This window comes from Gossypium arboreum, chromosome 5 (genome assembly GCF_025698485.1).
Source record: "Gossypium arboreum isolate Shixiya-1 chromosome 5, ASM2569848v2, whole genome shotgun sequence".
NCBI lineage: Eukaryota > Viridiplantae > Streptophyta > Magnoliopsida > Malvales > Malvaceae > Gossypium > Gossypium arboreum.
Genome location: NC_069074.1, coordinates 26665265 through 26784660, shown reverse-complemented (window position 1 = coordinate 26784660; position 119396 = coordinate 26665265). Strand labels below are relative to the sequence as shown.

Below are 119396 nucleotides of genomic sequence, written 5' to 3'. Positions count from 1 at the left end.
GTCATAGCAGTAAGTGGTACCATTTTTCCTTGCTAATAGACGTTTCTGGTCAAGAACACCCAAAGGCTTATAGTGGGCATTAACTGGTACACCATGCAAAGGACCCCTTACAGAAAGGGAATGGTATACCGCTTGGTGTTTGCTGGTATTCTCTAGTTCTCGGTATATCTGAAAGTATAACACGGCCATATTAATTTGTTAAACATATATTCATCTAAACTCCACTTTCAATGAGCTTAAGGTTTAGACTAGCTCTAGTCGGATAATAGATATAGTTCTTAATTCTCACACCATTAATCTAGAGTGTGGTGGACAATTTTTGAAGCACCACAATTTACAGGATAGAAACTTACATGCACAGTACAGGTCTGGCCTGTCACATTTGTCACTACAACTCTCCAAGCACCATTTGCTCGTCCAAAAGATGCTATCCAGAGCTTCACCTCCCACTGACAAACACCTAATTTATGCATTCTTACACCGGCAAACGCATGAATTTCCCGAGCCAGTTCTTCTAAGATCGTCTCTACTGCCTCTTCTTCTTGTCCAGCATCTATGTCAACTCTCCTGGTGCAATAGAAGAAGTTTACCGATCATGCAGCAGTGGAGGAGGAGAAAGGGAACAAAAATAAGAATATAGACTTAATTACTTGGTATAAGGCATGAGATCATTTATCTCTTGCTCTTGTAAGAAACAAAGGTACATCTGAGCATGGTCGGGCTTTAGAGTAGCATTGTGCACGTTAAGTTCCAACTCCTCCATAGCAGCCATTATGGACCGAAAAATGCTCTTTGAAGTAAAAGATATAGCCAATTGATTATGCCTCATGTCAACATCATGTCCCGAATATGCTGTAAGCCTATCATTGGATGTAGGCTGCCTGACAAGTGTTCTGAGGAACATCCTCTGGATCGGGTGTGGCTTGTCTAGAACAGTATATAAGTGCCATTGACGGTCACGTGATGGGGTATACCTTATGCCCTCGTAGCCTTTAAGCTTATCCTGGATTAAGAATTAACAATCATCAGATCAAAGGTGCATAGAAATATTTTTTTTCTTAGAAGGAAAACAAGTACCAGTTAAAATAACAGACCAATTCGAGGTATATGGATAGAGGAGGTTCTAGATGTCGCAAAAGAGGTTCTTCCTCATAATATAGTTTTTTAGCTGACCAATGAAACGAGTGCCTCATTGGTGTTCGCCCTTCATCCCTCTGTATGATACAGCTAATTACCCCCACACCAGCCGAGCGTAGACTTGACCCTACCTCTTTATCTTGAAGTATTTTCACTAATTTCTTGATTCTCTCTTGAGCTTGATCCTCATCACCACTGGAAAAAAGTAAAAGTAGAATTTTGATCAAGAAAATCTATGATTTTGTCCTACATTCAAGAAGTTATTTTTAAAAATAAAAAATCAACCACTCCAACTATTATTGGATATACGCTTGCCTTTGGATTTTAATAGGTTGTATAATTTTATATAACTATGGATTTCGATACAAGCAAATTTCAGAGGACCACTCCATATACCTATCTTGAAGTAAACTCATCTGATTGTTTATGCCGACAAGTGCAATATGGATCATATTACCAAAGGTTGTTGGCTCAAGAGATCCATGTGGAGTTGCTTTCTCAAGGTTATGAGTTTTTTCCCTTAATGCGACACTGATAATTGCAGGCAAAAATTGGAGAGATTTAATTATAACCATGGCTCCCCATTTCCTCTCACTATGTTTCTCAACAGACATTTGTTCTTCTGACCCATTCGTTCTCTCGATATGCTCTTCCAAGAACTCCCATGAAGCAATAAGACCAGATCTATGCCACTGCATACGGACACTCTCCTTTACAAGATATGGCTGGTGACAAATACAAACAGTTAAACGATGATGTGATGGTCTCGAAATAACATAAGCTGAGGCCGTGAAAGTTAAGCCTTAATACCTGGTAAAGCCTCCGAACGTATGTCTCTACAACCCGCCTCTGAAGTGTGTGATCACTATGATCAAACAAACCTATGAGAGCATCTTCAACAGCTAAAGGAGCACTAACGAGATCCTCCATTCTTTCATTAAGGGCACTTTTCCTCTTGGGCGTGTCCATACTTTCACCATCCTCAGTAAACATTTCTAATTCAGAAAGGCTTCTAGCAATGGTGGAGCGAAGTTCACTCAATTTGGTTTGTTCCAGTAATTGACTAGCCTTGAGTGCCAACTATATGCACAAATTCAAAAATAAGCCTTAAAGAGAAAACAGCAAATATTGTCCTCCAAGGAATTGAGTTTGGAAAGCCGAAATGATGAATACAAAGAACACGATAGTAAATCATATTATTGTAAGCTATTAAATTAGTAACTTAGTAAAATATCTAACCTCAGAATAACTAGTATGATTTAGTGCAGAGAATCGGATTAGTTGATCTCTATATGCAGCAGGGTTCGGATAAACCAGTTGTTCCAAGAGTCTGAGTATCAGTTTATTTTTATTCTTGACACCCTACAAGCAAAGCACAAACCGTACAGTATGAGTATGGAATATTTTAGGCTAAAATATTAAAAGATCCCCTGAACTATTCCACTTCTGTTAACTAAGCCCCTAATTTTTATGGTATCCAAATAAACCTGCAACCTTTAATCTGGACCAAATAAGCCCTTATTTCAACTGACGGTTGATAAGGGCTTTTTAGGTATAAGTTAAAAGGCTAGGGGCCCATTTTGGTACAATTAAAGATTAAGGACTTATTTGCGTGCAAAATTAATGGTTAAGGGCTTATTTGGGTTTAATAAAATTATACTTAAGTAAATTGGTAAAGTTCATGGGGGTTTTGCTATTTTAGCCTATATTTTATGATAGGAAAAAGGGCAGAAAAGCCAACTATAAAAGGGGCAGTACCTGATGAGAAAGCACAATGTCCAAAACCTTTAGTAGATCTTTCTTATACTGAACCCGAAGACGTTCGATCACATCAGCCTGTGATATCGCATTGAAATGACTTGTATAAACATGAAAATAGAATAACAAACATTCGAAAACTTGAAGGCTGTAACAAGATAGGGAAATGCAAATATGATGTTCAAAATTTAGGCATTGATGTCTCAACACTTCAAAACAAAGGCAATTCAGATTTGTATTGTCGAAAGAAATAACCATGACAAAGATATATGCACTACAGTAATACCATTATGAAGAATATGTGTTTCTTTTCGACAAAGTTACCTGGATGTGGTCACTGAATAACTCTTCAACAGATAGATACTCTTCGAAAAGGGAACGCACAATAACACGAGCATGACTCTCTCTTCCGCCTTCATATGACTTCACAAGGCTCATCAATGGTTCAATATGCCTCTCTAGGGATCCTCTTTCTTTCTCAGAACAAGAGGATAGATGGGACTGCAACCAAAGTAGACGCCCTAAGTGTTTAACTTTCCCAATACAGAAAGTGAACTTCAAGATAAGGATTGTGGGATAAGGAAACTCACGTCGAGGACTCCCTTCAATAGCTTTGCAGGAAAGTCTATATTCTGGGAGCTTGGAATCACTTCAAACCCTTTATACTTCAATTCCAGCTGATACAACGGTAATAATAAAAATAAAATCGGATCAAAAGATACACGTTTAAAGTCTCTTCCCGAAGAACCAAAGCGGAGACAAATTCTAGATAATGAATATTTACCTCATTTTTAAGATCTTTGGGAAGCCTGGTTGCCAAAACAGACATGCATTCTTGCCATTGAAGGAAAGGCAGCTCGGGACTGTCAAGGCAATTTAGCAGGCTTTGAACTACCTGTAACATGTGTCAGCCAAATTGATATCATGAATCAAATTTCAAGAATATCTAAGAATGGCTTGGACCTAGGATCTGAGCTTTTTCCATTTACCCTTCATTGAATGTTTTAACTCAGTCTTTGCTCTCTATCTAAAGGCATCACTAAGACCTTTGAACAGTTCATATTCTTTGTTATTCCTTTTTATATTTAATTGACTATTATTTTCAGTAAGCATTATTTAAAGTTTCGCTGATATTGTAGCATTCTGAACTCTTTAGTTCCATTTATTAGCCATATATTATATATCACTTGTAAAAACTTTAAGGAATTAAAAGTCGAAATCCTGTAACCCGTGGTCTGAGAGCTAGTTAGTTAAAGGCACTTAAGTTTAAAAGGCAAAAACTACTGCGGAAGAGAATTTTGTGATTCCTGGCCTATTTCATCCCCCTGAGATTACTGTGGGATAGAGAAATACTCACTTCATTGATATTATGCTCATAACCAGCGAGAATCATGCGGGCTGCATTTAAACTTGCAGCACATCTCTGATGAACTTTGTCAGAAATTGCAGTGGGCGGCCCCAGTACCGGAAAGTTCCCCTGGAATGGTTCAGTTTTCCTAACAGCTGAAGGGTCATCCAGATCCAACCTAGCAATGAGCTCACCAGCCTGCAAGAACAAGGGCTTCCTAAGTTTTCCCAAAAAACTCAACTTTTATATTTCTCATGTAGAACATATTACCTGCATTGTTTGACCTTCAGATGATTTTATTTGAATAACTCCTGAAGCAGGTGAAAGAAGAGGCATACACATTTTCATAACCTCAACCTCAGCATAAGGTGTGTCGGCATCAATATGACTACCATCAGAAACCAAAAATCTAAGCAGTTTGCATGGTGTTTCAGCCACTAATTTTGAAGGATCGTGATCTTTCTGGATAAAGGGGGGAAAACAAGAAGAAGAAAAACATAAATAATAACCTCACAACTTGTTTTCTTGGACCAAAGGAAAACGTGGGGTTGTTTTTTCCTTCAAGTTGGGTCAAGGGGAGGATGCAAAGTGTATGAAAGAAAGGGATATGTTGCACCTGTAGCAGGCAAGTCCTTCCATCAATTAGAAGGCAAGTACCAGCGGCTTCTTCCTCTGCATAAATGACATGACTTTTTCCATCCAACTATAATAAATTGAAAAGTAAGCATCAGAAGGACGGTTGTAATACAAAGACCAGCAGTAAGAGGTTCTAATAACTGCGAAAGAAATAAAGAACATAAGCAAAAGTAAAACATGTAGTAAAATGCTAGAGGGAAAATGCTTGCCTGCATCAATAAACCACCATCGCGTAATGTATGTATCTCTGCCTCAATCTCCGACTCATTCATTCTCAACCTATAACTTCCTGTTCCCCCTCTAACCATTTCAATCTAAAAACATTTTTTTTTTAAATGTTAATATGCATGATTCATCAACATGATACCCAAAATCTCTAGAATTTCTTGAGAATTAGAAAATGTATCCTTAAAATAGTGGTACAATGACATAATTGAAAACTCATACCGTATATTTGCTTCCTTCAATGTTCAAAGACACTTGAGAATGCATAAGTGATATGTGCTGAAATCAAGACCAACAGACATCAGTATGTTAACAAAGACCTACATAAAAGAAGCAACTCAGGCTTAGCACTGTACCTTGGGAGGAATTTGACCCTTTTCAAGATAACCAATATAATCTGAAACCATAGCTGCACTGCTGGCCGATGCTTTCTGAGATAAATAAACAGTCTAAAATACTTACTCTATGATAAGAACATTGAATGCTGATATATGAGCACTTACATAGAGAGCTCCGGCAACAACTGAAAGATACCACGGAGGCCTTTCTGCTCTAACTCGCATGGCAATTCTACTGTCCAACCAACCAGTGTGGATTTTATTTTCTCGGTAATCTGAAGCCTGTATAGCATTTTAGCTGTTAGTGGTTGGTAGTCCTAAAGTCATACATTTTTATAACGAAAAACGATGGTTCATTTGATAAACATACATGTAAAAGGTCAATTGTGTAATCAACATTTGTACGAATTTCTCCACGGATTTGAATTTCTTTCAACCCAAGAACCATGTTTGCTATAGCAAGAGCTCTGGATTCCCCAAAAGCAAAGACATGTCCTAATGTAATATTTCACTCTTATCAGAAATAATGATATCTTTGTAAGGAATAACTATATACAAAGCGGCTATCTTGTCCAAAAACATTCATAGAAAAATCGAAATTTATTAGTGTAATTCTTACCAAATTGAGAATCTGAAAATTCATGAATGCCTCCTCCAGACTGTGAAGTATTATTGCACAATCATTGTATTAAGTTTTAGATTCTGTAAACCAATATTTTTTTTCCGAAAAATAAAGCTTACCTTGACAGAGAAGTAAGCCCACACATTTGGCTTGCTTTTAAAACTCAACTCCTGTACAAAGTCATGGAGCTCAATACAAACTTAAAAAAAAAAATGAAGCAAAAAAAGAACCAAATGAGATATTTGAAGTACAACTTATTTTTTTGTGAACTTAGTAAGGCTGACCTGTACTTTTCCGCTGGTAGGTTTAAAACCATCATCAGGATCCTCACTTGTCACACGCACAGCTACACAGTGACCTTTAGGCATTGTTGATTCAGCCTTGTCAAAATCAAAACAAGTGGCAACAACAGAAACTTTTCTCCAAGAATCATAACCTCCACCATGTTCCACTCCATAAAATCTCCGTATTTCTAATCAAATCAAGCACACAGATATCATTTACGTAAATTACATGATCATGTGAAAAAGGGTTTACAAGAAGTATTGAATGTTGGCATCATACCAGGAATTTGCCATAGAGGAATACCCATCCCGACGGCAACCTGAGCAGCTGGCAGATTCACTTCAGCAATCCACTCGGTTACAGGGTGCTCCACCTGTTGCAAAAGCTTTTAATTATTGATTATGTAAGGAAAGTGAGAAGGCAAAAAATCCGTCCGCCAAATAAATCACAAGATTCTTCTTAACCTCTTTGAACCAAAATAAGTTAAGAATCCACCAACCATGTTGTAGAATAAATCTACACCCTTTGTGGTTGTAAAACTGAATGCTTTTATAAATGGTTATTTTAGCTCAATACTGATTCCGAAACCAGCTAGCACTTGTATTTACGTCCTTTCCAAATGAAGATACAATTAATACATTGCAGAACCACACTAAAAGGATAAAACAAACAGAAAAGCAAAAGCACAAAGTTGATTGACCGAATGTGGCACCTAACTCCATATGACATGTTCTAGAACTATGGGTAAAATCGTTATGACATACTTGTAACCGAGGGTTGAGCTCTAGAAAGTAGTACTCGCCAGTGTCCATACTGTAAAGATATTCAACAGTTGCAGCTCCAACATAATTCACACATTTAGCTAACCTTCTAGCTGCCTGCTCCAGCTTTTTTACTGTCTTCGATGGAGCTACAGTGATTGGACCCTCCTCGATAATCTATTTCACATAAAGAATGCTAATGTCAGATCTTGTTAAGTCTCAAATATGATGCAACTGAAGCATTAAACTCCCTTTGACTGGAATCACTTTTGTTATGTAAGACTAACATTCAAATATAGCCTCAAAGAAACAAACTGACCTTCTGGTGCCGCCTCTGAAGACTACAGTCACGGCTATGCAAAGCAGCAACATTCCCATACTGATCACAAAGTAACTGGACCTCTAAATGCCGGCTCTAATTCAGGAAAGAATATATATACCAAACAGTTTTGTCAGAAAAAAATATCTATATTCCTGCCACTTCTGTGAAATGAATCGTCACAGAAAATCTCACCTGTGAAGCAACTTTCATTATAAATATAGGTGAACCTGGAACTTCGCCTTGCACTTGCTTGAATAGTGCCCTAACTTCATCATCACTATGAACCTAGAAAACCAAACATCACAAGGCATGCAAAAACTTCAAACCAATTCGAATAATATGAAAAGTGCTTAAATAAATGATAATTTTACCAAAATAAGAGCAGTTACTTTAAAAGGGAATTAGCTAGAGCACTGGATATAAGTAAAAATTGCAATTGTCAGAGAATCAAAACATTGCATGAATGAATGAACCTTTCTTATGCCTTTACCGCCGCCACCCCAAGATGCCTTAATCATTGCGGGATAACCAACAACTTGACAACTTGCAATTGCTTCTTCTGTTGTATAAACGCATGCTTTACTATATATTTCATCTGGAATAGAAACTAGGCAACTTTCAGCAGGAATTTTCACCTGGAGAACAGGAATGTAGCACTGTGCATGAGAAACTGCCATGGAAAGGACACTTTTTAATATTCAAAAAGAAGATAATTACATGAGAACCACTCCATGGAAGGGTGGGTACATCTGCTGCTTGGGCAATCAATGATGAACCAATCTTATCTCCCAATGCTGCCATAGAAACAGATGGAGGCCCAAGAAAAATGATTCCTTTTGCATTCAGTGCATCAGGCAGCTCAGGGTTTTCTGATGCATGACCCCATCCAGGCCAAACCGCATCAACATGTGTTATCTCTGCCATCTGAGTAACACATGATATGATTTGACAAAAAATATAGAATTTCATCATATAATTAAACATAGTAAGCGGGAACTAACTCCAATGAACCTTTAGTAGCAAGAAAAAGAAACCTCCGTACTGCTTATCAGTTCTCTTACAATGTCCTAGGACTTTACATGCAAACATCTGTTACTGAGCTATTGACATCTATGAAGTCGTATGTATCAGAATCATTTGGATGAAAATCAATTATTTAAAGCAAGGACATCATAAGAGTGGTAAATTTCCTTTGTACTTTAAACTAAAACAAGCTTTTTGAGAGGCAATTCATCAACATAAGAACAATTCGGAAGCAAGCAAATGTTACCAGAGGTCACTATACACACCTCTACAATGAGCTGCACATTGGCGTAGTTATTATTATTTGTCCCCCCGGGAACTTCCACAAACTGGTCGGCAATTCTAATATGCTCTGCATTGATTCTCATGTCCTCAGGAGTAGCCATTGCCACCAACAGGATTGCCTTTTCGGTACCAAATGTTTCATAAGCCCACGTTCTAATACTACGTATAAATTTGGCAGCTGCCATTCCATTGTTCGCAATTAAAATGCTATGGATCGGCTTTTTCCCTCCAAGCGCAGAACAGAATTCATCTACTTCACATATTGTAGCCGGGCTCCGGATTGGCAATACCCCATTTACGTATCCATTATTTCCGCCAGACACAGCTGACCTTCTTTGGGCCTCAGACATACTGCATATCATCAAAAACAACCATCATCAATGGGTGCAAGGTTTCAGTAATGGGAGTCTAATTCTGAATTGAGACTTCAAAAGTAACTGTGATTCTTTAAACATATAAATGAACCAACATCATGATCAAACAAATTTAAAGTGAAACCAAACCAAAAAGAAATGCTATGAAGCTATTTTTGGTTGTGCATACCAGAATTTGGTATGATCAACACTGTGAACTTTTCCCTTACACTCTGATAGCTTATTTTAGTGAAGATGGTATAAAAATAAAAAAAATCAAACTTTTAGTGCTAAAGATAATAGTTTATTCGTGGTTGATTCCACTTCCAGTAACCAAAGATGAAAGATCACATAAACATTTCATTTCAACAAAAGCATAACTTCAGAAAGCAAAACAGCTCATCATTAAAAACTCTCCAAAAGTTAAAAAATTATTGTTTACCAACCTTACCAAACTGAAACCTCAATCAACAAAATTACAAACCCAAGCGGCCTAAAAACTCTTTTTTTTTATCAAACTTGACAAAACAAACAAAATCAATCCAAAAAAATGTCTTGCTTAAAAAAAAAAAGAAAAGAAAATCAATACCCAATTCTGTAAACAACACAAGAATACTAACAAACCTGAAAGAAAGATGAATTTCGTTCTAGGAAAGTTGGGATAAAAACAAAAGTGTATCAATTTACGATATGGGCATGAAGCATAACTTCAGTGTTTCTTAGTGAATGGAAACAAAAGGAGAGAAAAACAAAGAAGAAATGGTGAATGGGAAATGTTAAGAGAGATGTACATGCAAAAGAATGTAAGAAAAAAGAATCCTTAAATAAGTAGAGCAGTGATGTGGTAGCATAGAGTTAGGTTAGTGGTAGAAGAAGGTGGGTGTTTTTTTCCGTAGAGGTTTGAAGTAACGGCCCTGTTTAATTAATTGTCAACTTGCACGTGGTATCTGCCCTTAACTCCGCCTTTATTCTCTTAGATAGCCAAAAATATGAACCAAATAAAAAGAATATATAATAATATTGCCAAATATCAATCAAATTATCGTCTCACAATCCACATCTAAAATTTGTATTCCAGGGATTCATACTTCGTCACTAATATATGAAGCCATTTAAGTAAAAATATATGTATCACCTTCGTTGATACTTAAGTTGGAAATCCATAACTTTAACATATATATTTAACATTTTATTTACCTATTTAATCTTATGTAATATTATTATTTAAATAATTTTTTGTTTTTTAAATTACATAATTCAATTTAACTGAAGTTATTTATTAAATTTATAGAATTAAAAATGGAGGGTTGATTCTCAAAATACGGAATAAAATATTCATAAATGTTGAATTTTATAATTAAAAATTACTTGATAGACCGATTTTGAAAATTTTATGAGAATAGGTTGATTTTATGAAAACACAAGTGAAATAAGGAAATAAAAAAAATATTGGTGCTATCACTTTAATGTTGACGTAATTGGGAGCATTTTTCTACTTTTTACTTAAAAATATTCTAACTAAAAGCGTTTTCGTTAAAATGACCTATTCTCGTAAATTTTTTAAAAATTAATTTTTTTATAAAAATCGGCATTTATAAGTATTTTAATCTAAAATAGGAAAAAAAAATAAGTTGGAAGGTTCCATTGCCAATTGCCAGTAGGTTTGATGATAGGAGATGACGTGCCTTGATCTCCGTTTCATGATGCACAATTTGGTGGTGTTGTCCACCAACCTTCTGCTTATGTTGTTTTCATTCCATTTTATTGCATGAAAAAGTATATAGTAAAATTAAATGAATGATATGAATCAATTTTCATTTTTCTAATATTATATTGCATACCAAATATTAACCTTTGAAAATACAGACACAATTAATTTAATGCTTGAATTGAGATTAAAAAAAAAAAAAAAGGAGTTTGCATTCAATGAATCATTGTGAAGGATAGGATGACAAGGCAATGATTAATTAATTGGCCAAAGGATTTGTAGTCTTATAACTACTTTTTGTTTAGTAAATAAATAAAATTGGATGGTAATTAGCAGTTGCTTGTAACTTTCTACCAAAATCAATTAAATTTCTCAACTGTATGCATATAATAATTGACCTTGCAGTGCACACCTCTTCCATTTCATCTATTTACTTCTTCAACCATAAATTCCTTCCTTCGCCTTTAGTATATATGATCCATAAAAGGCCGGTTTTACTTTTTAGATTCGCCATTTTGCAATTCATTTCATTTTAAAATAATAAACGCTAATTTTTAAAAAGAAAATGATGGCAAAATAAATTGTCTCTGAAGCTATGTTTGATATAAAGATTAAGTTCTGAAAAATAAATGTTGAATTTAAATTATAAAATATTTAATATATTATTTAAAATTTAAATTTAAATATAATTAAATTATTTGATAAAAGATAATATAATCTTAAAATAAATAAGCTATAAAAGCTTAACAAGGCCATGTCATGATAGTGACATGAGTGTGTATATATCATATATACAAATCACATATAATGTATTCCGATGAATTAAAATTAAAATAAACACAAAAATACAACAAATCCAAGGGCTGGTAAATTTCAAACTTAGGTCATGAATATTAAAAAGCGTCAAGCTTGCCAATAGGACAAAGATATCATTGACCTTTCCCAATGTCCCAACAATTGTGTCTCTAATCAGTGTATGTATATTAAGCAATTAAAATAATAATTATAACATTGTATAAATATATTTTTAAAAAATTTGACGAATATACCTAATGCCCTATAGAAAAAGAATTACATGAAATAATGAAATAATTAGCATGTTAATGAGTACAAAGAAATAAAATAATGAAGAATCCGTTCCTGACAAAGCCATCGGCACCAGAGCAACTTCCACTAGATCAGTTAACGGTGGTGCTTGGGCAGTCGACGGTTCTAAAACAATAAGAACCTTGGGTGAGTATGGAAAGTTACAACAATATAAATCAACATATATTCAAACATAAATAATATGACATACATACATAATTATTAAGCTTCATCTATTAACAAAATATCCACGTAAAAGCAAATAGATGTGAGTGTGTAAAACAGGAAGAAGCAAGTGCCAGGAGCTGCAACAGGCGAAGTAGATAGTACTGCATTAGGAAAAACACCAACACTTTCTTGTAAAAAAAAGAGACGATAAATAGGTGATTTAATTGTTATTTACCACCGCATTTGTTGATTGGAGAATCAAAAACTTGACAAGCAGAAGGCAAAGTAAGGACTTTCGTAAATTTGAAATCGGCACTGTTTTGCAAAGCTACACAAATGCAATCGAGGTTAGATTGCACTACTGTTTCAAATCCAAAACAACATGAAGGAATCGGACTGTTATCGGTGCTGCCTTTGATTAAAAACAAAAAGCAATCCGCCATATCATACATGACAGTGCTGCAAATCTCCGAAGGAGCTAATGACGACCACGCGGCTACAAGCTTTGGATTTGGAAAGCATATCATGAAGATGCAAATAATAATATTTTTTGTCGAAACCGTTTTTTTAAAAAGTGTCGACTTGATTTTGAAAAATAAACGAAAATTGGGAGTCGCCACCAATCCTTTTTTATTGAGATGTGACTATAAAACATTTTATTTTATTAAAATGTTGATTTTGGCCTACGAAATTCAAGAAAACAGGTTTGGGAGTCGGTTACGTACGAGGAAATATTAGCACCCTCGCAGCGCCCAAAATTGGTACCTTATTGATTAATTAATGTCCTAATATCAAAATTGTAAAAAGATTTTAGAATACAATCCCTTTTTTAAAAAATGTTTGGATAACTAGAAGTGGATATTGAGATTCTCTTGTTCCGAAGAAATAAAATATCGTATCCAGCACGTTAAGATGCGACACTTCAAACCCTCGATACCAAGATCATTTCCAAAACTCATGCATTAAAATTTTAAAAGGATATTCGGTTATTCAGTCAAACGGTAAATCGAAACCCAGCATGTTAGAGTACGATTTCTCGAATTTCCAAACCTGAAATATTACCTTTATTAAAGAATCCCTTTTTATGAATTTGGTGAAAATTAATGCAATATTTGAAGTCACATACAATATTTGAAGTCACATACAATATGTGATACAATGTTATGATAACAATGATAAAATTATAAAAGTGGGTACAATATTAGTAAACAAATCTCGATAAATGAAAAAGCAATAAAACAGAGGTACATGATGTAAAAATAAACAAACATAACGTAAAATGTTAAAAATGAATGGGACAATGAAATCATATACATAAAAAGGAAGCAAATGATGAACAAAAGCATGAGTAAATATTAGTAGTAAGAAAATATACGAATCAACGAACATTGATATAGAAAACATTAACCTTACGAACTTTAATATGTATACATAAAGTATATAGAATAAAAATAAGTAAATATATATATATATACGTAATATTGAGTAGGAAATCTTTTAGAATATGAAAATAATAAAATAGCAAGGAAGAGATAAAATATAATAATAATAATAATATGAACTTCGAAACATGTAAAATGTATGTATAAAATAAATAAAATAAGCAATAAAATGAACCATTATGGGTAATAATAAAAGCACATTATAAAAAATATTAAATGAAGAAAGGAAAAGAAAGAAAAAGAATGAATGATAAATACGAAAAATACTAAATGTTAAATTAATAACATGATAACATTAACAAGGAAGGGTTAAATTAAAATCAAAATGGAAATTTGGGGAGAAAATCGGGAATGGAAATAAGGGAAGGGATTGATTTACAAAGTGCGAATAACAAAGAAGGATTGATTGGGAAATAATCCCCATCCTCAAAAACGCACCATTTCAACGTGGGCTAAAATGAAACGGAAGTGAAATCACAGGGGCAAAAATAAGAAGTGCACAAGGTTTGAGGACTAATCGAGTAAAAAACCCAACCTCTGGACACGTGTCCATTATCCAGCGCATCCACGGGTTAGCGACCGAGATGGAAACCGAGCAAATTTATGTGGTCAAATTTAAAAATACAAGAAAAGTAAAATAAAGGATTAAATTTAAATAATTAAAAATGCAGAAGGACTAGGGCATAAATAGCCCATTTAGCGAAGATGCCGGATCCCCCTGGAGCGGGTCAGGTCACGTGCGGGTCGTCTTAAGCAGCGTCGTTTTGGAACTGGGGCCTTGGGTGCAAAACGGCACCGTTTTATTCCTGCATATAAACCCTTTTTTAAAAAAAAAAATTCATTCTGCTGCCTTTTTTCTTAAAAAACTTTAAACGACTCTCCCCCTTTTCTTTGCTAGGGTTTCAACCCGACCTTGGGTCCCGTCGCCAGTGTACCACTCCCTACCGCGGTCCCACCGTGGCCGGTGGCCGAGGTCATGCAAAAAAGGGGGTTTAACCCTCATTTCTTCGTATTTTAAGGGGCCAAATCTTCCCGACCCAACTTCCAAAGAATGAGAACTCCGACCCCTTTTTAGATCCAACCTCAACGACAGATAAAGGGACTTCCGACGATGAGACCGCAGGGTGACTCAAGTAAATCTTCCCTTCTTCCTTTTTTATTATTTAAAATAGATTTAATAAAAGGTAAAAAATAAAAAATAGAAATAAAAGGAACGAAAAGAACACAAGAAAAATAGAAATAAAAAATAACATTTTTCTTCTGTTTTGCTTTTGATTGCTTAATATGCGTGTAAACCTTACAACGTTTGGTCTCTGGGCTTATATAGCCGAAAAAATATACTTGATTTAATATTATTACTATTGCCTATGCCTTTGCTATTTTCTTGCTTTGTTTCTGCTCTGTTTTCGCCTTTTTGCTCTGTTGCCTTGTTTTGTTTCCTTTTTTGCTTTCTTTTGCAGGCACACAATGGGTCAATGGGGCTGTAGATGGCTGTTTAGGTGCAACATTGCAGGCAAAGCCGAGCCTTGGGCGGTGTGCGTGCTGAGGGCACACATGGAAGGGGTACGGCGCAAAGGAGATTCAGAAACCCTAGGGTTTCTGATTTGTTTTAGGCTCTTGGGCCTTTTGGGCCTGTAGGAACTTGGGGTAATGAGTCTGTAAAGTTTGGGTTAGGTTTTTTTTTGTATTTTTTGGGTTTTTTAATAGGTCTTGTAAAAACAATGGACTTTTATATTGTTATTTTGGTTTTAATTTTGTTTTTGGGTTGGTCGGTTTAGGCTTTTATTGTCCCGGGATAAATTGGCCTGCTACAAATTTCCTTGCTACGTTTTTCATTTATTTTCTCTCATAAAAAAAAATCACTTAAAATTGAATTAAAAAGTGAATTAAAACTAGTCTTTGTAAAATTGAATTTAAAACTCATTTTAAATAAGTTTGAAGATAAGTTTTTAATTTAAATATTTATCTTGTGGATTCTCGCATTATATTATCTTTAATTAAAATAGGTATATTGATGAAAATAAATAAATAAATCCTTAAATCATTTGTATTTTTTTTAAAAACTATATTTTAAATTAATGTTTTCTTAATTTTACAATTTACCTTCTTATAAAGTGAAGAGATAAATATCATATTTTGTTTTAATATTTATCACCGAAAGTCCTATTTAAAACTTTTAAAGATTTATGTGAGTTTGTATTGCATTGAAATTGAATATGTGACAAGACTGAAATAAACTTTTATAATGACATGGGTAGTTTTAAAAAAAATTGATGTAGTTTAACGAGAATTTGTAATCTAATATATATTTGATAATAGTTTATTGAGTCTTAGTTCAATTGGCATGGATATTGTTAACAATGTAGGAGGACGTAGGTTCGAGTGCGCTGAAGTGTATTATCCTCCTATTTATAGGTAATTCTAGCATTTTGATAAAAAAAGCACAAAGTCATCTCCATAACTGGCATTTATCTAATAACTAGGTGAGTTTGAATACAGATGGTTCGGTTAGGTTTAACGAGGGCTTTACAATAGATGGTGGTTGTGTGAGGGATTATAATGGTGAGTGGATTATTGGGTTGCTATATATTTGGGTAATTGCATTGTATTAGAGGCAGAGCTTTGGGGCATACTAGACAAGTTGAACATTATTTTGGATAGGCATTTCGAGAGGATCTTAATTCAAATGGATAGTATTGAAGCTATTAATATAATCGTGGAAGATTCTTTAGGGAACTCTAATTCTGCCATAATCAAAAAAAATCATCATATTCTAAAGAAAGTAAAGCAATGAAAAATTTAACATATTTCCAAAAAGTCCTAGCTTTTTTCTTTAATTTGTTCAAAAAATTGATATAAATAAATTTATAATGAGATTATTCATATATATATATATATGATTATTTCATATATGTTAACGTGGATAGTCTCATTTAATGATAAGTTGATGCTCTTATTTAATTAACATGTAATCAAACCATTTAAGTAGCAAAATGTAAATATATATATATATATATATATATATATTAATTTTAACACTAGAAATTTCCAAAACACATAACATTCTACCTTTTCAAATTTTATATACTTAATTTTCAAATTAAAATATAAAAGCTATTAACTTTACCTTCTATTAAATAGGGTCTTACTTTAATTTTTATTTAAAAATATCAAATTTAAAATTTAAAAGGTTTTATTAAAATTTTATCTTAAAATTATATATAACCAATTTAAAAATTTTAAATTATCTTTTAATTATTTAAAAGTTAAAAATAAAATATAAAAATAACCATTCTTTATTATTTTTAAACTTAAGTACTAAAGAAGTCCTTGTAAAATAATTGAAAAATCAATTGAACTCTTAATCAAAAGTTAGCAACCAGTTCAATCTCTATAATATGATTATCCATCAAAGGCCCTAATGGTTCGTTAAGTGTTGATGTGAGGGAAAATGATGATGTGACAGTTGACCTAACATTTGACGTAGATAACTTAATTGATTTTTAGAGATTATATAAAATTCTCAAAAGAATTATAAAATGATAAAATTATTAAAACTTTATAAAAAATTATAAAAGTAATTTTTTTAAATTTTAGTAACTCATATAAGTTGTTTATAATTTTTAAATTTTTGTAATATTTTAATAATATCTAATGATTTTTTAAAAGAATTGATAAAAATTACTATTCTTTTTTTTTCCTTCACACCTTGCACTACATTATACCTCACGTCAATCCATTCTTATCAATTTCCTTCACATTTTTTCTCCTCAACCAAAAACATTAATCATCACTCACTTTAAGTTTTCAAACACTAAACTTATTGTTTCTCAGATCCTTTAGTCGACACTCTATACAAGTCCAATAACCATCACAATTCAATGATACAAACTCATTTCAATGATGATTTGAGTCGTTTAAATTGCCTAATCGTGAATTTGAGTAAGACTTGGTTCGTTTCGAAATGGATGTAAAATAATAGAAAAGCTTCAAACAAGATCTTAAAAGAAAGATAGTAAAGTATGGAATGGGTGATTCGGCTAAGGGTAGAGAATGAACCAACAATATTGAGATTGTTGACCCGAGTCTCAAAGTAGCTCTTAGATGAATTTAGGTTTAGGAAAAATCAACAAAGAATCTTGACTCGCTACCTATGCAAGATAGGAACCATAGGTATATGAACGCCACACCAAAGGTAATAAGTTCGGTTTAACAAAGAACAGATTGACACCACAAGAATAATTGATAAGTCAATTTAGTCCTAAAAGAACAAGGAGAATTGGAAATCTCACAACTTTTAAATTTAGCATAAATTCAACAAAAGTTTTCTTTAAACAAGCTAATTACAAAGTATTAATAGTGCTTACATGAGACCTAGCTGAAAAGTCACATGAATTCAGCTTTAATGTGCAGTTATGAGCTGAATAAAAACTTAATTATTAAGCACAAACTCTTGGAATCTCTAAACCTCAGTAACAACAACTATTAACATGATTTAATGTTTCAATTCAGTTGTTTTAGTTGAACTTGAATGCTTGGGCAACTGAATAGACACCAGCAACTTAGTTAATGCTCTCCTTTAATTGTTGTCTATTGTTGTTCTTGAATAACTCCTTGGAGAAGAGGAATAGGCTGCCGAAATTTATTGGTGCATAATGCTCTTCTTTAAATGTTGTAACAGCCCCTTGTATGTGACCGATTCCAACTAAAAAGTTGCATTTAACAGTTTGTAACCGCCCCTTGTTTGTAACTGATTCTAGCTAAATAGTCACCTACAAGCATTAACAAACACATTAAAATACATTAAACACATTAAATACTTTAAACACATGAAACTTAACTAACTTAATTAATAAACTTAAAACACATGTAACAATAAATTATTCCAGCAATTAAATTAACTAAGATAAGTATTTATTCTAACAACTCAATTAACTAAGTTGAATATTGATTCCAGCAACTTAATTTAATAACTAAGATGAGTTCAATTAAAAATAAAGTTCAGCAACTCAATTATTAACAAACTAAAATTAAAAGCCTCATTTTGCACTTGGGCCCCTCGAGTTTAGGCCAATCTCAATGTCGTCGAGGTGTATCGAAACATGATGCGGTCGAGATCTCATCATACCCTCCCTCTTGAAGATGATTTGTCCTCAAATCGGGTCATTTGCTCAAGAAAAATTTTTCACCATCACGAACGCCTTTGTTCATGAATTTGACAAAATCGTTTCCAAGAACATGAGAACCATAAATGGTTCGCAAGGGAAGCAGGTTATTTGCATACCCTCCCTCTTTAAAAGGGTACCCCTTAAGATTGTCGGCTACATAAAAATGAAACAAATTTGTGACACTAGAAATTATAAACTCAAAAGAATTTCCTGAAATCTCATTCAAAAATTTAGCAAATGAAACAATGCAGGGATCAAAAACATGATTTGGCTTTACCTTCTCATAATGATTCAACAATTGAACGCTTAATCTAGCGTCAGAATCAAAAATAGAAGTTGATCTTACCGTTGGTCTTACATTGTTCTTTGATAGAGACAATCTCGAATCACAAATCATTCGAAAGCCATAATCTCAGAAGGCAAAATTCCATGGTTCAAGTCCCTTGGACAATGATATAAAATAATATTCACCGGGATCAAAGACAAAGTTTTTGTTTACCACTTCAATTTGATTTGAAAAATTCATGACCGGCATCATGGAAGGAACATGAAGCAAGTGAAACTTGTAATCATGCAAAGAATATGCGAATCCTTTTAGCCATGTCATAGAACAATCTCCGGGATCAAATATTGGATTTTGTCTTTGTAAGGCAACAAAATTTACATGCTTTGTTTTCGAACATAATGATAAAACATCAAACAAGTAAAGACTGTTCACACATCTATTCACATAGAATTTATGATACTCACCTTTGCTTAACATCAAATTATGAAAACACGTTCCGAGCTTAAAAACATGGTTTTGATCATTCTTGCCAAAATACAGCATAAATTTCTTTTTCACCAATAACTCACATATGCTAAACAAAGAAGATGTAAGCAGATAATCAGTCAAACAATCAAACCTCTTAAATTTCAATCAAATAGGCATAAAAATACATGTGGATTTCGCATTAAGAGTTAAAGAATTCTCATTACCATCGTGATCAAACAGATTGAATGCTTCACACGAAAACTCTTTATCACAAACAATCAAGCTTTGCACATGCCGATTTAGCCTAATTACATAAACAAAATTGCCATCACAAAACTTATCATAGGTAAAACTTTTCATGGCACTAGTTGGAGCAAAATCATTAACAATCAGAAAATAACAGTTAATCGAATTAAGGTGAGGAGTTCTTTCAAAAACTAAGTCTTCAGCAATTTTCTCATCAACATTCAAATGTGATTGTCGTGATTCAATGGCTAAAAACTCATTACCTTGCTTACCTTTAAACACTTGTGGTTTAATGTTAACTTCGACCTTACCTTTCTCGATCAATTGAAACCGCCTCTCTTTGGAAAGGTATTGAAGTTGAAACACATCAATTGAATCTTTAGACACCTGAAAAGAAGAAACAATACGAGGACAACTCGCAGGTTGGTTAGTAAAAACATTCATCGCTTTTTCTAGTTCACTTTCATCTTTTCCACTCGTTTATTTTTCAGGCTCTCTTTTCTTTTCATTAGTCTCCTTTTCTTTTGAAATCTCACTCTCACTCCTTATTTCACTTTCTTTTTCAATAATATCAATCGCTCCACTCACACTTTCGTTTATTTCTTCAATCTCACTCTCCTTTTCAATTTTCTTTTCTTTCTCACACTCTTTCTCTTTTTCATTTTCTTTTTCTTTCATATCTCTTTTTCTTCTTTTAATTTCATTATAAGATCAAGGTAACATGAAAGATTCAGAATGACAAGTTTTCCAATAGAAAGAAGGGAAAGAATCTACATAGGAGTAAAGATCACTTATTCGTGAATGTCTCTCCGTGGGCGGGTACTTTGATGCTTTCGAAACACATTCGCCTCTTCGTAAGTGATTCTCCTTGGATAAATGACTTAATCCTCCTTGAATATTGATTCCAGCAACTTAATTTAATAACTAAGATGAGTTCAATTAAAAATAAAGTACAGCAACTCAACTATTAACAAACTGAAATTAAAAGTCTCATTTTGCACTTGGGCCCCTCGAGTTTAGGCCAATCTCGATGTCGTCGAGGTGTATCCAAACATGATGTGGATGAGATCGCATCATTCAAGCTCCCCACTAAACCAAATCAAACTTTAAAAATAACAAATTTTTCTATAATTTTCTTATATATATTTTTATATTTTTTATTAATTTTCATCATTTTAATTATTTTTATATAAATTTCTATGTTTTTATAGGTTAATTTTTTAAAAATCTATAATTTCTAAATTTTATAATATTTTCATAACATGTGAATATTTTGTACTATTTAATAGTTTTATCATTTTTCTAATTTTTCTATATTTATTACATTTTCAAAAATTTATAATATTTCAATATATTTAGGCTTAAATTATTAAAAAATCAATTAAACTTTCCACTTCAACATTTTTTCACGTTAATTATCCCGTTAGTCGCCACATCATTATTTTTCACAACAACTATCACGACACATTTAATATTTAGGTTGCATGTCATTAACAAAAGAACCAACATTGTATAATAATTATACATTTGTTTTGCATATATAACAATTCACATATTTTATGCCCCTAAATGTATATAATACTATTTTTATAATAATGTTTGATTATAAAATATGTCGAAACCATTTTTCAAGTTAGGAAAAAACGGGGATTGACTTTTTAAAACCAAATGTGGAGTCGCCACCAATCTTTTTGTTTAAGTGTGATTGGATCACCTAATGAAACATTTTAAAACAATTTTGGTCCGTGTAAATTTAAAAATGGGTTCGGGAGCCGGTTACGTATGAAGAAGGGTTAGCACCTTCACTACGCCCAAAAACTGGTACCAGATTGATTAAGTGTTGTCCTTATGTCTAGGGTTTTTTCAAAAAAATTTGAAATATGATTCCTCTTAAAACATTTGAGTGGTTTAGGCTGGTCGTCAAATGTAACGCCCCGTACCCGAGACTGTCGCCGGAGTCGAAAACGAGGTGTTAACAGACTTAATTCATTACTTAAACAGCTCAAACAATTTATTTTTAAAATTTCCAGTCAAGCTGGCAATCTGCGTCACAGTTGCTTAAAAATTCATATCTCGAGTTTCAAAACTCAAAATCCAATTCCGTAAATTTTTTTCTGAAACTAGACTCATATATATATTTAATAATTTTTTTCTAGAATTTTTGGTCAAGCCAATTAGTACAGTTTATTAGTTAAAGTCTCCCCTATTTCAGGGTTCGACTGCTCTGACCTCTGTGTATTACGAATCAGATATCTCCCTGTACAGAGTTTCAATGACTATGTCGTTTGTTTCTAATAAAACTAGACTCAATAAGGAATCTGTACATATAAAGCATGACTTCTAATTATTTTTGTAAAATTTATGATAAATTTTTTAAAGTCAGAACAGGGGATCCAGAAATCGCTCTGGCCCTGTTTCACAAAAATTTAAACATCTCATAAAATATAACTCATATACCTGTTTTGTTCCATCCATATGAAAATCGACTCATAATTCTTCAATTCCATATTTTATTCATCATCTAATTATATCTCTACTATTTTTAATGATTTTTCAAAGTCACGTTACTGCTGCTTTCTGAATCTATTTTATGGTAAATTTTACCTATTTCATGGTTTCCATAGATTAGCTAGCAACTTAGCATACATAACACCAAATATGATCATGATTAGCCATTCCAATAGCTAATCATTACCAAGCATTTCCATACCACTCAATAACTATATCATAAGACCATATACACAAAATGATTATAATGCTATACATGCCATGCTCAAAATATACAAGCCATTATGCCAAGATGATACACGGATAGTGTGAGCGAGCCTCCGACCGTTCCCGATTTTCGAGCTGGCTTGTCAAAACTACAAGGAATGAAAAGGAGGGAGTAAGCATAAATGCTTAGTAAGTTCACATACAAATAGCAAGTAATATAACCATATAAGCAAACATAAAACATCATTTGCATAATCATCACCAAGACATTCATATCATATTTTCATTTATCATCTTACCATATTGTTGTTCTATCGAGTTTTCAACCCGAGGGTTAAGTACATACCTGTTCAAAGTATCTATTTCACAACACTTACCAATACGTCCCTTTCATCTCGAGTATTCCTCTATTTGAGTAGAATTTTACCCGTTGAACACATCGGAATATAGTTCGGATACATGGAAAGTTTGCACATAAGTGCCACATATGTAGCCAAGCTACCATGTAACCCGCCCATAAGTGAACTCAGACTCGACTCAACGAGCTCGGGCGTTCGCATCCATAAGTGAACTCGGACTCAACTCAACGAGCTCGGATGCCTAGTTACATCTCTTGAACTCAGACTCAACTCAACGAGTTCGGATATTCGCATCCATAAGTGAACTCGGACTCAACTCAACGAGTTCGGATGCCCAAATATCCTATTGACATGTCACTTGTATCCTAATCCATTCCTAAGGTTCAATGGGACCTTTTTCCCAATCATGTGTCTCAACCATCTTCTACGGAATGTCGATACCGATACTCGGTAGTATTTCACATTTTCCAAGTATATCACATAATTTGACATATTATCAAACAATTATCACAAGTATAATATTTCATAATAATTATCATATCATTTAAATAACATTAAAACATTTAAAATAATAACTATGTTACCAACATTTACATATGAACTTACCTCGTATGCGAAAATGGCTACTTTTACCATTTCGTCCACAACTTAGTATTTTTCCCATTTTAACCCGAATTTCAGTTTTCCTTACTCTATTATTTAAAATATAGTCTAATTAGGACTCACACTATTCAAATTGACCCAAAATCATATTTTAGAAAAATTACAGTTTTGCCCCTAAACTTTTGCATATTTACACTTTTGCCCCAAAGCTCGTAAATTAAAATTGAGCCTATTTTATTATTTTTTATGACATGCTGATCATTTTTCCCTTCTATGGAAACATCAAATTCTCACTCTAACATGTACTTATGACTATTAGGTATTTTTACCGATTAAGCCCTTTTGCTCGTTTTCACTTAAAACCGAGTAGCACAAGTTGTCTAACATAATTTAAAACCTCATATTCTATCATAAAACACCAAAATACACAAATTTCACCTATGGGTATTTTTCCAAATATAAACCCTAGGTTAAATTATTGCTAGCATAAGCTAAATCAAGTTACCGGGACTCCAAAAACGTAAAAAAACATTAAAAACGAGGCTAGAACGGACTTACAATCGATCTTGGAAGCTTGAAAAACCCTAGACATGGTTTCTCCTTGCTATATTCGGCCATGGGGTTGAAGATGGACACATTTGGGTTTTAAAATTTGTCTTTTAATTCATTTTACCCCTAAATGACCAAAATACCCTTTTTATTATTCTTTAAATTTTTACCCTTCCAAGCCCATTTTTGTCCAAAATTTTTTTAGAAATTGGTCAAATTACTCTTTAAGGACCTATAATTAATAATCTAATTCAATTTTATGCAAAATGCTTCTAGAACACAAGTTTTGCAATTTATTCAATTTAGTCCCTAATTTCAAATTAAGCACTTTATGCATAGAATTTCTTCACAAAATTTTCACAAAATCATGAAATCATATCATAGACCTCAAAATAATTATTTCTATCTCAGATTTGTGGTCTCGGAACCACCATTCCGACTAGGCCCAAAATTAGGATATTACAAAACTTTCCATTTCAAAGGTATAAAGCATCACATCCAGCACGATAGGACATGATCTTTTATACTTTTGAGAACACGATTGAGTTTTGATTTCCAAAAGCTCTTAGGTCAAAAATTATAAAAGGATATCCAGATATTCAGTCCAACGAAAAATCGTACCTAGCACGGTAGGGCATGTTTTCTCGAATTTCTAAATATTGAATATTGTCTTGGTTTTAACAAAGAAGTTTAAATAAATGATTGTAAATTATCTCAAAATGCATTGATTTTATTTGAAACAAAATGGAATAATTGATTTTAAAAGGTTGAAGACCATAAAGCAACATTTTATAAACCAAAAGAAAAAATAACAATCATGGGATAATATACATGCATAAAATACAGTACTTGGTGAATGAAGATAACAGAACCTTATTTAACTAAAATATGAAACGAATAATTAAATATAATTAATCCAAAATAACCAAATTCACAAGCATGGGTGAGCAACGATTGATTTAACAATACATAAAAACAAGCAAATGTGGTGTAACAAATATATATGAAATAATATAAAAACAATTACCACATGAGGTACCAAACAACATAAAACTAATACGATACAAAAACAATTTCTAAAAATGATGAATTGATGAGCAAATAACATATGCTAGAACTTGAAATAATTTATAAGAGCTAGGGTGTGTATATAAGTGAATAATACTCACAAAAATTTGAAATAAATCATCAAATAAATAAAAATATAGAATAAATAATATATATATATAAATGAATTTTTAAAATAAGTATTATAAAAAGAACTTTGAAAAGAATACTATACAAAAATAATTTAAACCCAAAATTTATCAATAAAATATAATATAAATTATATTCATAAAAATATAACTGTATAAAAATATATAGAAGAACGATATGAACTATTATTTATATAATACGAAATTAATGATCATACAAAATAATTTGAAACAAGATTGATTTATCCACAATAACTAATATACATGAAATGAAATCTTAATATAAATAATGTGTATACAAAATGCTAATATATGAAAATGTCTAAAATAAACAAAATATACAATTTTAAATAGAATCTCAAACAAATTATACATAAATAAATTTAAAAGAAAATGTATATATATATAATAGATTTCAAAGAAAATATTTACATAAAATAATGTAAAACGATAATGTATACAAAATTGAACTAATTTTATCAAAAATATATATGTATAATTACAAAAATAAAAATAAAAAAATAAACATAATATCATACATAATTTCAAGTCAACATGATATAAAAGGTACTTTTAAAATAATAATTTTAATAATTTAAACAAAAAAATAAAAATAAAACAAAGTAAAATACCAAAGTAATTCAAAACATGTAGAGAAATAAATTTCTTAAAAAATGAATGTTATATGAATTAGAAAATGAATTATACAGATTGAAATAAAAACTTAATTGAAATCAAATCAAATTCAAAGAGATAATTAATAAATAAGGTAGAGCATTGAAACAAAACCAAGGACGAAAGTGCAACGCACGCAAATACGCGGGGGTTGAAAAGCTAAATGTTCCAGATCTCAAAATAAAGCATTTAGACATGGACTAAATTGAAACGGTATGTAAATCCCAAAGAAAAATTAAAAAATGCAAAAGAAATCGAACAGGACTCGATTTGAATAATAGAGCGAAAGGGAGGGACGAATTGTACAATTATCCCTTAAAAACCAAATCTCATAACTCAAATAAAAAACCTAGACTAACACTCGGCCACTTGAAAAAGAATCAAAGCAAAAAAAAAAAAAAACTAAAGCCTCCTTCCTTCCCCCTTCAGCCGAACCAAAAAAACTCTTCCCTCATCCACCATTTAACCACCATTTTCACCATTAAAATCGATGAATGATGAGAAGGCCCTCTTTATCTCTATTAAAGCCGAGATTCAAAGCTGATTTTCACCTGAAAATCCTCGTTTAAAACTTCGATTTCGATGGAGGAGACAAGGACCCCGACGGTACACCCACGAATGTAATCCTCTCTCATTTCTCTTTATTTTTTATATGCCGAAAAGTGCAGGCAAGAAAAAAGGAAAAAAAAACAAATCGAAATGCCAAAAATAGATTAAAAATCACCTTCTAATCTTTGATTGTATTTAGTATGCGTAAAATCTTTCTCTGAAAAAACAGATTCTCCCTCTTTTACATTGATTTTTCTCTGCTTTTTATAACCGATTTACAAAATAAATAAAAAATTTTGGAAAAAAACTCTAATTTTTGCTGTCATTTGCTGGCTTATTTCTGTCAATTGCTGCACTGTTATGGTTGTTATTTTGTTATTTTGTTGCAGGTAGGCATGGCATGGCGAAGCCGCTCGTGAGCTTGTCGACGTGGGGCGTGAAGAGTTAGGGCTGCTGATGGTGTTTGCGGCAGTGGCTGTTGGCTAAGGTTAGCCGAAAGTTCGGTTGGTGTTTTTGGGCCTGGGGTCTTTTGGATTTAGGTTTATTAGGTTGGGTTTATTGTTTAATAAATGTAAATGGACTGGACTTTTAAATTATTTTGGTTTTATTATTTTTTTTATTTTATTATTTTTTGTTTTATTTTTTGGTTTTGGTTTTGGTGTAAGCCCGGGCACAAATTGGGTCTTACAGCTGCCCCTCTTTGCTCATTGTCGTGTAACGAGAATAGAGCAAAGACTTTAAATAGGGCCAATTTTGCCCGGTTTTGCTGAATCTTGACTGTAACTTTAGGGAAAAAGGACTGGTGACTTAAATTTGCCCCATTGCCAATACATGGAGATAAGATTCGCCATCCTCAATCTGCTCCGCAACTGCCTAGGGAGATAAGATTTTCAATCTTCAGTCTACTTCCTTGCTACATCAGAAATATAAGACTACAATCGCCAACCTGCTCTCTTGCTACTTCAGAGAGATAAGGTCAGTGGTAAAATCTGCTCCATTGTCGATACATGGAGATAAGATTCACCATCTTCAATCTGCTCCTCTACTACTTAGAGATATAAAATTTTCAATTTTCAGTCTGCTTACTTACTATCTCAGGAAGATAAGACTACAATCGCCAATCTGCTCTCTTGCTACCTCAGAGAGATAAGGCCAATGGTAAAATCTGCTCCATTGCCGATACATGGAGATAAGATTCGCCATCTTCGATCTGCTCGGCTACTGCTTAGGGAGATAAGATCTTCAATCTTCAGTCTACTCCACTGCAACCTCAGGGAGATAAGACTTGTATATTGAGCCTGCTCCACTGTAACTTCAGGGAGATAAGGCTGGTGACTTAAATTGTAACACCCCCACGCCCGAGACCGTCGCCGGAGTCAAGCACGAGGCATTACTAAACTTATTTGAGCACTTAAACAAATTCGGACAAGCTGTCCAACTGCGTCACAGTTACTTAAAAATTCATATCTCGAGTTCCAAAACTCAAAATCCAATTCCGTAAATTTTTCCTTAAACTAGACTCATATATCTATCTACTAATTTTTTTCTAGAATTTTTGGTCGGGCCAATTAGTACAGTTTATTAGTTAAAGTCTCCCTTGTTTCAGGGTTCAACTGCTCTGACCTCTGTGTATTACAAATTATATATCTCCCTTTACAGAATTTCAATAACTATTCCGTTTATTTCTCATGAAACTAGACTCAATAAGGATTCTAAGAATATAAAATACATCACCTAACTATTTTGGTACAATTTATGGTAAATTTATAAATTCAGAACAAGGGATCCAGAAATCACTCTGGCCCTGTTTCACAAAAATTCAAATATCTCATAAAATATAATTCATATACCTGTTTTGTTCAATCCATATGAAAATAGACTCATTAAGATTAAATTTCATAACTTAATCATCTTTTAATTCCATTTCTACCATTTTTAGTGATTTTTCAAATTTACATTACTGCTGCTGTCAGATTCTGTTTTATGGCAGATTTCACTTTACTAAGGATTTTCATGGACTAAATAGCATTTTAAACATACATAACATCAAATATGACTTAGATTGGCCATTCCAATGGCTAATCATTTACAAACCCTTTTCTTTCCAAACCATAGCCATATCATAAGATCATTTACATAAAGTGAGTATTTTGCCATACATGCCACATTCAAAACACACAAGCCATTTTACCAATTTAGGCCTTCGGATAGTGTGAACGAGTCTTCGACCTATCCCAATTCTCAAGCCGGCTTGTTAAAACTACAATGAACGAAAAGGAGAGAGTAAGTATAAATGCTTAGTAAGTTCATATGCAAATAACAAGTAACATAACCATACAATTATACCAAACAATCTTAGCATGGTATCACCAAAACATATATCACATTTTTAAACATCATTCATCATCTTACCACCTTATCGTTGTTGTATCTATTTTCAACCCGAGGGTTAAGTACATACCTGTCCAAAGTGTCCATTTCACAATACTTACCAATACGTCACTTGCATCTTAAGTGTTCTTCCATTTCACTAGAAATTTTACCCGTTGAACACATCGAATATAACTTCGGATACATGGATAATTTGCACATAAGTGCCATATTTGTAGCCAAGCTACCATGTAACCGCCCATAAGTGAACTCGGACTCAACTCAACGAGCTCAGGCGTTCGCATCCATAAGTGAACTCGGACTCAACTCAACGAGTTCGGATGCCTAGTTACATCTCACGAACTCGGACTCAACTCAACGAGTTCGGACGTTCCACATCCATAAGTGAACTCGGACTCAACTCAACGAGTTCGGATGTTCAACCATCCTAGTGACATGTCACTTGTATCCTAATCTATTCCTAAGGTTCAAACGGGATTTTCCTCGAACACGTCTCCTTGCCATCTTCCGTAAAATACCGAAACCAATACTCGGTAGCACTTTATATTTAACAAATAATACACTTAATTTGCATTTTATTCGAAAATAACCACAAAGCATATATTTCATGATAAAAATCAGCATATCATATATTTAACATCAATAATTTAAAAATAACAATTATGCTACCTTATTTACACATGAACTTACCTCGGTACAAAATTTTTAACAATCGAGCCTATTCCTCGTAAACTTTGTTTTTCCCCCGATCACGACTTGAATCTCGTTTCTCTTGATCTATAATACCAAATTAATCTTATTTAATACATACATTCATTAAAACAGTCCTTAATACGAACTTTTGCAAAATTACCATTTTGCCCCTAAACTTTTGCATAATTACACTTTTTCCCCTAGGCTCGGGAATTAAACTTCATCCCTTATTATTATGTTTTATGACATTCTGATCATTTTTCCCTTCTATGGCAACATCAAATTCTCACTCTAACATGTATTTATGACTAATAAATATTTTTACCGATTAAGCCTTTTTACTCGTTTTTACTCAAAACCGAGTAGCACAAGTTGTCTAACAAAATTTAAAACCTTATATTCTGTCATAAAACACCAAAATACACAAATTTTACCTATGGGTATTTTTCCAAATCTGAACCATAGGTTGAATTATTGTTAACATAAGCTAAATCGAGCTAACGGATTTCAAAAACATAAAATCATTAAAAACGGGGCTTGAAATCACTTACTATGAAGTTTGAAAGTTGAAGAAACCCCAGCTATGGAGGAGAGCAAAAATCGGCAGAACAATATAGAGAAGATGATCATTTTGGGTTATTTTTCCTATTTTTATTTCATTTAATATCCAAATGACCAAAATGCCCTTACTACTAAACTTTCCAAAAATTCCTTCCATGTCTTAATTTTGTCCATGAACTTAAAATTGGTCAAATTACCATTTAAGACCTCCTAATTAATATTTCAAAGCAATTTCATACTAAAAACTTCTAGAATGTAAGTTTTGCAATTTATTCGATTTAGTCCCTAATCTCAACTTAAGCACTTTATGCATAGAATTTCATCACGAAATTTTCACACAATCATGCAATCATATCATAAACCTCAAAATAATTTTAAAATAATTATTTTTATCTTGGATTTGTGGTCACGAAACCACTATTCCAATTAGGCCTTAATTCAGGATATTACATAAATCTACTCCATTGCCAGTACATGGAGATAAGACTCGTCGTCTTTGGTCTGTTCCACTATTGCTTAGGGAAATAAGACCTGCAATCTTCAGTCTACTCCACTGCAACCTTAGGGAGATAAGACTTGTTATGATCTGCTTTACTGCAACTGACACTTCAACCTGCTCCACTATAACTTCAGGGAGATAAGGTTTGTAATCTTCGATCCATTCCGCTGCAACTTCAGGAATATAATATCTGACTTCACGGATGTTACTACACCGTCCTCTCGAACCTGTCCTGTAGACTCGGTTTCATGTATCATGCTTATGCCAAATAATTAGGATATTATGATCAAAATGAATCAAATGCTCCTAACTAGATGTGATGCTTATGTCAAATAATTAGGATGCTATAATCAAAATGAATCAAATGCACCTAACTAGATGTGATGCTTATGTCAAATAATTAGGATGCTTTATTGAAATGAATCAAATGCTCCTAACTGGATGTGTTATGAATGAATGCAAAAAATGAGAATGATCTTTTTTCCTTCTTTAAAAAAAAAACCTTAAGGTATCATTGCTCGTTGTTCACCAAGACACTATCACTGATTTATTATGCTGCCATCTTGTTCGGTTGATATTCTTGACAGAAAACCCAAAGAAACAATCACATTCTGTTCAGCAAGCTTGCCCCGCCGTAATTCCAGAGTCTCTTATACTGTGACTTCTGGGACATAAAGTTTGAACTTCCCACTGCAACTTCAGGGGAATAATCATTTGATTTCTTCTATCCATTCTGCTGTAACTCAGAGGTATAGGATCTTCAATCAATTTGATCTATTACACCATTCCTTGGGTATAATGAACAGATGGATATGCCTGATATCTGCATGAATACATAATAGCATTTTTCTTTTCTTGAGAATAACCCCATTGCTCGCTCTTTGCTGGGATTATAACACCAATGTAATTTTCTTTTTGCTCAACCAATATCTTTGACAAAAAATCCAAGGAGATAATCTCAATTTGGGCTTAAATATTTCCAACCCTTAAGCTTGGTGGGTTTTAAACAATAGTCCTATTTCAGGCTCCTGTATTATTTAGAAACTCCCCAAAGTAATATGCGAAACTCCCTTTATGAAAGTATTATTAGTCCAAAAATCGTTATTTCAATGCAAAATGCTTGAAGAAGATCATAACCATGGACAAGAAAGGAATTAATTGAGAACATATCTCGAAACAAATAAGCAAATGCAACCAAGAAAGAAACTTATTGAACGTGACCTGAAAAGAAAAAGGTAATCAAAGATAACAAAAAAAAGGTAAAAATAGAAAGCTAGATGCCCCAGATATCGTAGCTTGAGCTTCTCCGTACCAACTTCTTGAGGACCATTCTGAGCTCAATCTGTGTTTAAGGGATCCGGAGTACTTTGTCAATGCCCTAAGAAGTAACATTCTTCTTTCATTGTTAATTCAGGCATAGCAAGACTATTGTTAATTTTTATTTTGAAAACAATGGGGATCGACTTTTGAAAACAAAAATGTGGAGTCGCCACCAATCTCTTGATTTAGATGTGATTGGGCCACTTATTAAAACATTTTATTCCATTAAAAATAAATTTGGTCCACATAAAATCAAAAAATGGGTTCGGGAGTCGGTTACGCATGAGGAAGGGTTAGCACCCTCATTACGCCCAAAAATTGGTACCAAATTGACTTGATGCTATCCTTATAGCAAAAGGTTTTTTAAAGAAAAGATTTTTCAAAGTATGATTCTTTTTAAAATGTTTGAATAGTTCAAATTAGCGTCAAAATTCTCTTGTTTCAAAGATATGCAGTATTATACCCAACACGATTGGATACGATCCTTTATACCTTCAAAAATACAATTGATTTTTGACTTTTGAAAACTCGTACACTAAAATTATAAAAGGTTATTCAAATATTTAGTTCACCGAAAAAATCATACCCAGTACGATTGAGCATGATTTTCCGAATTCCCAAATATTGGATATTGCCTTATTTCAAAATTTTTGAATAATAAAGAAAATTAGAAATTCGCTCAAAACACGTTTATTTGTTTTAAAATAGATGGAATACTTAATGCATTGTATCGAAACATTTGCATAGGAAAGGATTAATGAACATGAAATAATAGGATACAACAAGTCACAATTAATAAATCCAACAATTATGTACAACTATTCTAAGTAAAATGTAACCAAATTCTTAATCATGGATGGTGAACAGTCAATACAAAATAATATACAACAATAATTAACATGGCACAATATAAAACGATCCACAAAATATGTACAAAATAAAGTGGAATTAGAAGTCAATATAGTATAAGACATATTCAAAATAATGATGAATTAATTAACACATAACATAAGTTGACAAGTTGGTATGAAAGCTAGGGATATATAATTATTTGAAATAAATATTGTAGAATAAAACATTTGAATTGAATAATATGCAAAATATTTTAAGCACAAGTTTTAAAATTGACAAATATGCATGGTAGCTTAAATTACATATAAAATATAAAAGAAAAATAAAACACATGATAGGATATAATGTACATAAAATTCATAAAAACATGTATATAAATAAATTTAGAAATAATTATTTGTAAAAAATAGCATGAAATTAATAATGTATGAAAAATTAAGTAAATATATAAATGATACATGTAACAAATTTTAGAAAATATAATCATATACACAAAAGGTAAAAACTATATTTACAAAATACATAAATTTAGTTATGTATATTCATAAAACTATATTTATAAAGGAAATTTTAAAACAAATAATATATAACATAATTTTACATGTAACAAATTGGTTTGGATTGATGGTACATATAAATAATACATATATAAGGAGAATAAAATATGAGAATGTATACAATACATGAATGACATGATTTAAAATATAATTCTTAAAATAAACGCATTATACGCATGAATAATTTTAAAAAATATATATATACATAAAAGAAATATTAATATGAAATCAATAATGTAGACTATAGTAAAATAATTTAATATGGGTTATATACATGTGAAGAAATTTTAGAAATAATTGAATGTTTAAAATAACATGGAACAAAAATATGAATTATAAAATTAACTTAATTTTATCATATACTATACATTTAATAAAACTAAAAATAATTAGGTACAAATTTAAAAGCTATATATTTTAAAAAATAACATGGCTTTAATAACTTATGTAGATTAAATATAAATGCAAAAATATATGCTTAATGATAACCTAAATGACGATAAAATAAATGAATTTCAAGAAATATAAACATTAAAATATGTAAATAAATTCAAAAGAAATTACACAATAACATAAAATTAAAAGCATACATAAACTAAAATGAATTTTATTGCAAATAATATACAAATTATCAAAATGATAGAATAAAAGAGCCGAAATTATTAAAAATATCAAAACATATAATCTAGCATGTAATAGAGAGTAAATATGCAGTGACTAAAAAAAGGATAAAAGCTTAATTAAAACAAAATTAAAACAAAAGGGTCAATTTACAAATAAAGTAATCACAAATAGGATTAATGTGCAATGTGCGCGAATGTATAGGGACTAGAAATGAGAATAGTCCAGGCCCCAAAACGTAGTGTTGCAGCGCAGACCCAATTGCAAAAACACGCAAATTTTAGGAGAAATTTAAAAAAACATGTGAGACGCAAATAGGGACAAATTGAAACACGGCACAAAAAGGGAAGGACTATCCGCATAAATATCCCATTTGAAGCACAAAGGTTCGGATCCGAGTCCTGGAACGGACTAACGGGAGGACCCCCCTCTTACACGGTGTTGTTTCATTAACAAGTCATTTAAGACCTTTCTTTCCCTATTCTTTCCCAAACACAGCCCACAATTTGGCCCAAAATCTCATCTTTGAAATCAAATCGCTAGGGTTTCCTTTGCTAGCAGCCGAACCACCATAGTTTTGGTGATCAACAGCATGCAAACAGTACCCAACCTCGCCATTGAAGGTGTTCGATTATGCCTAAAAGGATTTGGTAAATATATTTTACTCATTTTCTTCTTTATTTGAAAGAAATCTCAAATCTCGTGTTATTTTTAAAAAAAAAAATGAAAAGAGGTTCATAGAATAAAGGAGCTTTCAACGTTGCTTGACCTCTCGCCCTTACATCCGCATCGCAGAAGTATTTGGGGCTCTCATCGGCCTCAAGTTACGTAAAAACGAGCAAACTAAGAAGAAAATAGATTGAGAACAGTCGAAAGAGAAAGTAAAAAAAAACGTGAAATCACTTTTACTAATTTTTATTGCTTTTCTTCTATTCTGTGTGCCCAGTATGCGTACAGTGTGCGTAAATCTCTTAGAGTACATTCAACGGCTTTTTATAGCCGGATTTATAGAGTAAAATAAAAATAAAATTACATTTTCATTGTTGTCATTTGCTGTGAATACGGTTATCTCTTTCTTCTCGTGTGTTCTTTGCAGGAACGGCCGTACGGAGGAGTTGGGAAAGGCGCACGTGAAAGAGGTCGTGCGGGGAAACTACTCGTGGGAGCCCAACCCCCTGGCACTGTTCTGACACGTTCCAAAAACTTCTAGTGCTCTCGACTATTAATATTCCTTTCGGGTTTGGGCTGTTTGAACTAAGGATTTTTTAGTATAGCTCTCTTGGATTATGTAATTGGGTTAAATCTATATTAAGGGATTTTGGGTTTAAATTATTTTTGGCCCAAATATTTGTAACCGGACATCGGACTTCTGAATTTGGATTCTTTATTTGTGTGTTTTTTATTTAATTTACCTGGACTTATTTGTTTGGCTTATTTTAATACTTTAAAAGGGCCCGGGCAAAATTGGTTGACTACAAAATAAATTTATATTATAATATTCGTTTTAATTATTTAATTATTAATTAAAAACTAGTTTAAAACAATTTAACTAATTAAGTTGGTCAAATAATAAAAGGGTATGAAAAATTTAGGAATTCCTATGATTCTATATATTGTTAGGTTAGATTTACAGATACAGAACAAAAGATTTAATAAAGGCCGCATGAGATTTAAGATAAAAAATATTAAAGAATATATATATTTTTCCTAATAAAATTAACATGTTTAAAATATTTACTTTAATTTTATTATTAAGTTTTATATTTATTTTAGGAAAATATTTTTGTTATGTTTTTATACGTTATTTATTTATTTGTGTAAACTATAATTAAAGTTTAAGAGAAATATTAATGGTTAAAACATGGATTATGTAGGGTAAATATATATTCCGGTACTTAAATTTGGTATCAATATTCAAATTGGTACCTAATGTGTTTTTTTGTCCAATTAGGTGCCTAAATTTTGCCTCAAGGTTCAATTTGATACTTAAACTTTTTTTTTTATCTAATTGGGTATCTAAACTTAGTGTCAAGGTTCAATTTGATACTTGAACTTTTTTTTGTCTAATTAAGTATCTAAACTTACCTTTTGGTTCGAAATAGTACTTGAACAAATTGGTTTAAATAAGTTATTTGTTGTAAATACTAATGTGGATCAAAAAGTTAGGTTCAAGTACCAAATTGAACCAAGAAGCAAAGTTTAAGTACTTAATTGAATCAAAATAAATTTTAGGTACCAAATTGAATATTAAAGTCAAGTTTAAGTACCTACTTAGATAAAAAAATTTAAATATTAATTTGAATGTTGAAGACAAATTCAAGTACTAAAATGTATATTTACCCTTTATGTATCAAAGGTATTTGTTTCAAACTTTATGAGAAGAAAATTTTAAGTATTTCGTAATTAATATATTTGAATTATCCACGAATTATCTAAATTTGCATATAAATTCAGATAATAAATCTCAAGAGATCTATTTATATTCGCAACATATAATAATTTTAATATCTAAATTCGAATATAATCTAGAATTCGCAAAATTAATATAAAGTGTTTTGCAAACATTCAAATCCTTGAACAGAATTATCATCCTTAACCGCAGCAAATAACCATATGCTCCAAGAATCGTACTCTTAATACTTTCCCTAACCATGTCACAAATAATTGAGCCACAATGTTTAAACGTCTCGTAAATAACCGTGCATTAAGCCCATCTATAGCAGACGCCTTCAGCAATGCCATCCCATTAAATCTTCTGCCTTGCAAGCCTGCGTGATTGGCGTTGGACAAAAGGCATAATGACTTTTTTTGTCTTTACAAACAAAAATATTTTAACATTTTATTTAATTTTTGTTTTTTAATTATTGAATTTATATATTTTAGTAAATTACTTTAAAATAGATAAAAATTTAATCTTTATTAACTTTATTAATATGGTATAATGTAAATTACTATGTAGATAATATGTCAGCAAATATTTTTAATATTTTAAAATTAATTAAATTTAAGTGTAAAATTTACATGTATATAATATCTAAATTTTTTATTTATTTTAGATGAATCAACAAAAATATAAATTTTAAATTTTTTAAAAAGAAAAAATTTATTTTAAGATGATTCGATAAAATAATTTTTTATAAAATTAAAATATTAAATAAGTAATTATACATGAAAAATAATGAAAGAAGTAATGCTAATGCCATCCCGCAACTTATGCTTGCTTGCTTTGCACAACGTTCCTAATGTGAAAAGTGAAACCTGCAATTGATGACGTCCCCACTTGGAGTTGGTTCTATCTCCCACCAATCAAACCTCGCCACCTCACCATCTCAACTCTTTCCATTCACCAAAATACCCTCATGTCCCTTTGGTATTTACCAAATCCTCCATCCACACACACACGATTACACTCTGTTAACGCGGCTTGCCCGGTTATCATTTTCTGTTTCCCACATTTTGTTTAATTTCCTTATATCACTCCACTTTATCATCACCCTCTTTTTATCCCCCTTTTTTATCTTGACTTTAATCTCCACGCCTTCTTCCCATTACTTCATTACATTCCCAAGAGAAAAACCCAGAGCCAAAAAAAAAATGGCCAAATTATTGCTGTTCATTGCACTATTTGTGGTTCCATGTCTTGTTAGTGCTACACGCATGGTGAAGAACCCGTTGGTGGTTCAAGGTCAAGTTTACTGTGACCATTGCCGTGCTGGGTTTGAAACACCAAAGACTAGAAACATGGCTGGTACTTTTCATCTTTGCCTTTCTTATATGTTTTTTCTATGTTTCCCTATGCCTGTTTTTTAGTGTGTTTTGTTGCTGACATTGTTAGATCTGTTTCTTTTTGTGTGCGCACGTGTAGTTCTGTGTAGTGGTTCAGGGGATTTGATGTTTCCTTAGTGAAGAAATTAGGGGTATGTTTGAAACATAAAATATTGGCAAGTTGGACTTGTGGTTAACTGAAACCTGGAAAGTTTCAAATCTGGGGAGAAAAGGGGGTATAGTATAAGCTTTAAGTAGCCTAAAAACATGAAATTTATAGCCTTTTTACTTAGAATTTGACAACTGAGAGCAGATTGGTTCAAAGTTGTAACTTTTAAGAAAAAGTACGGTTCCAAAAATGATAGCTTTGCTCATAGTTTTGTACTACGTTACTCGGATTATGACGTGAGTTTCGAACATGGATATAGATATGTTTAAGATATTCAGAGTTTTTCTTTGATTTATTTGGAAGTCTTAGGTGGATCGACTCTCATAATCATGCTTAGCTTAATGGAATACAAAAATGGTCGTTCATGGAGATGGAACATAGTATTGTTCTTAACTGATTGCTGTTGATAGATTGGAGATACTTTTCACAAGATTTGAGTATATGCCGTTACCTGTTAGGTTTGTTAGGTTTGATTAATGGTACATTTGGTTTCCTGTCAGGTGCCAAGGTTAAGGTGGTATGTTCCAACCGGAAGACCGGTGATGTCGTGTACGAGAAGGAAGGACACACGGACTCAACCGGACAATACAAGATCGCTGTCTCCGAGGATCATTTGGATGAGATCTGTGACGCTGTTCTCGTTAAGAGCTCGCAGCCGGAGTGCGCTGAAATGTCACCAGGACGTGAACGTGCACGCGTGGTCTTGACCAACTTCAACGGCATTTCATCCAACACCCGTTTTGCCAACGCAATGGGGTTTATGGCCAACAAGGCTGAAGCTGGTTGTGCTGAGGTAATGAAGGTGTACCAGGAGGAAGATGATTAGAGTGGCGGTCTGTGAAGTCTAATTTACTTGCTAGTTTGTCATATATGAATATGAATACGATATGCATGCTGTTTTCTCTGAATTCTATTGAATTTCTAATATAAAATATGCGATTTCTTCTGTCAGGATCTTTGTATTTTTTTTTAATTATTTATTTGGAAGACCTGTGTTCAATATTTGTATTTGAAAAATATTTGAATATAAATATAAGATATTATCTTTATTCAAATTAATGGAAAATGCGAAGACAATTGATTCAGAATACCTATTCTATTTGTCATTTTTCAAGGATGATGTGTAATTACAATTTTATACAATCTTTCATGCTTGGGTGAAGAAATAGGAAAACCATTCTATAAGATCAAATAATATTTTATATCTACTTATATCACTTGTATTTTCCGATTAGGGCTAAAATAAATTTATGTAATTATTTTAAATAAAAGAGTAAATTACATTAGTAGTCATCTAATTATAATTTTTTTTGTTATCTAATTATGAAAAAGTTATAGAATGGTCATCCAATTATTAGTAAATTTCTTTTTGTTTACTCAACTATGAAATGTTACAAAATTATCATTCAATTATTCAATTATCTTTTTGTCACCCAACTATATTAGATTTTTAGATATTTCTATTGTTACGTTAACCGATAGTAACTAAAAACACAATTAAACAGTTAGGTAACAAAAAATAAATTTATTAATATTTGAGTGATCAATTTGTATTGTTTTATAATTGAATGATAAAAAAAATATAGTTGAATCACCTCTATCATAGTTGTTTTTTGGTACATTTATGGCCAAGAGAAGCCAATGAAAGTCTTCGAAGCACATGTTGCCCACTTCACCGTTTCTCTTCCTAGAATGAGGTTGTCAACTGGCTGTTGTCCAATGGTAATAAATTGGAGGAGGTTATAGATGTCTTTAAATGCTGGTTGAAGTTTTCACCCTACTTTGGTGCATCCAAGAATGATCTTGATCCATTTCTTGTCTTTATTCAATAACCTACAAGAAGAAATATTATGAGACTTAAAAAGAAGAAATATTATGAGACTTAAAAGGGATAAAAGAATTGCACGGAGGATAAAATTCTAGCCTGAATATTGCTGGGAAACATGAAGTTTTGAATGGACAACAGTTGGAGCACATTAGAGTTTTAAACAATAGCTGCTGCTCTAGTCATGTCCTTTTGACGATTTTTAATAATGTAGGACGATAGAGACCGATGGGAGAATTGATCACCAAGGCTGAGAGCAGGTTGATTCCTTGAATGAAAAGCCCGAGAAGAATGAGCATGATAGGCACTGAGAATGGAAATATAAAGATACGATATTCTTGTAATGGCCCTATAGGACATGAATTAGAACCTCTAAAGATGAAGTTAATTTCTTGATTTCCATATGATCCAAAGGATGCAGGTTGAAGCAGTGTAGAAGTTTCTTGAATCTTGAGTGTTGATACAATTTCCTTGGAGCCAGTGAAAAATCCAACCGGAGATGAATGAGTTGTGAGAGAATCGGAGTGAAGAACAAGAGGGAAGTCGGACCAAACTGCCCTAGCAAAACTGCAGTGTAAAAAGAGGCAAGTAGGGGTTTCCCTATCTTCTTAGGAAAGTGGGCAAATATTATCATTGATGGAGAGCCCTCTCGAAAATAGGTCTTTAGTGGAGAGGCAGTAGTTCCAAAACCATAAAAAAATGATGATTTTGAAAGATATTTTAAGTTGCCAAAAATTACCCCAGGCAAGTTGTTGAGCTCGATTGAAAGGTGTGTAGGAATTCCTCTGAAGAGGAGGGAATAAACATTTTTAATTGTGAAGACCTCGTTGAAATCAACTTTCCATACTAATCTGTCATTTCCTCCTTGAAACGAAAGTGATCCAAGTCAAGGGAACTTTGTTAATGTTTTTTTGAATAATTTTTTTAGTATAGATGGAAATATTATTTGATATATTACCATGATTTTAATATTTATTTTTTATTAATAATTGATAAAGTTCTCAACAACTTCTTAATCTAGTAACAAGTTTATTGTGTTGCAGGGCATAATAGTTTAGATTTAATCTAACTATTTCACTCCTTATCTCCAAGTATCAAAAGAATTATTCATCATTGTTGCATTTGAATCTATACCAATATTACATTGTAAACTTTAATGTCTCTCTAAATGAACCCTAATTTGATTTGATTCAATTTTTTATTTATAAGTTAAATTCGGATTGAATTCTTTTTGTCTTCTAAATTTAACTTTTATTTTTATAATAAAAAATGCACATTTATATAAGTTAATGACATCGAAATCCTCAATCTATGATCCTCGTTCTAAATTAATCTCCAAACTTCAAAGTTCTTATATATCCAAATTATCGATGTTACATCAATTAGGTCATTTCATTACTAAAATAATTAGTTTAATTGTTAAATTACACATCAAATCTTATGTAACATAATTTAAAATATAAATTTTAAAGAAAACAAATATTGTAAAAATATATGTTATAAGCTTTTATAGATCTTTATCATTCACTCTTTTTTAAAAAGTAATATGACAACGTTTTACTTCTTTTAAAATTTTGATTTTAAATTATGTCATATAAAATTTAACATATCTTTTAATAGTTAAATTAAAAATTTTACCAATGAAATGATCTAGTTGATGTAATTAAGATACAATTAAACTTTTATAACCTAGACAGTTTTGAGATACAGTTAAACTTATGTAATTAAACATTTTAAAATTTAAGAATCGATTTAGAAGTATAATATTGGGACCTAACATATTAAAGTTATTTTTGAAAAAAAGGATAAAAATAAAAACCAACCAATTGAATCGATCTGAAATAGTAAAATTCGACTCAAGTGAATTGAGTTTTCATCGATATTAGATTGATTTCTTAGATATTAGAAGACTGCAAATATGCTTTTTCTTAAAAACACAATCGCCAGTGTTCATTGCTGTTGCCTGGCTGAGCTGGCTCAAACATTGAAGATGGTATAAAGTTATGGGGGTAGGTTTACGTGGACTTACTAGTTGCACAAAGGTACAAAAGTGGCCCTGAAACAGCTCCGTCCAACTTTGTCGATTTAATGGTGCCAGGATATGTTTACGTGTGCTCGATGGCGACAGCATTATCGGATAAGATCCAAATACATGGAATGGAATTTGATTCCTTCATAAATCTTCTTTTCCTAGACGATTTCAAATCAATCAATTTCATCATGTTCCGTCGAACGAATTCAGATTAGTTAATGTGATAAATAAAATTAGCAAAAAAATTTATATAAATTTTATGATTACCTTTTCTTTTATAATGCTTTAATATATTAGTAGTATCACCTTCCTAACGGAACAAGTATAAAAGATGATCTGTCCCCAGTTTAATATTTAAATTGTCTTTTTATCATATACCTGACAAACACAAGAGAAATAACATAAATCCTGGGTACTTGAATTTCAAATCTCTGGATTTTTTTTCTTTTCTTTCTAAGAACAAAGCTTTAGAACATTGTGAAAGAATTCTATGATTCCACAGGATACTGAACCTGAAGAAGGTATGTACAAAGTCAGTTAACATCACAATTCCTACGCTATGAGATTTTCCCTTAAAAACAAATTCTGTACTCTTTTCTTCCTTTTCTATACAGAATTATGGAAGAAAATCACCTAATCTTTGCCGACACAAAACGGCAACAAAGAAAATAAAGAATATTCAGTTAACAAACCCGTACATTGCGGACCTCAAAATTTGTCAGTTTACTTCATCTGTGTGTACCGGCTGTGCTTTTCACAACCGTGTCGGTTCTGCATAAACATCCTGCAGAGCAGACTTCAAGATTTTTGCAAGCATTTGCAACCTTAAGGCATGTAATGAAGTAAGCATCTTTCAAGTGTGAAGAGCATAAACAAATGCATTCAGGAACCGCGGGTCAGCTGAATGTTGTGGAGAGAGATACAGGACCAAAGGGCCAAAAAACCAGGATGACTGCCCAGATGTATCAAAGACTTTCATCCAGGTCATGCCACAGATTGCAACAATTTGCTCTCAGTAGTCAATCTAAGTGATGTTGGTTAGGCAGAACCATACTCGATGTCAGCAATCAATTCCTGGATGAAACATCTACAAATATAATTATATGTAAAAGCAACCATAAAGATCACAAGTTGTTTAGTACAAAACTTTGACTTCATGATTTATTTCTTACCTTCGAAGCTTGTGGGTGGATCTAGGGTACAGTTTCATAGATCCTACCCCAAAATCATCCATCTCCTTGCAAGATACCAGGAAAAAACTTTGCAGAGACAGATTTTTAGCAAAAACAGTACGAGGCCTTGAGCAAAAGCATGTTGGTGCCCACCAGCAAGTATCATACACAAATCAGGCAGTGGTACCAACTTTTTGTAAATTGCGTTGGCTGAACAGATAAATAACTCGAGCTACTGCATTGGATCCTTTGTGGAGCCAAGACCTATTCACGAATTTCAATCACAAGGATCGAAGTTTTGCTCCCAGGATCTTCACTGTGCACAAATATTTTGTAGGCAAATAATTAATGGCTAAGAATCCTTTTTCCACAGAGCAGCAGCTGAGTTTCGCTTCTGTGTGCCATATTGCCAGGCATCTCTAGATTTATCACCTGCCTGATCAAAGTTATCCAAGGAAGGTTCCATAGGTGGCTTAAATGGCCGATAATTACCATTCCTATAAATCGACTTGCCTGCATCTTCTAGTGGTGTTCCTGACCTGGAGTCCATGTGCATATCTCCTGATCTATGTCTCGGTCCAGCATACCTGAAACTCCTTGTGTTAGAAGCTTTACCTTGTGATGGAGGGTAACCAAGTCCCCTGGACCCAGAAAAATCTTTGGAGACCAAGTCTTTTTGGAAGTCCTTGGGGAGAGAATCCATGTCCATATAACAATTCCTAGCTTTGGCATCAGCAATTAAGGCTGCCCAGTCATCGGATTGCACCAGAGCTTTGGCATTACCCATAACCTGTTCAAACATCAATGTTAATTCCTGAAACAAACATGACTTCAAGCAGTTCGGTGATGTTCTGAGCTATAGAGTGGTACCATAGAATAATAGAAGATAGAAATCATACCAATAAAGCCCTTCTGGCACGAGTAAGAGCAACATTCATTCGCCTAATGTCTGCAACAAAGCCCACCCCATGACTTGAGGCTCGGACACAAGACATAATTATAACATCACGTTCCTGGCCCTGGAATGCATCCACAGTATTGATATAGAGATCATTCCCTTCCTCTGATTTTATAACACTCTCAAACTCACGTTGTAGGCATTTTAATTGCAGCTTGTATGGTGTGATTATACCCACAGTGATTTTTGGCACACCCAAAGATTTTATAGTTCTCTGTAGATGCTCATATAAGCGCAAACAAAATACTGCTTCATGCACATTCTGGTATGAAACAGATCCACCTCTATGAGACTCGCGGCCATGGGTAACATCATAGAACATATAAGGTTTAAGTAAAGGGTCCTTGTAGTAAACCTCGTCAGGTAAGTTGGAAACACTTTCACTATCAGTAAGACGTCCTTGGTAAAAGTACCTAGAAGGAAAATCTCTAATTTGAGGGTGCATCCTATATTGCACAGATAACAACATAGTTGGGCATCCTGCTTGCTGGAACCTTTCGAAAAGGCTTCTACTGTATAAGAGGGTCCCAGCAGCCTTGCTGATGACCGTTGCAGGAAGCTGCTGGGGATCCCCAACAAGTACACATCTGGCTGCACCAAGAGACAGGGGAGGAAGTACCGCAACTTCACTGGCTTGAGCAGCCTCATCAATGACAACCATATCAAAACCATGGCTAAGGCGAGAGAACAACTTGCGGCCACTACTTGAGACAGTAGTGAAAACAATCTCAGCCTCATTGGCAAAACTGGCCTCAAGGTTAGCACGGGCTTCCTCTAAGTTGAAGTTACTGCCAGCACGGAACCTGGATTCTACAATGAGAAGGCGAGACATCTCAACTAGAACCTTATCTCTGTTTTCAACAACTGCAGCCAGGTTCTGCAACAATACATCCCTGTTCTGATCCCGAGCAACAAGAATATCAGGGTCAACACCAACAGATCCTTGAGACTGAATAGCAGCAGCTGCAGCAAAAAGTTCCCTTTGAAGAGTTGCTATCTGCTGAGATAACATAGCCTCACGAGCCTTCAAAGTGCGCATATGTTGTAAAATTTCATCATAACTCTTGAGCAGAAGTTGTTCGGACCTCCGCTCAACGGAAACTGCCTGAGCAGCCTGTGTTTGAGAGTCTACCCCAACTCGGGCCACATCAGGACGGTAAATTTTCATCTCACCATCAATAAATCCTCGACCAAGAACACGCGCAAGAAGCTCATCAGTTGCAGCATTAGAAGGAGCACAAACTAACATTCTGGGTTTAGGGCAGAGTTTTGGAAGGCTGCGGAAAAGATTCTGGTCCATGTTCTGAAGGACTTCATCAATTGATCCCATCGCAACATTGTCAGGATTGCTCTCATTAGCTTGCTTATAGCTCTCAGGTGCTAATTTCTTGAGCAAAGAAGTATAGTAGTGCTGATATTGAACCAGATGGATGACATTTAGCATCCCCCAGACTGTGTGTGTCTTACCTGTTCCAGGAGGCCCTTGAACAAGTGTAAAAGGCCATGGCTCTTGCTTCTTAGCCACCCCACTATTTGTCCCAGTAGCTGTATGCGTAGCTGCCCACTGGATTGCAGCAAGCTGAGGCCCATTAAAGGTCCTATGTAAATAATCAACAAAATTTGGGGTGAAGCATTCAGGCATAGCAGGAGTTTGTTGCTCATATTTTGGAAAGTGATCTGGACTTGGTTTAAGGATGGCAGTTTGCATCTGTGCCCAAGAGAAATTTTGTTAACCATAGTAAGGAAGCATCAAGCGACAAGACCTGCTGCATCTGGCCGCAGGAATATTTAAAAATGATAATAATGTATGTACCTGGGCATTAAGACGACAAAATGCATGCAATGCCACATACTCCCGCTGGCTGGTTGCAAGAGATCCAAGAACAGTTAGATACCAAATAGCCCTGGGTTGAAGTTTCCGTAGAATATGATCATCATCAACCTTGCTATAAACATTAATATGTTATTTCAACATTAGAAAACAGAAAGAGAAAATTAATGCTTGTGAAAATTTGGCTAAGATTTTGCAGGAATCAACAGTAGCAACAAAGCACATATAAATAAGGAAGTGATATTTCTCTAATTACCTGCTTGAGTCATAGGAATCCCCAACATAGAAGTGAAGGATTGCACCAAGAGGATCACGAGTATCAAGGGGCCTGTGGCGCCTAACAGTACCAGCCACACGTCCAATAACCTCGGCCTCCTCATCTTCTTCGATTGAAGAGGTGTTGCTCCACTTGCTTCTAACTGCAAGATATAAGAAATAAACATTGCTAAAATATTTACTTCTTTTTAATTATTCCTAAATAAATCTGAAAAGAAATCTTATTCCAATATCATACCAGAATCAGGCCTTGGAGCAGATAAAACTGCAACATCACCCTCCTTAAATACCCACTTGCACTCAGTAGTGGGAAGAACTATCACATCATACCATCCTAAACCAACAGAAAAATTTCTGCCAATTAATAAACTAGTAGAAAGATTATTCTCTATCCCAAAAATAATGACAGCATTTTTACCCTGGAACCAAAAAGTTAACCAAATTAGTGGTCAAAACCATAATTGTCAACCTTACTAATCCCCCCGCCTACAGTAACTAAATTATCAATAAGATAATAGACTGCAAAGTTGTAGACTGGTAAGTGTTTTAAGCCACTCTTACCTCTTTCACGCCTTTCAATGCTTTTGATACGGACCATTACATGTGTATCTCTTGAAGCTGATTCAGCTAACTCTTCCCATGTACTGTACAGCTGTGCACGACATTCCTCAAAAAGCAACGGTTCAAATACTCTGACATACTCTTCTGCAGATTCAAACTGCCCAGGAACACACTGGAGTTCACTGTTTTCTGATATATTAAGTGAAAATTCGTTGTCAAGTACAAGGGCTAAAAGTTCATAAGATATTTAGTACACCAAAAGAAGCAAAAGATAAAAAAAACAAGATAGAGATGAATGGAAATCAAATATAATTAGAGGTCAAGTACAACTGCAATCTAAAAGATGCCAAGCCAAAAAAAACGCAAAATGAAAAAGGAACTTTACTCAATTACCATGATGGGAAGAAGAAAGAAATAGTTCTGATCATATATTTTACACATTAATTAAATACGCCTTCTTTTACGGTATTGTTTGTCAATGGCTCCAGAAATTGTACAAATTATTAGGGCTTAGGTAAATATTCTGAGGCTTTACAAATAGTAGAAAAAATAAGCATATTCACCCAAGTAATCTCCTATAACATGCATGTGCCTAACGAAAAAGTTCCATTAAACAAATAATTATACTTTAAGGAGGGATAAGAATAAATGAGGAAACCAGCAACTCCAAAGACATGTCACATTAATTGTTTCTACAATGGAAATTCTCATAAATAACCAGATCAAGAGAACTATTGGTAACAGATATTGCAAATAAATCAGTGGAAACAGCACCTTTAAAAGAGAACAAGAATATCTTGATTAAGGAAGTCTAAAAGCATTCAACAGCTATCTGTAAATCCATAAAAAGAAGGCACACATGCAGACACACACATATATTATTACCTGGGTGGTGCCAAAACTTTTCATTCGTCACCTCTCGTATAAAACGTTCAACAGATGTGTCATGATAAGAGGTAGTAGTGGCAGTTATCTTTTTAGAAGGAAGATGTTTCTTGTTTACCATTGTGTCCATAGCGCTTTGGCTGATTGGAGTTGGTTTCCTATTAGGAAACTGTGAATTCTTAAGTTGCCTTGAATCTATAGGTTGCTTCCATGAACTCTGTTTGGGAATGGTTGGTAAATGAGAAAGATCAGAGCCACTATTTAACCTCCTAGGCCTGGCAAGTACTCCAGAATTCATATCACCATTACATTCAGATTTAGGATCACATGACTCTACTGCAGGATTGCTTCCTTCATTACATGGTACATCAACTTGCTTCTGATCCTCATTTATTGGCCGACCTTGCTTTTCGCCAATTCGTTCACCAATGTGATATTCTTTCACAGTGCGAGTAACAACTGGCATTGGAATGTTTTGCTTTCTTAGAGTAGAAGTTTTTATAGGGCCTGCTTGTTTGATATCTTCCAAATTAAGAAACATTGTCTTTCTATTCCGTTTCTTTCCCAGCATCGCTTCTTTCTGTTGATCTATCTTCCTCTTTCCTAGATTATTCGCACACCTAAGTGTGTGACTAGCTTCAATACCTTTAACTTCTCTTTGTTTGGACACTAAGCCAGATTCTTCCTGACCATCAATGGTTATATCACCTTTTCCACTGCCTTCTGAATTTTGGCTACTGTTGCCCATCTGATCATTTAGAAACTGGTCCAGCTTTAAAGGAGAATGATTGTTTTCAGTGGCACTAACACTTTGAATAATCATGCCTGAAGCACTAGAATGATCCATCACTTCATTTATAGCTCGCTTTTGTGAAGCTTTAACCTCTTCATGTATACTATTACTTCCAGATGCATCAGCAGAATCCTCAGCATCAGACCATTCACCTTCTTCTCTTTCTCCAGCTTGAGCATTTGTAGAAGCTGAAACAGAGGAAGCTGCTACAAGACCTTTAGTCTCCCTGCTATTATTTGATTTTGACTTTGAAGAAGATGATGCCAAATTGGAATTCTGGTCTTCTGGTCTCTCAAGTTCAATATCTACTTTGGTTAAAGAAGAAGCTTTAGGCTGTATAAATGTTTGAAAACCTAAGTCAGAGGACACATGCAAGAACCTGTCACTATTAACTCTTTGCTGAGAACCTGTTAATGTCACAGATAAGTCGGAAGTATGGGCATTAGCAGATGGAAGTGCCTTTTGTGGCTGGAAGCAGGAAGCAAGATCACTCTCCTCATCGTCTTCAGCCGGGGGTTCATTAAGATCAAATAATGGTCTTCCACGGGAGCCCATTTCATATATAAATGCATACAAGCTATATGATTATTCCAACAAGATCTAACTGGCTATACTAGTCTTCTTGTCAGCAAAAGATCCACATAGAAAACAAGCTGTACATATAATAAAAAGTTATTAGTTTAACCAAATCCAGTTAAGCAACAAAAGTTTGCACATCCTGTAAGAAACAAAGCAATGTACTTGCTAATTATCTCCTATCATGAAACAACAACCAAATAACAACTAGCTTGACTGCCAAAATTGATACCTCCACATACATACGCACAACTTTAATAATCAATAAACAGTTTCAAAAGTAAAGCATAACAAATCTAAGATTATCATCTATCTACCAAACAGTACGCAATTAAAATAGTTCACACAAACAATCACAATAAGGCGACAAGATTACTTCTGAAGGAGCATTAAATGCAATATACTCAAACAAAGCAAATAATTAACTTAATTGAATCCAATGTGAACAATTAAAAAAAATGAAGAACATTTCACCCTCAATCCTAACTAACTGAAAATTTAGAAAAGAAATCCAATCGGAACTTAATTAGAATCATAAGATCCCTAATTTAGACTTAATCTAAGCTTAATCTCGATAAGCACATAATAGTTTAAACTAATTAACCCTAATATAAGCCCCCAGATCAAATCCTAGGGTTTTAAACGAGCATAAATCTAAACACTTAGCTCCATTGTCATTCACCTTCTTTGAAATCCGCAGATTTCATAAACTAAAACCTTTCGCAGATCAAAATAAATCACTTCCATTAAAACTGTCAAACAAGAATGCGTTAATCCAAAAGGTCAAACCCTCTGTCCTTCGATTCAAAATCTAATCTCATTCTTCCAGCATTTCTCCAAGTTCCAACATATAAATTCAAAATAGAAAGAAAAAACAAAAGAAATTCAGTTGAGAGAGAGAATTTCCCATTTATTTAATTATTTTAATTTTCTTTTCTTTTTTTTCTTTTACCTCTTCAAGAACTGCAGAAGTACCGAGCCAGGATTGAAAAAAGGAGAGAAATTAGGTTATAAAATTAGAGAGGAAAAATAAGAGGATCTTTCTCTAGTTTCCATTAAATGTGCGAATTGTCAAGGGAGAAAACGGGTTTATATAGGAAATAAGGAGCCCAATCTTACCGGCCGGTTTTTTCTCCGTCACCGTTTAATTATTTCCACGTCATTTTTTCATAAATAAATCCAACATCTTTTTTTCTTATTTTTATTTATTTGTATTTTATCCTTCAAATGAAAATGAATTTACGAGAAAACCCTTTAATAGAAAAGGCGAATGAGGGATCCGAAGTGTAAGGAAATAGGGGTAATGTTGTGAATTAGAGAAAAGAGAGGGTTTGGTGATTTAGCGGTGTGGATTTGATTCGTGTGTGTAAACACTCACAGGGAAAGAATCCTGTGCCTTTGTGCTTTCATTAAATTGTGTGGGACCCACGTATGCCACGTCATCAATCACAGGGGCAAATTTACAATTGGAGGAATTTGATGATAAGGAGTTCGGATTTATCTTAAATTTCGAGTTAAACCAGAAATTGGAGGGGGTTTTTAATTTATGAATAAATTACAAAAGTAGTCACTTTTATTTGCCTCATATTATATTTTAGTCATTTATATATGAAATATTACGTTTTAGTCATTTACATTATTATTTTATTACGAAATAATCACTCTACCGTTAAATTTCATTACCTTTCTAATGTTAGTCTTACGTACTATTTTTGTAAATTACCCTTAGTTTATTATTGAATCTGATTTAAGATAAAAACGAATTGTTGGAATTTATTGAATTATATTTGTTTACTTAATAAAATGAATATAATTTTGTGTTCAGTTTTAGTTATTTATTTTAAAATCAAATTAAAATTTTTAATATAATTTAAATAAAATATATTAAGATTTTTAATTAGACTTTTGAAATATTGGAATCAAGGATTAAAATATTTAAATTCAATTTATATAATAATTTGAGCTGCTAAAATTTAAGTTTGAACTAATAATTACAATGCCAAATTCGAGATTTCTTTTCTTTTAAAATTAATAAAATTGGATAACTTAGGAATCAATTTTGGTCAAACAAGTTGTTTGTTTTAATTTTAATATTTTTAGGAATAATTCCTCCTTTTTCTAATTAATAATTTTTCGAAATTTGTTGAATTTAAATATCATATCCAATTTAAAATGGGTAAACTGTAAAAATAGTCACTTTTATTTATCTCATATTACATTTTAATCACTTATGTCTAAAATGTTACATTTTAGTCACTTAAGTTATCGTTTTGTTACAAAGTAGTCATATTACTGTTAAGGTCCATTACCTTCCTAACGGTGGGCCTATGTGGCAATCCAAATTAGTTTTAAATGCCAACTTGGATGCCCTACATAGTAGTCCAAATTAAATTTATTTAATTAAAAACATTTTTTTATCTCAGCAACTGGACATCCAAGTTTGCATTTGGATTGCAACGTAGGACTACCGGCTAGGGAGATAACAGAGTTTAACAGTAGAGTAACCACTTCATAATAAAATGATAAAGTAAGTGACTAAAACATAACATTTCAAACATAAACAACTAAAATATAATTTAAGACAAACAAAATAACTATTTTATAATTTACCCTTTTAAAATCCAAATTCTCACTAATTCCAGAAAAAACCCAAATTCTCACAAATTTTCATACCAAAAGGATCATAATAATATCTACAAACAAATTTTCAATAAGATTAGTTGGAACAATTATTAAGAAAAACGATAAGATTCAGTCAAACAGATAAAAATAGAATGAAATTTAGGATGAGATAAAAAGGGTTTGAAGATTTATTTATCTCAATTCCCTTTATACATTATTGATAAACCGAAATTATTGGATCTTTATACTGCTATTAAAGTAATGTTTGGATCCACACATTAATATTTGAGATATATCTCAACTTAGATATAATAAATTATATGAAAATGTTAAAATGTTAAAATAAATAAATATATGTATAATGTTAAATTTAGTCCTCCAATATTTATATATATATATTGTCAATTTGGCTTTTTAAGTTAAATCTTACTTGATTAACAAAAAACAGTTGAATTTAACCATCAACCTTATAAAGAATTAAATTGTTATTTTTAATGAAAATATTGGCTAAAATATTAAATTTTTAAATACGACAACTTGCATTACAATTCATATGTATTCCATGCTTTTTTTATCTTTAAATTATAAATTATTTGTTAACGTTAACATATATAACAAATAATGTCATGTCAGCGTGAAGTGCATTTAAATTGTCATGTAATTTGCTATGCCAATATTGTGAAAAAATTAATCTTTCTAAGGCGGCTTTTATCATCAGCATCTTGTTCTAGTTGGGATGATTCTCCTTTTATTTATGTTATGTTAGTTTTGGATTTGGCTACTAATAATTCCAATGTCTCCAAAGAAAGTTAGAACCAGAATCTCAGATATAGTATCAAGTTTTAATATGAGTTCTGATGCGAGTTCTGAATCGAAATGAGTTATAAATGATTTGTCTGTGGAATTCCATTAAGAAGATAATAAAAAGATTTAATGTGATGGCTTTTATCATGTGAGAAATTTTGAGGACGAAATTTTCGTAAGGGGGAGAGTTGTAATAGCTTGTTTTCCAATGGTTTCAGGGCCACCAAATCCAATAAGTAAGTTCGTAAATATTAGTATTTAATATTTACGAGCCAAATATAATTTTAAAAAGGTTATTAATTTGATAAATTTTGTTATATAAGCTATTTATTAAGTTCAAATGGTAAAACTCTAAGGTTAAATGGTTTTAGAAAATGAGGTATCGAGACCTCATTTTTATAAACCGAGCCATACATATTTTTATAAATATTTACTGAGTGTCATTAAGGTGATATTAAAGTTTCATTGAAAAATTTTAACGTTTCAATGATAAATTAATTAAAAGAACTAAATTGTAAAATATATAAAATTTGATCGCTATTTGATTTGAGTGATTAAATAGCTTAATGAATGAAACTACATGGACTTGCATGGTAAATATACCATTTTTAAAATATGTTGGATGGACTTTTTATTAAATTATAATAATAAGTAAAAGAATAAAAAAAAATGATTCATTCATCTTCTTTATCACTTAGCTGAAACTAAAAAGGGGATGTGACAGCCCTAATTTGGCCCTAGTCGGAAAGTGGTTTCGGGACCACAAAACCAAGTCATAAAAATAATTAACCGTTATAATCTATGCTTACTGTATGTGTACATGCACGTGTGAAAGTTTCATGTTTTAATTCGGTCAATTGTATGTGAAATTATTAAATAGGACTTATGTGAGAAAATTCTGAAATGTGATAGGTTAATCTTAAGTGGCCTATTAATGCATGTGACAAAGAGGATGGACTTGCATGTCAAATATTCATTTTATTTAGGTAGTGACTGGCCATGATGATATGTTATATAGAATATATGTATTATTTAATTATAATGGCTTTATAATTTTAATTTAGTAATGAATTAATAAAAAGAAAATGGGTGATGAAAACAAAGCTTCACCTTTGTTCTTCTTGGCCGAAATGTAAGAGAGGAAAGGGGAGAAAACTTCATTCGGTTACCATAGGCTTAAATCAAGGTAAGAATTTTTATTAGTTATTAAAATTTTAGTTGTTTTTAAGTTAGTTATCAAGTTCTTATTTCAACCCATGTTAAAATTTTGAGTTTTGGGAGAATTTGAGCTTTCGGTCATGGTGGGAATAAAATAAAATGAGTATATGTGTTAATTACCTTGTATTTGAAGTTTTGAAGAATAGGTAGTGATTAATTAAAATGATGAAGGTTAAATCTTTAAATTTAGTTGAATTTGAACATTTGGCATTACCTATGATATTAGATATGAGTGTATGAAAGGTTGATTTTGAGTAGCTAGGTGTGTTAAAAAAAAAATTGATGATTTGGGTGGTATCTATGGTTGATTCGGTTATAGTCTTTGCATGAGTAAAATATACATATGAAAATGGTTGTATTTTTAGTTGATATTTGTGTTCAAAATGGTTCAATTTGTTTTAGCCACATGTGCATAAATTTTAATAATAGAATAGGTAATATGTACTTGAGTATTCGGTTATGGTTTTAGGTTCAAGTTGACGGATATGTAAAAATTAGCTTTTGGTATGTATTGATTTAGTATAGGAGTTCGAAAATGGCTTAATTTTCATGTTTAAATTCGGTTATATCCGATCATGGTTGGAGTTATTTTGATATGCATATTACAAGGTATATATGATTTGTGTTTTGGTTGCATAACTATATTTGGTTAATAATATGAATGCAAAGAGTTGTGATTTAGTATATTGTAATAAATCTGAACGGGACAGCAGCTGTAAAGTGATTTTGGAAAACCACCATAAATTGTGAGAGTGGAGTTAGAAGATGAATAAACTATTTAATTAAAGATTAATGAGTCTAGTTTCAAATGAAATCAACGAGAACATATTTTGACTTTTGTACAATTAGAAATTTGATTCGTAATAAAGGGTGGTCAGATTAGTCAAACAGTGAAATAAGGGGAAACTTTAAGAAAAATCTTGTATTGATTGGCCAAACTAAAAATTTTGAAAATTTTATGGATAAAAGATATATGAGTCTATTTTCAGGGAAATTTTACGGCAATTGATTTGGAGTTTTGTAGCTCAAGTTATAAATAATTTGGTGACTGTTGCTCAGGAAGACAGCTTATTGTGAATTTGTGATTATGTGGTAATCATTGATAAAAATTTGTTAATGAGTTGCTTAATGTTTTCTTATAAACTTACTATGATCTATGTGTGTGAAAGTCGAATATATATATTATATTTCTGAAGAAATGCTTGAATAGTCGAATAATGACTAGTTTAAAATTTTTGAATTTAAGCTCAAGAGCAAGAAGGTCGAAGTTGGATAGGGGAAAAGAGAAAGTAATTGAGTAGCCTTTCCGCAACCGTTCAAGTATATCCGAAGTAAGTTTTGAATAGCCACATTTAGTACGTAATTGATAATGTCTTGATATGTGTATGATAACTGTACTGCGATCTATTGATTCTATTTGAATATAGTTGAGTGACAAATAATTTATGTTTAAGGCTTAAAGCCGAATAGACATTAGAAGTTAAGCTTGGAAAGTAAATGGACATATATTCTTATGTATGTTATTGAGCCAAAAGTTATATGAATGGTGCCCATGTTATGCTATTATTCGAATGGAATAAATGAACTATGATTGTGAGATGTTATGTGAATTGAATTTTCTTGCGAATAAGTATGCATGACATTCAGTGATGTATATCCGGACTTAGGATCCGCAGGCTATGTGCTGGAATTATATCCGGACTTAGGGTCCGCAGGCTATGTGCTGGAATTATATCCGGACTTAGGGTCCGCAGGCTATGTGCTGGAATTATATCCGGACTTAAGGTCCGAGCTACGTCTTTGAAATATGTCCTGCTAAAGTCCCACGAGCTTCGAGCTAGTATTATACTGGTTTAAATTCCGCAGAGCTTGTGCCGGTAATTGGTTTCAAGTCCTAAGACCTAACAGGCTTAATGCCAGTAAGTTAAGTAAGATTACGATATTGAATGTTCGCAGTAAACCATCGTCGAGTAAGTACTATACATTTAAAATGTTCAGGTACGTATTACTTACTCATCGGTGAATTGATTTCCAAGTGAATCATTAGCATCAAAGAAGAATATATATATATAAATATGATTGATGGTTATATTTGTGAATATGAGAATGATTTAATCGGTCATGGTATATTTGTATATGAATTATATGTTAAAATTTCTTTATGTACTCATGTACATTCATCAATGATTTTTGTGAATTATTAGTACTAAAGAATGATACTTAAGTGTGAATGAATGTTTGATGTTCGATAAGTCTTTAATTGTTTGTGATGCTTAAAACTTACTAAGCTTTGAAAGCTTACTCGTTCTTTATTTCTCTGTTTTATAGATTGTTGATTTTGGCCACCGACTCGAGGATCGTCGTGATTCATCACACTATCGATCTTTTGGTATAGTTATATTTTAGACTCGATATGGCATGTATAGGTTAGGCTGATGATAACTATGTTTTGAAATTGTAAATATTTTGGCCATACTGAAAATGGCGTATAACTTAAATATCGATGTATTTCACTCAATCTCTTTTATGTTTATTGACACTGTGAATGAGATAATTAAATGTTTAGTTCGGTAATACCTCTTAGCCTTAATCCGGCGTTCGGATTCAGGTTAAGGGTGTTACAGGGGAGAAGAAACCTAGCCTACGTCTAGCTTCAAGCAACAATTGGTAAGTCAATTTTGATCGGTTTCTTGTAATTTTTATGTTTTTAAGATCATTGCAACTAGGTTTAATTAGCTCGTACCTTCAATTTTGAAATTGTTAAAGATTTTAGATGTTGCCATTGATTAATCTTATGATTTTTTTATGTTAAATGATGAATTTGGGATGTTGATTGATAATTAAAATTATTTTGTTAAGTGATTTTTAATGAATTTATCGATTAGAGACTAATTTGTTAAAAAAATGAAAGTTAAAGGGTTTGATGTGAAATTGTTGCAAAAATGGGCTGATATGGGTGCCATGAATATTCAGCTGTTATAAATTGGCATTAGAAAATGGTTAATTTGCATGTTTTGGGCTCAAGGACTAAATTGAATAAAAGTAAAACTTTAGGGCAATTTTGTAAAAATATAAACAATGACTAAATTGCATAAAATACATTTTTTTACTGTCTAAATTTATAGATTGAATGAAATTATTAATTTAGATCAAGACCGGGTGGAAAATTGAGGAGAATGTTACCAAAATGCCCTTATACTTCGACATTTCTGCAATTTAGTCAGGTAAGTTCGTACGGTTAGAATTTAACATCAATATGAATTTTTGAGTAGATTAATATGGTGCAACTTGTATATTTATTTTTAATTGTTGATAATTAATGGTAGTTTGATATTATAATATTGAATTGATGCTCGATTTGATTTGAATGCGGGATAGAATACAGTCATGATTTGGTGTGTTAAGGGGGATTGGAGTGTAGACGATTGTGGAGTGATGGACATTCATGCTACCTGAGTAAACCGATGCTTAACATTTGTTGCGAACTCTTGTGTTATACTCTTTTTTTGGTATGTTGGTTGCACTAGCACTTATGAGCATTGATGTGATGGTTGGTGTAACACATCAAATATTTAAGAGTCTAATTATGAGAATCTTCAGTAAATAGATTTTTGTATCTCTGGTTCTACAGTCTACTTTTGTGTTTAAGGTCTAAAGTTCTAATTTCGTTGCTAAAAGTTTTGTTATTTTAAAACAACCCTTATCCATGTGTTAGATGCTTAAGTGCAATTCTGGGTAAATTAGTGTCAAGAATGAGCCTGCTGGTTCACTGGTTAAGCATTTGTCTATATTCTGTCTGGTTTTGAGTTCGAGTCCCATCGTACGTAATAGGAAATATTTTTGCAAATACCGGAAGGGGTGGTGGTTAACTTAAAACATTGTATCATTCTTTTATTTTTTTATTTTTTTCATTTCTTCTTAAATTTTAGTTCATTGTTTCTCTATTCTTCCCTCTTTTATTTTTCTCTTTCGGCAATTGATTTTTATGTGAATTGAGAAGTCTTGTTGCCTGTGAGGTCGATTTTGCATAAGTTTCATTGTGACTTCCTTTCGTTTGTGATTTTCGTTCTGTTAACATTTTTTTTTGTCAAAATGAGACTTTGCTCGTTTAATTGACATTCTGTTAAAGAATCGATTGGTTACTTTGTTTAGGCAAGGATATTGCAGAAGACATTAATCCGTCGTATTAGTTTGATTTCTCCTGTTTCGTATGAGGTGAGTGTGAGAACTAGAATAGAATTGCGTCGAATCTTTTGACATGTTTTTAACAATAGGTTGAATTTGTTAAATGTTGAAATTGATAGTGTAATTGATCGTGGAATGATTAATTAGGTTCTGGGTAATCTCCCCGTCAAAACAAAATTAGGTGCGTACCGAAAACCTTAGTTTTGCAAGTTTCGGTCGCTAAAATGGTGGCTATGGATGCCACATGGCCAGGCACATGGGCGTGTGACTAGGCCGTACGAGCCACAAGGGCATATGGCAGGCCGTGTAATCGGCCGTATAACTCACTGTTTGTCAATTTAGGGCCACACGGGCGTGTGTCTAGGCCGTGTGTGGCCATATTGGTGTATGGTTCACATGGGCAACAGACACGAACTTGTGTCTAGGTCGTGTAACTCACTATTTATCGATTGAGACCACATGGCCATGGATATGGGCGTGTGCCCAGGCCGTGTAACCCGCTATTGAGGTATAAAAGCCACACGGGGAAGGACACGAGCGTGTGTCCAGACCGTGTAACTCACTGTATATGCTTGAAAACCACACGGCCAGGGTACACAGGCGTGTGACCTGGCCGTGTGACTGATAATTGGGCTGAAAACTGTCTTTTGAGGCCAAAAATGTTACTTATCCTTGATATTGGTTTCCTCAATGGAAGAGTAATCGAAATTGATTATATGAGAACTGTCTGATACATTGGGATTGATTCGTAAGTAACATTATTATATGTGCACTGTGATATCTACTATATTTTGGAACTATCTTAGTTAATTGTATAATGTATTAAAATGACTGAACATATGATACAAGTAATTGTAATCTGTATTAGCATGTGGTGGGAGGCTGTGAGGAGGGAAGGAGTTTGTAATGAAATCGTGGCTATGCCACAATGAGTATTGCTCGTCGCATATTAATCTAGCAGCTAAGCTACGTTCTGTGAAAATGTCATTAAACACTCTAAAGATGTGCAAGCATGGATGGGCATTAAATGTGATATTGTAGTTAGAATTGCCAAAATAAGTTTATGCGATAGTCGTGAACGTGGTATGCGGGGATGTCAAGGACGTCAAGGAGGAGCTCGAACCGAATCATCTTCTATGGGTAGCATGCCTAACCTAGAGACCAACGAGACTATTGGTACTCCCACTGCTGAGACGGAGTCCCAGACTCCGACAGTTAGGGACGACGCACTATCCCAGACCATGATTCAAGCACTGAAGAAGGTCGTTGGTACCCATTCGGGATCGTGAGGCTAAGGGTCTTATGTCTCCCAAGTCGCACGACGTTTTACCTGAAAAAACTTCTTGCGCAATTCATGCCTTTCTGTTTTGATGACCATAAATTGTTTCTTGATTTCCATTTCAAATTGTTCTCTGGAATTTTTATCAATATGAAGTGATCATAACACATTATATAAGACTCGTGATTCAGGTAATCCAATCTTCTTTGTGTAAGGCGGAAGCCCCAAAAAAAGGTTTTCCATAAATAGGTAATCAAAAGATCGAATCACTATGCGTATCTTAGTGGTCGTTACTTTTGGTGGTCTTTTTTTTTGGCTGAATCCTATAATTAGTCCTTTAGGTCAATCAATTCGGGCTGATAGAATATATAAACGAGTACCCCTAGAGCTCTAGGGTTTTGTATTTCTAGCTGACATAATAGAATTACCCTTTAATGAGTTTGACTTAATTTTGGGAATGGATTGGATTGTTGAGTAACGGGTCAATCTAGACTGTACAACCAAGAGGGTTACTCTGAGGTCGACTGAGAATGACGAGGTGGTTATGATCAGTGAGCATCGGGATTACCTCTCCAATGTAATCTCCGTTTTTATAGCAGATAAGTTAGTTCGAAAATAGTGCGATGCATACCTTACTTACGTGTCTGATTCTACTTCCGAAAAGATTTCAGTGAGTGATAATCACACCGTGAGGGAATTCTCGGATGTCTTTCCTGAGAAATTGCCCAGAGTGCCTCCAGATAGGGAGGTGGAGTTTGGAATTGATCTGCTACTAGGTACTACTCTAGTGTCTATTGTGCCTTATCGCATGGCACCAAAAGAGTTAACTGAATTAAAAGCGCAACTTCAAGAACTCCTTGATAGAAGATTTATTCAACAGAGTGTGTCTCTATGAGGGGCTCCGGTATTGTTTGTTAAGAAAAAGACGGGTCGATGAGAATGTGCATTGATTATAAACAGTTGAACAATTTGACAATCAAGAACAAGTACTGTTACTAAGGATTGATGACTTGTTTGACCAGTTTCGAAGAGCGTCCATCTTTTTCAAAATTGATCTATGCTCTGGTTACCATCAGCTTAAAGTCAAAGAGGTTGATGTGTACAAAATTGCCTTCCGGACTCGTTACGGACATTACGAGTTCTTAGAAATGCCTTTCAGTTTAACGAATTTCCCAGCGGCATTCATGGAATTAATGAACCGGGTATTCTAATCGTATTTGAATCAATTTGTGGTGGTGTTTATCGATGATATTTTGATCTAATCTAAAACTAAAACGGAGCATAATGATCATCTTCGTATTATTTTTCAGATACTCTAAGAAAAATAGTTGAATGCCAAATTCAGTAAATGCAGTTTTGGTTGCAGGAAGTCGTCTTTCTGGGTCATGTGGTGACTACAAAGGGGATCTGAGTTGATCCCCAAAAAATTGAAGCTATTGTCGAATAAAAATGGCCGAGAAATGTATCTAAGTTGTGCAGCTTCTTGGGTTTAGCCGGTTATTATCAGATGTTCATCGAATGGTTTTCTCTAATTGCATCACCTCTAACGAAACTATTGAGCAAGAATGCCCCATTCGTGTGGTCTGAGGCATAACAGTGTAGTTTCAATAAACTTAAGTCCGTCCTGACACAGACTCTTGTTTTAGTCCAATCGAAATCGTGTCGAGAGTTTATGGTTTACAGTGATGCTTCACATGTTCGGTTAGAATGTGTACTTATGCAGGACGGTAAGATGGTCGCTTACGCGTCGCGGTAGCTTAAAACACACGAGGGTAACTACACTACGTACGATCTTAAACTAACTGCGATCGTGTTTGCTTTGAAGATCTGGAGACATTATCTGTATGGTGAAAGGTGTATTATTTACACTGATCACAAGAGTCTCAAATACTTGTTAACTCAAAAAAAGTTAAATTTTCGACAACAATGATGGGTTAAGTTACTAAAGAATTACGATTGCACAATTGAATATCACCCGGGTAAGGCTAATATGGTAATTAACACCCTTAGCCGTAGAGCAATGACTGATCTGAGAGTGATGTTCGCTCGTCTGAGTCTAGTAGAGAATGGAGGACTGTTGGTAGAATTACAGGTTAAACAGATTTGTATAGATTAGATTCAAGCTAAACAATAGAACGACAAATATTTAGTGCAGCAATTGCAATATGTTGGTTCAAATGAGAATTCTGATTTGAGCTTGAGTGGTGATAATGTGTTATGCTTCAAGGGTCAGATTTGTATACCCGATAATAAGGAACTAAAGCATTCCATCCTATAAAAGGCGCACCATAATACTTGTGTTATACACCCTAGTGGGAATAAAATGTACCAGGATCTCTAGGAACTTTATTGGTGGCCCAAACTGAAACGGGAGGTAGTCACCTTTGTGTCTTACTATCTGACGTGTCAAAAAGTTAAGGCCGAACATCAGTTGTCCTCTGGACTGCTTCAGCCCGTCAAGATCCCACAGTGGAAATGGGAGCGGGTAATAATAGATTTTCTTACGGATTACCCATAACTCCTAATAAAAGGGATTCAATTTGGGTCATAGTCGATCGGTTGACCAAATCATTTCTCTTCATTCCTATCCGAACAGATTACTCCTTACAGAAATTAGCTAAACTGTACATTATTGAAATTGTGAGACTACATGAGATTTTAGTCTCGATTATCTCTAGCAAGGATCTACGATTTACATATCGATTCTGGAAGAAACTGCATGGGGCCTTAGGCACCCAACTTAATTTCAGCAAGGCATACCACCCTCAAACCGATGGACAGTCGGAACGAGTTATTCAGATCTTAAAGGATATGCTCTGAGGTTATGTGATAGACTTCAGTGGTAGTTGGGAGGAGTACTTATCGTTGGCTGAGTTTACATATAGTAACAACTTCCAGTCTAGTATTCAGATGGCACCCTACGAGGCCTTATAGTTATATGGTCGTAAGTGTCATACTTTGTTATGTTGGACTGAATTAAGTGAACATCGGGTATTGGGTCCTGAACTGGTTTCTGATACTGAGAACACAGTGAAAGTGATTCATGATCGTCTGAAAGCAGCCTCCTATAAACAGAAGTCTTATGCGGACTTGAAAAGAAAAGATATTGAGTTTTCGATAGGTGACTAAGTGTTTCTAAAAGTATCACCTTGAAAGAAGGTTCTCCGATTTGGTTGCAAGGGTAAGCTGAGCCCGAGGTTTATTGGACCTTACCGTATTCTAAAATGGGTCAGGCCTGTTGCGTATCAGTTGGAGTTATCATCGGAACTAGAATGAATTCATGATGTATTTCATGTCTTGATGCTGAGATAGTATAGGTCGGATATGTCACATATTGTTACTATCGATGAGATTGAATTGCGACCGGACTTAACTTTCGAAGAGGAGCCTGTCCAGATCTTGGAACGGGATATTAGGGTGTTGAGGAAAAAAACCATTCCTCTAGTGAAAGTTCTTTGGCGGAACCACAGTACTGAAGAAGCCACGTGGGAACCGGAAGAATCAATTCGACGACTATATCCGTATCTGTTCGACTCAGGTAAAATTTCAAGGCCGAAATTTCTTTTAGGGGGAGAGAGTTGTAAAGCCCCAAATATTTAAGAGTCTAATTGTAAGAATCTGCAGTAATTAGATTTTTGTATTTCTAGTTCTGCGCTCTGCTTTTGTGTTTAAGGTCTGAAATTTGAATTACGTTGCTAAAAGTTTTATTATTTTAAAACAACCCTTATCTATGTGTTAGGTGGTTTAGTGCAATTCTGGGTAAATCAGTGTCAAGAATGAGCCTGCTGGTTCACTGGTTAAACATCTGTCTATATTCTTTCTGGTTCCGAATTCAAGTCCCATCATACAATATGGGAATTTTTTTTGCAAATGCCGGAAGGGGTGGTGGTTAACTTAAAATATTCTATCGTTTTTTTTTATTTTTTATTTCTTCTTAAATTTTAGTTCTTTGTTTCTCCGTTCTTCCCTCTTTTATTTTCTCTTTCGATAATTTATTTTTATGTGAATTGAGAAGTCTTATTGCCTGTAAGGTCGATTTTGCATAAGTTTCGTTGTGACTTCCTTTCGTTTGTGATTTTCATTCTGTCAACATTTTTTTGTCAAAACGGGACTTTGCTCGTTTAATTGACATTCTGTTAAAGACTCATTGGTTACTTTGTTTAGGAAAAGATATTATAGAAGACGTTAATCTGCCGTATTAGTTTGATTTCTCCTATTTCGTACGAGGTGAGTGTGTGAATTGGAATAGAATTGTGTTGAATCTTTCGACATGTTTTTAACGATAGGTTAAGTTTGCTAAATTTTGAAATTGATAGTGTAATTGATCGTGGAATGATTGATTAGGCCGGGTAGTTTCCGTATTGTTTCCCCATCAAAACAAAATCAGGAGCGTATCGGAAACCTTATTTTTGCAAGTTTCGGTCACTGAAAATTGTGGCTGTCGACACCACATGGCCAAGCACATGGGTGTTTGACTAGGTCGTGTGAGCCACACGGGCGTGTGGCAGGCTGTGTGATCAGCCGTGTAACTTACTATTTGTCAATTTAGGGCCACACGGGCATGTGTCTAGGCCGTGTGTAACCATATTAGTGTAGGGTTCACAAGGGCAATGTTCAATGACGTGTGTCTAGGCTATGTAATTCATTTTTTGTCGATTGAGACCACACGGCCAGGGACACTGGCGTGTGCCCAAGCGTGTAACTCACTGTTGAGGTATAAAAGCCATATGGGCAGAGACATAAGTGTGTACCCAGGCCGTGCGAATCACACGGGCAAGGACACGAGTGAGTGTCCAGACTGTGTAACTCACTGTTTATGCTTGAAAACCACACGGCCAGGGCACACTAACGTGTGACTTGGCCATGTGACGATAATTGGGCCAAAAACTATCTTTTGAGGCCGAAAATGTTACTTAACCATGATATTGGTTTCCTCAATGGAAGAGTAATCAAAATTGATTATATAAAAACTATCTGATACATTAGGATTGATTCATAAGTAAAAATATTATATGTGCCCTGTGATATTTACTCTGTTTTGGAACTATATTAATTAATTGTATAATGTATTAGAATGACTGAACATATGATACGGGTAATTGTAATCTGTATTAGCATGTGGTGGGAGGCTGTGAGGAGGGAGGAAGTTTGTACTGAAATCGTGGCTATGCCACAATGAGTATTACTCTAATTCTTGCACTTGTCTCATTTTAATTTAGCAGCTAAGCCTCGTTTCTGTGAAAGTGTCATTAAACACTCTAAATGTGTGCAGGGATGAATGGGCATTAAACGTCCATAGTGGTGTGTTGGGATGGTTGAAAATGGTGTGTAGAAGACGGAAATAGGAATATTGCATTTGAATTAAATCTGAATCATATCTGAACTGAAATTGTATATATGTACATTTTTGTAACACCTCTGCTCTGAATCTAAATTGAACATGCTTTTATGTCAAACAGAATATCTAAACTGGAATTTCTTTATAAGTAACCGTTGTTGAATTACATTCATTTTACGCACTGAGTTCACAACTCACCCATTTATTGATTGGATTTCAGGTGGTACCCAGTCTTGATCGAGTCAGTGTCGCAGAAGCTTAGTCAAACTTCTATATTTCCTTTTAAGTATTACTATTAGGGATCTATGTTTTATGATATTATGGAATTTATGAAGGTTATATGTATTAAATTATGGTTGTGATGAATATTACGTGACTACAGGTTCAATTTGACTGTGCTATGATAGTATGAACTTTAGTATAGGTGATGTAACTCTCCAACTTGGTCTGAACATCTAGGCCGAGTTTAAGGTGTTACAGTTGGATTAGCTCTTATGAGCATTGGTGTATTGGTTGGATTAGCTCTTTTGAATATTGGTGTGCTTGAGGGATTGGCTCGTATGAGTTTCTGGTGTGTTTTGGGTGGACTGACGATTTACTCTTATCCATAAGTCATTCTTCAAATGGAAAATTTTGATAAAATAATCTGTTTAATGAATTTGAAAGATTTGTTATTTATTGAATATTGATCTGAACATAAATAAATTTATCAGTTGAGATTGTGGATGATGCTTAGGTTTGTGCTAAGCTTATGATTGCATTATGTCATGTTTAATATTAATGATATATATTGAAATGGTAAGTGGCCAAACAGAAATATGCTTATGTTCATGAAAAGGTGGTAAGATTCAAAGGTATATTTTCTTATAAAATGGTTTATCATGTGATTGACCCCAAATGAGTTATATACATAAATGTACTAACTTGTGTATTGATGATAATGATTAGGCTTATGTAAAGCTTGAGATTATGATTGATGTTTATACTTATGTCTGGTATTATACAAATGAAATGGATAAGAAAGGGTAATGAAACGATTAAATCATGATTGAAATGTGATATGATGAAAAATGGATTGATGAGTTGAATGGTGTATTTATATAAGAGAAATTACGATATTATTGATGAACATACCTATGAGATGAATAAATATATTAACTAGTGAATTGATGTTGTTATTTAAGTTTATACTTAGTAATTGAAATGGAAAGTAAGTAAAGGAAGTAATTCATAGTTTTACGAAAAAGTTAATGATAGTGTATAATGATTTATAAAATCCTATGATGTTAGGAATGAAAAATATATATATGATGTTAATAGGCTTACTCATTTATGAGTTGATGGTTATGTAGCTGTTAAATCTTGAGGTAATGGTATAGGTTTATATTTAATCTATAAAGTTCATTGTGAAATGGATTGTTATGTTCAAAGTTTATACGAGCTTACTAAGCATTCATTTCTTACGCAGTTATTTTCCTGTACTTTACAGATTATTGGAAATCGATCAGGTTGGAAGCTCGTCGGAGATCTATCACACTATCCAGCAATTATATTGGTAAATTTGATATCTTAATCAAGGTTATAATGGCATGTATAAGTGAATTGTGTTTGATGAGATGTAATGTTTGGCTTGTAAAGATGGTATATAAATGTCGGTTGTTTGGTACCATTTGGGAATGGTTGGTTTGTGTCATTTAGGTGGTTATGATGTATGTGAGGAATGGTCCAAATAGTAAGGTTATTTAGATTTGGCATTGATCTAATATGGTATGATTGATTTGTATAAATTGTGATATGTTTTGGCATTGGAACAAATTAGTTGATAAATGGTAAATGTACATATGTTTAGATTGATTTGATGATTATGTTTGATGTGTCTTTTGACATATTAGTTGTATGGATAAAGGACCTACTGAATTGGTCTTAATATGCATGCTTTGGTATGTTTAAAAGCTTGATTGTATGTGCAAACATCTTGTAGGTGTGAGCTTGAAATGGGTGAAAGGAATGACTTGAAATTGGCTTATTTCTTGTCCACACAGCCTAAGACATGGGTGTATGTCTCAACCGTGTGTGACACACGGCAATGTGACACAGCCGTGTGTCCCTTGTAGGTTTTTTAAAGGTTGCATTTCGAGAATTACACGGCCTAGCACACGGGCGTGTGGCTTGGCCGTGTAACCTAAGTCAAAGAGTTATATGGGCACGACATGGGCTGAGACATGACCATGTGTCCCTACTTCGATTACCCACATGGCCTGAGACACAAGCGTGTGTCTCAGCAGTGTGACCCCTCAGTTTAAAAAAAAATTTATCTTTTTCCTAAAAATTATATGTTTTCGATTTGCTCCTGACTTGTTTCTAATGTGTTTTTAGGGCATCGAGGACTTGTATAAGGGACAATATGTATGCCATTGATTGGTTTTACATTGATTGATATTGTGAATTAAATGTTTTAAATTCTTGATAGTTTTGAAATGTAAACTTCGATAATGCTCAGTAACCCCCTAACTCATATCCGTCGCCGAAATAGGGTTTCGAAAAATTACCGAGAAACCGTAACTTAAAAACTTTCATTCTTAAACATTTCATATATCATAACATAATTCATTCATACACATACATAACGTCTCTTATTCAAACCCTCAGAGCCTCCTTAATTGAGATATATATCTCCCTTAATTGCTTGTTGGAACATTGTTATGTTTGTTTTTCTTATTTAATTTTATTAATGAAAGCTTTTACCCTCAAAAAGTAAATTTAGTTAATATTTTCATTAAAATTTAAAAATCAAATTAACAAAAAAATAAAGAATTAGAAATTAAATTTAAAATTATACCATAAATATATTATTTATTCTTAGTGGGACATGTACCCGAATTTCATTACACATTTTGCAGGCTAGAAAGTAGAATAAAAATGAACATAGTTTGTTCCTGAAATATAGGTGGTAAAAATTTATATCTTAGCTTCAAGTCCGACTAATCATTTCTTTCTTTTCTTATGAAGTATTCGTGTTTAATGCATATCCGAATATGAATATTCCTCCACATTCGTAGACCAACATCAAAAAGAAAAGAAAAATCGAACATATCCATGTCGGACACAAGTCAAATTATAATGGTGATGGGATGTTTGTCATCTCCTACAACCAAGAAATGCCTTCCTTCTTCCATTACCATTAAACCATATTCATTAGCCCTACTTAAATGCTCACAAGGGTTAACTTCAAACTGAATTTCACCCATTTCCCCTCCACTTAATATCACACTTCGAAATCCAATCAATTGTTTCTTTGGCCTTCCATTTCCATGGTTTCCATGCCTCACATACAACAATACCGGATGCTTACCTGCCAACTCCCCGTTATTTTTCACTCCGACGTGGACCGTGATCTTCCTTTCATCACAGATTTCAGCACCTACTTCCGAAACTAGCATGTATCGTACAGAATCGGAGGTCTCCTTTGTATGTAAACTTGAAGAATGGTTCAAATAAAGATTGTTTTGGGACACACGGGTGAACGAATACGAATACTTTGAGTAACTAAGGCCATAACCGAATTCAAAAACCGTGTCTCCTTTATAGAATCTGTATGTGCGTCCAGGATAGTCCAATGATGATTCAGGTCTCATCCTCATGTCTGTCATTGGTACTTTGGTGAAATCTTGTGGATACCAAGTTACGGGTAATCTCCCTCCTGCATGACAGTATATAGTGAATCATCATTGATCGTATAACATTTTATTGGCAATAGACAGTATCAACAGATTGTTACCTGGATTGTGATCACCGAAGATTACTTCCGCGAGTGCATTACCTCCGCCTTCTCCTGGATAACCAGCCCAAAAAATGCCACCGATTCTCGGATCATCCTTAGCGAAAGATATATCAATCGGACCTCCGGAAAGAAGCACTAAAACAACCGGTCTCTTTGCAGCTTTTGCAACGCTGACGATGAGTTCTTGTTGCCTCCCAGGAAGAAACAAATCAACCCGATCGAGCGCCTCTCTTTCTTCAGTTTGATCTAATCCCATTATCAACACTACATAATCTGCCCGTTTTGCAATGTCAACTGCTTTGTCAATTGCACCAGTAGAACAAGAAACTGTATCACAACCGGGGTGGTACACGGTGTTCTTAACGTAGCTCTCCAAAGCTTGCAAAGGAGTAACAGACTTGCATGGAGGGCCTGCATAGTTTCCGATAAGTGTTTGTGGCGAATTGGCATTTGGACCTATTACAGCAAGCGACATGGTAGATTTTGGAAGTGGAAGAAGTTTAGCATCGTTCTTTAAAAGGACAATGCCATTACGAGCAGCTTCAAGTGCTAGAATCTGGTGCTCAGGGGAGCAGATTTGGTCCGCTCCAATATTTCCAAAAGGATTTGGTACCGGATTTCCATTGAAAAGGCCTAATCTCATTCTAACAGCATACAGATTATGGAGAGCTCGGTCTACTTGAGATTCTGGTAGTTTTTTCTGCAGTACTGCAGATTTGGTATAATTCTGCAAATAGGATCCACAGTTGAGATCCATGCCTGTAAATATTCATCAAACAAAAACATAAGGACATTTATTCGTAAGGTAAAATCGAATTTGCTGACATTATAAATCATCTTATAGAAACAAAAAACATTTAGAGTGCAGAAATTACATATGAAATGCATCATCATTTATGTTCCTTTTATGATGCTTGTCATAGAAATGATAAAATATGAATTATCAAATTTTTAATTTTCTCTCTTAAAATCCTAGGCCTACATTTTTTCCCTAGAAGAAATTCCATATTTTACTTAAATGCTTCACTTTTCTTGAACACTGTGTTTGAAATCCGTATCTGTCGTATACCCAAACATGAGGATGCAGATACAACCTACCAGTGAGAATGGAAGTATGCAGAAACACATGCACACGTTATTTATGTTATTTGGACTCGGGTGCAAATTTCGCATATAAACATGTGTCTAAGGCATGTATGTACATTTGAAATGCCTTTAAAAGATCATATTCCAATATCCATATACGAATATGGGATGGTCACGCAGTACTTTAAAAAAAATTGAAAATCGGAGCTTCATATGACAAGATTACAAGGGGTGAGGATGTGCATACCGGCCTTGAGAACATCAACAACAGCATCTTCGGGTGCTTTGGCGTATCCTTGATCGTTGTGGATGATTGCAACCGCATCACAGTCCGATGTGACATACCTGAATCAGAATTTTCAACCAGTGTATATTTTATCATTGAGTTGTTGATCTATGTTGTGTCCAACTCTTTCATTTATATTTTCGTAAACGTATGATCTTTCATGGCCTCTTATGATGATGATGCCCGTCCCTAACTCTCCAAATGCATTAAATTTTTTTTTGAAGAACATACCCATAGTGATTTTCACAGAAAAATCTGAATTTATTGAAATGAAAAGAATTACCCTTTGAAATCCCATTCGCCTCTCACAGTCTTGAACAAGAGACTGGAATCAGCACAGCTTGGGACGCCATTAACTCTATTGTAAGCACACATAACTCCACTGGCTCGCCCATCTCGTACGCACTTCTCGAATGGCGGTTGGTATGTGTCGGCTAAATCTTGCACTGTTACCTACAAATTAATCCAAATTCCAAAACCAAAAAAGTTAAAAATTTACTGTTCTACTTGATATGGTTTTTGACATTAGAGACCAATAAAGTAGCTTTTTATTAAAGCAAGATTAACAACCGCATCTTCACCAACTTGCTTCACATGTTTGTCATCCAACCAGGTATATCTACTTATGTTTTTTTTTTTTTTCCAAATTATTTCACATATTAAGATATTGAACATAAAAGATAAATAATCATCTTCGAACTTGATTTTTAGATTTTTTTTTAAAATTATTTATGTTTGATATTTATCGAAATTTACCCAAAAAATAAGAACAAACAACATAGAATCAAATTCCAAGATGATAATCTAATGCTATAGTGGCTTGAAAGCTTTTCTTTTTTATTTTCTACTTTTTTTTCCTTGACTTCCTTGGGAAGGAAAAATTATTATTAAACAATGACCATATATTAAAGATAAAAAAGCCCAGAAATGTTCTAAATTTCTTATCAAATACTACAAAAAATTCATAAACTAAATCTAAAACTAGAACTACTCTTTGCATGGGAAAATAAAAGGGAACAATGGGTAACACTTACACGAGCATCAAAGAGAAACCGGTTCGTACCCTTCCAATTATCCAAATCATAAGCTGTAAAATGCTTACAACAAGCTGAAGCTTGAAGGTGTCCATGGAGTTTCCCGCCTTGAAAAGTATCTCCTTGAACTCCTCTCACATACGACACAGCATATTTCCCAACCACAAATGGATCTTCCCCTGGTGTTTCTTGCCCTCTTCCCCACCTCGGGTCCCTAAATATGTTAATATTTGGTGCCCAAAATGTCATCCCATTTGCCTCCCCTGCATTATACATAGCTCTCGCTTCTCTTCCAATCGCCTATTTTAACATAACCACCATTAAAAACAATATTGGGAAGAAAAAAAATAACCCAGAGAAATGGCCAACTTACTTGGCCAATGCGGTACCATTGATACGGATCAAAAGAAGCAGCGGTGAGGATGACTTGAGGGAAGCTAGTAGCGGCTTTAATGGTACCGTCGAACCTGACGCCGGGACCGACGTTGGAAACTCCGTGTAAGGCCTCCGACCACCACTCGTATGCCGGGATACCTAGCCGTGGGATAGCCGGAGCTGAGTTAACGAGTTGAGAGATTTTTTCATCTAATGTAAGCCTTGAAACCAGGTCCCTAGCTCTTTGAGTTATGGGTAACTCGGTTTGGCAAAAAAGGTAGTTTTTGGTTTCTGGGTTCGATGAATCACATGCAAATGGCGGTTGGGTTGATCCGCCATGGATGAAAAGGAGAGCGAAACTTAGTAAGGAAACGAAAGAAAGCATCATCTTTGAGAAAGTGAAGCTGCCTGAAAAGTGCTTACAGTCCAGTGAGTCGTACTGAGATGGTGTTAATTATTTGTTAAAAGAGAATGACTTGATTGCCCTTGCATTGTATATTTATGAATGGGGTTTTTGGGTAACACCGAATTTTTCTCGGTGTGAACGTCTCCCATGTAGGGACGGCTTTCAGTTTAAAGGTTATGTTTTGGGCCCTTTTATTTGATTGGTTGACATGAACGGCGAAGTAAATGTTACAATTTTTTGGTTAAATTATTGTAGAGTTTGCATGATGGAATAATTTAAAGTTAGTCTGGTACTGAATAATTGAGTTGAGAGTTTAAACTCAATCAAACTCGAAATTCGTAACATATTCCTTAAATTTTTAATTACAATTAATTATTAGAAATAATGAATTAAACAAATTAATTAAAATATATTTAAAGATAAACTCAATGTAAATGAGACTAGAACATTCAACTCAAATAATTAATAAAAACGATATTATTATACAAGCTTTTCTCTTTTTTTTCTCTAAGTCGTTTGCTTTTTATCTTTTATTTTGTTCAACGGTGTCAACTTCTTTCTCATTCACTCCATATATTTTCTATCTTTTCAGTTTGTAGGTCTATTTTGTTAGTATCTTTGTTATTTTCACAAGTTGTGATGGACAGATGACGACGTTTGTCGTTCTCTAGAACTCCACCGGCCATCATTAATTTTTGAAAGTATTTCAATCTAATAAATAATTTTACAAGTTGATTTGGACCCGTGTTGTTTTAAATTTTATATGCGTTTTTATTTGTTTTTTCATTGTGTTAGAATTAAATTACCCGAATCCTTATTTAAATAAAATACAGTGGTAAAATAAAATAAAAGTAAAATCCATATAGAACTACACTTCTTTTATTTTATTTTAGAATAAGGTTTTTAAACCTTATTAAACTCTATTTATTTTATATTGATTAGAATAAAGTGTTTCAATCTTACTAGAATATGACTTTACAATCCTATAAATAGACATAATCTATTCCTCTTGTAATAATTCGAATTCGACATAGTGAATTTTCTTCTCATCTGCCCGTGGTTTTTTTTCCTAAGGGGTTTCCACGTAAAATCTTTGTGTTCTTTATTTTATTTTATTTTTACAAATTGTCTAATAAGTTTTCAGTCTTAAAAGTTTTTGTCTACTCTTGCAGCACGTTTTTTAATCTTGCTTATGCATGTAAATTTTAGTTTTACAAGTGGCTTTAGGGATGATTTTGTTATCGTCCTCTCTAGTTTAGTAAATGTTCGAGCCTTTTATCGATTTTTACTTGCTTTTTTGGACCATTTGAGGTTGATTTCCTTATCGTATTAAGTACTTGTAATTACTCCAAATATGTTGTACTGAATTGTGACAAAACTGATGGTCAAATGCTAAAGTTAAAACATTTATTGTGTTGATGGAGCTTGTCTTTTATTATTTATGACGAGTATTTATTTTTTCCTCTAAATTATATAATTCCTTTCATTTAATAAATTAACGAATTAACTTTTAAAAAACTCAAGTAATTAATAAACTTAATAATTAATATTGAATATTTCTAAAACAAATTCAAAATAATAATCAAAGTTAAAATTAAGTAGAAAAAAACTTTTAAACTTATTTTTAAATAGATAAACAACTTCAATTAAATAAACTGATATAACTTGATTGAAACTTTAAACTCCATAGGAATCCCTCGGAATCATAACCAATTTTACTGGTTGTTTGCACCGTCAAGCGACTGATTTGTGATTTATTTATTTTCTTTGGATTCATTGTAAGTTGTGGCTGTCATGAGGAAAATAGTCATGGCATGGGTCGCTTTACTTGGTAATGTGTTGAACATTTGGACCCATGTGCGTACATACATCATCTAAATTAGTACACACTTGGGACCAATGTTAACCCATCTTTCAAACTCCAATTAAATGCTTTCTAGCCTTTCTACATTTGCACCCTTTAATAAGAATTAACCCTGATAAACCCCTTCTATTTCTTCTTAATTCAAATTTGTTTTTATCCCATTCATTCTTACACCACCAATCATCTTGTTCGTCAAATATTAAAATAAAAAAAAAATTAATTTAACTTTAAACAAATTTGAACGCATTTTAAATATGTTTTCTCTTTGATTTAAGAATTAAAGGTTATAAGTGTAAGTAGATATTTTATTAAAGGAAATAAAAATTATATATTTTGTTATACCAATATATGATAGCTCGAGTGCCAAGTTTGTGAGCAATGTGAGCACACCCCCATGAACAGTATGTGCAAAACCCTCCCTCCCCTGAACCCTTGTAAAAACCATTTCGACTTAAAATTTATCTGATAAGTAAACTCACTCATTAATCGTTACATTTGAACTCAACTATCATTTGAAATGAATAATGCTACTTTACTTCGACTTATGGCATGAGATCACTTGGTTACCTACCCCTGACTCACCAATAACGACCCAGCATGTGACACTTCAAGACAAAAGATGACATGTATGTAAAGCTAAAAGACCAAAAGCCTAAGGCTGGAGGCAAGAAACTTAAATCTCCTCTACCATCACCTCACTTCAAACTCCATCCTCTCCTCCTGGTATCTCCTACTCTAGCCACTCTAAAAAGGGTGAACCACCCATCACCATCACCTATTTCTCCTTGTATCAACATATTTATTTTATTTTATAATTAAATTTAAACACCTTTTTTATTTATTAAATAATAATACAAGTAACATCAAAATTAAAATTACAAAATAACTTGTTCAAAATCCAGATTGAAGAAATACTTCAACCCGAACCACGAAAATCCAAACTTAAAAAATGTCAATAATTTAGCATAAATGTTTTTTTTTTCCAAAGTGTAGAGCATTAATAATTAGAGACTTTATTTCAGTTACCTCTTAAAACCATATACAGTATATGAAAATGATAAGAGAAATACAAAATATTTTATCACGGTTGAACTTCATTATAAGCTACAATTCAATCAATTTTAGATTATTAGATATTTTATCATTTCCTCTTAAACCAAAATCGCTTCCATTTCTTTTCTAATTCTTGTTAAAAGATACAAATCATACCATTTGAGTGACGCATAATAAAGGAGTAGATAAATTCAAACTCAAGCTTGGACTCTGTCGATTTCGGTCAGTCTCAAAGACAACTAAGACTCGTAAATGAACTATGAAATCATTCCAACCATATTCATGATTACCAAGAAATCTGACTGAACAGGAATACGTACGGTACATTGCTGCGTGGTCTTCTCGCTTAGTTTGATTTTTCCCCAAGCACCTCTTACTGGAACATGAAGCAGCAGCCCCAATCTTCAACTAAGTTTACCAATTTCCATCTTCTTCTTGATTGCTTTTTGACCATGGTATATAAAAGAGTCTAATATTCCCGAAACAGTAAAAACACCTGAATTGAAAAAAAAAAAATTTGAACAGCTCATCAGGAACTCCAATCCAATCAAGGGCATCTCTATGAGTTAAAATCAATTAACGAAGCCATATTCTTGGACTCAAAGTTTTTGTTGAATTAAACCCAGAATAAATTGCTAGAATCAAATAAAGACGATTTAGAACTTGCTAAGATATCATCTGTTTTTTATCCGCAAAATAGAAAATCTTCAGCCATAGTTTGTTGACTCAGTTATAGAAAGATGGTCAAGGAACTAAAAAACAACATAAACATGAACTTAAACTTTTCATTCTTTTTTTATTTTAAAAAAAAAAGTTGTGGGAAGGGATGAGAATTTAAACTTGTGATGTAACTTTTAGATTTTAGAAGTCGGATCTGGGAGATATTGGGTTCTTGCCTCATATGAAGTCGATTAATAATGAATAAGTTTATTTAGGGGTAAAACGCTGCTATTAATTTGTGAAATAAACAGAATGCTGGGGGAAAAATTACCTCCAACTATAGCACAAACATTTGTTAGAAAGTGCAAGAACGAGACATGCTGCTCTGTAAAAGTCACCTAAAAAATTGAAATTCAAAATAAGCTCAGACAAATAGCAGGAATCAAATAAAAATCTGAAAAATAGTCTGGACTCGGGCTAGCATTTATAACTATTCTTTAAGAGAACTCATGTCTAATGCTTGACCCCTTAGGCCCCCTCGTATATATAAAAATAAATAACTAAACTGAACCTTGAAAGTGATGTGGCATCTCTATGACGTAAAATGTTGATTCAGTCAAAGATATTGCCTAAAAACAAAAGCACAGGAGCAACCAACCTTGATAGGAGAAAGGTCATAAAAGAAGAAAACTCCAGGGAGGGATTGAAGCCGGCCTACTTCTGCACCCTTAAAATGCTCCGTTACAGAAAACTGTCAAAAGCAACCTCTCATGCATTAATCATTTTGACTAAATGAAAAACGAGATAAAATTCAAAATTTTTGCAAGTTTTAACCCCACCTGATTTGATTGGATAGTGTGCCCACTCACATCTGTGTACACGGTAGGGACAACCTACAAGATAGAGAATATATTGAAAACCATCAAACTAAGAAACCCTTTTTTTATTTGAAGCTCATTGAGGAACATGATAAGCTACATGCATCAGAGACAAAAAGCAAGAATCCATGCCCCTGAAGATATGAATGTATGCCATCAAATTACAAAGTTAGTCTGAATGCATGGTATTCAGTTTTCTTGAATTCATAACACATGGTACTTGGTTTTCTTGAATGTGTTATTCTCTCTTGCTTTCATAGAAGATGAAAGCTGTGGTATTGAGGTTTATATTTGCGCAAAAGTTTCAACTGTAGCAAACCATATTCTCAGTAGGTTCTCTGTTTTAGTTTTATTGATCTGTTTGCTGGTATCATTTTGAAATTGAAATTTTCCCCTTAATAAATTCGACAACATTCATTAGTTTAGAACGATTAAGCTAATCAGACAGACTTTTAGCATTCTGTGCCATTTATAAAGTTCAATGAGGGGCAGAATAAGCAAACTTTATCAATATTGTCAAAGCTCTTTTGAAACTAAGTTTTGAACTTTGATATGATATAACATTTATATATGCACAATTAGGAGTGGAAGCGTCACCTGCTGCAAACACTAAAAGGCTAATGGAATGAAAAGGCTTACCAGAAGGCAAATAGTCTAGATCCAGAAGTAATATTCTGTCTTCGATTACTAGATAGGTGTCATACCTCTTGATAGTTATTGGAGAATATGATAATAAAGGAGTAAAAATCAATTCACACAGAAAACTAACCTTGAGAAAGTACTGGTACATCCCACTTGGCTGTTCTTGAGTCCAATGAACACTGAATTTTAGAAGCAAAAACAAACAAGGACAAGATAAAATGTAAAATATGCCAACATCTCTCTCTTGAACATGGCCAAGGTAAAATGATTAAGCAAAAGTTAGCAAGTACCTATCAAGAGGATTCACGACCCCGGGGAAGTAATCTCCGAAAGCTAATCTATTGATCTTGTGACTTAGCTGTATCAAGTATTCATGAAGTGCAATAACATCAGATAACACATGCTAATGTACGCAAAAGATGAAAACAATAAGGCTGCATCTTACATTAAAACTGTCCTTTTGAAAAGCTAGCAAGTCATGTACATGAACATTTGATTGCTGAAAGCTTTTCCCAGGTGCAAAATGAAAGTTCCCGGCCACCTTATTAACTTCTAAAAAGCCATATATATTACACCCCTCACCTTCTTCATCCTTAATCTTCTGAAGAAAACCCTCTCTCTTGCACTGAACAGAAACAAGCAAGCATAAATCAAAGCATAAGCCAGGGTCACATTAAGTCATGTATGCCAACTGGGTTAAAGACCAATATTGAAGAGGGGAACAAACAAAATCTTTAGATAGGCCGACCAGAAAGCAAAAACAACTACTACACAGACAATAATACACTGTTACCCATTGGGATATTAGCTCAGACAAACTTGTATACCTTTCGCAAGTATCAACCATCAACAACAACAACTAAAAGTTTCAAGTATTATGCAACAAAGACTGTATTGGTAGTTGCCCTGATATAAGATGATATAAATTGTTATCTTAAGATTATTGAGAAATAAAAGAAATCAAGTTTTTTAATGCACCAAGAAGAGGGCAAGCAAGTCCCATGTTAATTACCTAATTATTAGACAAATAACAACTCCCTTGCCACCTTCATAGTTGGCATTCAAATTAAGCCTCTGTGGGAGTTGGATCTGGAACTGGTCAGTACTCGATAGGAATTCTTGGGAAGGGAAAATAGGCAATCTTATGGAAACAGGAGCAATTAATTACAAGCAAGACTATCGATACCAACAATACTAAAGGCAAACATAACATTTTCCATCCCAGCATATCTGTCTATGTGTGTCTCATTCCAATTAAAGTTGCTTAAAAAATCTGATAGTTTAAGCGCTCTTATGCAGACAGACCTGATCAATCAAATCTGGGTTTGACAACGCCCAACCTTTCTTTCTGTATGCCTCACGAACATCCTCACAGGAATTGCAACAATCATCATCAGCCTGCAAGATCAAAAGGAAAAAGAATGCTGAAAAAGGAAAAGTACATCATACCTGTAGCAGAAAGATAGTACTTCTTAAAACTGGACTGATTTCAATGATCATTCACTACCTAAATACTGGCAACATTAACTGCTTCTTCAACTCAATAATAAAACACAACCAAATCAAAAGAAATTAAGGAAATTGCCAATTGAAAAAAGAATAAAGGTGAATAAATGCCACTAAATCAAATGGGTGTATCATATTTTAGGCAAATGATGACAGAATAAAAATTCTATTAGGATCAAGAAAATAAGGTACTGGGATGGGACCCATAAAACACGTCAAAGATCCTTCATATTCAGGAAAAACATGCATCCAGCGGATTGATTTATATCACAACAAACTATAAATAAAACATACCGCTTCTGCACCATAACATGAACCACAATAAGTCTCATTGTGCTCAAGTCTGCCACCATGCCTCTGTAAAGGCTTTTCAATCTGTATGAAGTGGAACAATTATGAGCAGAAAGAAAGGCATAGGCAAAACAAAAAGAGCTGAATGTGTGGTTCCTCAGATCCTTTGAGAGAAAAAATGCAACTAAGGAATCAACTTCAAGCAATATCGCCATATATCAAACCTTGGGAGCACCAATTCCATCTGGCCTCGATTCTATAACATTGCCATGTGCATCTAACCGTTTCTTGATTATGTCATGTTTCTGCAAATTTATAAAAAAAAATGTTTACCAGAAACAACTGGACAATTTTAGCAGCAAGCACAGAAAAAAATAAGTTCTGTGTGAATGCAATTATGCACATAAGTTCCTCTCTTTTCATACAAAAAGACATCTATGTGCCCATGAAGAGAGAGAGAGAGAGAGAGAAGTAGAAAATTCCCTTTACGATACTTGATGTGGGAGAAAAACTAATCAATATAGAATTAAAAAGCATAATTCATCACAATACATACCACATCAAGATGTTGCTCTCCACTTATATCCATTGCATCAACGCTAACGATTGAGCATGCAAGAGCAGGAAATGTAACATCAAACTGCATTTTTCAAATCCAAAGGAACATTAATAAATTACATATGATAATTACAAAGGATCCACAGCAGTGCTATGAATAAAACTGAAGAAACACTACAAAATGTGTGATATAATGGTTATATTAATTTTGATGACACAGAATATGCTGATGCAGACAATATAGAAATAGTATACAGTAAAACATGAAAAATGACAATGGAATTATCTTTAGGAAACCTTGCAAAAGCAAGAAGAATCTTAAGAAAATTTTATGCAAAATTAAAGGCCATAGGAAAAAAGCTAAAAGGGAAAACTTAAATTAAAGTTGGATTAGAAGATGATAATACATTGATGCGAAGAGTTTCCCCTCTTGAAGTGTCAACCACGAGTTTTGTTTCGGTTGCAGCATGAAGATATAATCCTGCAACGAAGACAGGTAGGTAAAAACAAAAATGTTCATGGAAACAGAACATCTAACTTAGATTATGAATAAGAAAAAAAGAAACCTCCTCCCTCAACCCCCACCCCCCAAACAGGGCAACCCACCCCAACCATACCCCACTCACAAGATGTTAGGAGTTAACAGAACTGAAGAAAACTGATAAAGCAGGCACTAAAGAGAAACCAGGTTTAAGGTTAAAGTATCAAAGATAAAGCATATAAACAAGAATATCATCCATCAATAAAGATCTTAATAACCATATTCAAATTTCAAAGAAACTCAACACTGGCAAAAAGATCATGGTTGAGCAATGAAGATGCGAGTGATTATCAACAAATACAAATTTCCTTGAATGAAGTCCAGAACATATTTGAAATCTCATTGTTATCATTAACATGACTTGTTTACAGTATGGCTTCATTTGAAATGTCTGAAAATACCGACTACTAGCTCTAGAAAAAAGCCTGCAAAGTGTCTTGCACTAAAATCATAAAGAATGTGGGTGGTAACTTGTAAGCAAAACATGATCAAGTTAAACGGCTTCATAAATGGATTATAAGTTGTTCAATCCGCAATGGAAAGGCCATCGTTACCAACTCTTCAACCATATTACTGCAATACGTTCAAGAACAAAATGCAAATCTCTCAAGAACAAAGTACAAATCTCTCCGTATTCATAAACAACCCCTTAAGAATTGTACACCATAGAAGTCGAACAAATTTTGTCAAAAATGGATGGAAATATATAAATGAAGCTCGGCTTGCATATGACAGCAGCTGACAGCTATCGTTGACATTCATTTTAAATCAAATCAATTTGCAAACAGTCATTGAAAACCACCCCTCTTTACTAAAATCATTAACGATTTCCCTACTAATTCATTAATAAACCTGAGTCACCATCTCGATTCAAATCACAATTCAAATCTAAAAACGCCTAACAAATTTCAAACAATTCAATTCCAAGATAGATAAAGAAAAAAAGGAATCAGATCGAAATAATTGAGAAGAGAAAAAGGAACTTACGGAGCTCGGAGAAGAAGAGCAAGAACATTACAACGGAGGAGACGACAGTGATAACGCCACCGGAAAGCGTACGGCTGTAGAAATCCTCGTTTATCTTAGGGTATGCATCTAAATTCCTTATCTTATTCATTATTCCATCCATTGATTCTATCCTTTCTTTTCTTTTTCAATTGATTTATAAAACAATTCCTGCTCTTCTTAACCTAAAATCCAAAACAGAAAAACAAATCTAACAAGTAATTAAAAGAACATAAACCAATTGAACAAATTACTTAAACACCTCGTTGGTATTAATAGAATATTTATAGTTAAGAGTTTTGAAACGAGGAGTTTAAGATTTCCAGGGAGGAAGTCGTTTTTTCTTCTTTTCTGTGTCTCCTAAGGTTGGAAAATGAGAAAGAAGGCGAAGCTTATTTCTATTTCCCCACCCGGTATTTACGGTAAAGGGGTCTTTCTACTATAATTTAAGACAAACTTTTTTTAAGGGTAAATTTCAAAAATAGTCATTATTGTTTGGTTAAATTTATGTTTTCATCATTGTTCCATTTTGATTACTAATATTATCCTTTTGTAAGATTTTAATTAGACATAATTTAAACATGTTTTTTTACCTTTTCACTTTTTATTCTTTCTTTTATTCTTATTATTTTCTAAAAAATAAAGGAAAAGCAAATGATTATTTACCTTAGAAACATAATCTAATAAAAGCGAAATTAAGGGGACTGGCAGTCCTTAAAATAAAAATTTTTCATTTTAGTCTTTAAAAATTTATAAATTTTAAATTAGTCTAGAATTTAGAGATAAATTGTATTTTAATCTAGACTAAAATATAAAAATTTAATTTAATTTTTTAAAATTATAAAATATAATAATAAAATTACATTTTTATTATCGTAAAAATTATACCTTAAAAAAAATTTAATTTCACCTCTGAATCAGAACATATTTTTTAAGATATTGAGCGGTTTGATTACTACTCTTGAAACATGCCTTAACTAAATTACATCAAATTCTAAAGGCTATAGCCAAAAAAATGAAAGCCAGCATCCACCTTCCCAGACTCGATACTATATGATGGTTACCAGTAAAAGACTTGATCACTAGGAGATTGTCGCTCTCAATTCGACTCGTGGAAAACGGAATTCTCGCAACCATTAGAGACCTGCCAAAATAGCTTTGGCTTAAAAAAGATAAAAATTAAAAACTTATATGAACCTCCAATTTTACAAAAATAAAAATATAATTTAACCTTCTAATTAATTTTTCATTTTTCTTAATCTTTGGGTTGCTTTATAAATCACTTTAAAATAAATGGAGAGGTTAGACATTTATTAACTTTGTTGATGTAGTTTATAGGTAAATTTTTAAATAGATGTTACATAAGTAATTAATTATTTTTAAATTTAAAAAATCAAAAATATATAAAAAATATTTTTTAAATTAAAAAATATATTTTTAAAAATATATAAAATATAGATTTTTAATTATTTTAATTTTTAAAATTTAATTATTTGCTAACTTAACATACAAGTGGATTGCCAAATTAACGAAGTTAATAGAGGTTAATTTTTTCGTTCATTTCAGAGTTATTTAACAAATAATGTAAATTTAAGAACTAAAAATAATAAAATAATAAAATGATAAAATATTTTTTTATAAGATTAGAGAGCTAAAATTTTATTATATCAAAAAATATATACTCTTTATTCTTAACAAGACAATTCTAAATTCTAGCAGATACTTGAAAGAAAAAAAACAATTTACATTAAATATTATAATATATAAATATTTTTATACAATAATTTATATGAATAAGATATAAATACGTTAGCCTAAAAAATAATAAGGGTAATTATTTGACAATCATCAATGAAATTTTTAAGCTCCACAAGCGGATTGAGTGTATGATAAATATCACATTTATTTTTTTATTTTCTTATTTTTTATTAGACTCTATAATATACTTATCAAACATTCAATCAATATTTAAAGTCTAAAAACTCCGCTAATGTGTATCAAATAATTTTTAAATATTAATATATTTATATAAAATAAAATAAGATATGTAACGAGCCTTACATTTATATGATTTTATTAGTAGGTGTTAGATAAATGGCAAACATATGTTTTAAACGATAAACTATTCTATAATCTATAATATGTAATCAGAATCAGTAATATTATATATATGAAAAATATTTGATGTATGGTTAGTAGAGTTTTAAATTTCATAAGTAAGCTAAAAATTTGATAAGTGTTCTTTAAAGATAGAAAAATGTTAAAAATAAATATTTTTCAAAAATTGCAGGAGAATTTTTAAGACTGCTTATGAAATAAAACATTACAATATTAGTTTGCCAAATATATATATAATCTGTAGTTTATATAAAAATATAAATTTGGGAAAACTTTTGAACCTACTAGAATAAATTATATTTTTTAATATATTACTAAATTGACATTTAAAAATAATTGTAATGTTTAATTTAGAATTATTAGTTAAAAAATAACATAAAATATAAGTTACTAATTATACATTTAAAATATTTATAATTTAATAAAAATTTTGATAATTAAACATTTAAAAATAATCATAACTATAGTTTACATTTATTATTTAAAAATTTTGATGTTAACAAAGTTTTATTAATTTTAAAATATAATTATTATTTGAATCTAACTCTAAACTTAAAGTTAAGAAAAATTGTGGTAATTATAGTTATAATTTAATTTAAAATTATTAGTTAAAAACAAATATAATTTAAATTTGACATTACTATAAAAATTATTTTTAAAAAAATTGTGTTAATTTTATTTATATAAAATAAAATTAATAACTAATAGAACTATAAATATTTTAATTATCAATTATTTAGTATTAGAGTTATATACTAATTAAATTTTAACTTTAGTTTTATAAATAAAATTAATAGTCAGGTATATTCAGTCAAAATGCATCTAATAAAAATAGATGTAAAAATTGGAGATTGTTAGCAATAAGTTAGAATTATATAAAAATAATGGAGCATTAAAGTAATGATTTTTATGAGATAATATTGAATCATATTTGTACAACAATAGGACCAAAGAGAGAGAAATTTATTTTAATAGATTATGAAGCAATATAAGATTATAGTATTATTTTTAATTTTTTATAAGTCGATTATATTACGTGAAGCAAGTGGTGTTAAATCTATTATCCATTATTTGTTTAGTATAAGAGAAACGTTTTGCAGATTTGTTTTAAAATAAATTCAATTTCAACAATTATTTTTAATTGTTATTAGATCGTCTGTATTTACTTTCTTACGTAGTTTTAATTTTGTATCTTATTTCAATGGTTTTATGCATTAATTTAATTGTTTATTTCAATTATTTTTAAAATATTATTTTATTTTTCAAAACTAATTCACTTTTAGTATAAATTAAATCAATCTTAAACTAATTAGCACAAATATATACTTTTGAAGTTATAGAAAATATATTATTAATGAATTAAAATGTATAAAAATTCACGTGCATATGACATGAGAAGCTAGTATATATAAAAATATGAATTTGGAAAAACTTTTGTACTGATGAGAATACCTCTTATTTTTCATCATATCACTAAACTCACATTTAAAAAGAGTAAGGGAAAGCTACACCATAAGTCACTTTAAAATAGCGTCGTTTCTATTTTTGTCACTCTAACTTTTTTTTCAATTTAATCACTTTAATTAATATAATTGCTCAAATTGGTCACTGCCGTTACAAATTCCACTAATCCACCAACAAATTACTAATGTGACCTTTTTTACTAAAACTAGAGACCTCGTTGTAATTAGTCCAAAACATTTTTCTTTTGTTATTTGCAACAGGAGATTAAAGTTTGTAAATGTTCTCTTTTTCATTTTTTTTCTTGTTTGTTTCTCGGGAAAAATAACAAAAAAAAGAGACAATAATTTTGGCTCTTTTAAAACAACCCAACCACACTCTTATAGATGATTGCTAGTAAACGAGGTCGTTATTACTCATATTAGTATTACACTCGTAGGAAACAAAAATTTTAAAAAAAAACTCAAATTTTAAAATTTTCTTTAATTAATATTTTAACAATAATAAGAAAAAAAAAATCCCCCGATCTATTTTCAACTTATCAATTTCCTTTCAATTTCAAATTATAAAAAAGTTGAGCATTTGATTGGATGTCATCTACGGAATTATCATTTACTAATTGTTTTGACGCTTCTTCTATGCGGCAATGGTGTTTTAAATGTCGAAACCTCTAATTTTAATGCTATTTTCTCCATTGACAATCAATACTTTTTTTGAAAATTTCATTATTATTTTTTTAAATTATAGTAAAATTGTTGATTTTGGTACAACCTGTTGCTAAGACAATTGATTGTGTAAGTATTATTGGATTGTTAAGCCTTGCTTGATTTCTTCGGAAATTGATTTCACAAGATGAGCTTGATTAAAAAGTAAGATCTTTTAACTTTTTATTTAGAAACCTTAAAAAGTAAGATCTTTTAACTTTTTATTTAGAAACCTTAGTCCAGTCATTAAAATAATACTTATTTTCTATTAAAATTTGTTAATTTAAAATTTTGATTAGGTTGTCTTCATATGACATGATATATGATTGTCAAAAAATAAATATGTTAAATTGAATTTTTTTATAGAAACTATCAACAATGATAATGATTGGACTAGGATTTTTAAATTGAAAGGGTAAGAAGATTGAATTTATAACTTTTAAAGTATAGGGACCAAATATCAAATTCTATACAAGTACAGGGACTAACGACATATTTTAACCTTTTTGTTATAGATTTACTACCTTTACAGTTTAAGGCATTGATTCCCTATAAGTATTGGACCTTATGGCCCATGGCTAAGTGGCATATTGGGCTATGCCTTTCCTTTATTTTTGACTGACACAGGATTTTTTTTATAATTATTATAAAAAAAAATCCTCAAGAAATTAATTCTGCTCTTTTCTATTTTCTATTAAGAGTGGAATTGGTCATCCATACACAACGAGATTAAAAACCAAATCGAATGGCTAAAGATTTTTATTTTTTTATAGTTGAGAAAGTCGCGGAATTAGAAAATATTTTTGAAGGGCGAAATATATCTTCATTATTTTAATAGTTTATATCTTTATAATATTTGATGAATTAATTAAAATTTTATCAATCTTAAAAAACTAAAATATAATTTTATCTGTAATAGCCCAAATTCGTCCGGGCCTTAAAACCAGAAAAAATAAATAATAAATAAATAAATAAATATTTATTAAAGTCCAATTACAATAAGCTCAAAACCTGCTTAACCCAGTAGCCCATTTACAATCAAATACCCAATACCCCTGAATTAGTCCAGTAACCCAAGACTTAGTAGGCCTAATTGGCCCAACTTATTTTCAGTTTTGGGAAACCCTAGCTAGGGTTTGCACTGCAACTCCCAAGCCATGCCAAGCGACAGAAGAACTTGCGCCGCAATCAGACCAAGAGTCACGCCCCTTTGACTCGTGTCCGTTCATCTCGCAGCAACTCGAATCAGTGCCGTGATTCCCGGGCTTCGATCAAGTCTCATATTTGAGTCGTCCGGATCTTTATAAATAAATTTGATCATCATTTTCATTCATTTCATATTCTAATGCATTTAATTAATGCTCTAGGCAAAATTACCATTTTTCCCCTAAACTTTTAATTAATGACGATTTCATCCTTAGGGTCAGGAAAATAAAATTCTTGCAATTTAATCCTTATTTCCAGCTATTATTCTCATATATATTGATAAGAATCCATGAATTCTATAAAATATTAGAATTTTTCATAATTTCAACACTTTTCAATTTAATCCCTAAAACATGTTTTCCCCCGATCTTGAACTAAATTAATAATTTCATTCAATTTTGTAATTTAAATAATAAAATAATCCATTTCATGCAATTTGGTCATTTCTGACATGTTTACAAAATTGCCCATGAAGTTTTACTTTTATTCAATTTAGTCCCTGAGCCTGAAATATACAAATTAGCCATGCTAGATGAATATTCATACATATTTTTCCTCCTCCTCCTCTCCATTCCACATCCTTAATGTAGATAACACACTTGTAAGTAACATTATCCATAATTTTTATTATTTACTTTTATGAATATTCAAGCTGTCCATCTGTGTCATAGTCACTAAATTATTTATATCTGGAGCTATAGGACTCCAAATTAAGATCTGCTAATTTTACCTGAAACTAGACTCATATATATTCTTACCAAAAAATTTTCAGAATTTTTGGTTTAGTCAATAAGTACAGTTTATTCTTTAAAGTTACCCCTATTCTGCTGTCTGACAGTTGTGACCCTTCTTTACTAAAAATTAATTATCTCATTGTACATAATTCGAATGATGTTCATATTTGTTTCTATTGAAAATAGACTCATTCAGGATTATAAACATATAAATTTAAGCCCCTAATTATTTTTATCTAATTTTTTTATGATTTTACAAATTCAGAACAGGGGAACCCGAAATCATTCTGACCTTGTCTCACAAAATTCATCATATCTCATGATTTAGAATTCCATTGCTTACATAATTTCTTCTATAAAAACTACACTTAATAAGATTTAATTTCATATTTTATTCATCCTATAATTAGATTTCTACAATTTTTGATGATTTTTCAAAGTTAGACTACTGCTGCTGTCCAAAACTGTTTTAGTACAAGATATTAATTACCATGTTATAACATCCTTATTTTCTTTTTCTACACCATTTCTCATCACTTTCTCTTATTTTTTTCTTCACTAACATATCAAGAACATAGGACCTTATGTAAGAAAACTCTACTATAACATTATTTCCAAGCTTTATCAATAATAACAAACTTAAAAACATATTGAAATCTTGATATACTTACCTTGTTCTATTGATACTAATCTTTAACTTGATTTTCTCTCTCCTCCAGCTTCTATTTCTTGAATCCAACTTGATATTCTAACTCCCCATGCTCTCCTTAACATTTTTGTCTCTTGGTAGCTATGAAAATTCATTTGATTTTTGGGTGAAAATGATGAATTTTTGGTAAAAGGACCAAATTGTAAAGAAAGCAAAACTTTCTTTCTTCCTCTCTTTCTCTCACGTTAGTGCATGGGAAAATATGGATGAGAATTTCTCATCTTTCTTTCTTTATATACTAATAAAATAATAATAAAATATCTTATTAAAGTATTAATAAAATAATATTTATCTAATTAAATAATTATAAAATATCAAAATATCTCTAGCATCATTATTACTTTCTAGATTTTTCTCTCTTCCAATTGACCATTTTGCCCTTCATTATCTTTTAAAATTCCATCCTTGAGTCATCATTAAATTTTGTAAAATTGCAATTTAGTCCCTCATAGTTCTTCATCTATTCAATTTGGTCCTAATTCATCCATTTTCCTTAGTTTCTAGATCATTCCACTCTATTAAATTATTTACACTATTGGTCCTTCAAATTTTTCTTATTTATACTTTAACCCCTCAAATTATGAATATTTATTCTTGTGCAACAAAACTTTTCTCACTTTTACAATTTAGTCCTTTCTTGAATTAATATATCATAATATACTTCTCAATATTGACATAACTCAAAATTTCCCTTTTGTCACTTTATTTCCTTATTTTACTATATCAAGGATAATATCTTCTGTAAAAATTTTCGAGGTATTACAATATTATTATATATTTTGGTTATAAATTATATTATACACTAAATATTTACTATATATATTATCATTTACATTACTTTTATTTAATTATAAAATATATACTATTTTATCAATCATTAGTTATATATATTTTTATTACTAAATAAATATGTGTAATATAAATATTTAGTACATTATTAAGGTATTATACCTTATAATATGGTTTATATATATTAATCATTTTTTTTGGGGTTTTCTTTTATTATTTTCATATTAATCTAAAATTTATGAATATCTTTATTTGATTTATATTTCATAAGTTTATACTTTGCTTATTTTTTATATTTCGTTATTGTTTAGTAAATTATATGTTATGGTTTTACATATTTGCATGGAAGTTAATTATTTGTATTAACTTAAGGTACATTTGCATGAAATGTTGTTACATATAGGTGTTATGTAATTTATATTATTAAATTCATTATACTCTATGTTGTATTTTTGCATGTAACAATAATGCATGAACATGACATATGCATAAAGTGATAATGTATATTGTGTAATTTATGCCATTATTACTATTTTCTACATTATATTTGCATGAAATGATAAAACATGTATATTGTAATTAGATTTATTTAATTCCTTGTGATATGCAAAGCACATCATTATTTTTTAAAACCAAAAGATATATTTCACTTAATTCAAAAAAGGAAAAATAAAAGGTAATGCATGATGTTTGGAAACTTCGAGAAAGGTAGTACCCTAACTTACTGGGTTGCGACTTTTCTCGTTGAATTCGAATAGTCAAGCACCCTTCTAAGTGATTTTGACTTTTCAAAACTTAAACAATTATTTCGAGATTTCAAAACATAGTGTCCTAACTTACTGGATATGGCGTTTTATTTTTTCGAGATAGAAATTTTCGAAAGACAAGCTTAGTTTCAAAGGTTTTAAAATGTTGCATCCTAACTTACTGGATGTGATGTTTTGACTCGTTTGAAATAAGTGAGCCTTAATTTTTAAAATTGAGACATTTTAATTAAAAGAGGTTTGCATCTTAAAACTTTCAAATTTCCTACATTAAAGACACTTGATAATCAATTAGGTACCAATTTTTGGGTGTTACGAGGGTGCTAACTCTTCTTCGTACGTAATCGACTCCTGAATCCGTTTTCTTGACTTTCATAGACTAAAATTAATGTTTTAAAGCAAAACATTTTATAAGGTGATCCAATCACACTTAAAAAGATTGGTGGCGACTCCCGTTTTCGTTTTTTTTAAAGTCGATTCCCATTTTCTAAAACTCGATTTAAAAAAAGGTCTCGACATTATCATTATTAATTTAAACTTTTTATAAATTATAAATAATTAATATTTTTTTTATTTTAAGGGAGTTCGAGACCAACCTTAACTGAAAAGTGGAGAAGGCAAAAGTGCTTCACCCCATTAAAATTAGGATGCAGCTCAAATATAAAATCTAATATTTTCTAGTAAGTCCCGTCTCTGATCTTGTTCTCATGTGAACAACACTTTCATCATCCGTGTTTCTTTCAATTAAGGAACCGTCAAAACACACATAAATGTGATACAATTCGGGTGTAGAGACAAAAGACGAATGCCATGTCGGTTAAATCAGCATTGGCTGCCATGGGAATACAGTGGCAACTCAAGAAACCTCATGGTACGGACGTACGGTGTAGTTGGTGGTGATGGTCAATGGGGAATATTATTGTGGGTGTGGCTTAGGTGAACCACAAATTTTCAAAGATAGAGGGGGCACAAACATGCGTGCAAATTAGATGTTTTTGTTCATTGCGTGGGGGGCAGTTGGATGCCAGCCTACGCACCAAAATCTTCTTTTATTTTTGGCATAATTTGAATTTTAACTTTAAAAAGAAATTATTTTATTTTTAATTATTTATTTTAAATTTGTATATTTTTTAAATCATCTTAAAATGGATGAAAATTTAATATATTTTTAACTTTTTGATGTAGCATATCGTAGATTATCACGTGAATGACACATCAATATTTAATTAATTTTTAAAATTTAAAAATTAAAACCATTAAAATTATTTAAAAGTATAAAAATAATATTTTTCTTTAAATTTTAAAAATTAATCAAATGATGACATGTGATCTACATATATGTTATGTCAACAAAGAGACCTAAAATTGAAGTGTCAAAAAAATATTATCCCTTTATTTTTTATTTCAAGAAGGAATTTAAATTTAGAGCCTCGATTTGATGTGAATCAAGATTTGAGAGCAACATAATTTTTTGGTCACAAGTTTATTAAGAGGTTTGATTAGGAATAGAGGAAGGAAATATCGAAATTTAAACTATTTATGATTTTATATTTAAGAATTTTTGTCTATTGTCGATGTTAGATCAAATGATCACCATTAAATATAAATATAAAAAATACGTAAAAATTAAAAAATAGTTGATACCGTATTCATTTCCATATTTAATTCTATAGAAAAATTAATAACGCGATGTGATTTGATGTGATGCGATCACAAAGTATATGAGTGATTAGTTATATGGCGATATCAACAGGACAGGGAGGGTAACTTAGATTAGCGTGGCCTTACTCTCTAGCAATAGATAGCATTGGTGAGGTAATCTAGTTGGGTATGTTTAAGAATTGCCCCCAGTTGAAGGGAAGTATAACATTAATTAGGTGTTTCCTGTGTATGGCATTATGTGGGGTGTTGCGATTTTGAGAAAAAAAAATTGAATTTGTAATTGATGGTTTGATGGGGCGTGACTTAAGGAAACATATGCTAACCATTACTTAGGATACACATATTATAGGTGTTATGGCGGATTATAGGCCACATATGAGCCTGTGGTTGGTTGCAGTTATTGCCATAATTGGGATGTGTTGATCTTGAGCTAAACACAACTGTAGTGAAGAAGTCTTGGGTCGTTCTTATAAATAGGGGCACTTTTTCTTGAATTTGTATCATTTTTAGATTTTCTTTCTACAAATTTATTTTTGCACCATACCTTTTGTTTGGTCTTTAAAATTTGTTGACTTGTTTGGAACATTTCCTTTAAGGGAGTTTCTTTATTTTCTCTTGTGAATTTTTTTTTTTTATCTTTTACTTGATGTGTTGTAGGCCAATTTTAACCTATTTACATCAAAACCCAATTTAACCTTACTTAACCCACCAAAATTAAATCCAAAACCCAAAATCTTAACTACCCAAAGCCTAATTTACATCAAAACCCCAATAGCCCAAACCCTAAGCCCAAATCAAAATAAAAAACCCTAGCCCACAACCTAAACTTTTCTCAACTAAATCCTAGCCTTTGCTACCACCAACTCCACTAGCCACACTTGCTCCACTACCTACTCCACTAGCCACACTTGCTCCACCACCACTTGTACCTACAAATGAAGACATAAACAATAAAAAATATTTGGTAAATGGCTATATAAGCCTTCTCATATTTTGTATTTAAGAGAGGAAGAAGTTTTGAGGGAGAAAGTTATTGTAAATGATTTTTTAGAGGTTTTTTTAGAGTAATCAAGGAGAAGAGTTATTATAAAGGCTAGTTTTTGGAGAGGCTTATTTTTTTGTTTTTTGGAGATTAATCAAATATCAAAGCAAAAGAAGTTTCTTGGTCTATTCTCGGTTTAAGTTCTTTGTTTGCTTATTGTTTTCCTTTCAGTTTTATTTTGTTTCTTTTATACGAAAGTAAAAATAAAAGGAAGAAGCTTTCCCATTTTTACCGAAAAAGTTTTTTTTGAGGTCCCATTTTGCCATGTACGATGGCACCGACAAGCGAGTGGTAATGCCATGTCCGGTGGTTTGACCTTTATGGAAATCGCCCACTCTCTCCCTCTTTTTTTTTTGTTATTATTATATTTTTTAATATTATATTATATATATTCTTTTAATATATTAGGTATATTCTAAATTCTATATTACGTATATATATATTATACTATTTTATGTATATATATTTAATACTATATTATTTATATATTTTTTTCTACATGTTATCTTATGTATATATTTTAATTAATTATGTATGTATTTTTTACACTATATTATGTACATATTTTTTATATCTATTTCATACATATGTATATATTATATATATCTTAACATTACTAGTTATATTTTCACTATTTTATGTATATACTTCAAACACTATATATAGTATATTTCTAACACTATTACTATTTATAAATATATATATTTTACGTACATACTCTTAATATCTTTATTATGTATATATTCGTTGTTTTATTTCACATTGGATACTATTATTACGTTTAATATATCGCATGCATTGTTATTGTTTTAATATTGTTGTCATATTTATTATTTGTTTCAATGTATTTCCAACTCGTTTATTTTTGTCTCCGCCTATTTTATATCATTCATTGTTCATTACTTTAAAGATTTTTATTCATGTTTTACTAATTTCAATAAATAAGGCAACGTTTCGCATTTTGGAACATCGAAGAATTGTGCCCTAACTTACGGGGTTTCGGTTCTCTTGTTGGTTCTAAATAGCTAAATATCCTTTTGAGTTTTGAAATGCACAGATTTCCAATTTAAATTAAAAGACGACCTTGTGCTCGGGAATTCATGGTATTGTGTCCTAACTTACGGGATGTGATACTCCGATATCTCGAGATAAGAAAATCTTTAAACAAATCGATTTAAGCTAATTTAAGAATTTTAAAATCATTATTAATAGAAAAGATCGTATTTCAAGTCCCTTCCCGATTTTTAATTTTCGACATTAAGACACTAACTAATCAATTCGGTACCAATTTTTTGGGCGTGTCGAGGGTGCTAATCCTTCCTCGCACGTAACCGACTCCCAAACTCATTCTCTCAAGTTTCATAGACCAAAGGCCCTGTTTAAGTAAACTAAAATTGATTTATTAAAACAAAGGTGATCCGATCACACCTGATAAAAGATTGGTGGCGACTCCCGTTTTAATTTTCACTTTCAAACAAAGTCGATCCCCGTTTTCAAAAGAATGGTTTCGACATGATATTTTTGTTATTGCCATGGCTAGTCAATGGAAAAGGAAAATTGGGGTAAGGGTAAGGGTAAAGGTATTTAGAGGGCTATTAAAAATTTTGGGAGAAGAATAGACATTTAAATATTTTAATTACTATATATTCTTTTGAGTATACTGCCACTGAAGAAGAGACGAGAACCTTAATGGAATATAAAGATCTACAATTAAACAATTATTAGTTTTACATTTCCATTCCAACTGGAAAAAAAAATTGTTGAGCATAGTAGTGGATTCAAATTTTGATAAAGGGTTAGGTTTTTACAAACCTTTATACTCTTTCGAGGTTAGCTTTCATCTCTTGTTCCACTCATTTTTTGTCAAAATGTTGAATTCATACGGTGTTGCACTTGGGCAATTAGCGGGGATGTGGCATACTTCATCAACTGTAGAAAACACACAGAGGGCCTTTGTTTATACCTTTCGGAATATCTATTTATTTTTCTTGCCAATGAGAAGTACCAAAAATGATTTTTGTTATTGTATGGCGTGATGAGGTGTGAGCCTTATCTTAGATAATACAAAAAGCAATATACATTTTAGCAAAAAGACCACCGAACCCTAAGCCACAACATATGTACGGGGAAAACATGTTAGATAAAATTGGACTGGTAGTCAAATCGATTAGGTTATCAATTTATTATTTAAAAAATTATTAAAATTTAAAATATATTAAAAAATCAGGTTCAATCGCACAATTTAACTGATTTTTTTACTTGGTTAAACTGGTCTAATGGTCTTTTATGGCTTAGTACTCGATCGATTCTCTAACCAACAAGTTCAATCTATCAATCCAGTCCGATTCAAACAACAATGAATGGAAATTTTATCATTCGAGTTTTAGGCTTCTAACTCATGCAAATAATAATTAAAATACTTTATTTCATAAATGAAAATTCCAATAAAATAATTAGACATAACAATCAAATATACATAAAGAAAAGTCTAGATTATTTATAATTATGTTATCTATAGGCATTTCTATAAGAAATTATTTTATGAAACCTCCTTACCACATCATCCACAGTCCCTACCTATTAAAAATAAACATATAATTTTTGTTTCCACTTCATCCATAATTTGTCCTTACCAACTGTACATATAATATGAAAAAAAAAGGATTATATGTTTATTTTTAATTGGTAGGGACCATAGATGATGTGATAAGAAAAATTCATAAAATAATTTCACCGCTCCTAGATTTAACTATAGAAAAGAGTACATTACCAAAACATATTAGATAGAGTATTAAGAAGTTTGATTTCCTTTAGATAGGATTTTAAATAAGATTTTAATGTTCGAGTTTTTTAATTTGTATGAAATGATAATTAAAATTTTTATGAAATTATATTATTCCTATTTTTTATCTTTAATATTGTATAAAAAATTTATGTTCAAATATTGTGAAAAGAAAAACATTATTAAAAGAGTTTTACCTCTACTTAAAATCCGAACAAACAAAACTTTGTTGTTAATTGTGGTCCAATATGGCCACCAACCGTTAGAAAGTTTCAAACAAGACAAGACCGGAAAAACATGTGGCACATTCTTTTACACAAGGCAATGGATGAAGGGAGACAAACATCTAGAAGTATTTATATATCAATTCGAATTTGATCTTAAATTTTTTTTTAAGTCTGAGCTTAATTAATCAAAATAATAAGAAATAATAAAAATATTTCTACTTATATTTAATTATAAAAATACATAAATATTATGTATATTTATATTAAAATATTAAATCAAGCCAAACGAGCCCAAAAATGAAATTTAAGCTTAAATTTTAATCAAAGTAGACCGAGCCGAAGGAGCTAGCGGGCCATCAACAGCTCTACACGGACGATTATGCATTATAATCCTATAAAGTATAAAGTTTAAATTAATTCCTCACATCCTTTTCTTGCTTTAACATACGCAACATATTCGGAAGCCCCAACCCCTCTCTCTCTTTCTCTATAATATGGAAGTTTGATTTTGACCCGTCGCCAGCCACCGCCACCTCTTTTTCTCTCCATCAATGGCTGCCCCACCCCTTCCCAACATTCTCTATCATATTCATATACCATCTTCTTAAAGCCTTCCGTCTCCTTTCATTTCTCTCTTTTGCTTCCCCCAATTCAACTTCATATTATAAATACCAACCGCAAGGAGAAGACAAAAACCCTTTCTTCTTTCTATAGGTTCTGGTAAAAAAGCAACTACTATGCAATCTTCAAGCGGTGGTGATAACGACTTCGGTTCACTCCAACAATTTTTGAACCCCTCCCTTGTCTCTCACCACCAGCACCACCCACACACTTTACTGGCTCAAGGACTCGATCAAGTTCCGTTTCCGAGCTCATCATCGATGCAACCAAGGCCAGTTGGTGAACTTAATGGTGTTGTCAAGAACCCCAAGAAGCGAACAAGGGCGTCAAGGAAAGCACCCACTACGGTTCTCACCACTGACCCAACCAATTTCAGAGCCATGGTGCAAGAATATACTGGAATTCCTACACCACCAGGCTCATCATCATTTTCTCGAAAGCTCGATATTTTTGGCTCTGGTTCATCAGGTACCCGGTCGTCCACTCACTTGGAACCTTTACGTCCCTCGGCTAAAAGGGTTCAGCCTGCTGCAACTTCATTATTAAACAATATTCCTTTAGCTGAAGCTTCTAATATGTTAAACTTTCAAGCCCAGATTCTCCAGCCTCCACTTCAGCCTTCTCTTAATATGCCTGGTTGTCCAGCTTCAGCTTCTTCAACAATGGCTTCCCTCGATGGTGTGAGTGGGAACCTCGGTGGCTTACATGGAAACTGGAGAGGTGCGGTTGGATTAAACAATGGGAATCAAGATCATTTCAGGCCGTTTGATGGGATTTACAGTAATACTTCTCAGAGACTTAACAGTTTCAAGTCGAATTACTCTTCATTATCGGATTTCCAACATGAAAAGGGACTGGAAAACGTTTCATCCAGAGCTCAAGGCACAGTTGATTCATGGATATCTCCTGCAGACTAGAATAGTTTACTGAACTGTTACAAATTTAAATGTGCAGAAGCACTGGTAAATTTAATGTGTAAAGAATTTCGCTGCACTAGTCATCATATTCTCTCTTTTCTTTTCGTTCATTTTAGAAATAATCATCAATAATTTAATTAAAATATGTTGAATATATCATTTGTCACCAGATTTTATCATATCATACACTGAATATACCCTATGCACAGTTAATAGTTATATAATATATATATATACATGTATGTATAGGATTATAGAATAATACTAGGTCGGTGATGTTAATAAAAGGTCTGTTTTATTCCTTAATTCCCATGTCCCTTGCCTACCGATTTCCCAAGTGTGGCCCCGTTTTCTCTGGGGAAATGCTTGGCTAATCGTAAATTTGAATATTCATTTTCTATATTATCTTATTATGCTCATGCTAATTTAATTTTAAATATTGTGTGTTAATTATTTGATTTATCTTTCAATATTAACGATTATATTATAAAAATAAAAATAAAAAGAATTGAAAGATGGTGCAGACCGATGTGTGGCAATAGTGAAGCAATCCTAATCGAATCTTCTATGCCTGCCGGCCGCAATCATAAACTATAATATTCCATCATTTTAATTATTTTATATTTTAAAAATCTTTCTCAATCTTAAGAAAATTCGAATCATGAAAAATATACAAAGAGATTATGTATAATACAAATAATAAATAAATTATTACAAATATTTGTAAAATAATCTCAGAAAAATAGAAATAAAACCAAATTAGAGATGCATTAACTTAATCAAATCTCTAAAACTTACATTCTAATTTAAAATCGCATCAATGAGGCACAAAATATAGACTATACTCCTCCTCATCATCTCCAATCTCTCATCATCATTATGATCTATCATAATAAGGCCATTCGAGAATGATTTTTAATAGATTTAGGGATACCCTTACTTTAACAAATCTCATATTTATGCCAGAATATAATTAGAAATTAAAAAAATCATATAAAAACTAAAACTAATTTTTTTTTTGACAAAATAGTGATAACGTGAACTGATATTAAAAACAAAATAAAAACAAAAAATATGGTGAAGAAGCCATAGTACGAAACCTCATGCCTGTTTTTTAAAAGAATCTTGATTTATCCTTAACTTTCTTTCTTTTTTTTAAGAAAATTGTGTATCATATAATCTAAATTAATTCTCAATTTTTAGTTATTTTTCTTGTCCTCATTAATTAGTCTCATTTATTTTTGGTACATATTTTCTTTAAGACAGGCTATCCTCCATTATAATTTGATGAAGCTGCTACCATTATCATAAAATCACAAAATAATACTATAAAAATAATATATACTTCTATTATATGTAAATATACATATGGATGGCCAAATATATAGTGATAAGCAAGTGATTCAATAACGCCGTTTGTTGATAAATTAGATTAAATAAAAATTCCTTTGCGTTGATGTTTTACATTGCAATTTACAAAATGATTGGTAATGAGTTTTTCTTTTTACTATTAATTTCATTATAGATTTTTTTATATATTATATATATAATGTTTAGAATTATTTATAACTCTTTTACAGTTTTAAAATAGGAAGATAATGCACTTCAAAGACATTTGAATCTACATCCTTCTATCTTGGCCAATAATTACTTTTATTTACCGATCATATTATTTTTATACTATTATGTAACATTTAAAACTAGATTCAATCCTTAATATCTTTTTCCTAACCCAATTATTAAAAAATAGAAATAGAAAACAATAATTAAGTCAATGGAAATAGAATGATTAAAAGTACTTATTATCCCTTTTAACACATAAATAATTAAGAGTATAATACATTTTAGCACACTCGAACCCACATCCTCTTATATTAACAACAATACCCATACCAATCAAGTTAAGACTCAATCGACCTTAACCTACTCATTCTAAGACACTTACTAATATATATTAATTCACATTCGAAGAGTAATTATTAAATAAATCCTACAATCACATCCAATCCTATAATAGCATATAAAATTATTTTTATTTGTCGTTGATGACTAATAAATTTGAAGAAAATTCAAAAATTGAATTTTCTCCTTCCTTCAACCATGACAAAGTTGTTTTGATTTGCATCTTGGGTATTTTGATTTTTTTTTTTTTGGCACAACTGATATTTTAATTTTATAAAATACAATTGATATATATTTTTTCGTTAAAGATGGCATCAAAAGATTTAAATACGAGTATTTAATCAAAATATTTAAAATCTTAGTCAACAATCATATGTTTTATATGACATTATTATATAATTGATGGGATCATAGCTTATATGATAAAAGTGACTAAATAAATCTTCCCATATGAGATATGGGAATATGGTAACCTATAAATATATATAATAGGTAAAAATATCATGGAATATTAAAAGTTAGATTGTATTTTACTTTTTCTACTCAATAAATAGTTAAATTAGTTTCTGTGTATTAGACTAAAGAGTAAATTTGATTTTTATTGTTAACAATTTTAACCTTTTGTATTGTTAAAAGTTGGTGTGGTTGACAGAATAATTAGACAGTGATATGTAACATGTCACATATATCTCATATACGGACCAGTTTTTAATTACAAAAATAAATAAAATTTTTAATAAATAAACTAATTTATTTTTGATCTAACATATAAAGAGACTAAAATATAATTTAAGTGTTAATATAAGGAGTTCCATAGTAGTTTTATTGAAGAATGAAGATTGAGTTTATGGTTAGGTAAATGGCAATTTGGATGAAGGGGACAAAAAATGACATGTAATTTTTTTCTCCTTTGGAATCATGGGTGGGTGGGTCCATCCCGCTGAATAATCTGGTTTTTAGCAATTATCCTTGTTTTTATCTTTAATTTCTGGTCTCACTCAATCCATCAATTTTACATTGATTCGTTTTGCTAGTTTACCTTGATTTTTTTTAAAATAATTTTAAGAACTATATATAGGTTGAAATTATGTTTATATTTATATATATATATATTTATTATTTTTGACCTATTATAAAAATAATATGAAGATAGATAAAGCAATTCCTAACTTTGTTGTTAAGATGATATATATGAGAGGTTGTTCTATTGTAGGGATCTGATTAAAATAAATATTTTACTATTTAATGGATAGTACAATGATTTATTTAGCCCTCTAATATGTACGAGAGGTTTTCTTTTAGAGAGATCGGATCAAAATAGATCTTTTACTATTCAAATGGATAGTACAATGACTAATTTGGCCTTACAATTTTATAAAAAAAAATTATCTTCGCCTCCCATTTAATTTTTCGTCTTTTTTAGCTATTAAACTTGTATTGTTTATCAAATCTATCGAAAATGGATGGAAAAGGTAAGGTTTGTTAACTTGGGTTATGTGACATATACGTGGATGCAACAATAGCAATAGATTAAAATTTTAAATTTTAAAAAATTATATAAATTATTTAAAAAGTATAAAATTTATAAAAATATATGTTTTTCAATATTTTTAATTTAAAAATATAATTAATTGCTAATAGACATACACGTGGATGCTACGCCAGCAAAGTTAACAGACGTTAACTTTTCCATCCATTTTGAGATAATTTGATAAACAATGTAAGTTCAAGAGGTAAAAGAAGCTAAAATGGGCTAAAATGCCATTTTATAAGATTAGAAAGCTAAATAAGTCATTATACATAAATGAATCAATTTAATTTAATTATCGTATTATTAAAAAATTCAAATAAAACCAAATTAAAATAAAACTATCATTTATTGTTTAAAAATATAATTTATTATTTACCATAACTAATATTTTTAAAATTTTATGATTCTTAAAATAAAAATATTTTATTTGATATTGAATTGATATCTAAAGATTTTTTATAACATTACAATTTTAACTTTTAAACATTTTTAAAAATATAAAATTGAATTAATTCATTTAATAATAATGAAATTAAGTTTTATACAACATCTTCCCAAATGCTTTTAACTTCACTGTTCTCCCTACTTGTGAGATAGGAGAGACCCTCCTTTTATGTCTCTCTCACCATCTTCAGGTTCGAAGCAGCTGCTTCAAAAGCTACAGACCTTTGCACTTCATCACACCCTTCTCATCTAACATATCTATCTCTGTGTTTCTATACTACGAACCTTCTTTGACAAGTGCCCTTTCCTTTTCTCTTTTGCAACATTATTAACATAGTTAAATTTCAATTTTGGTCCTCTATTCCTTTAGATTATATAAAATGGTTAAATTTCAATTTAAATCCCTATACTATTATACTCAAATTTGAGATTTAATTTTAATATAATTTGGTACCATAATATTCATAATGTCATTAATTAATTTAAATATTAAGAATTATTGACATTATTAAAATTCTTTATTAAATTCATATATATCTATTATAATAATTTTTTGTCACATGATTATTGAGTGAATACTTTTAATTTTTAGAATGTTACACCAATAAAATTAACATAAAATTTCCTTTGTATTAGCCACTGGACTTGGATTTTAAATTCTAAAACTTTATTTTTTTTGCATTTTATAAAATGGATTGTTTTTAAATTTAGTCCCTCTCATATACTTAAACTTGAAATTTAATCATTTAATCATTATCCTTTAATTTTTCAAATAATCTGCTCTCTATTTTTATAATGTTTTTAATTATTTTAAATAGTTTATATCATTTAGTTTTCAATTAAAATGTTATGAGGTTACATATAATTTGATAGCAAATTTTAAATCTACAAAGTAAGTGATTAAATTATTGAAAATAAAAGTAAGACTAAATTCCAAATGTATGAAGTGTTGAAACTTAGAGTCATGATTGTTTGACTGAATCAAACTGGTTGGGGTACAGGTCCAGATAGAGACATCAAACTAGTTGATCCATAAATTGATATGGACTGGTTGAACTAAGCTAAAAACCAATTGAATCTCTTTTTTATTTTTATACTTTTTTCATGATTTATTTAATTGAACCGTACAATTAGTGGCTTAACTGGTTCGACCACTGATCTAATTATGAAAACCTAATTTATGGTATATTTTAATCTTCAAATTTTTACTTAATAATTTAACGGAAACAAATAATCAACATAGCGCGAAGCATGAGATAAATATATTAGTCTATAAAAAGGACCTTCCTTAGTTGAAACGTGTATCAACCTTTCTTCCTTTCTTTTTCATTATATAGAAAATGTTCAAACTTAAACTTTACTTATGCTATAATCAAATTTAAAATTATATAATAATGATCAAATTTCAATATTGATCCCTATGCTTCATTCAAATTTAAGATTATATATTTATACTTCAATTTTTAACATAAATTGATAATTTAAATTTTAAAATGTCTTTGATTAGCTCAAATATTTTATTTTGATCAAAATGCTGATCTAACTTTTAAGAATTGTTAACACTATTAAAATTATTAGTTAAATTCAAGTCAATTGTAATGTTATTTTTGTTACATGACTATTAAGTGAGTTTTAAAAAAATTAAAATGCCACACCAACAAATTTAACAAAAGAAATTAATGTTGTTGTGTTAACAATTAAATCTGAAATTTTAAGTTCAAAAATAGATAGACTAAAATTTTACAATAAAAAGTATAAATATTAAATTTTAAATATAGAAAAGAGTACATAGACTTAAGTATATTTTAATATTCAAATATTTACTTATATTTTGATTAAAAATAATTAATAATTTTTTAAAATATTAATCTCATTATAAGTTTTTATTATATCTGGACAATGCCTAAAACTACTTATAGCCCTTCTTCAACCTTTAAATAGGACGATAATGCGCTTTAACGTACTCGAAACCACGTCCTCCTACACTGACAATAATATCGATATTAATCAAACTAAAACTCAACACGAAACATGATAGGGTCCATAGTAAAATAATATAATATCGTTAAAAATTTTGTATTTTCGGTAAAAATTGGAGGGTTTTTTTTTCTTTTTAGATAAAAATTTGAAGTTAAGAGAACGTAAGCAGTGATGAAAAATAGATTACAGGGTGACGAAATTTGGTCATCTTTCAAAGGCAGCAATGTTAGACCATATTGAATAATTGACATTTTCCTCTTTTTTTATTTTTCCATTTATTTGACTATTTATTTCCTTTCGGGTTTTGTTGACCGAAGAATTCATATCAACCGTTGATTTTATTTAATTTAATCAAAATTTATTTTAAACAGAAATTAGTTATCATTACAGTTTGAACTTGATTGAGATTATTAAATCACGTGACTTAAACACATGAGAGTATTAGTACTGGTTATATGTTAAGATGTTTTTAATAAATCTACTTTCTAAAGTTAATTTTAATATTACTGTTGAATGAAATTTTGATAATTAAAATTTTTTTTTCTGGGATTGGGGCTCCTTCCTTAGTACAGAAAAGGAGACATTATTATCTTTGTCTGCCTCAAGGAGGGTTTTAAGTGATGTTCAATAACCCCATGTGTTTCCCACTTCCGTTGATGGTCAGAAAGATAAATACGTCTTAACGTTATCCACTCAAATTTGTCATCTTATTTTCCAACAAGATAAAATCCATAACTTTGTGAATATTATATATGACAACTGATGCTGTGTCGGAACAATTAGCATCTTTTGAAAGACATTAGAACGTAGAGGAGTGTTTAGGTATGTTCTAGCAAAAACGGGAAGTCGTGGAAAGATGATGGGGAGGAAGATCCGAGTAAATTTTAAAAAATAATTGTAGTGGTAAGTGGTTGTGATGGATATTATAAGAGGTTGAAAATGCTGATAGTTATTATGATTGTTGTGATGGTAGAAAAAAAATTATAGAGAGAATTTTAGAGCGTCAAGTTTATCAAAAATATTTAAAAAAAAGTTTTAAATGAGACACTCACCTTTTTTCTTTATAGGTATTGAAAAAAGGAAGTTAAAAGGAAAACGATTATGAAAAAAAAAAAGTGCATAAACATGTTAAAATAACGGGTAGTGAGATTGAGAGGAGTCACTTGAAGGTGATAAAATGAAATGTAAATTATAAAAATAATAGATATAATGGTAGTTTTATGAAAATTAAGCTACTCATTCTGGCAATGAGAGTACTATTTGCAAACTTAAACGCAAATGTACATTTTGATCAACAAAAAGAGGGAGGAAAAACACTTTTACTCCAAAAAGAAAAGAAAAAAAAAAGGTTAGAAATAAAATTCTTAACAATATTTCTATCAAAGCCTAAGACATCTCAATAGCGAATCAAACTTAAAAATCCTGTCAATTTTTTTAAGTTTAACTCTATAGTGATTTCAATATGGAGTGATTTTACAAGAAATAATATTTTTTAGCACTGCTATTGACAAAAGCATTAATGACAAAAAACGAGTATCTATAGATAACATTTAGAAATTAAGAAAAAGTTTCAAAGACAAGGAAATCCAAGGCCTATCGATTGACCTAAGCTAGGTTTGATATAATGAAAATTGTTATAAAGTAATTCTATATTTAATTGAGTCTCTAAAAAGATAAGCCAAGTCATCGTAAACCTAATTTATATTCTTAATATTTATTAAATATTTTACATATAAAATAATTAAAAAATTTAATTTATATCAAACTTGACATGTATAGTATATATAAATTAAATATAAATTGTAACAATTAAATCATTAAAATATTAATTGTATAAAGAAATACGAAAAGCCTACCAATATTAATTTCATATTGAAGTAAGTAAATCTCTCCCTTTAATTTTTTTTTATTTTTAAGAAATTACTAATTATAATTACAATCATAATTAATATTATTATATTTTATCTAACTTTACTATTGCGTCCCCAAAATTACACCCTCGTTAGTGTAAAAATTCTCACCACATTTCATCTCAATTCGTTGTCATCTCTACTTATGAACATATTTAATTAAGTTAAAAATAATACAAATACAAATAATTATAAATAAATAAATATATTTTTTTGAAATTTTTAATCTGTAAAAATAAAATGTCGATAATGGCAAGAAAAAAGAGAAAAAATAGAACACACAAATTTTATGTGAAAACCTTTTTAGGAACAAACCACAGGCAGAGAAGAATAAAATTTATTATGTTAAATTCTCGAATGATACAATAAGAGAGACGACTATGTCTATTTATAGGTTTATAAAACTATATTCTAATCAAAATCAAATAGAAGCAATGCAGTAAGGTTAAAACACTTGATTTTAATTAACATCAAATAGAAGAATCATACATCTATATGGATTTCACTTGTGCAACTCGTACCATATTTTATTTAATAAAAATTTGGATCACATATCTTTAATAATTCAATCATCATAAACAAAATATGAATTAGTTTAGAAATAGTTTTGATAAAAAAATTAGTTGAGAAATAGACAAATGAACAAACCATCATAATTAAAAAATTATTAATTTAAATTGATTTATTTACTATCTTAAAAAAACCGTATTTATGAAGATAAGAATCGTATTCACTGTAATTTTACAAAAAAAATCACATTTATCGGAAATCAACATAAAGATTATAGAGACTAGATCAAATTAGTCTTTATATTGTTAAAAAGAATTAAATAAATTTAAATTGAATAAATTTAACATTTATTGTATAAAAATATTTTAAAAATATTTTTTAATTGTAATTTAATTCCAAATAAAAAATTATTTACAAAACTATAAAAATTAAAAATATTAACTATTTCAAAGTGTAAATAATATTTTTAAATAATAAATATTAAATTTATTTAAATTTAACCTTATATAATATTTTAATAATATAGAGATTAAATTAATTTGATATCTATCATAAGTATCTCAGCTTAAGAAACTGAAGAAAGCCGAAAGAAGTAAAACGGCAAACGGAGTCGTTTGTTTGGGACAGATCGTGACATATAAAAATACAAATGGTCTCAATTTGATCCTAATTCTAAAAATTAAAAGAAACATATAAAACTACATAAATAGTTTTAAAAATATAATAATAAATTTTAAAATATAATAATAAATAAAAAATATTGTTAGCAAAAATAATAATATATAAAATTTAAAATTTATATATTTAAAATGTTTATGTAGTTTTATATATTTCTTTGAATTTTAGAATTAGAATCAAATTGAAATTTTGTAAATTTTGAAAGTTAATTTTTAAAATTATGACTAAATTAATATAATATGTAAAATATAAATGTTAAATTTGTTATTGTACTGAATTTTTTAACTGTCACGTTAACTTACCATTTGCGATTTTAACGAGAGTAACTAAAATGATATATGTAAGGTTAAATTATAAACTTTTTATTTTGATGAAAATTTTTAGTTTACCTTTATATTTAATTATTTATTTCCAGCGATGGGTGGAGTGTGCCCAATAACCCAAGTTGGGACATGGGTCGGGTCTCTCATTACATCTAATAGTCGAAGTTGTACAATTTGCAATCGTAGTTTGAACCCAACATTAAAGATAAAAATGATCTCACATCCTTTACAATGCACATTATCTTTACTACAATAAAAAGTCCACCAGAACCATAAACTTGAATTAAAAAAGACTCTCTCTAGGCTATACACTGATTAGTTTGTAAAATCATTGAGATTTGCTTAACTGCTGCGTTTTCTAGCAGAGATCATCACAAACGGTCCGTTTCTCATGCATGTAAAACCAACCAGTCCACAAGTTCGGCACAGATCTTCGAGTTCTTGTTCCGAAACGGCGAAATAGCTACCAGCAATTCCCATCATATTCTACACCCAACAATGAAAATGAATTCGATGAGTTCAATACCATTAACTAACGATATCAACGAATTTGATTTAGGATACAAAATCAAGTGGCCAATTCTGGATTCCGGTTGTGCATCGAATGATGAACATTTAAACTTGTGATCAATGTCATTACGAAGGTGAAATAGTTTACCTGTCGGAAAGTATTCACAAATGGCAGAAACGTAAACGGCCCATCAAATATGTAGGTGGTAGCGACAAAAACACCACCTGGTCGAAGTACTCGACTTATTTCAGCTACCTAGATGAAAAGTTTTAGAATCACTTAAAACATGAACTGTAAAATATAAAAGCTCAATATATTGTGCCACAAGTAAGCATCCAGTAATTAGGAGCAATAAGCCCAGAATGATTAGTTAATCACCACATTTGAAAGAAATGCTTACAGCGGTTGATGGTGAAGGCCAACAGTGCAAAGCAGCACCAGCATGCACAGCATCGATTGAATTTGACTCAAAAGGAAGTCGAGAGATATCGGCGCGGACCAAGGTCACTTTCCTTTGAAACAAAAAGTAAGAATGAAAAATCAGATATAACATTCATAAGTATCTAAAATTACATACTTTCACATATCTAATATTAGCTTAAACTAAAGGTAAACTCATACTCTTTGGGGAAGTTTTCCTCTTGCTTGATGAACTCATAGCATTGTCGCAGCATGTTTTCTGAGTAGTCCAAAGCAATAACCTGCGAAAATAATCCACTCTTGGCGAAAAGCCTGGTGAACATCCCGCTGCCACAACTAGCATCAATGATCTTTCCACCTAGCACTCGCTTTAGGTAATTCTTTGCCATATCAAACTGCAATGTATATCAATAGTTAATTAGCGACTCACATTGAGGGGTAATACAATCCCATATCAACAACCTAAAGATTGGATTGTGGCTTTATAACGCAATGGTCACCCCTTTCCCTAACAAGGCGGATTTTCTCAAAGGACAAAACTTGCCTCTGGAACAACCGATACCTCTTAGGGGGAAGTAGGCAATCCTTACATCAACTGCGGCACCATCAATATATTAATAGTAAAGACTATGAAACAACAATGGCAAGGATAGAGTTAAAAACCATTCCATGCATGTTATGTTGAAATTGTAGGATGATTAGAAACGGATGTTTTGTCATGTTACCACTTCATAGTCCCTTCCTGATAAACAAAATCGTAGAAATTGTCATGTTACCTCTTTCTCTGGACCTGGAAAGCCGCCAAATACAAAATTTTGACGCCAGCCTCTCTCGTAGAGAAAGGACACCACTGGAGTCCTGGTTATGAAAACAATCCCAATATGCAACAAACAAGTAAGATAAAAGCAAACTAACCTAGGACATAACATCAAAGCACATGTACTAGTCAATTGCAGGCATAAGCAGCAACAACATCGAAAATGGTTCATAATGCTGTGGTTAAACAACAAAACAGAACATGAACTGTACTACCATGTTAGATTCCCAGCATAAACCGAGTAGGTGGCTCAACTTGAATATCAAGAAAGCCTACAACTTAACAAACTCGGGACTGGTATTAAACACAAGAACATGCAATAACAAAAAAACCGAGCTAAAGCTCCCACCTAAAACCATCTCAACCAGAATATAAAGATCACAGTTAAATCAAGACTATGTATGAAAACATCACTTTAACCTGAAGAGTTCGGTGGCTAGCGGCATGGATTCATCGTATTGCTTAGACCCACTTGAGGCAACGAGGTCAAGATGCGTTTGGGTACCAGAGTAAGTCTTTTTGCATGTATTACATTGCAAATTAGTCCCAACTGTTGATCCCCTGTTCCATTCCAAATTCAAAACTAATTCAAACCCAATTTGAAATTCATTTAAGGAGGGGGGAAAAAAATAATAACAGCAACTCACACGTATATAGGGGAGTCAGTAATCACCATTAATAGGTTATAACAAATGGGACAAGCTAAACCACAGCTGCCGCTGCCGCCGCCGCTCTCCTCTTTCTCCACCGCAATCGGTGCCTACCAAAGAGTAAAGTAATGCTACAAGCATCAAGACAAATAACTTTGGCATCAATATTAACCATTTTTTTGGGGGGTTTTGCTATTGCATACCGTTGGCTTGGTTTCAACGAAGGCACGAACTTTAGCGGTTAAACTTCTTGTGAAGACGAGTGTGGTGAAGGGTCTGAACAAGAATTGTGCCGAGTTTTTACTGAGTTGACTTGGGAAAAACGCGGGTCTGAAACTACCGGTAATAACTGAATTCATGGTTTCTCTTAGTTTCTCTCTCTCTTTGACTGTAGTAATTGAAGAGGAATTTCTGGTTTGTGGGAAGAAAATGGAGGTAGGTCGTATGTAGAAAAGACGACGGAGAGGCCCAAAAGGCGACGTGGACTTAACAAGACCCTGAAACTTCTACATACATACATGGCTTATATATATACTGAGATTTTTTTTTGAACATACTGAGATATATGTGAGGATGAGCAGGGTTCTTTTATTAGATGATTGTGAAGAAAAACGCTCATCTTCTAATTCTGTAACATTTAAACGAATAATATGAACAGATAATTTATTATATGAAATTGTGAAACTATGAATATTAGATTATATCAAAGAGGGTGAAATTTAACTATATAAAACTATCTATATTTATTAAAAATTTAGTTGAAATGTCAAAATCGAAGGATTATATATTAATGTGCGACAAAGTGTGGTGTGATGTTCATTTATTTGCCCTTTAATAATATAGTTAAGGATTGGTTTTCTGATGGGAATAGAGTATATTTTATGGTGAATTATTGTCTCTTTAAAAATATGATTATTTTATTAAAATTACTCAAAAGATAATTAATTATAAAAATAATTTAAGTTAAAAAATAATAAATCAAATGACTTGAAATGAACAATAAAATAGAGTTGAGAGATTTAATGGCTGGCATCACCATAAATTTTGACCCAATCATTGTTTGATGATTGTGTCAAGCTTAAAAAAATTAATATTTGGGATTGGGAGACTTAATGACCAGCACTTGAGTAATTTTTTTCATATAGTATACATTTATACTAGTATTTGAAAAAATTGGTTTGGGGGATAATTGGTCGGCGCCACTTTATAATATTAAAAATAATATTTTTTGGGTGCTGACACATTAATGGTCGGACTCACTTTATCAGATAAAAAAATTGAGTTAGGGGTACTAGATGGCCGGCATCACTTTTTTTTAGTACCGGAAAAAAAATTTTAGTGCTGGGACACTGATGGTCAGCACCCTCCTAGGTCTATATATAAGGAAGCTATTTGGTTGTGGTATTGTAACTGGATGGGAAAAATATTGTTAAGATTATATTCAAATGGGAGTATTTGGGTACATACCATCAAATGGGGATATCGTATTTGGAAGTGTATCATTAAATAGGTGTGATGTAGTGGATTGTAGATAAGAATGTGTGAGAGTGTACAATCGAATCTCAAAGTTAAATTATATACTGTCATGTTTTAACAAAGTTGAAATATATATGTGAGATATATGTGAGTATGAGCAGTGTCTTTTAATAGATGATTATGAAGAAACACCCATTATCTTCTAATTTTGTAACATTTAAATGAATAATATGAAAAGATAATATATTATATAAAATAATGTGAAATTATGAATATTAGATTATATCAAAGTGGGTGAAATTGAACTATATAAAACTATACATATTTATTAAAAGTTTAGTTGAAATGTCATCAAAGGATTAGATATTAATGTATGATGTCGAACTTTTGAACTATAAAGTGTGATATGATGGTTGTTTATTTGTCCTTCAATTATGTAATTGGATATTCATTTCTTGCCTATGGGAATAAAATATATTTTGCGGTGAGTTATTTACTTCTTTAAAAGTCACTTGCAATATGGTAAAATGATTAAGTATTACTATCAGCCATGAATTTCTTAATTCCAAAAAAAAAGTTAGAAATTTACATTTTTTATAATTATTAATTGCATCATCCAACCAAGTGAAAGAGAAGGAAGTTTATTTCGGGGTGTAGTTGGAAATTTTGAATGAAGGTTAGATAAAATTGTAAGATTTAGAAAAGTTAAGCTAAAAATTTATGTTAAAACTTTAATTTCATAATTAATTAGCTTTAAACCCATAGATTTACTAATCAATTATAACTTTTATAGGAAAAAATTCAGTATTGCTTGAATAAGATCGGTCGATTTGATCAAGAACTGGTTAGGGTATCGGTTTAGAAAGTGACTTTAAATTAGTTGAATCGAAGATTGAATATTTTTTTTTAAATCTTGTGAATTTTTAATAAATTTTTAATCAAATTGGTTAGACTGATTGAATCAATGAATCGGTGGCCTGACCAATTCGACTACCAGTTCAATTTAAAAAACATTGATATAACTAGAAATTCTATAACGTGTGTGTATGCGTATGCATATGGAAATTACATAATTTGAACATAGATGTTAGTTTTAAAATAACATATAATAAATAACAAAACGTATGCTTTGAAAATAATTAATAATACCACACCAAATATATACGATATTAAAATAAAAAATAGATTAAATTGTAAGTAAAATAAAATTTAAACGTGTAAATACATCATAATAAGAATATCAAATGAACTACAATTGTTAATCATGGTGTTATTATCAATCTTAAATTAGTGTCAAGTTGACTTGTGGCACTAACTCAATCAAGAACATTATCAATATATAATACAATTAAAATATAAATATTATATTAAGATAAAATTTTAGTTCAATGGTAAAGTAAATGTTTGTTTACTAATGTAAATAGCGTGAATTCAAATTCATCCACGTAAACATTTTTATTGGTTTTTTAAATAAAAGGATTAAAATATTATTGAATAATATAACTTATTTTAATTAGAGAATGTTATTCTTGTAATTTTTTAATCGAGTTAATGTTTGATTAGCTAATAAGACCGTCTCATCGAGGTCTTAAATAATAGTATATATATTTAGTAATATTATAATAAAAATAAAATCAAATTTAAAGAAATTTGAATTATCTATAATCTATATGAAAGTTTTAATTTTGAGAAACTTTTGAATCAACAAAAATGTCTTTTAGGTAAACTATCAAAATAGTCACTTTTATTTACCTCGGGTTACATTTTAGTTATTTATGTTTGAAATGTTATGTTTCAGTCAATTATGCTATTGTTTTGTTATGAAATAGTTACTCTGCTGTTAAGATCTGTTACCTCCCAAACGACAGTTCGACGTGCTAGTTAAAATGGGTTTTAAATGCTAGCATGGATATTCAACCAAGTAAATTAATTAATTTTAATTAAATAAAATTAATTAATTGAAATTTCTAAATTAATTAATGAAAATGTTAATTTGATTTCCCAAAATAATCAAAATCAATGTATCATATTAATCTTTGAAGGGAAAAAAAAGAACCCTTGGTTTTTTTCTTTTTTTTTTTTAGTTTTCATTTCTATTTTGTCAGAAAAAACTATTTATTTTCATAATCATCTTTATTGAATCAAAATAGTAGAAATCAAAATAAGTGCTACATCAATCTGTTGGATTTTTTCATTTATAATAGAAGAACAAATGATCGATTTAATGGTGAGTCCAGGCATTTATTACAATAAGTAATGGATTTTTTTGTTTTTTACCTAGGTTTGGGGTTTAAACATTATAGTGTTTTTTTTTACAAAAATGTGGTCCATCTTTTCATCTTTTTCTATATGTGTGGCATACACAAAGTATATGCTTCATCCTTGTTTATTTGTGTATTGTGGGCAACCACAACAGCAAATAGATATTGAGGTTGGTGTGTCCATTTCTTCTTCGTCTTTTTCTTCTTCTTCTTATTTGTTATGCTTTTTTCTTTTCTTCTCTGATAGTAACAAAAAAAAAACTCAATTGTTAGCTTTTTTTTAAATTGGAGTAATTTGGGTTTTAGGTAAAATTTTGTATTCTATTTTCATAAAAAAATTTAATTTTTCTCATCCCAGTTTGACATCCATATTGGCATTTAAAGCCCATTTTAACTATCAGGTCGGACTATCGTTTAGGAGATAACAGATCTTAATGGCAGAATAATCATTTCGTAACAAAATGATAACATAAGTGATTAAAACGTAACATTTCAAACATAAGTGACTAAAATATAACCTGAGACAAAAATGACTATTTTGATGGTTTACCTTGTCTTTTATTGTTCATTATATTGCTAAATAAACATTTATAAGGTTTTTATTTTTTAAAAGGCATAATGACTTATTTTGCTCTCTAACTTTAGAAAAAAAGTTATATTAACCATCCATTTATTTTTTCACCTCTTTTATCTTATTGTTGGTCAAATCACTAAAAAATGGAAGGAAAAATTCACTAACATCCACGTGTATGTCACATTAGGGTTTTTTTTAATCAAAATAACTCAAATAATTTAATTAAGTATCAAAATGACTCACTTCTTAAATTAAACACGAAAAAGACCCTAAATCTACAGTAAAAGTTGGTGGAGCCAAATTATATGGCGCCACCAACTTGCCACGTCAGCAGGGAGCATAAAAAAATTAATTTTTTTGTGGAGCCATGCAGAATGGCACAACCTGTATAAATACAAGGGAAATAATGCCATTTCTAGAAAAATAGGGAACTTCAAAATAATTTTTCATTTTCTGGTCAAGCCAATTTGAATGAAGCCACCAGACTTGACACGCTGCTTCTGATTTTTTTAACTTTTTTAAAACTTTTTCAATTTTCTTTAATTTTTTTCTTTTTAAGTTTTATATTTTTCCTTATTTTATTTTGTTTATTTATTTAATTTATTTTTATTATTAATTTTAAAAATTTGAAATGTTTTATAATATATATTTTTTAAAATTTTAAAATTGTTTTTAAATTTTAAATATATATTTTGAAACTAATTTTTAAAATTTTAAATATTATTTTTAAAAATTAAATATATTTTTTAATAATATGAAACATTTAAATATTTAAAAGATATGATCTTTCAAATTTATTATTTATTTTAATTTTAATAATATAAAACATTTAAACATTTGAAATTTTTAAATAAAATTTTAATAAAAAATTTAAAATGGTTAAATATCTTTAAAATAATTAAATAATAATAATTTAAAAATTCTATGTAAAATTGATATTTTTAAAGATATTTAAACCTTTTAAAAATTTTTATACAAATTTTATTTAAAATTTTAATTATTAAATATTATTAAAAATATTTAATATTTAAAAACAATATTTAAAATTTAGAAAAATTAATTTCAAAAATATATTTTTAAAATTTATAAGAAATAATTCCAAAAATATATATTTAAAATTTTTAAAATATATATTATAAAACATTTCAAATTTTTAAAATTAAGAACAAAAATAAAATAAATAAATAAACTAAATAAAATAAGAAAAAATATAAAACTTAAAAAAAAAAAATTAAAGAAAAAGACAAAAGTAAAAAAAATCAGAAGCAGCGTGTCAGGTCTGGTGGGGCCATTTAAATTGGCTCCACCAAAAAATGGAAAATTGTTTTGAAGTCCACTATTTTTCTAGAAATTGCAGTATTTCTCTTGTATTTATATAGGTGGCGCCACTCTACATAGCTCCACCAAACAAAAAAAAATTTTTATGCTCCCTGCTGACGTGGCAAATTGGTGGCGCCATATAATTTGGCTCCACCAACTTTTACTGTAGATTTAGGGTCATTTTCGTGTTTAATTAAAAAAGTGGATCATTTTGATACTTAATTAAATTACTTGGGTTATTTTGATAAAAAAAGCCTTACATTAGTAATTAATTAATTTTAAAAATAATTTTAATAACTTTTAAAATTTTAAAATATAATTAATTGCTTACATGGCAATTCATGTGTATGTAATGTCACACCAACAAAGTTAACAAGCATTAATTTTTCCATTGATTTCAAAAATTTAAAGGCTAAAAGAGGCGAAAAATTAAATGGAGAGCTAAATTAAAAAAATAAAATAAAAATAAAAGGCAAATAAGTTATTATGTTGTTTTTAAACAATAAAATTTTAAAATAATACCATATATTGAAATAAATTAATTATTTTAAAATGAAAAATAATTAGACTCAGCGTTCGTACTAAAAAGATGGCATCGAATCAATAACATCGCAACCTAAGAAAGGGAAATTTTAAATGCAACCTTTATTCTAATTTGATTTAATGTCACACCTCGTAAACTAGCTACCATAAAACTACCTCAAATATCAAAAAAATTCTTCAAGGAAAAAAATGCTACAATTTGACTAGAAGTGGTTAAAGTAGTTTATGGGCCGGGTCAGACTTAAGAATGATATTAACATATTTTATGTTTGTTCAAGTCTGGCTCGGCTCAAAATATGGGCTTAAATTTTTGCCCAAATCTGTTCATGTTTGTAAAGAACTAACCCAAATATATTTTAGGCTCGTTCATATTATTTTTTAAAAATATTATATTATATTATATTAATATTTAATAATTTTTATATTTTTATTTATTGAAAACTTTTTATATAGTTATTTTAATATTATTTTAATGTTTACATTAGAGTAATCTTATATATTTAGTATAAGCTTATTTTTAGTGTGATCTAAAATATATAATAAATAAAAATAACATAATATAAAATATTATAAATTTAAAAATAGACCGAGCTCGAACCCTAAATGTCCAAGTCTGATTCTGACCCATATTTTAAGCAAGCTTAATCTTTTTGCTCAAACCCATTTTCAAGCCTCATATTTTTATTCAAACCCTCTAAAATTTCGAACGGGCCTTTGGACTTGAGCGAATAATTCGACTCATGAATGGTCTAATCGTAATAAACAAAAAGCATAATTATATTAAAACAAATAAAATTTATTCAAAATAAAAAAGAAGCAAAATTTATAAGGAATATATTAACCTTCGTTGGAACGAAGCTGGTAAACAACACTCCAAAACAAATGAATAAAATTAATAAGAATCTTATTTTTAAAATAACAAAAATTAATATAAGTTAATTTTATTATTAAAATATACATTTCAATCGAATTAAATCAGTTTAAAATTTAAATTAAAAAGAAAAAGGAAACATGGATCAAAATCCGGCTTGAAACATAAGGAAAGGTGGTCCACAAAATGATTTGGTTTGGTGTGGTGAATTGACTGAATCACTCTCAATGTAGTTACACTTCTTTCAACTTTGAATGCTCACATGGAGGGGTCGTGAAAAGCGAAAATGATGCTTTCTGTAATTTCCTTTTTTTTGTTAATTAGAACCATTTTTAGAGAACCTACACCTTTCATAGGTCAAATTCTGCTATCAGATTTTATACTTTGTGTAATATGAATTTAATATATGTATTTTTAGACTCATTTACCAGAAAATATCCATTTCTAAATTTTTTTTTATAGAAATAGGCCATTTTAAATAATATTTACTAGAATGGCTTGATCTTATTAAAACGCATTGAGCTGGAGTTATTTTTGGGAAAAAACTAAAAAAGTATGTCCAGCTTAACTTTTTTTTTTCCTTTTAACCTGTAAAGAGCGTCCATATTAGCGTGTTTTAGTAAAGTACTTCCATGTAAGCGCGCTTTTGTCCATGTTCTAACAGTTATTTAAAATAGTCGTTGACCCCCTAAAAGTAAAAAAAAGAAAGAAAGTATAAACCCCCACACATTTATCACAATTATCTTCCAAATCTCTCAAATCAATGAACTCTAAAAACCCTCTCAAATAGTCTTTTAAATTTTTTTCCTAAATTCTATTTTTATCTAAATTTTACTTTTTATTAGTATTTTCAAGAAATAGTTTTTTTTATTAAAAATTTATTCGTGTTCAATTATTTATTTAGCAATGGTCGGGCCTTTAATCCGTCTTGATAAAAAACACATCTCCGTCAACCAAATGCAAATGGTAAGAATAAATTTTAATAACTTTTAATCTTTTTTTAATTTTTTTATTTCATAGTTATGATTGAACTTAATTTTTTTTTAATTTTTATGTAATTAGTTGGAAGATCGAATTTTGTAATGTCATATTTGTAATCTACCCTGTAACACCCCCTAACCCCAAACCGTTACCGGAACGAGGTTATGAGGCATTACCGGACATATCAGACAACTTACGAATAATTTACAATTAATATAACTTTCATAGTATAATATAATAATTAAGTCCCTATCTTGAACTCTCGAAGTTCAAACACGTATTAAAAGTAGAACGGGACTTGTTCGAGTATTCCAATTTTTTTTTTTTATAAAAATTTCGGCAGCATTTCTACTTATTTTTACCTAAACCTCCTGCAAATTCAAACCAAAACAACCAACACCAATATTTCACATTCATATACTAATATTTATATTATTAACAAAATTTTAATTTAATAACTATCATAGCATCATTCAAAATTGATTAAAAACTTCATTCATTTAACAACTTAATGTTCATGTATCAAAATATCATGTACTTTCCTTGCCATTTCATTTAACCATCTAAATTTTATAATTCATCCTTTACTACCCAAAGTAATATACATATTCAAGTGACTAAATAACACCTATGTACATGCCACCTTTACCCAAAAGAAAAATATACATCACCAAGTTTGTGTTGAGTCGGGATTGTTCGGATCTTTGAGCGGGACACTTGACTTCTACTAACTGCATGACGAAACAACTGTGACGCTGAGTATGAATATACTCAGTGGTATTACTATAAATCAAGACTATTTAACATTAATAAATTACAAACATCAACCATAAATTTTATAATTATTTAAACTACTTTTATATAAAATTATTTTACTTCATAAATCTTAAATTCATAATTTATTTTTCTCAGACTAACTCAATTCATAATTTAGTTCATACATTCTTTCTCGTACTTTTCAATAGTGCTAAAACAAATAATCTCATTTTCAAAATTTTCATTTCAATTATTTACTCTATTAACAAAGCTCGGACTATGACAGATACGCGGATTCCATCCAAACACACCAGAATGTCCAACCGAAACACACCCGGAATATTGTAAATCCTCCATAACACACCGGTATAATATATCCTCCCAAACACACCAATAAGGCATTAAATGCCTATTCGGATAAACCGAAGTATATAATAACAGAAACATCCTCTCGGTCGAACTACAATCTCTTCATCACATCACAAATCCAATGACATGCCATTTGTATCGAATCTAGTCCGACAAGTTAATAGGGTATTATTTTATTTTTTTTTTCTAATTTCAATTTCATTTACACAAAAATTTTCAATACTCATTCAATTCAAATATCTATTATTTTAATTCATTTACAAATTAATTTTCACACAAGTGTATACCATCAACACCATACATTTGTCACAATTTATTTATTTTCAATCAATACACTTTTCAAATAATCACATATTCCATAATTCACTTATTCAATTCAATTTGATTCAATTTATATCACTTTCATTTTCACTCAATATTCATATCGATTTCACATACTTACCTCAAGTCTTATTTACCATACATAATAATTAAAATTTCAGCAATCAATAATAATTAAAATTTGAATTATAGTAATACACACCGTAATTCTCCGCTTTAGTCCTCGATGACTTTCTCCTTTCCTTTCGATGCTGATGCTTCCGGTTCTTTGTTGGCTACTGAAAATAATAGTAATTTACATTATTATTTACAGCATTAATTATAATAAATAATTAAATTTCTAAACAACTCCTACCTTATTCCCAATTTAATCCTAACTAAACTTAATTATTTTCTTAATCCAATTCACTCTCTTTTCTATTCAAATTTTGTCTAAACTTATATTTAACTATAAAATTTCCAGCATATTTCCCTAATTTCGAAATTTCTTCAATTTAGTCCCTACAACATAAAACTTATAGCCTAGTTTACAATTTAATCCCTTAATCAATTCTAACTCGAATTCATTCAATTAAATCCCTAATTCCATAATTTTTCCAACATGAACCCTACTTGGAAACATATGAACTCTTGAACTATCAACTTAATTTCATCAAAATCTTGTTTCAAAGCTCCTAAAACATCAAAATTAACTAAAAAAAACTTAATTGACTTACCAAATTAACTCCAAGCTTTAAATCCTTAGTTTTCTTTTATTTTTCTTTCCTTTTCTTTCTCTTTTCTCCCCTGCTTCCCGTTTTCAACTCTGTTTCTATTTCCTTTTGTTTCTTTATTTCTTTAATTCTTTTATACTTTATTATTTTATTAACATAATATAATATTAATATAATATATTAAAATATCTTTTACTTTAATATTAAGTAAATTAATAATTATATAACAAGTGTACATATTTATATTATTACAAATGTCATTATCTAATTTGCTTATTAAATAAAAATCTCATGATTTAATTAATACAATTAATAATTATAAAATATTTTTATACTTAAATTATAAGTAATTAAATATTTAAATTACAAATGTACCCATACAATTCTTACACATGTATATTTTATTACCATACAATTGTCTTCTATTTAATTTATTTATAATATATTATCAATTAAATAATCATAACAATTTAATATAAAACCATAATAATAATCATTATAATATATAAAACCTAAAAAATCTTTGATTTTATTTCACCAATATGCCACCTCATTTGTAGTCAATGGCTTAATTGCTATTTTAATCCTTTTTATTTTCTATTGCTTTATAATTAAACTTTTACCCTTTATTCAATTTAATCCTTTTATTACTTACTCTAAATTAAGTTAAATTCACTTAATTAGATCCTAATTAGACACACCACTAGGCTCATAAATATCTTTAATAATTATTTTCGAACTTATTTCACTAAGATGGAGGCCCTATAACTCACTTTTCCGGTGCCCGTGAATTTCAGGTCATTACATACCCGATCCTCCATCACCATTGATCGAAACATACTTGAGGGAAGCCGATTTTTTGCAGGTAGCCCTTGTAGGCCGAGGATGTAAGTTGGACCCGAAACTCATAAGTGCGTTGGTAGAGAGGTGGAGACCCGAGATGCATAATTTCATCTTACATGTTTATGAGTGTACTATCACTTTAGAGGACGGACATTTATAGTTATGGTTACCCGTGGACGGGTCGGTAGTCAACAGGTCTGTTCAGTCTACTGATTGAGGAACCATATGTATGATATTTTGGGTGTGGTTCTGGAGACAATTTACAGAGTTCGGATTGAAATGGTCTAATTACGAAATAATTTCGTGGAGCTGGCGAATGATTTGACTAAATTGGAAAGAGAACCATATACTCGAGTGTACATTCTTCAGATTATTTGGGGTATACTGATGGCGAATAAGTCACGAAACCTCGTACATCTAAGGTGACTGCTGAAACTTGTCGATTTTAAAATACTTGTTGAACTCAGTTGGGGGTCTATCGTGTTGGTGACATTGTACCAGGGATGCGTCAGACAACGCAACCAAAAAAAACAAAAATTGGTGGCTGTCTTTTACTACTACAATTATGGACTCGGTACTGCTTTCCATTTTTACGTTTTCGTGTAAACTACCCCTATACATTCTTACTCATAACAAGCTAAAATTAATAGATATTACCATTATTAAATTGATTTAAAATAAAATTATTATGCTAATAAGTTATTTAAATAAGTGGAATCATGCCCCGAGTCACGTTGGAATTATCTACCGAGTTTGAAGATATACGACTTCTATTAGACCAACAACCAGAAGTAGATGTATGTATTTATTTAATTTTGAACTATATATAAATAACGTAGTCGTTTTTTATTTAGTATTTAGTAGTATGTATATATATATAACTAATGTTTTTATCA

At 31.3% G+C, this 119396-nt stretch overlaps 7 protein-coding genes and 2 long non-coding RNA genes across 11 annotated transcripts in view; 3 read left to right on the top strand and 6 right to left on the bottom strand.

Annotated features, from left to right (window-relative positions):
- LOC108454108 (acetyl-CoA carboxylase 1-like) overlaps nucleotides 1-10090 on the bottom strand; it is a 13016-nt gene extending 2926 nt beyond the window's left edge. Inside the window, exons 1-30 of one of the 2 annotated variants that reach the window (XM_017752436.2) lie at nucleotides 9718-10090; nucleotides 8722-9091; nucleotides 8150-8356; nucleotides 7906-8067; nucleotides 7625-7717; nucleotides 7430-7525; nucleotides 7114-7287; nucleotides 6629-6722; nucleotides 6349-6536; nucleotides 6184-6234; nucleotides 6062-6101; nucleotides 5813-5937; nucleotides 5608-5724; nucleotides 5461-5535; nucleotides 5327-5383; nucleotides 5089-5193; nucleotides 4860-4946; nucleotides 4514-4705; nucleotides 4253-4441; nucleotides 3680-3790; nucleotides 3486-3572; nucleotides 3220-3396; nucleotides 2896-2973; nucleotides 2377-2499; nucleotides 1948-2217; nucleotides 1534-1862; nucleotides 1095-1332; nucleotides 651-1003; nucleotides 354-567; nucleotides 1-168 (exon numbers count right to left, since the gene is read on the bottom strand). The exon at nucleotides 1-168 is cut by the window's left edge and continues 9 nt beyond it. In XM_017752436.2, coding sequence (XP_017607925.1) covers nucleotides 1-168; nucleotides 354-567; nucleotides 651-1003; nucleotides 1095-1332; nucleotides 1534-1862; nucleotides 1948-2217; nucleotides 2377-2499; nucleotides 2896-2973; nucleotides 3220-3396; nucleotides 3486-3572; nucleotides 3680-3790; nucleotides 4253-4441; nucleotides 4514-4705; nucleotides 4860-4946; nucleotides 5089-5193; nucleotides 5327-5383; nucleotides 5461-5535; nucleotides 5608-5724; nucleotides 5813-5937; nucleotides 6062-6101; nucleotides 6184-6234; nucleotides 6349-6536; nucleotides 6629-6722; nucleotides 7114-7287; nucleotides 7430-7525; nucleotides 7625-7717; nucleotides 7906-8067; nucleotides 8150-8356; nucleotides 8722-9090 — 4569 coding nt within the window. In that variant the 5' untranslated portion in view covers nucleotide 9091; nucleotides 9718-10090. Of the gene's footprint in view, nucleotides 169-353; nucleotides 568-650; nucleotides 1004-1094; nucleotides 1333-1533; nucleotides 1863-1947; nucleotides 2218-2376; nucleotides 2500-2895; nucleotides 2974-3219; nucleotides 3397-3485; nucleotides 3573-3679; nucleotides 3791-4252; nucleotides 4442-4513; nucleotides 4706-4859; nucleotides 4947-5088; nucleotides 5194-5326; nucleotides 5384-5460; nucleotides 5536-5607; nucleotides 5725-5812; nucleotides 5938-6061; nucleotides 6102-6183; nucleotides 6235-6348; nucleotides 6537-6628; nucleotides 6723-7113; nucleotides 7288-7429; nucleotides 7526-7624; nucleotides 7718-7905; nucleotides 8068-8149; nucleotides 8357-8721; nucleotides 9092-9283; nucleotides 9536-9717 lie in introns of those variants that run through there. The other variant, XM_053028207.1, reaches the window with a different exon arrangement.
- Nucleotides 10091-28223: 18133 nt separating this feature from the next.
- On the bottom strand, nucleotides 28224-30019 carry LOC128292835 (uncharacterized). Its single transcript, XR_008282783.1, has 3 exons — nucleotides 29947-30019; nucleotides 29393-29479; nucleotides 28224-28571 (listed from the first exon to the last, which is right to left on the bottom strand). It is a non-coding gene; the product is annotated as an uncharacterized LOC128292835 (long non-coding RNA).
- A 4188-nt stretch (nucleotides 30020-34207) lies between these two features.
- On the top strand, nucleotides 34208-35212 carry LOC108481673 (uncharacterized). The gene is made up of 2 exons (XR_001870751.2): nucleotides 34208-34455; nucleotides 34902-35212. It is a non-coding gene; the product is annotated as an uncharacterized LOC108481673 (long non-coding RNA).
- Nucleotides 35213-37216: 2004 nt separating this feature from the next.
- Nucleotides 37217-38805, top strand: LOC108467852 (olee1-like protein). Its single transcript, XM_017768666.2, has 2 exons — nucleotides 37217-37553; nucleotides 38240-38805. The coding sequence occupies exons 1-2, from the start codon at nucleotides 37400-37402 to the stop codon at nucleotides 38563-38565; spliced, it is 480 nt and encodes a 159-aa protein (XP_017624155.1). The 5' UTR covers nucleotides 37217-37399; the 3' UTR covers nucleotides 38566-38805.
- Nucleotides 38806-42012: 3207 nt separating this feature from the next.
- LOC108455255 (uncharacterized ATP-dependent helicase C29A10.10c-like) lies at nucleotides 42013-49811 on the bottom strand. Of its 2 annotated transcripts, none has more exons than XM_017753846.2 (9): nucleotides 49601-49811; nucleotides 47280-48725; nucleotides 46395-46583; nucleotides 46072-46167; nucleotides 45814-45976; nucleotides 45540-45672; nucleotides 43668-45434; nucleotides 42769-43558; nucleotides 42013-42683 (listed from the first exon to the last, which is right to left on the bottom strand). In XM_017753846.2, exons 2-8 carry the CDS (start codon nucleotides 48625-48627, stop codon nucleotides 43121-43123), a joined length of 4134 nt encoding a protein of 1377 aa, XP_017609335.1. In that variant the 5' UTR covers nucleotides 48628-48725; nucleotides 49601-49811; the 3' UTR covers nucleotides 42013-42683; nucleotides 42769-43120. The 2 variants fall into 2 exon arrangements, with proteins under 2 accessions (XP_017609335.1, XP_017609328.1); XM_017753839.2 differs by having other exon boundaries at nucleotides 42013-42670.
- A 17104-nt stretch (nucleotides 49812-66915) lies between these two features.
- Nucleotides 66916-71120, bottom strand: LOC108454703 (probable beta-D-xylosidase 7). The gene is made up of 6 exons (XM_017753248.2): nucleotides 70655-71120; nucleotides 70282-70581; nucleotides 69531-69700; nucleotides 69209-69306; nucleotides 67873-68634; nucleotides 66916-67794 (listed from the first exon to the last, which is right to left on the bottom strand). Exons 1-6 carry the CDS (start codon nucleotides 71042-71044, stop codon nucleotides 67205-67207), a joined length of 2310 nt encoding a protein of 769 aa, XP_017608737.1. The 5' UTR covers nucleotides 71045-71120; the 3' UTR covers nucleotides 66916-67204.
- A 2942-nt stretch (nucleotides 71121-74062) lies between these two features.
- On the bottom strand, nucleotides 74063-80508 carry LOC108456029 (uncharacterized). Its single transcript, XM_017754626.2, has 13 exons — nucleotides 80043-80508; nucleotides 78922-78995; nucleotides 78513-78596; nucleotides 78181-78261; nucleotides 77960-78040; nucleotides 77465-77557; nucleotides 76605-76784; nucleotides 76450-76517; nucleotides 76287-76338; nucleotides 75479-75532; nucleotides 75298-75390; nucleotides 74971-75037; nucleotides 74063-74475 (listed from the first exon to the last, which is right to left on the bottom strand). Exons 1-13 carry the CDS (start codon nucleotides 80182-80184, stop codon nucleotides 74384-74386), a joined length of 1161 nt encoding a protein of 386 aa, XP_017610115.1. The 5' UTR covers nucleotides 80185-80508; the 3' UTR covers nucleotides 74063-74383.
- Nucleotides 80509-94689: 14181 nt separating this feature from the next.
- On the top strand, nucleotides 94690-95939 carry LOC108478693 (uncharacterized). The gene has a single exon (XM_017781170.2). It carries the CDS (start codon nucleotides 94996-94998, stop codon nucleotides 95794-95796), a length of 801 nt encoding a protein of 266 aa, XP_017636659.1. The 5' UTR covers nucleotides 94690-94995; the 3' UTR covers nucleotides 95797-95939.
- A 9300-nt stretch (nucleotides 95940-105239) lies between these two features.
- LOC108471139 (uncharacterized methyltransferase At1g78140, chloroplastic) lies at nucleotides 105240-108201 on the bottom strand. The gene is made up of 8 exons (XM_017772734.2): nucleotides 107676-108201; nucleotides 107470-107582; nucleotides 107243-107383; nucleotides 106782-106863; nucleotides 106207-106400; nucleotides 105986-106097; nucleotides 105733-105840; nucleotides 105240-105560 (listed from the first exon to the last, which is right to left on the bottom strand). The coding sequence occupies exons 1-8, from the start codon at nucleotides 107829-107831 to the stop codon at nucleotides 105417-105419; spliced, it is 1050 nt and encodes a 349-aa protein (XP_017628223.1). The 5' UTR covers nucleotides 107832-108201; the 3' UTR covers nucleotides 105240-105416.
- Nucleotides 108202-119396: the final 11195 nt, after the last annotated feature.

Excerpts from the sequence above, each read along its gene's own strand:
- LOC108467852 (XM_017768666.2), top strand. The coding sequence starts at position 37,400 with ATGGCCAAATTATTGCTGTTCATTGCACTATTTGTGGTTCCATGTCTT. Across the intron at positions 37,554-38,239 it reads AAAGACTAGAAACATGGCTG|GTGCCAAGGTTAAGGTGGTA; the intron begins GTACTTTTCATC and ends GTTTCCTGTCAG.
- LOC108455255 (XM_017753846.2), bottom strand. The coding sequence starts at position 48,627 with ATGGGCTCCCGTGGAAGACCATTATTTGATCTTAATGAACCCCCGGCT. Across the intron at positions 46,168-46,394 it reads CATTGAAAGGCGTGAAAGAG|GATGGTATGATGTGATAGTT; the intron begins GTAAGAGTGGCT and ends CTGTTGGTTTAG. Across the intron at positions 45,977-46,071 it reads TGCTCCAAGGCCTGATTCTG|TTAGAAGCAAGTGGAGCAAC; the intron begins GTATGATATTGG and ends TATATCTTGCAG.
- LOC108454703 (XM_017753248.2), bottom strand. The coding sequence starts at position 71,044 with ATGATGCTTTCTTTCGTTTCCTTACTAAGTTTCGCTCTCCTTTTCATC. Across the intron at positions 70,582-70,654 it reads AATGGTACCGCATTGGCCAA|GCGATTGGAAGAGAAGCGAG; the intron begins GTAAGTTGGCCA and ends ATGTTAAAATAG. Across the intron at positions 69,307-69,530 it reads GGCGAATGGGATTTCAAAGG|GTATGTCACATCGGACTGTG; the intron begins GTAATTCTTTTC and ends ATTCTGATTCAG.
- LOC108456029 (XM_017754626.2), bottom strand. The coding sequence starts at position 80,184 with ATGGATGGAATAATGAATAAGATAAGGAATTTAGATGCATACCCTAAG. Across the intron at positions 78,597-78,921 it reads GGGAAACTCTTCGCATCAAT|TTTGATGTTACATTTCCTGC; the intron begins GTATTATCATCT and ends TGAAAAATGCAG. Across the intron at positions 76,518-76,604 it reads TTCAAAAGGACAGTTTTAAT|CTAAGTCACAAGATCAATAG; the intron begins GTAAGATGCAGC and ends TACTTGATACAG.
- LOC108478693 (XM_017781170.2), top strand. The coding sequence starts at position 94,996 with ATGCAATCTTCAAGCGGTGGTGATAACGACTTCGGTTCACTCCAACAA.
- LOC108471139 (XM_017772734.2), bottom strand. The coding sequence starts at position 107,831 with ATGAATTCAGTTATTACCGGTAGTTTCAGACCCGCGTTTTTCCCAAGT. Across the intron at positions 106,401-106,781 it reads TTCCAGGTCCAGAGAAAGAG|TTTGATATGGCAAAGAATTA; the intron begins GTAACATGACAA and ends TATACATTGCAG. Across the intron at positions 106,098-106,206 it reads GAGGAAAACTTCCCCAAAGA|GAAAGTGACCTTGGTCCGCG; the intron begins GTATGAGTTTAC and ends TTTGTTTCAAAG.